At 40.3% G+C, this 144,179-nt stretch overlaps 7 protein-coding genes across 10 annotated transcripts; 4 read left to right on the top strand and 3 right to left on the bottom strand.

Moving 5' to 3' along the window:
* The first annotated feature begins 524 nt into the window (after positions 1-524).
* LOC119658130 (doublesex- and mab-3-related transcription factor A1) lies at positions 525-28,918 on the top strand. The gene is made up of 3 exons (XM_038065399.1): positions 525-672; positions 7,493-7,877; positions 28,434-28,918. The coding sequence occupies exons 2-3, from the start codon at positions 7,499-7,501 to the stop codon at positions 28,916-28,918; spliced, it is 864 nt and encodes a 287-aa protein (XP_037921327.1). The 5' UTR covers positions 525-672; positions 7,493-7,498.
* A 13,406-nt stretch (positions 28,919-42,324) lies between these two features.
* Positions 42,325-49,021, top strand: LOC119658009 (probable dolichyl pyrophosphate Glc1Man9GlcNAc2 alpha-1,3-glucosyltransferase). The gene is made up of 6 exons (XM_038065233.1): positions 42,325-42,476; positions 42,530-42,802; positions 42,947-43,316; positions 43,365-43,627; positions 43,683-43,790; positions 48,579-49,021. The coding sequence occupies exons 1-6, from the start codon at positions 42,418-42,420 to the stop codon at positions 48,991-48,993; spliced, it is 1,488 nt and encodes a 495-aa protein (XP_037921161.1). The 5' UTR covers positions 42,325-42,417; the 3' UTR covers positions 48,994-49,021.
* On the bottom strand, positions 48,888-61,806 carry LOC119658008 (72 kDa type IV collagenase-like). The gene is made up of 10 exons (XM_038065232.1): positions 61,619-61,806; positions 50,968-51,120; positions 50,795-50,904; positions 50,573-50,734; positions 50,225-50,511; positions 49,999-50,174; positions 49,593-49,902; positions 49,428-49,541; positions 49,219-49,368; positions 48,888-49,161 (listed from the first exon to the last, which is right to left on the bottom strand). The coding sequence occupies exons 1-10, from the start codon at positions 61,775-61,777 to the stop codon at positions 49,004-49,006; spliced, it is 1,779 nt and encodes a 592-aa protein (XP_037921160.1). The 5' UTR covers positions 61,778-61,806; the 3' UTR covers positions 48,888-49,003.
* Positions 61,807-74,009: 12,203 nt separating this feature from the next.
* On the top strand, positions 74,010-82,060 carry LOC119657804 (probable insulin-like peptide 7). 2 transcript variants are annotated; one of them, XM_038064900.1, is made up of 4 exons: positions 74,010-74,128; positions 81,239-81,369; positions 81,439-81,602; positions 81,821-82,060. In XM_038064900.1, the coding sequence occupies exons 2-4, from the start codon at positions 81,263-81,265 to the stop codon at positions 82,003-82,005; spliced, it is 456 nt and encodes a 151-aa protein (XP_037920828.1). In that variant the 5' UTR covers positions 74,010-74,128; positions 81,239-81,262; the 3' UTR covers positions 82,006-82,060. The 2 variants fall into 2 exon arrangements, with proteins under 2 accessions (XP_037920828.1, XP_037920827.1); XM_038064899.1 differs by having other exon boundaries at positions 74,011-74,145.
* Positions 82,061-89,223: 7,163 nt separating this feature from the next.
* Positions 89,224-97,461, top strand: LOC119658264 (cyclin-L1). Its single transcript, XM_038065556.1, has 4 exons — positions 89,224-89,684; positions 89,738-90,128; positions 96,709-97,097; positions 97,158-97,461. The coding sequence occupies exons 1-4, from the start codon at positions 89,278-89,280 to the stop codon at positions 97,354-97,356; spliced, it is 1,386 nt and encodes a 461-aa protein (XP_037921484.1). The 5' UTR covers positions 89,224-89,277; the 3' UTR covers positions 97,357-97,461.
* Positions 97,462-103,614: 6,153 nt separating this feature from the next.
* Positions 103,615-110,854, bottom strand: LOC119657964 (DNA damage-regulated autophagy modulator protein 1). Of its 3 annotated transcripts, none has more exons than XR_005250187.1 (6): positions 110,675-110,853; positions 104,703-104,824; positions 104,414-104,643; positions 104,189-104,346; positions 103,877-104,132; positions 103,615-103,819 (listed from the first exon to the last, which is right to left on the bottom strand). XR_005250187.1 is itself a non-coding variant. In XM_038065168.1 (5 exons), the coding sequence occupies exons 1-5, from the start codon at positions 110,737-110,739 to the stop codon at positions 103,967-103,969; spliced, it is 741 nt and encodes a 246-aa protein (XP_037921096.1). In that variant the 5' UTR covers positions 110,740-110,854; the 3' UTR covers positions 103,615-103,966. The 3 variants fall into 3 exon arrangements, 1 of the variants encoding a protein (XP_037921096.1); XR_005250186.1 differs by having other exon boundaries at positions 103,615-103,830; XM_038065168.1 differs by having other exon boundaries at positions 103,615-104,132; positions 110,675-110,854.
* Positions 110,855-121,382: 10,528 nt separating this feature from the next.
* Positions 121,383-142,660, bottom strand: LOC119657994. The gene is made up of 4 exons (XM_038065212.1): positions 142,502-142,660; positions 121,823-122,175; positions 121,671-121,757; positions 121,383-121,598 (listed from the first exon to the last, which is right to left on the bottom strand). The coding sequence occupies exons 1-4, from the start codon at positions 142,516-142,518 to the stop codon at positions 121,462-121,464; spliced, it is 594 nt and encodes a 197-aa protein (XP_037921140.1). The 5' UTR covers positions 142,519-142,660; the 3' UTR covers positions 121,383-121,461.
* Between the last annotated feature and the right edge of the window lie 1,519 nt (positions 142,661-144,179).

The raw sequence follows: 144,179 nt of genomic DNA on the forward strand, positions 1-144,179 counted from the left end.
TCAGACAGGCTATATTAGTTCATACCCCATTAAGGATAAAAATATAATATGACATCCACTTGCCACTGTGAATCTAAGTTAGATTCCCTTCGCAAATGCCACAAAAAGTCTCCTTTTGTACTCAGAAAATAAAAACAAAGTTATAACCCACCACGTTTCCACTATCGGTTTCTCAGATGAGTATCCTTTAACACCTTTTTCCTTCTACTAGCATAGATATCACTAACCGCATCTTCCATTTTTTCCAGCACATAGGACACCTCCCTCTCATTAATTGGACTCCTTTAACATTCACCATCTGCCAGTAAGATGAAAGCAAAATAAATTGTTTAAGAACTTACTTCAAATGCACCACCCACTAGTTCAAAATTATCCCCTAAAATTACTGATCTGATATCTATTTTTAGATGCTTCATGTCTGAGAAGTATCTTCTTCATTTTGAGCAAAGAAAGAGTACTAAGATTATGATGCAGACAGTAGACATTGATCTCCCAGCGAACGAGGATAAACTGTATATCGAAATTGTTTGATCGGAAGAAAAAGTGGGAACGTTCCTTTGATGTATCTTTTATAATCGAATATTTTGTTGGTGAAACTTTTTTTTGTGTTCAGTGGAAATTGTGTGTCATTAATTTAAAGATCAGTGTAAATTAGTAACAATATAAGAAATTGTAAGTGTTATGCAGATAAGAAAAAAGTGATACGGTTGTACGAAATTCTTTTATAGCTAAAGGATTTTTTATTGTTTTTCTATGAAAATATTCCACTATTTGAAAGTGGTTAATAATTATAAAAATTGCAAGAATCGACATTTGACAAGCTATAGAGGAATGGGAAAAATATGAAAAGAAATAGAAATTAGGTTCGCTAAATTAGAAAATCCTGATTCCACTCATTCAAAGAACCTTGTATTTGTGATAAACCCACAAGGTCTAACGGAAATATTCTTAACGAAACCGATCAGACAGGGACTTGAAATTGTTAATATCGCCCACAATAATAAAAGTCTTTGAGAGGAGATTTACATATTATTGCTGCCTTTGACTTACAATTAGGATCATGGAGGCCTTATCTGAATAGCGCTACATTCATCAAAGGGGAAATAAGTTCGGGGTAATGTTACATAATCAGTTGGAAGTGTAGTTAAATACACACAGTATCGGAAACTTGGATAGAGAATGAAACTATATTGATCACCATCGCATCCTATGTACGACATACTACTATATCCTGTTAAAGTTTTGTGGAAAAAACCATCACGTGCATTTTCAATCACTGGATTGTTCTTATGAACTGTCCTGCAGAGAATCTTGGAAAGAAAAAACAAATTCTCTCTATTCCGATATTCGTTTAAATAGAGTCTAAAATATATATTCCTATGGTTTGTAAATTTACGGGAAACCCCTTTAGGTTAATCCTAGAATCACAAAATAAAACATACCATAGCATGCAGGATAACACTGGAAAGTTTGGTAGAAATTTTGCTATTATTAGGAAAGTTATAATAGATTGAAATTATCTTTTACGCGTAAATTTGCATCCTCGTACATCAGCAGCAAAATGTTAATCAAATCGAAGTAAACGTTTCATTCTTGGAGCACTAAGCTTCCGGTGTTCAACTCATTTATATTTATTCACCTTTCATCTAACTTACTTATTATTAGTAGCCTAATTTTTTAACTTATAGTAGATGTCTTCTTGCTTACGGGCAGCAATCAGAAACCCTCTCCCACCGAATTAACATTAAAATACACAATAAAAAATCATACCTGCAATTAAAAATTTGTTTTTCTTTTTTTTTTCTCCGCGGAAACAAAAAGTGCCTTTCTTCCTGTCCAGTGAAAGTCTTCCTGTCATTCAAAAGGATTACTCGAATTTTTGTTTTCTCTAATCTTAAAAATTCTGAATGACGCTAGAGTCCAATGTCAGCCCTTGGTCTCCCGATCTTTAATTGATGAAGCCAAGCTGGGTTTGGCTCACGTTGTCTACTGAGTCCACTTATCTGTTCCAGAATATTTTAAGCAGCTATCTACCTTCTACCTCGTATTTTAATGAGCTCCTAGCCCACTGGGTTTGATATGTGTGGCAAACCTTCGTTCGTTGTATAAAATATACAGCTCGCTGTTGCATTTCACTTGTTTTAGGTTTTTTTGACAGATCACGCGTAACTCAGTACTGTTTGAGAAATTCTCATGAAAAGATTGACGTTGTACGTTTCCAAACTCTTCAGCTGTTCTATGAAAATCAGCGTTCAATTGATGCACATAATCCATGCACATAATCGATGCACTTCTGTCTCAATAGTTAGTAAACAAATTTCCATATATGAGCTAATGAACGGCCCTAAGAGATTCAAGAGCTACCACTACTCCTACTGCTTATGGACTGGTGGAAACATGGGTCCTTATTTCATCAAAAGACAGACCAGACAGAACGTAACTGTCAATGGTGACCGCTATTGAATCACGGCAGGAGATTACTTGCTATCTGAAATTAAAGCCCGTGATCTTAATAAGTTTCTGGTTCAACAAGATGGCGACACTTGCCATACAACGTGAGAAACGATGAACTTATTGGGGGATCATTTTGGTGAGTGCTTGATTTCATGTTTTGACTCGGTAAATTGGCACCAAGATCGTGTAATATCGCTCTAAGCTTTAGTGATGACTTCAGTTGATGCTTCGAAAGCCAGCATTACTCACGTTATTTATGATATACCAAACACATAGTCTACAAGTGGATCATCAGGATGGATCATTTAATACCTAGCGGAAAGCAGCATTTAACGAGATATATTTCAAAATGAAATGCCACATATTCTCCTTTCAATCATAACAACTCTCTTATCATAAAGATCGTTTTTATATCTTTTACAGTTTAAATGAATATTTTTTCTTTCTTCATCATCAACGGCCCAACAACCGGTATCCGGTCTAGTCCTGGCTTAATAAGGAACTCCAGACATCCCGGTTTTGCGCCGAGGTCCACCAATTCGATATCCCTAAAAGCTGTCTGGCGTCCTGACCTACGCCATCGCTCCATCTTAGGCAAGGTCTGCCTCGTCTTCTTTTTCTTCCACAAATATTGCCCTTATAGACTTTCCGGGTGGGATCATCCTCATCCATACGGATTAAGTGACCCGCCCACCGTAACCTATTGAGCCGGATTTTATTCACACTCTTAGATTTCGTCATTGTGTAGGCCACGGAATCATCCATCCTCATGTAAGGGGCCAAAAATTCTTCGGAGGATTCTTCTCTCGAACGCAATTTTTCGTGCTAAGAACCCAAGTTTCCGAGGAATACATGAGGACTGGCAAGATCATTGTCTTGTACAGTAAGAGATTTGACCCTATGGTGAGACGTTTCCAGCCGAACAGTTTTTGTAAGCTGAAATAAGCTCTGTTGGCTGACAACAACCGTGCGGGGATTTCATCATCTTAGCTGTTATCGGTTGTGATTTTCGACCCTAGATAGGAGAAATTGTCAACTTGAGACCGTTTGTAGTTGTATTCTCCTATCCTTATTCTTCCTGTTTGACCAGTGCGGTTTGATATTGTTGGTTGGTTCGTCTTCGGTGCTGACGTTGCCACCATATATTTTGTTTTGCCTTCATTGATGTGCAGCCCAAGATCTCGCGCCACTCGGCGCCTGCTCGATCTGGATGAAGGCAGTTTGTACGTCTCAGGTAGTTTTTCCCATGATGTGGATATTGTCAACATAGGCCAGTAGTTGGGTGGACTTAAAGAGGATTGTACCTCTTGCATTTACATCAGCATCACGGATCACTTTCTCGAGGGCCAGGTTAAAGAGGACGCATGATAGGGCATCCCCTTGTCGTAGACCGTTGTTGATGTCGAATGGTCTTAAGAGTGATCCTGCTGCTTTTCTTTGCGGAGATGTTAACAGCAGAGAATTTGATTAATCGTGACATGCCGATAAAAATGACCTCTGTTCACTCCTCACTAGAGTACAATTTCTTCCTGCTTATTACTGCATTTTACTTAACCACAGGGCTAGAAGGTACTTTCTATATGTTTGCCTTTCTCTTTACAGATTTAATCCACATCCTGTTTTCGTATTTAATGAATGATATTTGTTTTCTAGGTCTCTTTAGATACATTTTTCGACACCTTCCATAGGGTGTGTGTCTTTTTCGGTAATTGGACTTGCAGCATACTGAGAGACCCATTCTTACATTTGCTAATTAAGGCTTTCGTTTCTGATAGAAACTTTGAATTTTTGTCCTTTCTGGCGAATGGGTTGACTTATGCAAGGCAGACCTTGATAATAAAATCTCTAATAATAGCATCACAATCGCAATAATGTATCTTAGATATTGCTCTGAACTAGCTCTGCATGTCTGATAAAAGTCCATCGCGTGTTCGGTTCTTCAACTGCTAGAGCCTTCATTCGATTCCAAGTCGAAATCAGCTAGTTTTTTGAATGAAAGCTCCTTATGCGCCACATGGTTTTATGAGGGGGGAGAGCGGAAAGGCTTAGCTTCTGAGCACTCAGTGCGTAATGATTTATTTTTATTATGCACCACATTTAAGCCGGGCGTGGTTTCTGAAAATGTAATTTACTTTTAGGAAAGTCGAAGTGTAAAGCATGTCCAAGATAATATTGCAGAGATTATATATTCTCTCTATCTCGGAATAGAATAGGCAGATTATGAACATATTCCAGCCAGCGATGACGCTTTTCTGTTTTAGGAGAAGAAAGCCCATGATAAACTGGCCGCCACCAATAATTAGCGCACTGAGCAGAAACACAATATTAAGATGCCACGTGCTGATTTAGTGTGAACTAAACGAAGTGATCCTAATGAGAATGAAAGGACACGAATTCATAATTGATAATATAAACGCTGACCAATTAGCTCACCAAGGGCCTGGGTTTATAATGGTGGAAACAAAGCCTGCTTTTGGAGTCATGGCATCCATTCTCGTCTGGAAGCTTAGATCGTAAAAATTTACCCAACCAAGCATTTGATTTGATCTGCTACGGCGACAAAATTTATTTTGAAAAAAGCTAAGGCCGCTGGAGTGCCTTTCTTACTATGGATCCCACAGAAAGAGGGAAATTTATTACTAAATTAAAAATTTGAAAAATCAGTTTGATGGATTCAACAATATGAATCTTAGGCAAGTCTCCGACGTCTTCAAACTTAACACGAAGATATCTTGATAAGCCCTCTCTGACAAAAGCCCTACAGGGCCTCTTTCTTTATGAGACGGCCTTAGTTTTTGTTTAGTTAGTGTCCCTACTCCATTTTAACGAAGCAATGGAAACATAAATGGAAACCAAAGGAAATAAAGACTTTATTTACGACTCTTCTATTTGTATATAATTCAAAATTCTGCCTTGCCCTGTTCAACTAAAAAAGAAACAAGTCGAAAACCGGAAAATCAGCGCTTCAAGTATGAAAGATTTTGTTGATTTTTTCCGTAAGAATAATTAGCGACACAATGGTTCCATTTATATATAGCACGTAGTGAATCTTCTTCTTTTTCTTTAGCCGTTGTCCTGTTCACAAGCGGGGTCGACTAGTCGTGATCGGTTACGCCATTTCATTCAAAGGCCTGATCTGGCTCTCATATTCCCATCTAGTGTATCAAGTTACCGTTGTTTCGGCCGCCTGTCAGTCGCTTATCATCGACTTCGATGTTCGATGGGCAGAGGTGAGGCAACGTCCGACGATTTGCCTCTTCCCTGGTAAAAAAACCGTAAAGCCGTCATCGCCTAATATTTTTTTAAAGTAAATTCTCATTAGCGCGAATTCAGACCAATCTTGGCAAGTAAATTCCCATTAGAGCGAATTTTGTACATGACCACACCATTCATGACGTCTCTCTTGCAATTTCCCTACGATTGTTGCAACCCAATGCCGATCGCGGATATCCTCATTTCGGATATGATTAAGATGAGTCACGCCACTAGTTCAACGCAACATCTTCGCCTCCATTACCACAAGATACCGTTCATTGTTTTTTATAATCGAGCAACACTGAGAACCATAGAGAGCAACATTTTCGTTGAATTTACTCGATATTCAATTCGACGTAGTACTGACATTTTGTCTCCTAGGGAGTAGTAATTTGACCTTTGACCAACTTTGCCCTACTATAACTTTCTTTAATAATACCAGAATTTCCACCAAACTTTCCATTATACTGCAGTTTTACAGATCTAGGATGAACTCAACTTTAACTTTATTTGAAGCAATGTCGTAACGGGGAATATTTTGAGGCCTAAATATAATGTGCATAGATCACCATGATTTTTTTCAGATTTTTAGGCTGAGTTGTTTATGAGAACGGGTCCTTGTAATAAATGATCCTCTTCGGACCGCCCACTCCCCCACTTTACAATCAATGTCAAAACAATCTATCAATCTGCTTGGAAAAGTACTGATTGAGACCTGAGACGTTTAATACCACACTATTCGATGAAAAAAAAACTTACACTCCCCTTTTGCAACATAGAATGATGTTACCCACTCACTGCATGCAAGGCGATTCACCGTTCCCACTTTCATCCAAATTTAATCAAAACAACCAACTATTTCTGAGGAAATGGATGTGACAGACACACAGACAGACAGACCGTAGACCGGTTTGAATAAGATTTGGTTGAAAACAAAACCTTTAAAAAGAAAAGCGAAACATAACTTTCAGCCGACTCCCCTTTTGCAAGTTAAATTCGGAATTTTCCAAACCAATTCAGAATTTTCCAAACTAATTTCAGACTTTCCTAAGTTAAATTCAGACTTTTCCAAATAGATTGCAGAATTTTCCATTTCAAGTTCAGATTTTTTCAGTATTCTGCTTTATAGTTTATACCAACTTTTTACCACTGGAAAAGGATGGACTTGGGATTCTTTGAAAAAAACTCTAAACCGTCGATCAAATTTGCTATTATTAATTGTTTTAAAATGTAATCCCCGCAATGACCTCTAGACATAAAATTGTAGACTTGTTACCTCATCAGAGAGACTTCAAAAGTATTAAGAAGTTTAAATTTTGGCATTGCGTGGGTAGCCACCTTAATTGCTTTCATTACTTTATTATTATTAAATTATTTTAAAAATTAAAACCGACGCAGTGTCAATGAACCTGAAAAGAGCATATTGCATTTTCCAAAAGTATGAAACAGCTAATAGCGTCATAGAGGACGCTATTGGGCCATTATATTATATTACCAAACGGAATACAATGGTCCATTGAAGCAAGTAATGATAGAAAATTTATAAATTAAATCCTTTAGCATATCCTTTGTTAAATAAAAGAACACCAAACAAGCAATCGTCCCCACCTCCCCATAGGCCGATAAAATCCTCATCATTGATCATTATCAATTATCTTGCTCTCATCCTCCCCTTATGATCCCCCTACTGAAAATATAATTACGATTACAAGGACACTTATAACATAACCACAGTGAATTAGAAAATTTCTCATTATAATTTCATTTTTATTATCATCAACAGACCACCATGACCGCTCATTATTCAGACGAGGAAGTTTTCTCTGATCTGATTGAAACGAAAGACCATGACCAAAAAGGCCGTCGTGTCCTTCGTACACCGAAATGCGCACGATGTCGTAATCACGGGGTGATTTCATGTCTCAAAGGACATAAGAAATTATGCCGATGGCGAGAATGTTGTTGCCCAAATTGCCAACTTGTGGTCGAGAGGCAACGCGTGATGGCAGCCCAAGTGGCTCTTCGACGTCAACAATCATCCGAGGATCTAAATGGCAATTCCAGTACCGCCATTCAAACAATACAAGCACTCATCGCACAAAAAAGGATATACCAGAAGCATCTTAAACATCTACAACAGTCAGCAGCGGCACGTGATTTGTTTGAAGGTAAGATGAATGTTTGAATTGTTTTATTTGCTTTTCATGCTCAAGTGCAGAAATAGCACGAACTTTATTCTCCATAACGGCAAAGTTACCTTCCAATTGTAGACAAAGTTCTTTGGCAGAAGCACTTATGCAAACTGAACCTCAATACGGTATTAAATGCTAGTGGCCTGCATGGATTATAGAGTAACTCCTTCTAAAATTATTTTAATGCTCGTCACCTTATTCCTGTCTCGCTTTTCAACTCTCAAGAGCTTCGACAGGCTCCACTATAATAAAACCGAATGAATAATGCATCATCCTCCCCAGGACGTGTCAGAAGTCAACTTAATATAGAGCAGAAGAGTCTGCGAGATTTCAGAGCCCGAGCAGGCAAGTGGCCAACATATTGTTTGCATTATGCAGCAAAATGGAAAGTTTATCGACTTTTTGTGCAAGAAGTGTCTGCTTTGCTGTTCATTTTACAATTTTTGATACTCTAGTAGTTGAAAAGACTAAATGTCTATTATTATAACATCTTATTCGAAATACATTACCGGATTTTCTCGAGAAAACTAGGTGAAAACTGTAGAGCAAATACAACTTTTACTCCCTGAGGACTTTGATATAATATTTCCGCCTCTTTTTCAACCACTTGTCGCTTGTAGACAAATAAAAGTAGATCCAAGAATATAAATAGAGAGTGTTTGTAAATGGTATTTTTATCCATGAGGAAACATCAGATAATGAATTATTGTAGTTTCCTAACCACTTTATCGGAATTGCTTTTGGTGCCACCCCACAAGTATGAAATCAATAAGTGCGTTAATACTCTTATTCTGAGTCTGCGTTAAGCTACCCTAGCAGCAAAACTGTACTTGTCGTATGCCCTTTAATTAATCAGTAAAGAAGTGAATACGGATATTGAACAACCTTACAAATGTTGGCCCAAATGATAGTGTTAACGGATCATGCATCAAATTTTTGCCATCTTTTAAGGTTTTGTGTAAAATAAAACCTTATTAAAATCGATTCACTGTCCGTTTGTCTGGCTGTCTGTTACACACACTTATCTCCAAAACGGCTAAACCGATCCGAACGAAATTTGGTGGCCAGATGGGAACTATGCAATCCCATAAATTTAGGTGGAGTTTAGAGAGGAGCTCCCCATACGTGCAAAGGGGGGATTCAAAAATTTTTTTCATCGGATATAGTCGTGTAGGGTATCAAGTAAAAGGTTTCGATTAGTACTTTCCGCAACTTTGTCGTGAATTGCAAAGTGCGCGAGTGAGGAATCAAAATGTACGCAGTCAAAATGAGACAGGACTCATTTTCGGGAACTACCTAACCTAAAAATCCGAAAAAATCAGGGTGGTGCGCTTAGATAAAGTCTAGGTCTCAAAATATGTCCCATTCCGATATCTGCTCAAATAAGCTTACTAATAGTATATTACCAACTTTCAGAAATTTACTGAAAAACTTCCGTTAAGTTCATCCTAGGTGTACTGAATTTTGCACATAGAAGACAGCCTCGTGCATACACATGCCAAGTTTTATGAAAATTAGTGTCAAAGTTATAACAGTTTAAACTTATCAATTTTGTGCGAATTTACTGCATCCTAAGCCATACAAATAAGATGTTCACGTGATAATTAACGAAAATAATTGACATTCGAATGAAATATTAAAATTCCATTCATGAAGAATCTACTTCTCCCTAGCCCTTTTTAAGGTTTTGTGTAACACAAAATCTTATTAAAATTGGTTTACTGTCAGTCTGTCCGTCACACGCATTTTTTTCGGATACGGTTGTAGCGATTGACGCCACATTTGGTAGAAAGGTGGGAACTGTGAACGCTCTCGCATACAGTGAGTTACATCCTTTTACGTTGAATTTAAGGGGGGTCCTCATACATCCAAATTGGGGGTGTAAATTTTTTTTTCATCAAATGTAGTCATGTGGAATATCAAATTAAAGGTCTCGTTTAGTACTTTTCGAAGCCGGTCTTAGTTTTGACATTTGTTAGAAGGGTTGAAAGTGATTATTTCTTTAAGGGGGCCATTCTCAGAAACTACCCAATCAAAAAATCTGAAAAAAATCAGGAGGCTGCCACTATATGGTGCCTGGGCTCCGAAATACCTTCCATATATCACTATAATTTTTAGTGATTGGCTGCAAAACCCCCCTTAAAATCATTCTAGTAGTGATATAGGCCATGGTATAGAGCATAGTCTTAGCAAGTTTGGTGAAAATCGCACTATTACTAACAAAATTATAATACGTCAAAGTTGTTGCTTCTTTGCAAATTCAAGACTATGAATGTCAATATCACCCGCAAGTCGATACTCTCACATAATATATGCACATATTACGCGCTACGTACTTAGAAATACACAAAACCTTTCGTACCTGAAGCGTCCAGCTTCCGGTTTCTCGACTTGCTTATATGTGTTGTAGGTTAAATTCTTCGCATTTGCTAATAATATTAAACTCAGAGTGTGGAGTGTATGAAGTTGACTATTATCAATACAGGGCTTTCCATCAAATGATTTATTTAAATCGCTTTCTAAAAACTAGAGGGCAATGGAGTTTTTAACTATGTGACACGGAGTTGTTATGCACTCGTCGCTCCTCACATCTTCTTCTTTTTCTTCAACCTTTGTCCCATTCACAAGCGGGGTCGGCTCGTCGTGATCGGTTTCGCCATTTTATTTTATCAAATGCCTGATCTGGATGCAATTTCGAGGCTTTTAAATGCCCATCCAGCGTATCAAGCCACCGTTGTTTCGGCCGTCGTTTTGGTCGCTTACCATTGACTTCGATGTTCAGATCAATATTGTTAACGCGTTAACGCGAATTACGTGGCCATATCATCGAAAAAGCCTGACTCGCAGTTTTTCCACGATTGGTGCAACCCCCATTTTGGATGTAATCAAAACGTGTCACGCCACCAGTCCAATGCAACATTTTCGTCTCCATTACCGCAGGACGCCTTTCATTGTCTTTTATAGGCGACCAGCAGTCAGAACTATAGACAGCGGCAGACGGACGCTATTGTGGGCAATTTTAGATTTGAGACGTTCGCTGATAAGTCGATCACAAAGAACACCAGTTGTCGAATGCCACTTCATCCAGGTCGCATCAATGCCTGAAGCAATTTCAAAACGCACTTCTCCATTGGTTGATAACATTGACCCGAGATGTTTAATTCGCTCAGTTCTAGGCAGGTTATTGAAGCTGACAGCACTGAGTAATCTAAATATCTCAAGCCAATGCTGTCAACCAATGAAGAACTACGTTATGCTTCTCACTTAGGGAAACACAAAACCTTTTATACCTGAAGCGTCAAACTTCCAGTTTCCCGACTTGTTTCATTTTTGAACGGGAGCCAGATTGCTAGTCGACCTAATGATATAATTTGCTAACTGTCTTTTTGAGGAAGATAAGGTTCAGCTACTGTTTCACCTTTCTTCAGAAAAGAAAAGGAAATGTGAATGCCCTGGTGGAGCTGGCAACTCTGAATTTGTTAAGTGTGTTACTTTCACAACTGGTGATTGGCGAATAATGTGAATATGCTGTTAACTTCATTTGGAGCCGGTGAATTTTTCGAAAAAAAGACAAAACTCCCTGCAAAGCAATAATAACCGAGTACCTAAAAAGATACTTAACTTGAAGGATCGATCTTTCAATCCTCTGAGTGGGGTGAAGTCGGACCAAGAGCGGATCGATGAATGGAAGTCGAAGGCAATGCACGGTAAACACGTGAATTGTCTTTGGCAGCCATTTGTCGATTTGCATTTGTCGAACAGATGGCTGTGTGCTGAGACGGAGGGGTTCATGTGTGCCATTCAGGATGGCGTGGTCGCCACCCGAGCTTATAAAAAGCTCATCATGAAAGAACGGGTGGAGAACGACCAGTGCAGAATGTGTGGTTCGGCGTTAGAGACGTTGGACCATCTCATTTCTAGCTGTACTGTTATGGCACCGGTGCAATACATCACCAGGCATAATGCTGTACGTAAGGTCATCCATCAAAACCTTGCATACAAGCATGGGCTGATCACGGGGACATGTCCGGTTTACCGATATGAGCCGCAAGCAGTACTTGATAGTTCTGCTTACAGCATGTATTGGGACCGGCATGTTCTGACTGATCGCCACACTCTACACAACAAGCCTGACGTACTGTTAGTTGACAAGACGGGTCGCTCCGCTTATATTATTGATGTTGCTATCCCCCATAATAGCAAAATTGAACGGAAATACGTGGAGAAGAAGGTGAACTATGAGCGATTGGCTTGGGAAATCTCGAGCGGGTGGTTGTAGTTCCCATAATATTGTCAGCTACAGGTATTGTACCTAAATCCCCTTGATGTCCTGGGACTTCCGCACAGTCTGGTTCAAACCATGCAGAAGTACACCATTCTGCATACGTGCATTTCAATGTCCAAATGGTAGAGCATTTCAGCCGTCCAACCAGATATTCCGGTTTTCAATGAATAAAGCACTTATCTTCGATAAGATTCTTCCACCGATTTTCCAGGTCTGACCGACCCACCATAGCATACCACCACCTACATAATGACGAAATCTATGAGCGATACTACGACCTATGAGGCAATCCGACTCAACAGGTTGCGATGGGCGGATCACCTAATCCTTATGGATGAGGATGATCCGACTCGGAAAGTCTATACGGGCAATATCTATGGTAAAAAAAGAAGATGAAGCAGACCCTGCCTGAGATGGAGCGATGACGTAGGTCAGGGTGCTAGACAGTTTTTAGGGATATCGAACTGGTGGACCTCGGCGCAAAACCGGGTGTCTGGAGTTCCTTACTAAGGCAGCCCTAGACCGGTTACCGGTTGTTGCCATTGAGAGATTTGCTGTAAACATGCGATGCAATGGTAAACTTAAAGGACAGAATCCGTCTGAAAATTGGAATCCTAGAGTCGATAATGATTATACGACAGTACAGCATTTAAAACCTTCATACGACTTTATACTGTTAGTTAACTTGTAACTCTTTTGAAACAGTAGACCTTTCGTTGTTGTACAAGCATACATATACTTGTAATTATCAAAGGATAACAAACTATCATTAAGTATGCTCTTTACTTAGCCAAGCCCGCTTCTTTAGCGACTTTATCCTATCACTTCGCAGTCTCGCAAAGAACGATAACCCTCCAGCAGGAGAGCGCCTAGAAGCATTTTCTGATATGATATCGCATGTTGCGAAAGCGGCGTGTCGGACCAATTTAATTCGAATTAGAACCGCCCTTGTTGAAGAGTCAGAAGGCTTTGAATTTTTTCCAGGAATTCCGTCTGGATCTCCCTACTCCACTTCCGCATCCTCCACCAATATTATTCCTATTTTGGCTATATTAGGGCAATAAGTGAGCAAGTGGTTCCCACTTCTGTTGCGCAACGCATTATTTTAATGTTTTTGACACAAAATTTTAACACATTTACAATTCGGAGCTTAGAGATACGAAATAGTGGAAAATCAGAGGCAGGATCGACGTCCTAGAACTTCAATTATAGACGACAACATCCATGTAGTTACGGAGATTAACCTTCAACTGTCAATCAGGAATCTTCCATAACATTTGAGAATTGTGTTTCAGTACAAACAAACTACGTAGAAAAATTAAAAAAAATATTTTTAAATAATTTCGTACTCAAAAAAACACATTAAATAAATTCCTGTTTTTATTTGACCGACCCTCGTATTTTAAATCAGTTTTTGGCACCTCAGAAGCTGGTAAAGCTCCAAAAGAAGCTGCTGATTGATCTCTTCACTTTCAGGTGAACAGATAATCCCTTATGGCGCAATGGGCACTGCTTTCGTTTTACCCTTTATAAGTGCCAGTCTAACATTATCCATCCACTCCATTGTAGTAGTGATTGTTTGACAACGTATAATTCAACATTCGTAATGACTTTGCAAAAATACAATTTTCGATATGATACATACTCTCAACAACAAAGAGCATTATGTTTCCGGTTGTCACCCGTCCTTCAGTAATTTCTAACAGTTGTTACTTCTTTACTATATGTATAATGCCTGCATCAAAAGTCACTGCAGTCTGTTGCCATAGCTGCCTTCCTGAAGGAACAACCGCTAAATAACTTTCAGCCTGAGATTAGGGATGCGATTCACCGAAACTCGTGACCTTTAAGTTTCGCCATTGCCACTCCTTAAACACTACTCACGGAGTTATCTACTTCTTAGCACCCCTAACCAGTGATTATCTGAGGGTAAAAACGATTATGTCTATGATCGAAACAGACCTTCCCTTTCAATGGATATTCACTCCACCTTCGTTGACTAATATAATGCTTTACGCAAAAGCTTCCACTCGTAAAAGATAACTCCTTTTGCATTCGTATGTGCACCTCATGATCCTGTTACCTTTTTACCAAAGTCATTAGCGATTTTTTAACTTCGTGATCTTACATCCGAGACTCTCTATAATCTAATCTTCCTGACTTCCGGCAATGTGGGGCTTGTAAGAGCGTCGCACCTGTAGGCATCTATGCCGTTTATATTTGTTCAGGCAAAACCAGCTGCGACCCCTTATCGATTTCGATATATAGTATGTCACCATCCATACATTATTATCAATGTTTCTATTGAGTTAGCTTATTATGGATTATTAGGATTACCTATGAATTGGAAATATAATTTTGCGGAAATATGACGAGTTCACAGAGGTTGGAATTAGATGTTGATTTAAATCTATCTCGTTTTCTCCCTACAGTAAACGCCTTAATAAATTCAAGACACGCATCACTTCCGCCCGTGCAGCATGCCATCCGGGCTAGTATAGTCGCAATTATAATTTGAGACGCCTTCTGCCGGCTTCACGGTTTAAACAATAGGCTAAGGCAAAACAGATTTCCAATTCAAAGAGTGCGCACACTGGGAACGACATGACACCCACTGGGAACGACACGACGCGACAGATTGACTAACACCCACTAGGAAAGGCACGACAGAATATTGCCTAGTGTATTTATAAGGTTTTGAATTATTGAATATTAAAAACACTATTGGAACATACACTGAATTACTCGCCTGAAAATACAGATGATCATTGGACCGCCATCAAAAAAGCCCTTTCCTCGGGTGCTATGCAGGTGGTCGACCGCGTCCCCAAAGAACGTCATAAGATCTGGGTGAGTGAACGGAAGGGATTAAAGATACTGTTTCAGCTGCAAGTGATGGCGAGCGTGACACGCTCAAACTCCGATACTGTGCAAAATCTCATGACGATCAACGTTATGTACGCCATGAGAAAAGGGAATTTTTTATTGCACTGTAGTAGCCGAGGCTGCCGCAAATCACAATATTTCAGAACTATTTATCGCATCCCAATAGAAATTGCATACAGTCGCAAATATTTCGATGGGCCGGTGAAAGACGCTAACGGTTGACTCCTCATCCACAATTACGAACAGCTGAGAAGGTGAGTGTGAAACTTCACCACAGTACTCAACCCCCTGTGGATGAAATAGCGAGCGGCCGTAAGGTGCGGATACTGATTGCTCCAAAAAGAAGAGAAATCATCTCCGCGATCAATGCACTCAAACGGAGTAAAGAAGCCGAACTTAGCAGTCTTCCCACAGAACTATTCATCGCTGTACCTGGAGTTTCTGCAGATCTGGTATTTCCACCATACCAATACAATCCTGGGAACCCAAGACCTTTCCCAGACTTTTCACAGGGGGTGAAGGGCATCCGCCTTCAGTGCAACAATTGGACAGGTATCTGCATGCTCTCTGCTGTCGCATAGGTAATAGCTAAAATAATCCTGGAACATATCAAGCAACACCTCGAAGGATTGATCGACAGAGTCGGCTCGTTTCCAATCTGGATTTCATTGCATTGACCACATCAACAGGTCATTTTGGAACTTTGTAAGGAGTTTAGATCTTCATTTCACCTGTTCTTCACAAGACATTCGACAACGTGAACAGGAAGTATATGGGGCGTGCCCTACGCAGGATGCAAAATGTGATGTGCTGCATCGAGGTAAATCTCAGAGGAATTTAAGGCGCAAAACGGAATCTGTCAGGATTGTATCTTGTCACCGATATTATTTCTCCAAATAGCCCTGCCCAGAGGACATGGAGGACTTCAATGAACCATGAGATCTTCTTCAAACACCTCGACTACACTTTTGGTATACGTTTTCTCTCTCATCGAGTCATGACCCTTGGTTAAATGACTCTAGATTTGGAAAATGAGGAAGTAAGTAAAGTCGGACTGAAGATAAACCAAACTAAAACCGAGGTTCTCAGTGTGATTGGTCATTGTAGCTTTTCTATATGCATTAAAGGGCAGAGCATCGAAGGTGTTGATCAATGTGTATATCCAGGAAGCGTGGTTTCTACCCATGGTGGCATTTAATGCTGCCCGGCGCATTAACAGTGTTAGATCCGCCTGCGCTGCCTTTTCTAAAATCTGGAAATACAACGCTAAGATCAGTTCTGTGCTAATGTTCTTTCCGTGTTACGATATGGAAGTAGCACATGAAAAGTGACCACCACTGCGACTCAAAAGCTCCAAACCTTCGCAAACACTACTCTGTGACATGTTATCGGAGTGCGATGACCTGGTAGAATTTCGAACGAAAAATCTCGTCGGTGCAAAGGCTTGTTTTCCTGGTCAACTTAATCAAAAGGCGAAACTAGTAGTGGATACATTGCTGGCTAGGCCATGAAATGAAATCTACTGTCCCAAGGTGGCCTATGAGTGAAGAACTCCAAAAGCACATGACGGAATAGTTCTTCTTTTTCTTCTTTTTCTTCAGCCTTTGTCTCGTTTACAAGCGGGGTCAGCTCGTCGTGATCGGTTTCACCATTTGGCTCTATCGAATGCCTGATCTGGGTGCAATTTCCAGGCTTTTAAATCTTCAACCAGCGCATCAAGCCACCGTTGTTTAGGCTTGCCTTTTGGTCGTTTACCATCGACTTCGATGTTCAGACCAATCTTGTTAAGTGAATTCTCGTTAGCACGAATTGCGTGACCATGCCATCGAAGACACCTCTCTTGCAACTTTTCCACGATCGGTGATACCCCATAACGGTCGCAGATATCAAAACGTGTCACGCCACTAGTCCAACGTAACATCTTCGTTTCCATTACCACAAGACGCCATTCATTGTCTTTTATAGTTGGCCAACACTCAGAACCATAGAGAGTGACAGGACGGACAACATTGCGGTAAATTTTAGATTTGAGACGTTTGTTGATACGTCGATCACAAAGAACACCAGTTGTGGAACACCACTTCATCCAGGTTACGTTAATGCGTGAAGCAATTTCATAACCCAGTTCTCCATTGGCTGATACCGTTGACCCGAGGTATTTAAATCGCTCAGTTCTGGGCAGATCATTGCCGCTGACAATGATTGTGCCCGTTTCATGGGGATCGGTCGTCAAAAATTCAGTTTTGTTTAAATTCAATCTGAGACCGTGTTGCATGAGGTGATCATTCCATTTTTGGACAAGTTGTTCGAGATCATTTTTGCTACCAGATGCCAGGAAAACATCATCTGCATAAAGCAGTGTGTAGGACGCTGGACGTTGGATATCCCGTATGACAGTGTCCATAACAAGAACAAAGAGGAGTGGTGAGAGGACGCTTCCTTGATGAACACCAATGGAGACACGAAGCGGTTGAGGAAAGCAAACAACTGGGGAAGTCCTGGAAGGAGCTGAAGTTCATTTTAAGAAACCGCGAACGATGGTGTTGCCGTGGGTATCATGCTATGGCCATATATATATTAAAACTACGAATTAAAGCCATGAATCCCAATGCAGGCAACAGAGCGAATTAAGAGGATATGTCAAAATTTGCTTAATCAAATATAGCCATAAAGGGTGTCAAATAAAGATTTCGATTAGTCCGTTATGTGAACTTGACTTGAAGTTGAAGTAAGATATATTTTCCAAAACTACTCAAGCGAAAATTTGGGCGAATCTTCAGTTAGCTGTAAATCAACGGGAGTTTAAGCTCTATTCTTGTAATAAAATTGATGAACGTAATCAACAGACTACCCAGCCACTACTCAGAGTGGAGGATTAAGAGAAACTACCAATGGATAACAAGACGAAAAACCGGAAGCGAAACGCTTAAGGTATGAAAGGTTTTGCATTATTTTCGGACCCACGCACTACTCCTCTTTCCAACCAATGTCAAAACTAATACTAGTTTTACCAGTTTCAGTTTACTAATTGAGACTTTTCATTTCCCACATGACTATGTATGGTCGGTGAAACAAAAATTTACACTCCTCTTTTGCATATACGGGGGCCACCCTTAAACTCAATGTAGAACTATATTACTCCCTGCATGCAATGGAATTCACAGGTCCCAATTTTCTACCAAATTTCGTGTCAATAAGAGTAACCGTTTCTGAGGTAAAAGATGTGACTGACAGACAGGCAAACGGAACTATGGGCGCAGCCGCAGGGGAGGAAACCGTCATGCTATCAGATGTCAGGTTGATCTGCAAAAGCTTTGAATGAGCGGGCCTTTATAGCGATGTGGTTGGACAAACATAATAAGCGCTTCCAGAGAACGAGCACTCCATCTGACACAATGCATCGCCAAAGCGAGCGACTCGTCCATACCTAGAAGATGCACATTCCCCGGTGGAAGACCCAACTATTGGTGGAATGGTAAATTTGCCAGCTTTTGATCAGCTTGTTACCGAGCCAGAATCAGAGGGCAGTAGGCAAGATCGACCAGAGGCGAAAAGAGCAGAGAGAAGCCCGTAGAACCCTCACGCTGGCCATACAGCGGAGCACAAGGGAATGCCTTAAAGAGCTCTGCTCAGAGGCGGACGTAAACCCGTGGGGTGGTGCCTATAGAATCGTGATGGAGGTCGTTCATCTCCGCAGATTACATGATCTACTCTCTTGTTGAAAATTACCCAGGGGTTATTTCCCCAGCAAAAACATCATGGACAACCACGTGATTAATCTTCCAGTCCCGGAGTAAGCCACGATGGCGGGTTATGCCCATGACATAACACTAGTTGTGGTTGCAAAGCGTCTCGCGTCTCTGACACTTGCTGAAGAAAAAACGGAAGCGGTTCTTATTACCGAGCGCCGAAAAAGGAATTCAAATTGGGGTTTATATCAAGACTTCCAAGAGGACCATCAAATACTTGGGAGCGATGGTAGACGGGAGGCTCACTTATAAACAACACGTGCAGTATGTTTGCGACAAAGCATTCATGGCAAGTATGGCCTTTAAAAGGATGATGCCGAACGTGGGAGGGTGAAAGCATATTTCTAGGTTGCTTATAGACAAGGTGAACTCGATATTGCTCTGTGCAGCGCCTGTTTGGGGACAGGCATTGCAGATCGCAGCTAATGCTCACGAACTGAGTGCAGTCTACAGGAGGACAGCCCTAAGGGTGTGCTTTGCCTTTAGGACTGTCTCAGATAATGCTGCGTTCGTCATGTCGGAAATAATTTCAATTGACATCTTGGCAGATGAGATGACGAAAATATACAATACGAAACCTATCTCTCCTTTGTCGCAGACAAAGAACGCCGAAAGGGAGAGATCTGTAAAAAGACGAGAAAAACATTGGGAACGCTCAGAAAAGGGTCGATGGACAATTAGGCTCACCACTGCCATCAAGGAGTAGTTGGGGAAACGGTACGGCACGGTGGGATTAATTATAATCCTACCCAGTTTCGCACGGGGCATGGAGGATATAACCAGTAGAACATGGAGGAGACTCTAGGAGAAGTGCTGGTACCAGAAAATCTGGTGCCAAGAATGTTAGCACATGACAAGGATTGGGATGCGGTCAACTCCATGATCGTATATATCCACAGCAAACTGCGAAAGGTAAGGGAGAAAAAAACGATGGTTTCGCGGGGCATGAGGAGAGTCGGGAATAGTTTCAGTGACAAAAAATCCCACACGCTGGTGTGTTCAAGTCACTGTCTTTAAAAGATTTCCACCTCCTCAAAAAAAGAAAAAGATAGACTCACAACAGACAGATACATAGCAAACCGATTTTGAAAGGTTTTATTTTACTCAAAACCTTTAAAATGGTTGGAATACTCGTAGATCACTCTAATGGCGCTGAGACTATTACGTTATAGAGGAATAGGAAACAAAAAAAATTTTTCTCAGGTTTTCCTTCCCCTTCTTAATTTTCTTATTATGCTGCCAACCTGTGCCCATTTTTCTCTTAACTTCAAGCTCGTTTGATATATGATATTAACGACTTCATTACCATAAGTATAGAAACTAATCAACATCCCTCGTACTCACTTTGAACAAACAATAATTAACTCATCTTCGGTGCTTTGCCTTCCAACAAGATTTCATCTCAAATCAATAAACTCTTCATCATCCTTGAAGCTCCCAAACAAACCAATTAAGGTTTGTGTTTACCTACAAACTTCCAAATGGAATAATCCATAATTTTCATCTAGACGGCATGTCATACAGTTTATTATTAAAAGTAACGCGTTTCATATTATTAATGGAAAGATATGATGTTTTCAAGATAAATAAACACATCGCCATATGTTGTCGACTGTTTTCCCGCTGTGAGCGCAATCCTCCAGTACTGCATCTTGTTTTCATTTTAACTCAAAGAACTCGAAATTCGGACTCCATCTTCTTAGATCAATACATACATCATGTGCACCCATACGCCTGTAGCAATTAGGCCATATACTGTACAAACCATCTCGCAAGGAGTATAGTAGTTTTCTTTACATGAAATTTACACCCGGAACCAATTTCCTTAAGTGTTTCCTTTCTTTTAAGTAGTCATTTACAGCCTACTTTTCTCTTGTTCTGAATACATTATTGAAAAGTGATTGATGTTATTCAAATGAAATCAATACGAACACGATACCCAAAACTTTTGTATACATTTTTGTGCTCAAAAAAGGATTTAATGGCGTTTTTAGTAGAAGAGAAACTGACGCAGATTTCACGATGACGTGAAAAAAGATCTTAGTTTGTGTTGAGTAAATCGGAAATTTTTCTTAGAACACAATTTATTGTTTTCAGTGAAGAAAATTATATTTCATATGTATAAACACCTGTTGCATATGTTTTAGAGTGTTAAAGTGATTCAGGCAATCAACATCCAGAAATGTTATTCAAATTGTTGTCATGAGGGTGAGAAAAATTAGAAATCATACAAGGACTTTCGCATGTTGAGGTTGCAATCGTTGTCAAGTTTCTTTTAATATGAAACCAATTACACATTTTTCATCACTTGTAAGGCATGCCAACCCATGGAATGGACCCATCAAAACTGATACATATTTCATGCTACTTCCAAACTATAACTTCAGATCCGGTGCCACTTAGTCTACAACTGAATGAAAATTCAGATCTTGAACCCAAATAAAAACACAGCAAATATGTGAAAACTGAAAATGAAATGCGATATCCTGACTTGAAAATTGTATCTATGCCTCTCAAAATCGCCTGGCGGTGATGTTGACTTTTATTGGTTTCCAATATTTTTACAACGGTCCTATGTCAAGGGTTTTTCCTTTTTGAAATATGATATTCGGTTAGTATGAATCGCCTCAGCACTAGTCGCATGCTCAATCATCGACGCAAGGATTCCACACAAGGCCTGAAAACCTACTTCGGTGCCAAACTGTCTGAGAGGTTTTCTAAATTTTAGGTTTCCTTAAATATGATAGCTATGTGGATGCTCCTCTTTGGCTTGAACAAAAAACCTACAAACTGTATATGTCATTCATTAATTTTCTATTTTCAGGTTCTCAGGTTGCAAGACATTTGGATAATTGAAAATTAGATGGATTCTAACGTACTTTCACGCTTACGAGGCGGCAGATATGTAAATTGAGTCGATGATATGTTAATTTTACGGTAGCGGAAAGTATTAGGAGCGAGTTTCATGCTTCACCTAAGATAACGTGTGATACGACCACAGAATCAATTTAAAGAACTTTTACGCTCGAATTATGCATATTATACTCTTGATCTTCTCCATTCACGCTGTCAGATTCAATTTACTTGCAGATTGTATCTTTCTATGCCCCTCATATTCTGAATAGCACTTTTAAATATTAAAATTTGAATAAGTTGCTCTTGAGATATGAGTATAGTAAAGGCAACACGGAAGAAACTACTATGCCGGAACTACATAATCTACGTAAAAATAGCCATTCCTAATCAGAGTGCAAAACACCTTTCGCAGCATTGAGCATATACTGATCTAAGTATCGCAACTTACAATTAACTATAAAACGGGGGTGTGTCAATGCGAATCAGCTTCAAGGACGACGATGAACTCCCCAAAATTAACTGGTAAAGCAACAGTTTCCAAATAGCGTTAATGCCAGAATATTCCAATTAGCATATCTATCTATTGGTGATGTAGGAGACTTGCTTTGATCCCGCCCCCCCCCCTTCCCTAACCACATTATTAGCCTAAACAGGACAATTTCATTCTGGTAGGACTTGTCTCATGTCAGCAGTCGCTCCCTCCAAACCTGATAAATGCTGGGTTTTATAAGGTCAACCATTAGAGTAAACTTGACATATTGAGAAGTGGGATCTTCGAGTACGTCAATACCATTGAAAAAGACTTTCGTTGCCAAGGTTACCACCGATGAAAGTGATCACTTTCGCCAGTGAGGACTAATCGCAGAAATCGTAAAAGAATATATAACTCAAAAAATAAAAGCAATCCATAGCTGGTAGACTTTAAAATACAGATGTATAACTAGCCAGGTCAGCCTGACCCAGGTAAAGAAGCTGATCCTGGAATAAATAACTTTGATAATAAAATCTTTCTACGGCAAAGTTGACAAGGCAAGGCATGGAATACAGCAGATGACCATCCCATGCAAACACTTAAATAAGGTCATCCCGTGGAAAGAAATACCCGTACTGAACTTGAACCGCAATTCAGACTTAATCGTTTAAAATGAAACAAACAAATAAAGTACATAAGGAGAGCATATGAAAGCACACAGACCTCTATTTTTAAAGTTTTATGGGAAATAAAACCTTATTAAAATCGATTTACTGTCAGTCTATGTGTTCCTCCATCTGCCCGTCTTGTTTCCTTCTTTTTTAGGAGGTGGGGGTCTTCAAAAGAAACTGGCTAGGATTTTTACCCAATAAAACCATTACTGTTGCCATCTAGTTAGAGTTTTTTTCACTTCCGATAAAGGAACCATGGACATATAGGACGTGTTTGTTATCTCGTCTGCGAAGATGTCAATTGGCATAATTTCCGAGATGACGAAAGTCACATCATCTGAGATTCTCAAGGCTGTTCTTTTGTAGACCACCCTCAGTTTTTGTATTGCATTAAATATGCAACGCTTTTCCCCAAAGTAGGGCTGCATAAAACAAGATATAACTCACCACCCTGGCTACAAGCAGCCTGCACATATGCATCAGTCTTGTCAAATCCGTACTGGCGGCGGATAACTTTTCGGTAGTATACGCAACGTGCTACTTAAAATTTACCTTTGCATCTATCATCAATCCCGAGTATTTGATGGCCGACTTGGCAGTGTTAATATGACTCCCATTGCTAATACGAGCGAAATTTCTATTCCGGCACTTGGTGATTCAGTCTTTACCTTCACAAGTGCCAGCCCAGCTTTAGCCAGCCTTAGCAGCACTGAATGCTTCGCATGAGTACGGCTTAGTATCTTCGAGATGCTTTGCGACCAAAACTAGCGCAATATCGTCGCCTAACCCACCACCGTGCCCTCCTCCCAAACCGGAAGATGAATTTTATCGTTGTACATGATGTTTCACAATAGTGGGGCCAGTACGGAGCCCTGTGTACTCGTAAGGTCCATCATCGATGTCATACCAAAGCGTCCCATCACAACTGACATCCGCCTTGGAGCAAAGCTTTTTAAAGCTTTATTTTTCGCTTCGCTGAATGGCCCACTTGAAATTTTTGTGATCCTTGTTGTATGCATGCTCCTTTTGCACCTGGCCGATCGTACCTACCGCCCTCTGAATCGTTCATCTGACTCGGTGCCAGACTGATCGAAGTTTGGCCAGTTCACTATTTCTCCAGTAGTTGGGTTTTCTACTGGGGAATGTGCATCTCCTAGCCATGGACGCATTACATGCTTAACATGTCGATATTTTTCCGTAGGGTAACCAGCCTCAGTAGGTTGTTCTAGCCACACTTCTATGGAGGTTTGCTCATTGAGTGCTTTTATAGACCAACCTGATGTCTTTCTCGATTTTGGGAATGAGGTTTCCCTACCATGTAGCTGCCTCCATATTTCGAAAATAATTTTTTAGTGATCGTTGTTGGTGTAGTTCTCGCTAACGTACCAGTACATACAACGCGTCCATGCAGGGCAAACAAACGTCAAGTCTACGATTGAAACAAACCCTCCTTTCCGAAAAGCGCTTACATTACCTTCGTTGGCCATAACTATATTTAACTGGGCAAAAGCCTCTAAAAGATTTCGGCTCTCTGCGTTATTTTCCATGCTTCCTCATTCCAGGACCCACGCATTAAAATCACCGCCAATCGCCTTCGGATTTTGTCTCCTTGCGTCATGAACAAGTCAAGAATCATGAACAAGAATCGGCGACCCATACGTCCTCGTTAAGGTTCCTATATGGTTTGCATACAATGGCATATCAGACCCGTGGGTGGACCGCTCAAGTAAATCCTAAGCGACCCTGCAATTATTGCGGTTGATTTGAATAAACCTCATTTTTTCATTGCAATCAACGCCGGACATTTACTACTTCCGATAATATTCCAGTTATCACGTCCCTTCTTTTCTTCGCGCAATAAGCATTTGGGGTCCCTATTGCATTCCTTGGCAATATGGCCTTTCTCCCCATACCTTCTGCATCGATCGGAGCGATCAGCCGTTAGTTTTTCCCGTGCTGGACCTTTTCAGCTGAAACATGGGATTCCCTTCTAGGTCCTCCGCATTTTAATTGGGAGCTTGACAGGAAGATTGGAATGCGATCAACTTGATGATCGCAGCGTTCCAGGATAAACTACGAAAAGCAGAAGAGGTGAGGAATATGCAGTTGCGAACCCTACGGGTAGATGAAAGGAGACCTAACTAAAGTAAGCTGACTCCGCGCCGTGATGTAATACCTGAAGGTGGTTCCATGGGGTTGGGGAGAATCGGGGTGGTTTTGATGTGTAAAAATCCCCCAAGAAATTGGGTGAGATTATAAATAATCTCCCCATGCTCTCTCTGATCCTTTCCTGACTGGTGAATCGCAGTTGCTGAATTATGGATCTCCTCCTTTCGACTTTTTTCACTTGCGATAAAGAAGAGGACCTGATGATATATAGGTTCATCATCTCGTCTGCAAGGATATAAATCGGCATCATTCCCGAGATGCCGAACGCTGCATCATTTTTGTCAGAGCCATACTCGTGGTGGATGTTTTTTCGTATCTATGCTCTATGTGCTGCTTAAAATTGAGTTTTCCGTCTATCATCACTCCCAAGTATTTGATGGCCGGTTTGAAAGTGATGATTTGATTCCCAATTCTAATAAAAGCGTAATTTCTCTTGCGGCGCTTAGTTATGAGGATTATTCCTGTCTTTTCCTTCGCGAGTACCAGTCCAGCACTCTCTACCCAAGCCTTAACTGTACTGATTACTTCGCTTGGATACAACTCAGCATTTCCGAGATACTTTGCGACCACAACCAGTACTGTCGTTGTCGTAACCTACTACCGTGGCCTCCGGAACCGGAAGATTAATTACATCATTGTACATAATGTTCCACAGTAATGCACCCAGTACGGAGCCCTGTAGGACACCCGCGGAGACAACGTACTCCTTGGGTTCATCATTGATATTGTACCTGAGCATCTGTTTGTCTGTCTGTCTATTTGTTACACCCGATTTACTCGGAAACGACTGAAGCCACTGTCATGAAATTTGGTGAGAAGGTGCGGTCTGTGAATCCCATGACATACAACAAGCAGCGCCATATTGTGTTGAATTTGAGGAAAAAGGGGGGTTTAAAATGTTTCTTCCCAGAACTCACAATGGTGCATCCATACGAAGTCTTGACCTCAAAATACATACGATATCTGCCCAAATAAAGTTAATTATGACATACTACTATATTTGAGGAATTTACCCGAAAACCCCCATTAATTTCATCCTAGAAGTACAAGATATAATATAATATAGTATAAGGGATAATATAAGGCATAATTTTGGGAAGTTCGAATGCAATCGAACTACTATTAACAAAGTTATAGAAGGTCAAAGTGTTCCATTCCATCATCTTATAAAGTGAACTTATACGAACGGCGGAGCCCATGGGAACATTTTAGTTTTTCTTTTCTAGCTTCTTGTTATTTGTATACCAGTATGTATTATTCGAGACAGACATATATATGCCCTAGTTAAGTTTGTCCAATAGAATAGACATGTGTGTACGTTAATCCCCCTGGTATTTACTTTAAGTACATATATGTATACTTTTGTGTATGGGGTAAAGTGGAAATGCGTGAAGATTTACGATTAACACAATATAAATATCTTGGATATGTATGCACATGTGTATATCTTAGAGTTTAGTAATTTATGAAGGAATATTTTGCATTTTTAACTATGTACGAATGGAAAACCGTGCATAGAGAATTCTTCCTATAAGATGTACACAAAACCTGCATACCCGAAGCGCCCAGCTTGCGATATACAGACTTGTTCTTTCTGTGAAGTTGTTTCTTCACTCGACAATTCGAGTGGACTTGAAGTGCTATTGTTATTCGAGCTTGCAGCACCATGCCAACAAGATAGTGGTTCGCATCTATATTGCTCCCCCCACTTATGTGTCCTTCGATTCGCGTGGTCCATCCAATTAAAAGTGGTCCCGTCTGGAGAGATCCAGGTATGTTTGTGTCCCGCCTTCCGCGCAAACCAGATACTTCCAACAAACATTTCATGCGACACTGCTAGTTGGATGGTCCGCAGTCCTTTGTCATCACTAGTTTTGTGTAAACTATGAGAGCGACCGTATCCCCTGTATACGGGCTCAATCCCAATTCGACTGTTAAAATCTCCAAGTATAATTTTGATATCATACCTGAAAAAGACTTCGAGGATTAATTCTACTGCCTCCTAGAAGGTATCCTTCTCCGACTTTGCCGTCTCCTCTATAGGGGCTTGAACGTTAATGAGGCTTATATTTCGAAATTTGCCTCGAAAACGCAGAGTGCATAGCCCTACACTTATGTTTTCAAAGCAGATGCGGATGCGGATGGCCACTATATTATATGGTGTAGTGGCTCTTCTCCAGAAAAGCGGTCCCTATCCAACGCAACGCTATTACATCAGTGGGAAAGGGTATCGGCTAACTGATTGGCAGCTCTTTATCTGTACAGGGAGCGCACATTCTATGAGAAAATGCGCAAATCGTTAGTTCTTTTTCGTCGCCAGGTTCGTGGTTGTGTTGTCAATCCAGAACGAGGCTGCTTCCGTGGCTTCGTAGATTTGGTTTTCCATGTTGGGTTGTCAGTCTTACCCAATCCCCAACCTGGAGGACCCGTTGGTACAATTTGTCCCGTTTACAGTTTTCCATTAGGAAAGAACTCCCAGCGATCACCATGTGAAGGTGGAAATAGGGTTTGGTAGTAGAGCTGTTGGTGTTGGTTCAGCAGACGTTTCTCAGGTTTTATGGTCCATCCTGTGTACCAATCCTCGTTTTGCCCTGGGCCTATACTACCCTTTGACCGCTAGTAGTAGATAATTAATAATAATAATCGTTGGCGCAACAATCCATGTTGGATCAGGGCCTTGAAGTGTGTTAGAGCACTTCATTCAAGACCGTAACGGTACACTAGGAGGCAATGTGGTCAGCATTGCGCTCGCCCGAGATTATTACCCTGATTTAACTCAGGTACTCATTCACAGCTGAGCCGACTGTTATCCGACGTCAAATCACGATACAAATTCCACTGCCACCAGTGAGATTTGAACCGCGACCTTCCGTACGACAACCTTGCGCTCTAACTACTCAGCTATCCGGACACATTAGTTGAAATAATGATACACCTGCACATATATAGCACTGAGGAAGGGAACAAGTGGTTCCCGAAATATCGATATATGCAAATTCAAAATAAAAATACTAGACGAAAAGAAAAAACCGTCAAGTTATTTAAACTAATTTATTCGCTAGAAACACCGTAAGAACACACTTATAGGTAGATAATCTTAGACGAAATACTGTGATTCTCTCAGCTTTCAGATAAAAAAACCCAATTTAAAAAATATGTGTATACCCCTACAAAAGCTTAAAAATATTACTCCTGCTTTTACATAATGTAAGACCCTCTAGACGACTTTCCTCTAATCATACTTTTCTTCGGACTCCTTCGAAAACCCATGTGCATCCTTACTAACCTTTCGTAGCCATTTCAAACTACATTCTGAGGATATCCAATCTTTTCCGTATTTTAACATAAGTACAAGAACTTGAACCCAACATACATATCTACCATTTTCTCGTTATTGCATGATTAACTATTTACTATTCTAACTTCGCACTATTTCCCTTTCAGCCTACAAACGAATTCCATCCATATACAATTCACCGCTCTACGAAAGGATAAGAAAGCGAAAAGCATTTGCCGACCGAGAATTAGATTCTATTCCCAACACTGCCCTTATATCGGCCGCAGCATTTCCAATTCCCTATTTCGCTCTGTACCGGCCGTCATTCGGAACAACCACTCAACAGCCCACACAACAGATCTGCAGCCCTACAGACAGCTTCGAAAATGAATTCACCAGATTAAATATGGAAAACAATCCCGCAATTAGTACGCGAAACCACTCCAGGCATTCAAATCTCAATGGACGTCTAAGCGACATCTCAATTGAAGCTAATCATACAACAACAGCTGGTTCCTCCCAAATCAAAGTACCATCGCAGATATCCTGTACCGTGTCAGATGCAGCACTCTCGAGTACATCGGATGTGAAAGGCCATTGGAAGCGACCCAAACTGTCCTTCTCCATCGAATCAATAATTGGGGTCAAGTGATATTATAATTCAATGCAGGTGGATGATGTTGCTGATGGAGTGCTCATCAGCTCTAATTCATTTATATGATGCCAATTAATATATTAGAGCACGTGACCAGAATAAAGTATGTATGTTGTGTATATTCAATAATATTAGGGTTAACATGAAAAGAGAAATAAATTTAAGATTTTGAAAAGGAAAGATTTTTACTATTATAGTAAAGCGAAAGCCGAACCAACTTCCTGCTTGCCTCCTACATATTTCATGCATCCTGACCCGTTGGCTGCTTTCGGGTACCCATAGGGCACGCTGCGCGGCTTAGCCTGGGTAACCATCACTTAACCCGGAGCTTCTTGAAATCAATTATGTAATTCCCATTTATATGCACATTCATTCAGTTATCAATGGGGGTTGCATTCATCTTCTTCATCACCCAGTTAAGAGCCCAGTTCTCAGAATTTATCCATGTGCAACACTTCCCCTTTGTCAACCATGACAATGTCGTAGGTGTTTTGTGCCCCACCTGCATTGTCTTAGAGAACTGGAGGAGTCGCATCCTCAACATGTCCTTCTTTTGCAAATAATGCCTAAACGAACAGAAGACTATTAAAAATCTTACAAGCAGTCTACTTCCTGGTTGTTCGATGGGAGAATTGTCTTCACATAAAAAGGTAAGCGGGAAACCTGAGACAATACTTTATTATCCAAGAGACACTTCTTTCCACTATACAGTTTGTCTATTGCTTGAATTAGGATTTTTACAGCTTCATTTTTTTTTCTAAATTTTTTGGGGAGAATGCAAGAATAATCAAATCTTTAAGTCTGGTTATTGTTTAATGATAAAACAGTTGGGCTGAAAAGTTCGTAGGCAATTGCATGAATTGGATTCGAATGGCTTCCGCATCCACCGTATTCTCCTTCTGGAAAGAAATTTAGCGCCGAAGAAAAGGTAATTTGGAGGCTAAAGACAAATCGTACTATCATCGCACTGTTCCAAAGTCATCCGTATGGTGTTGATATAGTCAATGCCGGAGCGGAAACCAACCTATTCTCTACCGTTCAAGCTTTAGAAATATTGTTTGATGCGTTCCAGGATTCCACTTCATCCACAAGATAAAGAATCGCACCAGGTGTAATATGGCTAAGAACTATTGTGAAGTTTTCTGTCCACAACTTCAACTAGTGGCCATCGTGCATGAGCAGTCGACCGTTAACGTCCTTCACAAAACTATCGAAAATTTGTGATTACATGCAAGTTCTTTCGTGATGCGGTATATGGTTTTTGAAATCATTGCGTTCTGCAGCATTTTGTTTGGCACACACTACGCTGAATTTTCCGGGATTTCAATCGGTATAGGAATTCGAGCATGTCACGCCGCATTGTAGCGGGGGGTTACTCAATGATAGTTCTCCCACTGTAGAAGAACAGCTGGATCATATAAGCTGTCGATGTTAAACTCTCCAACGTCCGCCACTTCTCCCCGGGGGTTGGAGAGCGGCGACCCAGGGAGTTCAGCATTGACCGCTTACATGATCCATCTGTGGCTCGGCAGTGAGGATGAGCATTGGGGCGCCATCAGAAATGCTCTTTTCTCAAGTGCTACACATGTAGTCGTTCCGAAGGGACGTCAAAAAATCTGGCTGACTGCGAAATTGTGGAACCGAATCGATGAACGGGAGGCATATACCGCATCACGAAAGAATTTCCATGAGGTCATAAATTTTTTCAATGGTCCTGTGGAACGACTACTCAACAGATGATAAGTTGAAAAGGACACTTCATCACGATTCTCCTCTTGTCAATACGGACTGTTCCTCAAAGCAGAATTATTCATCGCTGCAATTACAGTTACTGCAGATCTGCTATTTCCACTCGTACGGAAATTTTGGAATTCCGTGACATTGCCAAGAGAGTCGAAGAAAGAGATTATCGTTAAGAAGAACATCGGTTTGAGTGTGACAATTGGAAGGGTATCTACGTACTCCCTGGCATCACAAAGGTAATAGCTAAAATATCCTGGAACATCCCGAAAGTTGGACAGAGAAAAGACAAGGTCCTCCTGTATTCACCACATCAACACCCGGAGTTTAAATCTTCACATCACCTGCTCTTCATCGATTCCGAGAAAGCTTTCGATAACGTTTATAGGGAGGATATATGGCGTTGTCTACCAAGAACGAGCATTCCAGACAAACTAATAGCTACTATCAGGACGAGATATGATGGTGCAAAACGTGACAAAAGAATTTGGATTCGAAAACGGAGTCCGCTAGGGTTGAATCTTGTCACCGATATTATTTCTTTTTGTTATGGATGAGGTTCTTTACGCTGCCCTATCCGGAGGACGTGGAGGTATTCAATGGACGATGACATCTTTCTCCAAACATCTCGACTCCGCTGATGGCACCCGTTTGCTCTCTCAACGAGTCAAGGACCCTGGCCAGGTAACTATGGATTTGGAAAGAGATGCAAGTAGAGTTCGACTGAAGATAGACACCAACCAAACCATAGCTCTCAGTCTGACGGGTCATCATGCATGCATCATGCTGTCGATCAATTTGTATATCTAGGAAGTGCAGTTTTTACCGAAGGTGGTATTAGAACTAGATGATGCACGACACATTAACAGTGCTAGATCTGATTTCACTGCCTTGTCTAGAATCTAGAAAGGTAATTATGTCAACACCAAGATCAAGACTGTCCCATGCTAATGTTCTTTCTGTGTTGCTATATGGTAGTAGCATATGAAAAATAACCCCCAATGTCACTCGACGGCTCCAAACCTTCGTCAAGACCTATCTGCGTTGTATCGTCGGAGTACGCATACCTGATACAATAACAAATACAGGCCTACGTGATGTGAACGGAAAGCAGAAGTAGCAGTAGATAAGTTACACATAAAGTAGGGGCGGCAATTGCATTTTTGGCTAGCCCATGCAGTGAAATCCACTCTCTGGCCGACGAGTGGATCGCCCCAAGGGCACTTGACGGTTAACAATAGGAAAGAAGCGCGGGCGTCTCAGGAAGTTCTGTGGGGCAGCTGAAGTGTATTTCCGGTCACCGCGAGCGATGGCACGTAGGTGTGGATGACGCGCTATACTCCACTAAGGGGTAAATGGCAACTATATATATAGCTATAAAGTAAGATCACCCAGATGTGGCCAATAGTAAAATATGTATCACACATTTGTTAACTTTAGAAAACATAAATCGATGATCAGTCGCGGTCCCAGTAAGATGATCAAACAGTTCCTTGAAAAACAAGAACTTCTTCTTTTTCTTCAGCCTTTGTCCCGTTCACAAGCGGGGTCCTCGTGGTCGGTTGCGCCATTTTGTTTTTCAAAAGAGTGATCTGGATGCAATCGCGAGGCTTTCAAATCCCCATCTAGTGTATGAAGCCACCGTTGCCGGGCTGAAAAAAAATATGTTGTGACAGCAGATGTTCCGGAAGGCTCTATATTAGGATCCGTGCTGCGGAACATAATGTAAATGTAGAGGAGGCAATGTTGATAAATTTTCAGACAAACCCCAAGAACGTGGAACCTTATGCAAACCATTCACCATTCACACCATTAAGCATGAATACGACCTGGCGGACGGAAGGAGGGAAGCGGTCCTCGTTATCCTGTTTTACATGCCTCTTGTCTGCGCAGGAGCCCTGTAGGTTCGGTATACAGAACAATGGAGCAGTATCAGGTGGCAGATTATGTGGCATCATATGAATGATTCCCACGGAACTTCGGGCAAACGAAACGCATTGTCTCTAACAGAGAAGGAGGGCGGATCCGCCTGAGGTAACTGAAAACAACTGTACAAAAACGCTGCTGGACACAAAGACTGATCCAGTGTATTGAGAGATGGGTCGAGTGAAAACACGAAAAATTGAATTACTACCTAACACAGTTCCTTTGCGGACACGGTGGTTACAGGAACTATTTCCATTGCGTCCGATTAGAAGAGTCGTCTGATTGCCCCGAATCTGCCGCTACTCCCGAAAACTCAAAGCATGTTACGCTCCATTGAAAGGTCAAGCGCTACACTGCAGATAGACTAATGTGAAATATAGCTCCCTGGGGTCAACCTGCCTCCCTCTGAGTATGATATGTGGCTCTCGAGGAGCCAAGCCTCTTGTCTACCGAGATCCCTGATGACGGTGATAACCAGACCCTGCACGAGGTGACCCTACTATTAAGAAAGCGCTACCGGTGGAAAACCTCCCAAAGCCCCCAAGGAATCTCCATAGAGCGGAAAAGGACTGGATCAAGCAAGAAGAGCCATGTCGGAGGGGGAGGATACTTCGACCGTAGAGAAGACCTCCAAGCAATAGCGGAACCAATGGCTAGCACTAAGATAGCCCAGGTAAAGGCTGATTTACGGTTCGCAAGGAGGAAACATGCGGGCAATCTGGAACTCCGCTTAGGAGAAACCAAGAGCTTGCATCATAATTAAACGTAATTTAATATATATATATATATTTTTGAGAATTCCTTGAGCACTCGAGATGCAATCGTAGCATCGCTCTATTTCCCAGGAGACGACATACGGCTCCCACCTGAACTAGTCGCTATACTAGTGAAGTGCTGTGAGAAAAGGACGCTACCACTCCTCCTCGGTTGCAATACCAAAGCCCATCATGAAGTTTAGGAAAGTAGCGACACCAATCGAAGATATGGGTACTCAAGTGGTTAGAGCGCTGGGCGAAAGGTCGTGGTTCAAATCTCACTACTGGCAGAGGGATTTGTTATCGTGACTCGATCTGTAAATGAATACCTGACTTAAATCAGGGTAATAATCTTGGGCGAGCGCAATGCTGACCATGCCTCCTACAGTGTACTGTAGTGTACCGTTACGGTCTTGAATGAAGTGCTCTAACACACTTTAAGACCCTAATCCAATATGGATTGTTGTGCCAACGATTATTATTATGATTATTATTAAAAAGTTAGAGATATATAACATAGGGAACATTCCAACATTCGTGACCAGCACTAGACAAAAGGTACTGGACATAGCTCTAGGGAATAGTCTGATAAACGGTTTCACGAAATAATCAAATTCGACATTGACGGCAACTGCGAAATAAAAATAATAATTAGGAATCCCAGCAGAATGGATTGGGATTCCTGTGCAACGCACCTGAGCAACAAAACCGCACACCTACAAAGGGGCGACCATATTAGGAGCGAACTGCAACTAGAAACAGTGGTGACACATATGAGGCCATCATCACATGGAACAAAAACCTAATAAGAATGAGAACAGAGGTACGAAAACTCTTCAACTGGGTAAAATAAACCGGAGACTGGCCAGATACGAAAATGCACTGACTGCGTATTGCAACGCGATCAAAGAAGCAAAACGGAACAGCTTCAGGGAATTCTGAGAAGGGGTCCAACAAACCATAGAAGCAACCAGGCTATACAAAGCCAGCCAAAGGAAGATGGAACATTCACCGAAAACGAGGAGGACAGGGTACATCTGCTACTCAAAATTCATTTTCCGGAGTCCTACCATATGGCGGATGGACATAACAATCTGCTTGATACTCCAACAACGAACAAAAGGGAAAAAGAGGAGAACTGGAAACTATCAAAAGAGGTATGCTTGGAAGCTTATATAAGATGGGCAGTGGGAACCTTTAAATCACTTAAATCACCCGAAGTAGATGGCATCTTCCCAGCACTACTCCAGAGAGGCCTAGAAATTTTCTTAGAGTTTCTTCTGTAGGAGCAAATATGAGGATACCCTACGTAATACAATCCAAACTGGACTAAAGGTAACTAGTGCCTGATGCAGGAAGGTGGGGCTGCATATCTATCCAGCCAAAACCACCATAATCCCATTCACTAGGAATCGTAAGCTTGATCCACTGAGAGCCATAAGGTTACATGAAATGGAGGTGAAATGGGAAACAGGGGTCAAATATTTAGGAATTACATTAGACCAAAAATTACTCAGCAAGACGCATGTCGGAAACACTTATCGGACATTGCAGGAAAAAAATAGGGTTGCACTCCACAGGTCCACACCTTTTTTTTTTTTTTTTGTTTTTAAAAAATCATTTTTATTTTTAAGAAATAGGTAACCGAAAAATGAACAATAAAAAACAATCTTTTAAAATAACAAAAATAACTTAAATCGAATGGCCACTGTGGGCTCTCAAAATTTTTGAATAACGATTTACAGACAGAGAAGAGAAACAGTAAGAAATGAAAATCTAATTTTACAAAAAGTTGTCAGGAAATGGTCAAAAACCCGACAGAATTCACTTGGCCTTAGTGGCAAATAAAGAAATATAAAAGTAATAATAAATATTTGATCGCTTCAAAAGATACTTTTAACTTAAATTATTGTTCTTAAAACTATCATAATTATATATTTTATATTACACATTTTTTCTTTTTTTTTACAATAACATCCATACAAAAAAAACAAAGAATAATAACGTATGTATTTATAAGTTACAACTGGAGACAAAATCAGCACCCGTTCAATGTGTACATATTTACAAAGCCCCACCAAGAAACAAATGGCAGAACTGAGCACGGCCACCGCTAACCGGCATCCCGCAGCCACCAGTACCAAGATTTCTCTTTTTCATCCCGCTTAATGCCAATTGCTCTCGCTCTGGAGTATCGCCAGTCGAATCCCGGAGCCCCCACTGTCAAATTCGGGGGGTATTCTATCCTTTTGTCCGTGGCCCGTCTATGTATATGATACATAACCGGATCACCGGCAGAATCAAGAATTAGACCATTCCTGTCAAGATACACGAACGCTTCGGGAGGAATGAAGCCTGTCGTGAGAGTTTTCTCGAAATACCCATCATTTGGGTAGAACGGCTGCGAAACCCAAGGGTTCTCACCATGCGAAGCAGATCGCACTATATGATTCCGAATCAATCTGACGATAACTGTATCGATTCTTGGCACAGCAGCAGCTGCATACATCACTTCATTAGTTACATAGTGCTCATAGTTTGACGAAGCAGTCCTATTAAGCCCCGTGCAAGCACGCAGACATTTCCTTTCAAAGATCCTTATTTTCTCCATTTGGCTAGCACTCAAATTAAACCAGATAGTACACCCGTAGGTAAGCACCGGTCTAACCAAAATAAGATAGCAAATAATCTTAACCTTCTGGCTAAGATGTGGAGCATAAAAGAGTCTTCGAAGAGACATGAATGCCTTGCGAGCGCTTTCTAGCGCGACTTTAATGTGCTCGTTAAATTGGAGACGCTCGTCAAGACGCACACCCAGGTATCTAACGCACTTCTTATGAGGAATGAGCTCTGAACTATCCTCATTCGCGACAATGTGGAAATCTCTCCAATTCCTTCTCAAGTTCCTACTGGCATACGCCAAGGAATTTCGAAACAGAATCGTTTCACACTTTTGCGCATTGATTTTCATCCGCCAACTGATCGTGAAGAACTTAATATCATTAAACATCTTCTGAAGTTCAACTTGGACCTTAGTTACCTTCTTGTGCGCCGTGTAGGCTATCAGATCGTCAGCAAAGGCAACCAACGACCTTTTAGGAGATTTATTAAAATCGAAAGAATTGAGCAATTCGCCGGCAAATACCGCAAAAAGTGTAGGCGCAGTCACTGTCCCTTGCTGTAATCCATTCAGAACATGAAATTCTCTGTTAGTAGTGAGATTTCCGTCCGTAATGACAAAGCACTTGCCATACAGCATACTACACATCGTCGCTACGAGGTGACTGGGAAACTCATTCTTCAGGAGCCTGAAAATCAGTCCATCCAACCAGACGGTATCAAAAGCTTTCTCGATGTCTATAAGGCAAGCACCTACGCACTCACCATTGTTAATCCGCCAGCAAATATCAGACGTTACCTTCGTTATTGCATGTATTGTCGAATGTCCAGATCGAAATCCGAATTGGGCGTTCGGCAATAATTCCTTCTTCTTGATATGCCCGTTCAAGGCTTTCAATACCAAAACCTCAAACACCTCGCTGATGTTAGGCAGCAAACTGATTGGGCGGTAGCTTTGAGGGCTGGATGAATCCTTCTCTCTCTTTAAAATCGGGAATACTCGGGCTTTCTTCCATTGTCCTGGAAAGAAGGAATTGTTCAATAAATTATTGAACAAAATGCAATAATTACGAATGGCAATGTCTGGTAAATGCCTGAGGACCACGTTGGGAATGCCATCCATACCGGATGATCTCTTATTGTTTACTCTTCTGAATATGGAAGTTAACTCAACACATGAGACAAAGTAATCAAGCAGATTATCACTCGGTATGAGATCAGCCTGCTACGCAGAGCTAAATTGGAGAACTGTGGTGCCGTTCAGGCTATATTGGAAATTGTGGACATCTCGTTCTACAATTTCCGAAAGTCGCGTTGGCTCTAAGTCCGTTCTGGGCCGATGCACCGATTCAAAGTGCTCCCCTATAAGTTCAAGTTTCAGAGCATCATCCATCACGATGTAATTGCCTTGCGCATCAGCAGTTACACTATTCGTGTCTATACCTGAGTCAATAAGGTGTTGTATCTCGCTGCCACCGACTTTAATTCTCGGCACAGTTATTCGTGACTTCTTCCGGAATAACGTATTTATCTTAGTAAACATGGAATCTGGATCGCTTGGTGAAATACCCTTTAATTTCTCCCGCCACTGGGAGTTCACTTCATCTACGTAATGTTGACGGATAAGATCCCGCGCGATCTTTAGAAGTGATTTGAACTCAACCAATATGGGATGATGATAGTCCCCATATCTCCGATAGATTTTGTTGACGCGAGTGAGCAGAAGGTTCTTCACTTTTTTCAACCGTTTTATGGCTGCAGTTTCATATCCTTCCATATTATTGCGAGGTTTAATTTTAGGGACGACTTGTTCAATTGTTTCCAGCGTCAAGTTCTCCAGCTTGAGAAGATACTGATATCCCCGAATAAACCTCTCTTGGAATTTCTTCCAATTTGTTTGTTTAAAGTTCAGCCTGTGGACGCCACTGTCCATCGGCAGAAGGCGAACTCTTCGTCCATCAAACAGAACTTCAATAAGAATAGCGTTATGATCGCTATCGTAAGGAAGAGTCTGTAGTTTCCGTTGAGGATTCCTAAAATTAAAGTTCAAGCGCGCGTCAGCAATGCACAAATCCAGATAGGAATTTGCCCTGGGCCAGGTTGGACTCTCTGACCCATATAATTCGCATTTATACTCTATCTGGTATTGCTCTATCCAAGATTTGAGGAATACCCCTCTGGGATTGCTTGTGGCGTTTAGCCACGAGGTATGCTTAGCATTCAAGTCGCCAGCTATAATATAGTAATTATGCAGCCTATTCAGTTCGAGTATCGTAAACAGAGAATGGAATTCCTCCTTGAACTTGGCTCGGTTGTTTCCCACTGCATAGACTGACAGAATGTATAAATTCCCTCCTCTAGGCAGTAAAAAAAGAATACATGAGACTTCGATACACTCAAAGGTTTCAAATTCAGGCCTATTAATATGCCTGAAACGATAATGGCGACCCACAAGTATTCCGGTACCACCTCCCCCATCACAATTTCGTCTATCGTTCCTCACGAATTCAAAATCCTTGAATGTTATCGAATGCCTCGGATTGAGGTGGGCTTCTGAAATCAAGACTATGTCAGGCTGTTGTCTGGCAGCGAAATCAAGGAGCTCCGCTCTTCGATGGATTCCTACGATGGAATTCACATTAATCGCGATGATCCGAAGACCATCCAGTGGTACCGCTGTGACTGCAGACCTAGCAGCGGACATGCTGTTTGTGTAAATATTCTGTTATGCTATTTATTTTTGTATTGTGTACGTGTAGCGTATGCTGCATGTTTTCACACATGGTTAGTATTTTATTGAGGATAGTGTTCATCCCGCCACTTGCATCTTGTTGGGGCTTCTTAGCTCCCCCTTGTCGAACTACTTCTGCAAATGGGATCACCGAGACGATTGGTGCCGAAGGGACGGTACCGTCCAACGCCGCTGACACCTTCGTTCTTTGGGCCGATCTCGGTGCTTGCTGCCTTGTGACCTTAACATTGCGGTATGCAGGACATCCACGGTACGAAGCCGGATGCCCTCCGCTTCCGCAGTTAACACAGAAAGTTTTTTCCTTGCCATCTGCTTCAGTCAGCGAACATTCAGCTGCGGTATGGTCTTTCCCGCACTTTACACATCGTAAGGTCATTTGACAGTTCACTGCCGAGTGACCATAGCGCTGGCATCTTCGACACTGGACTATTTCGCCCCTTAGCAGGCGCTCAAAACGAATGGCCTGGTAATTAAGCGACCTGATGCCGATCAGATCGCTTCCCCGGCTCTCCGGGCTTATCTGCAAGAGGAAGTACGGCAGGATTTGTTTTTCCAAAACGGACCTCCTCGTACTAAACCGTGACACTGAGAGGAACTTAACCTCTGTTCCCGTCTCCCGGAGCATTTTGAGCACCTCATCGGGCTCTGCCTCCGCATCCAAGCCTTTCAGAAGGAAGGTTTGCACCTTCTCTTCCTTTGGAGTGTAGGTGAAGTGAGGAGCCTTCACTCGCTCGAGGACCTCCCGTGCTTTTTTGTAATGTGCAATTTTATTGCATTTGACTTGGGCTCTCTCGGCCCCCGTCTTTTTAATTACAAAATTTGAGAGCCCCGCGCTCCTATTAAGTAGAGTGGCTAAATCTCTACCACCTAATTTATAAACATTAATGGGGGGCACCCTTTCCCCCTTTTCTTTATTTCGGGTGCTAATTGTATCCCCAGTCGGACCATTTTTTAAATTTTCACTCGTACTTGCATTATTTTTTAAATTTTCACTCGTACTTGCATTCTTTTTTACATTATTTAACATTTTTCCTTGAGTTTTGTTTTTTTTCTTTAATTTTTTGGAAACATAGACCAAAAACTCACCCAATTTTCCATCTTCACTATTGCAACTTGCCTGGTTAGCATCCTCTTCTGGGACATTTCCATCGCCACCGTTGTCCCCGACTCTCGTATCGTCTGCTTTACTGCTCTCTATGTCCTCCATACGGACAGATTCGCTGTCGAGAACTTGTTCGCCCTCAAGGCAGCCCGGTTCCTCCATGATTGCAAAAGTAGTCGAAGATAGCTTAACCTTTTTTCTGGCTACCTTTGGAGACGACGGGCCCGCCTCCCCAGCCATTAGCTGCTCTGTAAGCTTTTCATTTTTTTTTATCAATGTTGTCATTTGCTTTTTGAAATCTTCGAGTGTCTTCGCCAGCTCGCCATTTCTTCTTTCAAGATTGGCTATCCTCACTTTGGCTATTTTCAAGTCTGGATCCTCCTCGTTGCGGACTCCACGACCGATCCGAGTGCCCCTAGGCCTTATGGTGGGGGGCCGGTCTGGTCCGCCACCCGCCGGCGGCTCGCCGCTCATTCCCGCCAAGCCAAAAAAAACGAATTTTTTCTCAAAACTTTTTAAGGAAAAGTAACTTAGATAATAACTCAAAAGTAAATTAGTTTCAATTAAGTTTTAAATTATATATTATTAATTAAGTAATATAAATATCTTTTTATATTCTTGATAAAAGTTAATTTAATTTCAATTTTAAATTATTTTTATTAATAATATCAATTTGTAGACACGTCCGTTCTCTATAAATGTCAGCCTCAGGTCCACACCTATGGCGGGCAGTTTTGTACTAATTAGTACACTTTTTTTTTAATAGTTTTACTTAAAACGAACTATAGAAAACAAAGGAACTACTTTTATATACTTATAAAGATTGATATTCTTTACAGGCGGTACCCCGAATTATTGATACCGAAGGATAACATGGCAACGAGGTTTCACTTCAATAAGAAGTTTGAAACACGTTGGAGTAACAGGGCAAAGGGAGAGCGTAGCGTGCCTGTGACATACCGCCTAAACCAGCAACTGATTACTTGATTTGCTGACGCTCGCACAATAAGGTCTGGATACTCTGGGTTCCAGGCCATGTTAAGTTGGAAGGCAATGAGGCAACCGACGAGCTGGCCAAGAAGGAATCAGGGACGCCTCTGCATGGGCCAGAACCCTTCTGTGAAAATGGAAACGGATTCACCACTATGACATTAAAAAATTAAAAGGAACGGCTGAGGGAAATATACTGGGCGAGCCTACCAGGAATACAGCAGTCCAGGGTGCTTATGGGCGATACGAATCCAAGCGCATAAAGGACTGTTTAAACCTCAGCAAGAGGAACATCTAGATTATAGTGGGAATACCGACTGATAACTGTCGACTAAACTATCACCTGGGGAAGCTAGGGATATCTACAGACACTCCCCGCAGGTTCTGTGCCGAGTGTGTCGAAACCTCCATACACGTTCTGGAACAATGTCCGGCACTTCTGCAAAGTAGGTCGAGGTACCTAGGAGAATACTTAATACCAACTGCTAAGTACTTGGAAGTAGGGAATATATTAAAATTCCTGACGGGTATAAGCTTGCTTGATATACTATAGCTAATAGGTACACTATAACCTTTAAAAGGGGAACAATAGCACTTTAAGGAGGCAATGCAAGTTCCCTTAACAGAATAATAAAAAAATGTTTCATTCTCCGAGATTCGGGGATGAAAGAGAAAGGTTGAATGCCATCCTCGACGTTGTTATCAGACCCCATAATCTCGTAGAGGAGATGCAGAGGTCGGAAACAAATTGGAACGCCACAAGCGGATCGAAACCTAAAGCGCACCGGATACATGATTTAATAGTTTAATGGTTATAGACCAGCCCTCCCCGCGAAGTAATCCTTCACTGTGTCCCGTATGGATATAGGCAGAGCTATGCGGATGGCGTTTCTGGCGTTTTCTTAAGATCTCCTATTATATTTTGAAGTAGTTTGCGAAATGTAATACAAGGTCAAATATCGAGCTGAATCGTTTTGACGATATCTGGAATGTATAGAAACCGTTCAGAATACTGAGTCACCATTAGTGTTTACGCTACTTCCACGGGCAAAGGAAAGAAGCTGTGCTAATGGACTAGAAATCCTTACTTGTATATAATACGTTTACAAAATCTCTATCTTTAGCTATAACTTACCCTCTAGAGAGTTATTATCCAGAATCGATGAGTATGATATACAAAATTCGACAATTTGGAATTTATGCCTTCATTACCTCAAACTGAAAAGAAAGGAATGATTCTCGCTTAGCATAAATTCCAAACGTAAGAATTCAAAGAGGAAGTTACTTCACAATACACACATTTCAATTTCCACTGCTCCCTACGAATGGCAAACACATAAATTCATCTCGAATGAAAACCACTTCAGACTATTCACGAGAGATTTTGCATTTCGCCAACTTACAGCGCTATTTACGTTTCTTTTGTTTTAATTATTTTCAGTCCTTGTACGTCACGTCCGCTCTTATCAAATTTGATGGATGAAAACCGAACACAGTCACACACCATTGTGAACATGCACAGCGCTGATTACAAATTGCAACGTCAAAGTGACAACTCACCTGCGCGATATTTTGTTGATCTACCGGCGGATGGCTCAGAAATCTTGTGAAAATGTTTTGGCCTATTTTCGTTTTGATGAGCGGTGTCAAGCTTCTGTTTGTACCCGCATAGTAAGTTGCTGAATTAAACTTTTATATCATTTTATTCAAATCGCCTTGTCTAGTCATTCCACCGACTTTGAAGTTCACCGAAATTGGCTGGCAATAACCCATTCGCTTCCGATTTGCAAGTGGTATTTTGAGGACACCAGTGAGTGGACGCTCGACTACCCGCCGTTTTTCGCCTACTTTGAATATGTTCTTTCGCAAATTGCAAAGTGGTTCGACCCTGAGATGTTAAAAGTGGAAAACTTGAACTACGCCTCTGAAGCAACCGTCCTCTTTCAGAGACTATCTGTGATAGTTACAGACCTAATCTACGCCCTGGGGGTTAAAATGTGAGTAGCTTAAGACTTTCCATTTGAAAAGAGTCGCTTCTGCATTTTAATGAAGCTAAGCTGAGGCAGATAGGCTTGAAATTTATCGTAATCGGCCGAATTCGAGCATTAAACTACCAAAGTTAACTTCATCCTGCTTTTCAGGTGCCTGAAGCCATTGAACCTGAACCATAAACACGAGAAAACCATCGTTGCAGCCCTTTTGCTTGCTAATGCTGGACTGATCTTCGTTGACCACATCCACTTCCAGTACAACGGATTTCTCTTTGGCGTTCTTTTGCTCAGTATTGGCTTCATGTTGAGGGAGCAATTCCTAATGTCGGCTCTGCTTTTCTGCATACTACTCAACTTGAAGCACATATTCATATACATTGCCCCGGCATACGGCGCGTACCTCCTGAAGTTCTATTGCTGGCAACGAAAACAGCTCTTCGTCAATCTATTGAAGCTTCTAGTAATAGCATTCGCGACTGTTGCTGTTTCATTTGGGCCTTTCCTGGATCAAATCCCTCAGGTAACAGTCCAGAGGATGTGTAATTTGTGCTAAAATAAGTTTTCGCAGGTCCTTTCCAGACTGTTTCCATTCAAACGTGGACTCACGCACGCCTACTGGGCCCCGAACTTCTGGGCTTTATACAATTTTGCAGACAAGACGGGATCCATTGTGTACAAAGTGAACAGGAATGAAAGTTCATTCACGGGAGGATTGGTGCAAGAATACGACCACAATGTTCTGCCTACAATTCGCCCTCTGGCAACGTTTATCATCACAGCAGTGTTCATGGTTCCGTGCGTCTTGAAATTGTTGTTCGGGAGTCTGAATAAGTAGGTGTGGCTTTTTAATATAATAAGAATTTTGAATATTTTTAACTTTTTCCAGCAAAGGAATGGACTTCATTCGGGCTGTGGTGCTGTGCTCTACCACCAGTTTCATGTTTGGCTGGCATGTTCATGAGAAAGCTATACTCATGACCCTGATTCCGCTGAGGTGAGTGATAAATAACTCAATAATTAGTCTAACTACGGCTTCATTGTAAAGTTTCACACTTCCTCAATGTGTTACACACACATAACACTGTTTATGAGTAAAGATTAGGGCGGATTTTAAATTTCTTATAACAATGTACAGTAGATTATGAAAGCGCGCTTTGCGGTAGCTGCCAACAACAATCCGAAACCAGAGTACAAAAGCAAATTGCTGCAAGAGAGATAGGTTTACTTTCCAGAGTCACACCATCTTGCTCGAAGGTTTTCAGAATATTCGCCTTCTCCAATTCGAGCGGAAATTCCAACGATATAAGTTGGACATTCTGAGCCTAAGCGAAGTTAGATGGTGTGACGCTGAGGAGTACTCCTCTCCCTCTTGCGACACTAATGGTAACGTGATTTTGAACTCTGAAAAACCGACACGAATTCGTTGTTGGGTTGTTTCTGACGACAACCGCAAGACGCGCTCTTGTAACCTGGGGGCCTGTTTCTGACTCTGTGCGAACGACGGCATTTGTTGCATTTAGCAAATAGTAGCGTGGTGCTACGGGCGGGTTTGATCGTTAAGATTTCAAAAGGAGGCCGTTTTACGTGTGACAATTGGAGGGGTGTCTGCGTGCTTCCTGCCGTTGCAAAGATAATAGCTAAAATATTCTGGAACGCATCAAAGAACATCTCCAAACTTGATCGACAAAGAGCCGGCTGGTTTCCACTCTGGATTCTCTTGCATTGACTACATCGAAACCCTACGGATTATTTTTGAAAAGTGCAAGGAGTTTAAATCTTCGCTCCACCTGCTCTTCATCGATTTCGAGAAAGTTTTCGACAGCGTGAGCCGGGAGGGTTTTGTTCTTTGAAGTTCAAATCGGAGTCCAACAGGATTACATTTTGTCACCGATATTATTTTTTCGTGGTATCGGTGACGTTGTTGATATTGCCTTGTCCGGAGGACATGGAGGAGTTCAATGGATCATGACATCTTTCCTCAAACACCTCGTCTACGCTGTTGATATATGTTCGTTCTCTCACCGGTTAATGGACCTTTGCCAATTGGCTGTGGATTTGGAAAGAGAGGCAAGTAGATTAGCACTGAAGGCGAACACCAATGAAACCAAGATACCCAATCGGAAGGATTATCGCAATCATCGTATTAAGGCGGTCTTCTACCATCAAGCGTAAATTTCTGGTCTATTTTTGGAGTTAATTGCAAAGCAACCACTGAAGATAATCTAATGTTGTTTTATTTAATTTGTACATAATTTGACTTTTCAAAAGTATTTTTGAAAAATGTCCACAGTTCTTCTCATGTCCTTGAAACGTCCTGACTATTTTCCTTGTCGAAATGTCATGGGCGACTTTGTGGCATTTGAACGGTAATTTTATCTATCTGAAATCAAAATAATTATATTTCTTATTAATAAGCACTACATTTTCCCATTCGGAATTTTTATTATGTTGAAATTAGGCAAAGATATGGATTATTTTATAAAAAAGTTGTCATTTGAACTTTTTTTTGACCCTTAAGTGGCTGTAAAAATGGAACAAATTAAAATTTTCAAATTGGCTCGGGAAGTTAGAACGAGATGTGTACTGAATCCGATAAATATTACTCATAGAAGATGTTCTAAAGTTTAAAAAAGTCAACTTTCGGGAAAACGCGTTTAAAAATCAAGTCTGTTATAAAACATAATTGCAAAAACTCCGTCTCGTCTCCCAAAGTAATCTCCAACACTTTCAAAATGAATAAAACCTTCGTTGAAGATCATTACTGGTAAATAGGTAGTAATTCTAACCACCCGAATGCAAATGTTTTAGAGCCAAAATCTAAATACAGCTTTTGAGGAATCTGTTTTGAGTGTGTGCGCCCAGTGGATAGGTTACATATTAAGAAGAGGCAACAATTGCATTGCTGCATGTAGTAGAATCCACCCTCCAAGATGGTCGACGAGACTCAAGATCATTTGGCGCAGAAAAATAACGGATAAGTGCAGGCATCTCGGGAAGTCTTGCGGGAGCTGAAGCGCATTTCAGCGAACCTGTGCTATAGTCCGAAGAGTCCTGTTCGGTAACAATCTGACCTAGTGGGTTCCAGTCTTGATCCGCACTGTCTTCGATTCAAGATCCATGTCTCTGTAGTGTAGAACCACCGCGTCATTGCTTAAGTGTTTGCGACAATCGGGATGTATTAATACATTTTCGCATGGTCGCACATACTTTGCATTAAAACGCATCATGGCTGTGATGCGGGCCTTTGGATGTTGCGTTCAACCCATCCTTAGGTTGATCGCCCCTCTGTCCGGTTGGGCGGGAAGAGGGTCCGTGGGATTTTTTTTAACTATATATATATATATGCGTGCGTGTAAGGTGTGAATTCACATAAACTGACTGCATCTTTGAGTCGCCTTTCCCGAAATATCGGTCCTGGGATATATAGCAAGGGCATGAAGACAGGCAAAAGTGGTCGTAACACCCTACATTAGTGTCAACACGATTACCGAGCAGGACGGTCAATTGAAACTGCTCTTTATCAACTGACGGACTACGGGATACCATAGAAACAAAGAAATAGCACTGTGTGCTTTTTTGAATATCGAAGGAGCATTCAACAGCACATTGCACACAGAGGTACAAAATACCCCGCAAGAGAGTGGGAAACAGTCTGACTGGATGGGCAAAATGCTACAGAGTAGGAAAATAGAAGTACCGACAGGTACAAATTCTATTGTCATAAATACTACTCAAGGTTGGACACAGGGTGGGGTACTATCTCCGCTTATGTGAAGTATGGTAGTGGACGAACTCCTAGACGTGCTAACAAATACTGGAATACAGGTCCAGGATTACGCGGACGACATTGCTTTATTCTGTTGGGGCAAATATGAGGATACCCTATGTGAAAGAATCCAAACTGGACTAAGCGGTACTAGTGCCTGGTGCAGGAAGGTGGGACTGCGGATCAATCCAGCCAAAACCCCCATAGTACCATTCACTAGGAGACGTAAGCTTGATCACCTAACAGCCATAAGGTTACATGACATGGAGGTGAAATGAGAAACAGAGGTCCAATATTTGGGAATCACACTAGATCAAAAACTACTCGGGAAGACACATGTCGGAAAGCCACGGGGGCTCTTTTGACTTGCAGGTCCATAGCAGGAAAAAATGCCGATGATTACCTGTGGGGCGGTAATCTGGGCGGAAAGAACTGAACTCAGCACACAAGCCAGGGAGTTACACAAACTCCAAAGACTGGCTTGTGTGTGTACCAGTGGGGCAATGAAGATATGCCCAACGGCATCCCTGGAGGTCCTTCTGGGATTAACCCCTCTTCATCTGCACATACATATGCAGGGAAGGAGGGCAATATTCAGGATGGCGGAGAGCTGCCTAAACCTAAAGAAGATTGATATTGTTTCTAGACGGTATCCCGAATTACTGACACCAAGGGATAACATGACAACGAGGTGTTACTTTGATAAGAAGTCTGAAACACGTTGGAGTAACAAGGCAAACTAAGAGAGCGTGGCTGGGACATACGGCTAAAACCAACAACTGATTTGAGCATATTTCAGGCGGAAATATACGCCATAGACAGATGTGCCAGTTAACACCGCACTGTTGTAGTTAAAACTTTTGTTCAATTTCCTTGAGTAAATGGCTTAGATCAAGCACAAATCTTTCAAGAAGTTCATGCGCGATAATAGAAACAATAGAACAAAAATGCGCATGTACTTCCATTAAGCTTCCTAGAGAGGAATTTTGATGCATCATTCGCTTATGGATTCCATTAACATCAATTCCCATTAATCCTAAATGAATGTTTAAGGAAGCTATACCCCTTGGTTTCCACTGGGTTGCGGCAAGCGACAAACGTGTTGAGCCAACTTAATACGTCGTTTGTTGCTTCGAGATTGCACGTGTATGGATAAGTTGTCCGATCAGGTTGTGGCAACTGCAACTTGCCCACGCACGTGCGATCTCGCGCCAAACAATAACTTGCTTGAAAACTTGGTTCCACACGATGACGACGTTGATACGCAAAGTCAAGGTAAATATTTCTTGAAGGTTTTGAGTTGGCAGCAAGTAGCAAGTATCTGGACTTGAGTCAACTGAATTTAAAGTCCACCATGCACGTTCAGTTCCTCCTGTCAATTGCGCCTAAAGAGTCCGCATTTGGCCGGCGGTCGTAACGTTGATGGAATGCTTTTGGTCTGCCCGTGTTGGTTCTTCAGCAGTCGGTGACCGAACGAAAAATGATTCGGGCAACCGACCAAATATGTTTGTTTAGGCCTTGAGCGAGGATATCATGTTTGTTTAGGTTGTGAGCGAGTATTTTATGCATTTTGTGCCTAACTCATTGGTATTAATGTAACAAATAAATAAATAAAAAATTTCTTATAATGCTCAAGGCTAATTTCGTTATGCAGTGTGTTATGTTTTCTTCCAATATCATCGCCTCATGAACATCAGCATCAATTCTGATTGCTACATCTATTTTATCCAACCACTTGCTTACCAGATAAGCTGATCCCTGAGCAAACATGAGTTCTAAACAACGCTTAACAGAGATCGCACTATTCGCATATTTCATTTTAAGATGATTGCCTTCGAAATAATAAGAGAAATGTTTATGAATTCGAAAATATCCCCTCGCGTTTTTCCTAAATTAAAAAAGAGGAACCACGGCTTAATTTCAGAACTTGAATTTTGTTTTAAACCGTTAGTTCGCCTTAGTTTTTTATGTTTTTCAATCAAGATAATTTAAATATCTAAATCCAATTTTTTTCAGTTTGCTAGCTACAAAAAACATTAACGATTGCAAGTCTACCATATTTTTGGGCGCCATTGGATACTATTCACTGTTCCCGCTACTTTTCCGTCCAGAGCTTCTACTAGTCAAGGTGTCATATTATTTGGCCTACATGTTACTCTCCTGGATTTGCCTGAAACATATTCACCGAACGTTACACTTGAACATAGTCGAAATATTGTATATTTTCGGTTTAAGCTCTTTATTAGTCTACGAACATTGCGTGCAATATTTAATTGGATTCGATAAGAAATTGCCGTTCCTTCCACTATTAATGACAAGCGTTTATTGTGCCTTAGGTGTACTTTATTTTTTCTGTCAATACTATGTAAGATTTTTATTGAATACTGAGATTGTACATAGAAGTAGTAAACATAAACATAAAACGAAGTGAAATAAACTAACTAATGTCTTGTGCGAAATCTGAATTGTCTTATTCGTTGCCTTTGTGTCAGCGGGCAACCAAGCCAATCGTGAGACATACGTCGTGGGAATCCTCTTTCAGGGCGTATCCATTTGTTATTGTAGAGCCAGTAAATGTTGCCTTTGAAAAAGTAAGTTGCTGCAGAAAAATAAGTGCTTCAACATAACTTGAAACTTCATGAAGTACTCAACAAACCATTCCCAATTGATGTAGCTGCATCTATTGTAGACGGCAAACCATTCCATCTTGTCATATTCTTCGGGTAATCTGGTTCCATCACACTCAAGTCCTCATTATATCTCCAGAAAACTTTATTGGCGAATAGATACGTTCGTTTGTTTTTTGCTACAATTTAATATATTTCAGCAAACTTTTATGAAAGTATTTCTAATGGCCCTCCTTACGCCAATACATTGCTGCATCAATTTCCTGGATAGCGCCGTCTATTCCAAGGCTTGTTAATAGTTTCGGTGTATTGCCCACCAAAGAATAACCGTCATAGATCCAGTATTGTTTTCCTGAAGAATATCTTATAAGTACGGGAAATAAGTTTCTAGACGCATAAATACCTGAAAAAATAACTAAAGTGTCATCAAAAGGCTTCTCATATGAGGCGCTGATCCGTTCAATATGCTTCGGCAAAAATGGGAACATATCCCACAACTTGATTGGATATCCTTCCATAATTCTATGTTTGTCCGTTAACCTCCAAATATATTTTCCCTTGAATATAAAAATATCTCCGCGGAATGCTGTTACCGAGTCCAAGTATCCTTCGCAAATATCTGGTATTATGGGAGTCGCCTTTGTAGGCTCAGTTGGCCGGTAAGATGGTTTAGTAGTTCTTGGACGAGCAGTTGTAATAGTACCATGTTTACGCTGTAAAAAAATTGGATTGACATCTCAAGAAAAGTCTGAATTAAGGATGGTTGGTCCAATCAAGTCCATTCGTTCTGAAACTAGTCGCATACTAACCTTATGAGAATCAACTGTTTCGAAATCTCCTTCAAAAGTGGTAGAGCGATTTTCACTTGAAGGCGTTGTTGCGTGTACAGTTGTTTGTTCTATATCAACCATTTCTGTTGTGTGTGAGTCACCACCATTTTGTTCATCGGATTCCTCGTCGTCTACCTCATCAAACGTAGCCTTAACTAAAACAATCCTTGTTACCACATTGCAACTGAAATTTTCACCTACTTACTATACAATTCATACATAGCTAGAATATCATCGAAATCCAAATTCGTTTGCCTAGGTCCTTTGTAATAAGGAAACATGATTGAGGAATAAATAGGCGAATGAGCCAGCCCCAAACTATGTCCCAATTCATGTACAGCCACTGCGAAAAAGTCAACGCCATCCGCTAAATCCGTCGAATTCTCCTTCCAATTTTCATCCTCATCGAAATGAATGTCCCCACCAAATGAATCCATTTCGTAAGGATAGAAAGCATGGGCTAGTATATTACCTGGTCCATCAAAGGGATAACTAGGCAGCGAAAATGAATTATTAAACATCGAATTAGTGTATTTCAGTGAGTTGGTTATACTTATCCCCGTGATATTGTGCACCAAATGCCACTATGATATCGGCTGCAGGGTCATAGACTCGCTTGAACTTCAAATTGCTGTACTGCGACCAAATGTTAAAGGCTTTAGCCATATCATCGGCTACTTTTTGTTCCCCTACTTTCGCAGACCAATTGGCTATACTGCAAATAGTTTAATTATTAATATAAATTGATATTTTCAAGCAACAGCTGGTGCCTTACAAATATTTAATTTTTTTCTTCTGCCAGCGTTTTGCTCCCACAATGTATCTCTTGTTACGACTTCTACGTGGGTCTATATCTGGGACCCCACAGCGGGGTGATATCATTAACTGTGAATGGAAAAGAGCAGTCCTTAGCAGAAGGAAAGCAGATAAAATTAAAGCAAGCTATACCTGCAAAGTAGCATTGTCTAATATGCCAGTTTGGTTCAAAGCACCAAACTTTTGAAGGTTTTTAACTGCATCTTTGATCGCTTCTTCGTGATATAATGCTTCTGAGTCAGATGAGCTTGAATCCAAATATCCAAATCTCTTCATGAACTTAATCTGAAATAAGATGTAGAACATGAAATAATCTAGTTACTGTTTTCAAAAATGTTGTTTCAGCGAAACGGAGAGCAATTATTGCAGAATTTGGGGAAAAAATACATTTACAGGTTTTATTTTAGCAACCACCGGTCGGTAAAAGTTTCCAATCAATTTGTCCACTTTTAACGCGTTATTAGTTTGAGTAAAGTGAACGCTCTGTATGTGGAAATGGCCTCAGAAGCGTTTCTATATACACAGGTCGTAGTAAAGCTACCATATTATGCTCAATACCGTCTAGATAACAGGGGGTTTCAAATTGATTTTTGGACCACAAAATACCAAGAAACGGGCATTACTGTGCCGAAAGTCCTATTGTTGATATGCCCATTTGCAGTATACTCACGGTGTCCACTCTACAATAAATACATATATATTATTTTGTTATATCCCTATTTTGAACTAAATCCTGAAAGTGCGTCTTCCACCTCAAAACAGGCAAGCGTACCTCTTTTACTTTATGATGCAGAACAGGATCAATTAAACATGATCGTTTCTGTCTCCCATACTAAAGAAGTAAAATAACCCCAACTGCATGATTTCATTAAGTACTGTGAAAATAGTTCAGAATAGCCATCAGTTCTATCGACGTTAATTCCGCTTTTAGTTCAAAGTCAAACACACAACAAACATTCCGTGACTTTACTTATTGCCACTTTGTATTTTTCTGCCTTTAAATCCTCTTTTTTGCATTCTCTATACATGCATACCCATTGCAGCTTGCCGATTTTAATTATGGTAGATGTTGGTGTGTTCGCTAATAATCGATCCAACTCATGTTTGTATATCTCTTTTTCATTCATTTGTGGATTATAGGAAATCCATACAATCTGCAACAAATTGTATTCACCCATGTCGGTTTAATGTTTTCTAATTGCATCAAAATATCTTCTGGGGCAACTAAACAATATCCGCAGGGTGCATACCTTAAAACCCTTCCTCACGGACTCAACCGTCGACTGCAGCAATTTCTGGCATCTTTACTATCTACACAAACCTCCATCAATAATTTTTTGAACATGGCACTTATAATTGCGTTTCAAGATTTATTTATGTTTCGTTAGCGTCAGGAACATTGTCTTTCTTCCAATATTCTCGGATTGATTGCATCCAATTATTGCAAGTCTAATGTAGCAACGTTTAGAAAGGAAACGATTCCCTGGTCCTTTGACTGCAAAGGGAACGTAGCATTAGGTAAGAGAAAACAGGATGGCTTGGTGCATTTTCCAAAACTGGGAAAACTTTGAAGGTTATTTTCCTTCATCGTATTATCTTCCGGATTTTCGGTAAAAAGTCGACAAGTTTTCATGACAGACTGGAACTTCCGAATGACAGCATGCTACTTTTATATAGCAATACAGAAAGAGCACTCTCAACTTGATCTTGGTGTCGAGATAACTGCATTTCCAGATCTTAAACAAGGTAGTGAAAGCGAATCTAGCGCTGTTAATGCATCGATCGGCATCCAGTTTGGTGCCACCGTTGGCAGAAACCACGCTTCATATATATACCCATAGATAGAGAGGGTGCGATGGCCCGTTAAATTGCAAACCTTGATTTTGTAGGTGTTTATCTCCAATCAAACTCTACTTGCTTCCCTTTCCAAATGCACAGCCATTTGACCAAGGTCTATGACCCGGTGGGAGAACAAATGGATGTCAACAGCGTAGTCAAGGTGTTTGAGAAAAGATTTAATGGTCCATTGAACTCCCCCACATCCTCCAGACAAGGCAACATAAAGATCGTCGTAACAAGAAGAAATAATATCGGTGACACCATGCAATCAAGGTGGACTCCAGAAACCAGCCTGCTCTCTATCGATTAATTTTTCGAGATGCTCTTTGACTCATTCCAGGATTATTTTAGCTACTATCTTTGCAACGGCAGGGAGTACGCAGATACCCCTACAATTATCACACTCAAAACGGGTGCCCTTCTTGGGAATCTTAATGATCATCCCCTTCTTCCACGCTCTAGGAAAGGTCTTGGATTTCTAGGAGTTTCTGATGTAAGTGGAAGAAGCCGCTGTGCAGAAATTGCGGCTGTATACTCTACGGGGTACCGTCGAACCCAGTGGCTTTACTCCGTTTGAGTACATTGATGACCGAGATAATTTCTCTGCTTGGAAGAACAGTCCATATTCGCATGTTACTGTAACTAACCATTTCATCCACAAGAGGCGGAACTCCATGGCATGTAATACGGTGAAGAACTGTGGTGAAGTGTTCTCTCAGCTGCTCGTCATTATAAACGAGTAGTTGACTATTAACCCCCTTTACACGGACATCGAAAGCTTTGCGGCCGCATGCAAGTTCTTTCGTGATGCGGTTTACACTTCTGAAATCATTACATTCTGCAGCATCTTCCGCTTCCTTTACCATCGCAATAACAAATTGTTTTTGTGTCTGGATTTCATACAGTATCAAAGTTCGGGCGGGTCACGCCCGCTTTCACTCACACCGGTCAATAGAGTCTTATCCCTTCGATTCATCGATCCAATTCCATGATGCCGCGGTCAGCGGGATCTGATGACGCCTCTTCGGAACGTGACCGTGTATCTGCCGTCCAATTATAGTTTAAACACTTTCTTTTACAATTTTTAAATATCAATCAATTTTATTTTTTTAAATTAATTAATTGAATTGAAAGGAGTGACCTCTTTCCTCCCGCTTGACTTCTCGAACTCCAACTGACACCGAAAACCAATTTTCACTGTCAAAAATTGTTTTTCGATGTCATGGCTAACGGGATTCGCACTTGCTTGCGGGCCTTGTATTAACCGTCAAAAACATCCCCACACCGGATTCGCGTTTACTACCACTTGGCTTTCCAGAGAATAAACGCACAGCAGCTTTCCAGGATCTCAGCATCTTACTTCACTTAGGCCAACAGGTTGGAATTTCCACTCAAGTTGGAGAAAGTGACCATTATATGGGACTGATACCATTGTCAAGGTGTGTGCTCATATTCCAGAAACCAATCATAGTCCGTTTTCGATAACCAAAGATCGTAGCCTTGAGGTCAGTCCCTATACGGTGCGTTGTTGGCGTTTCGGTAAAATTTCGAAATTTGCAGGTTGGGAGCCCATCAATTTTATCTCTTTCCATCATCATCAACGGCGCAACAACCGGTATCCGGTCTAGGCCTGCCTTAATAAGGAACTCCAGATATCCCACTTTTGCGCCGAGGTCCACCAATTTGATATCCCTAAAAGCTGACTGCGGGTCTGGCTGGTAAAGAGAATACTCAATGATGGTTTGTTATCCTTTGATAATTACAAATATATGTATGCTTGTACAACAACGAAAGGTCTACTGTTTCAAAAGAGTTAGTTTGTAGACAGTATAAAGTGGTATAAAGGTTTTAAATCTACTATCTTAGAATCATTATCGATTCTAGAATTTCAATTTTCAGGGGGATTCTGTCCTTTAAGTTTACCATTGCATCGGATGTTCACAGCAAATCTCTTAATGGATTCCAGAAATAGAAGCTTGGAAAGAAAATCTGTCCTATATTATCAATGTGGGATCATGAGTAGATCTAAGCCTGGCTTAGTAAGAGACTCCAGACATCCCGGTTTTGCGCCGAGGTCCACCAATTCGATATCCCTAAAAGTTGTCTAGCGCCCTGATCTACGCCGTCGCTCTATCTCAGGCAGGGTCTGCCTTGTCTTCTTTTTCTACCATAGATATTGTCCTTATAGACTTTCCGGGCTGGATCATCCTCATCCATACGGATTAAGTGGCCCACCCACCGTAACCTATTGAGCGGCATTTTACCCACAACCGGATGGTCATGGTATCGCTCATTGATTTCGTCATTGTGTAGGCTATGGAATCGTCCATTCTCATGTAGGGGGCCAAAAATTGTTCGAAGAGTTCTTCTCTCCAACGCGGCCAAGAGTTCGCAATTTTTCTTGCTAAGAACCCATCTTTTTTAATTGCCGGTTAACGGTACACTAGGGGACAACATCGCGGTCAAGCATGTTAATTACCCTGATTTTACTCAGGGACTCAAGAATTACAAAAAGTTGGTATAAGTTCATTTGAGAAGATATCAGAATGGGATTTATTTGGAAGCCTAGATTTTTTCAAATTTATCAGTGGATTAGTCTCGGAAATTGACACCTGTCCCACTTACGGTTTGCATATTTTGACTCCGTACTTGCCTATTTTGCAACTTACGTCGAAACGAAAAATATGCTTTTAGAAGTAGTAATTAAGATCTTCCATTTAATACCCCACACAGGTACATTAGGAGAAAAACGTTTTAGATTCCCTATTTGTACGTGTGAGGAGCCTCCTTTAAACATCACGCAAATTTATATTACTCTCTGTATTCATGTCACTTTTGAGAAAGTGCATGTAACAAACAGACATTGTACCGATTTTAGGAAGGTTTTCATTTACACAAAACCGGTTACGAAGTACGAAAGTTACCTAAAAAATGACAAATTTACATACATACATTTTGCAATAGGAATACATGATTTATTTTTTTATAACTTAATCCATTATTTATGTTTATTATTCACCATCAGCATATGAATCGCGGCCACTCGCCCGCTTCAATGGGACTGCTGAAGTGCCTTGGGTAATTATGATTTATGCTTTTTGCCTTCGAAAAACATATTCCAAATCTTTTATGCCAGAAATCGATCTATCTTTATATATTACTCTACGTTTGCTTGACATTGGTCAATCAGAAGTAAAGCCAATTTAATGATGACATGACCGTGGATGAGCAGCAAAGGTTTGAAGCTAGCAAGCAAGCAAGATAGACAAACTGATCAATACTCTCGATGTTCTGCCCGTTAATACAAATAGGAAGAATGTGATGACCAGTCAGACAGAGAACCTTTGTTTTGTTGGGGTTTGTCTACAATCCAAATCTACTTGCCTCTATTTTCAAATCCAAAGCCATTTAGCCAAAACCCACGACTCGGTGAGAAAACAAACAGATCTCATGAGCGTAGTCGAGGTGTTTAATTAAGGATATCACTGTCCATTGATAACCTCCCAATCCTCAGGACAAGACAACATAAAGAATGTCACCGATGGCAAAAATTAATGTCATCAACGATAGAATGCAACCTTCCCGAACTTCGCTTTGAACTTCAAATGCCTCAGAACTTTTCCGATACAGCACATGACGCTCTGAGAATAGCTACCTTTGAAAGGCTTCTCAAAATCGATAAGACGAAACGGAAATCTGGACTCCAGAAATTGTTCCGAAATAATCCGTAGGGTGTGAATGTGCTCGATGCAGGAGAATGAAGAGGGGAAACCAGCCTGCTATGGCGATTAAGCCCGCTAGATATTCTCCAATTTGGTTACTCAGGGAGAAACGCCCTGGAAAGCATCACCATTTCAGCATTTCTGGATCTGAAGAAAGCGTTAGACCGTGTGCCACACGAACCCATCTGGTACGCACTACGACACGCCTAGTACCAGAAGAACTGAGCGTTAAGTTAAATTGTTTTACCACGATCCGAAAAGTAAAGTTGGAAGCGTGGCGGGTGTATCAAAACCGCGTTGTGTCTCTGTCGATGTTCATCAAGGAAGCGCCTTCTCACTATTTTCTTTGTTCTTGCTATGGATATTGTCACACATGACATTCAACCTCCAGCGCTCTATACAGGGTATCCCGTTTCTGATGGTACAAACTTTAATGGTAGTTAGTACAACTTATTTGAGGAAAATTGGTCCATGGAATGGGTTGTAGTGTTTTTCGTTAATAGTGTCAAAAAGCTTGACCTTCCCAAAAAATAACAATTTCCCACTCCTTTCCGAAACTTCACCAGATGTTATGCGGTTGAAAGGCGTGCTGAAATGTTCCCTCTACCTAATCGTCGTTGTGATTGAAGAGTCTACTTTTAACCCTCGTCAGAGGATCGTTGAGAGTTCTTTTGTGATGCGGCAGCAACTTCTATTTCCCTGACTAGCGCAATAATGAATTCCCCGTTGTCACGGCGCGCACTACGCTTCACTCCCCCCCCCTTTCCGTGAAAACGCATCACGTCCATTCTGCACATCGCTCCACCCCTGCAAGAAAATGTAAACGCGATACGAAAACAAAGGTGTGTACTATCAATTTTAGCAATCAATTTATAAAGTATGAAAAGAACTTGAGTACATGCGGGGACGGTGGAACCGTAATAGATGACATTAAATTAAATCCTGGGTAAGGGAAAAGCTCCAATCTGTAACCCTGGCGCAGAAGAGTGATGCTGGATTGACTAGACAAAAAAAAAACAAATTTTAATTCATTTTGCCCGAAACTGCAGTGAGCAAAAGTGAAACCCGAACACCGTCGTACGAAGTACATAAGGGCTCAGAAAAGGAGTAAAAGGAGTTGTACGTGTTTTGTTTTTTTTTACAAGAACGTTACGTACAGTTTGTTAGATACAGGGTGCGGCAGCATAACTTCCTTTTTTAAAATGCGCGCCACTCAGTTAGTTGATGTCATAGCGGAGCGCTAGTGGTCTCGTTCAAGAGGGGATACTGTAAAGTTTTGTCCCGATACGGTTCAGTCGCCATCATGCGTTGGAATAGTGAGGAGCATGCCTTTGTCGTTGAGGTTTACTTTTCAAGCGGATGTTTGGTTATTGCAACACACGCTTTAATTTAGCCCCGTTGGCTCCCGTCCCAGAGCGCAAATCAATTGTTACATGGGTCACTACATTCAGACAAACTGCAAGTGCGACAAAAGGAAGAACTGGAGTCCCTCGGCCAGTTAGATCACCTGAGAACATTGAAGCAGTGAGAGCGTCAATGTTGCGTTCGCCACGGCGTTCTGCGCGCAAACACGCATCTGCCCTTGGACTATCCGATCGTTCTGTAAGAAGAATTCTTCGTGATGCCTATAAGATGGCGATAGGCCAGGAACTTTCAGAACGTGACTTCAATTCTCGGATGAACGCGTGTGAGCTTCTTCTTGATGTCGTTCCCGAGGGTGCTATTGTTTTTTTTAGCGATGAAGCCCATTTTCATTTGTGTGGGTCGGTTAATAAACAAAACATGCGCTACTGGGCTGACACCAACCCTCGAGAATTGCATCAAAAGCCTTTGCATTCACCCCAAGTCACAGTGTGGTGTGCAATTTCCTCAGCTGGAATTATTGGTCCCTGGTTTTTTGAGGAAAATGAGGTTACAGTGACAGTGAATTCGGACCGGTATGTAAACATGCTACAGAATTTTTTTCCCACGGCTAGAAAATTTGGATTTGGGGGATACTTGGTTCCAACAAGACGGTGCAACTGCACACACTTCAAGAGCATCGATGGCTGTTTTGAGAGAACACTTTCCAGAGCGCCTTATTAGAGGCGATTTGGAATGGCCGGTACGCTCTCCCGATCTGTCCCCTTGTGATTTTTTTCTATGGGGTTTTTTGAAATCCCGTGTTTATATGAACCATCCAAGAACCTACAAGATTTGAAGACCAACATCCAAGAAGAAATTGCCAACATAACACCTGCTATGCTAACAAGAGTCATGACAAACGCCAGAAATCGGTTTACGCAATGTATGGAGAATGGGGGACGTCACCTAACAGATTTGATCTTCAAAACAATGTAAATAAAAACTTTAGACATGTACCTACATTATAAAAAATAAATAAATATTTTCCGATGCATCCAATAGTTTTTATTGAGTTTTGAAAAAAGGAAGTTATGCTCCCGCACCCTGTACAATGCAAAAACAATCAACGGAAAAGGATAGAATAAAACCCTTGCTGAGGGCGAAAAACAAAAGAAACTCTTGTTTAGGATATGCAGGATCCTAAGTCCACATCCATATAATGCTGGACCGGACCAAATTGGGAGCAACTTACTCCCACGTTTTTTGGTCCACGGATCCCTAATTTGGGGCATATCATCCAAGCATTTAAAAATCAAAAAAACCAAAAATGACTAACGGTTTCGTCCAGGGCGGAGGCAACTTTTCAGACGCTGCCTCACTTCTGCCCTGGGAGCAGCGTGACCGAAAGTGGCAACAGGTGGAAAAACGCTCCTTTTTATCATCGTAAAAACACGACCAGAAAGGGGGAGTAAGTTGCTCCCCATTTAGTCCGGTCTACCATCATGTGGATGTGGACTTAGGATCCCGCATATCCTAAACAGCTACCCAGCTTTAGTCTAGCGTAGACTAAAACAACTGGCGGTTTAGTTCAATATAATTCGCAACCTTGTCGTGCTTTTGCGATGATATAAAGGAGCGTTTTTCCACCTGTTGCCACTTTCGGTCACGCTGCTCCCAGGGCAGAGGTGACGCAGCGTATGAAGAGTTGCTTCTACCCTGAACGAAACCGTTAGAGTCATTTTTGGTTTTTAGATATTTATAAAAGAAACTCTATTTTCAGCTGCAAAATTGAAATCAGAGCAATGCCAAAAAATCGTAATAATGACACTAAAAATTCAAAAAATCATTAGTTAATACTTGGTACGGAGACTTTTAGCATCATATACATTCTTCACTGGGCAGTGGCATGGATTTGACCAAACGTTTCATATATTCGGCTGGAATATTCCCCATCATTCGAGAAGACGTTCCACCAAGTATTTTTTCTTGGAAATCGCACCTTCACGAAGCCCACCGTCGATATATTTCTGCAGGTTCTCAATAATATTGCACTCCGAGGATTGTGGAGAGGTTTTAAGTAGCTTCGGAAAATTGAACACTACCACTTGAGTGTTTTTCACGCTTTATATTCCAGATCACTGTTCCGGCATATTTTGGATATTTGACAGTTCACAGACGTGCAATATTGCTGCAACGAAACTTAGCCACACGCGTGCAATTTCACTACAACCAACAACTTGCTTCCAAGTCTGCGGCTAATTTTTAGTCTTTACATGTCTGGCGCTTCCCGCAAATTCGAAGCCTCCATAATCCTGCGAAGTAAACTGCAACAATAATGTAGAATGAACATTCCACCTCGGCGAAGTTCGTTCCACACATTCCAGGAAGTTTAGTACAGCGTCACTAGACAAGTCACACATTTCACTAAAAAGTATCCACCTACGATGGCCTCCAGTCCGCAAATGATACAGAATGCTGACAAACATGTGGATGCATGTCAAGCGGTAGCTTTGATTGATGCCAATGTAAACCGACACTGCATCGGATCGGTGGCAATACCTAGCGAACCCACATATTCGTTTGCGACGGTTTGCTGAGGTTTGGCAAGTTTGTGGATGCGCCAATGACGGTGTTCGAGTATGGAGCTGTGAATCTAATAATTTAAAAACATCTGCAAAGGATGGAGGCGAGAGTTGTGTGGGGCTGTTGCGCGGCAAACGGAGTGGGTAACTTAATTTGTATTAAGGACAAAGTGAATGCGGACATGTACATCAACATCCTGAGAGACAATCTATGTAGATGCCAGTGCGGAAAAGCTAGATATTCGGCGAACTTTTAAGGGGGAGCCTACTTGAGGAGGTCTTAAATAAACGTTTCTTTTCGATTTTTTTTTTATAAGGAAAAAATGAGTTGAGCTTTTTGTGTGTTTTAATGCGTATTTAGGGGGTTCAAAAAATGTATTTTCAGTTAAAATATTTCTGGACATTGGCATGGAAATCGCTGGAGTTTCCCAATGCCGTGAAAGATGCAGCTCATAAGTTTTTGCATTATTTAACAGAATTTTCTTTGTTGTCCGGATTTCAATTTTGCCTAGGTTGTTTTCTTTTTGTTTTTGCACATATGCACCAATGCATTACCTCACACGTTAAAAAAGAATTAAACAATCTTTGTCCTTTTTCTCTCTGGGTATTTCTTTATTTTACTAGTGTCCGGATTTCACTTTTGCTCACTGTATCCATATATTTTTGATAAGGTTGTTGGTGGAACAAGCATAAGCCATCCATAACGTACACTGGGATTTGAACCTGGATTTGATAGTTTATACATTCCAGGAGGCCGTCTCTCTATCATTGCGACATAGCACTGGGTGAATTGTTAAAAGTGCGCTAATAGCAGAAAACATAAACAAAAGACAAAGCGACGACGAATCTAACCCGTAAGACCTGATGCAGGAAATGTATGGTTATTTAGGTGGTTTAAATGTGTAACATATCCAAGCTAAGATTCACCTAAAACATCCAGTAAAGGAACAAGATCAAAAACTAGAAAAATTTCTTTTCTTTGGAAGACGAATTATTTCTAGTCATAAACTGATAAAACATCAGCATTTATTGTGTGTTTTGTCATATTGAAAATCCATCTTTCCATTTCTGGTGGTCAGTTCTCTAGAATACACTATGGTCCATACAGAAACCACAGGAAATCCAAATTTAAAACGAAATTTTGGTTATTCATGATAATGACGCAACATTGGTAGGTAGGTTCATGGAACTATGTAATGAGCGGTTTGCTTTACATATATTAAAATGTTAAAAAATTCACTGAGTCACTATATTATTTTCACTGTATAAGCCCATCAGGTTATATTCAGAACATACTATTTCTGGTGCAGGCACGGCGAGTCCTGGCGACGACGACGACGAAACAGGATAACTCAAACATTTTGAACAATAAACAGTAATGATCACAGCAACGAGCAACCAAAGCCTTCGATGTTTAACGTCTTTCACTTTGAAATCAAAACTAGGCCAAACCATTTCGAGGCACTTCCAAGCGCGTCGGTTTCGCAGAACTGACTAAGACTTCATAGCAAATCTATATCAGCAAAAGTGCAGAATGTCCATCTTATCAGCATGCGGTGTCTGTGGAGGCCAAAGTGATAGCCAATCTCTGAGGAGTCTTCATTCATTACAAACATATCTTCACAGATTATTATTCTGTTTGTAGAACAGCGAACAATTCAAATTCTCTCATTCATAGCTGAGAGATGAAAAAAGAAAATCATAATCACCAGATTTATACGCGTATAATATTGTACAATAGTCGCCTTGCAATTTCTGATAGGTTTATCAAAAAAGGAATTCAACTGCTCATTTCAAGGTTTTCCAATGCATGAATATTATGAAACGATGCACTGTTTTTACTCCGTTTGTCTCGACTTTTTACTTCCTGTAGACTCGAAAATAAGAAGTCGATTTAAACTGTGTAGGTTTGGGGTGAACAATCTGGCTCAGGCAAATTTGGGACCAACATTGGAAGTCGAACGGAACGAACTTTGGTACGAATAATTTTTTTTTAGGAAATGGATAAGAGAAGCTGGGGACAATCAGTAGATATAATAATAAACATCTTGAAATTCTTTTGTGGTTTATGGGGGTGAATGACCTAAAAATAAGGACTACCAATTATTTGGAAAGAAAAATCAAAATGTGGTAGAATCATAATATCGTCAAGGAGTTATGTATAAAATCAGCCCGGATGGTTGGCCTTGTTCTTACCAACTACCCTTAATAGAATATAGCTTCTGATATTCTGAAATAAAGCAATGAATTGCAATGAATGAACTCATACATTTAGTTGCAATGAGATTCAAATCAAGGCGGCCTCAGAGGAACGTTTAATCTACTAAAATGTGTGAAATTCATCAATATATGGCACAATTTTTCTTTAAATAAAATTCCAACAGAGAACTGCTACACCTGAGTGAATTTACACGAACTGGCAATCGTCAAAAATCCGGGATTTCCTTTATACTAAGCAGTCAGATTTAACTTCCACTCTCTCAGCGTAATTAACCTAGTTACAGGGCCCGAAGTCTTCCATAGCAAATCGACTTCTTATATACTTCTAATATAATGCATATTACATACCACCCCTAAGTGCAATTACTATCGGTTCTTGGCAACATATTTCAGCCGTCCCCTCCGTGACTTTTCAAAAAGCTTACACTCTTTCTTCCTTCAGTTTGGTTTCCGATGTGCCCACTCTACGGTCGACGCAATTAACATGGTGGTAAACCTGGCAAAAAGTGCACTGATTTATGGCGGCTGCTGTGCCGTTTTGGCGCTGGATGTCAAGACGCATTCAACTCGGCCAATTGCAACAGAATTAAAGGGGCGTTGACTGGCATAGGTGTCCCCGGATATTTAGCCAATTTGGTCGAAAACTACCTCTCAGAGAGGACTCTCTGGTACGGGATGGATGAGGACCCCAAAGAGTACATTGTCACAGCCGGTGTACCACAGAGATTGGTACTTGGTCCCCTTTTGTGGAATATCGTGTATAATGGAGTGCTCGGTCTCCCCGTCCCAGAGGGGACTACGATTGTCGGCTTTGCTGATGACCTAGCTGTGGTTGTTGCAGCAAAACACCCAAAAGATGTGGAGGTCTACGCGACGGAAACAGTGAGAGCGGTAAAGTCATGGCTAGGAACAGCCGGGCTGACCTTGGCGGACGCGAAAACGGAAGCGGTCTTAATAACGAACGGCAGGAAAAATAACACTGTGGAAGTGGAAGTCGGTGGATATACGGTCGTATCAAAGCCGTCTATCAAATACGTGGGGGTGATAATTGACACCAAGTTGAGCTTTAAGAAGCACCTAGAATATGCATGCCAGCAGGGAGCCAGTGCCACCACAGCATTTGCCGGAGTGGTGTGTTCCATCCTGTTTTACTCGTCACCTATGTGGACGGAGGCGCTTGCAAGCTCTCAGCGGCGGAAGGAGGTGAATTCGGTTTACCGGCTGATGGCTTTGAGCGTTTGCAGTGCTTTTAGAACAACATCAGCAGAGACAGTATTGGTGTTGGCAGGCATAATCCCTGTGGAAATTCTGGCTAAGGAAATGAGTGTCCTGTACCATGCAAGACGTATGGAGGGGCATACAGATCGCAAAAAAGCGGTAAGGTCAGAGTCGCATGATCTCTGGCAATACATATGGGACGAGTCTACGAAGGGTCGATGGACGCACAGACTCATTTCCAACATTAAGGTGTGGCTTGAGCGGAAACATGGGTTGACCAACTATCGCATTGCGCAGTTCCTCACGGGGCACGGTGGTTGCTACAGGCAGTATCTGCACCGCTTTAGGTTAAATGATTGTCCGAATTATCCCAGATGCGATGCGATTTCACTGCCCAAGATCTGCGATGGAGAGGAAGAGCTTAACCCAGGTGTTGGGCAGGAACATGACCCCAGAGAACTTGGTTAAGGGGATGCTGAAGTCCGAGGAAAAGTGGCTTATGGTTTGCTCCGCAATCATCCAAATGCGGAGGAGTTGCTGAAGGAACAAAGAAGAAGGAAAGCCGCAAATAAGAGAAGGACAAAAGCCTAAGGGCAAACGTACCCTGCGAAGTAATACCTTAATGGTGGTCCCGCGGGGCTGGGGCTGGAGAGACCGAGGGTGGTTTTTAGTGGGTGCGAATCCCACACGCGTCCGCTGTAGCTCCAGTGTTTGGGCGGCGGAGCTGGGGCGGACGTGTTTTTCTGAAATTTTCCACCTCCGTATACGAACAAAAAATATATATATACCACTCCTATTGCTATCGGTTCCTGATAATATACTTCGGCCCTCCCCTCGATGACTTTTTAAAAAGCTTACACTCTTCCTTCACTATTCTGTACCACGAAGCTCTAGGACGACCCACTCATCGGCCTTCTTAGGAGAGTGAATAGCATCACCCCCATTGGGGTTTTCGCCTTTTTCTTAATGTATGGCCTATCTGCTGCGACTTCTGCCTTCTCATCAATACATCGGGATTTGGTCCATATGCCGAAGAAGTTCTGGCCCTCAATGACCCAACGCAGACATAAGTTTATGTAAGCTTGGAGCTCTCAAGGAACACTGACGGTGACTTTCGAAATGCTATTTTCATAGAGCAGCACATAGAGAAGATTACCATGGAATAGTTTCAACTTAATGTTAGTCTTGAGATAACTACGTTTCTACATTTTCAATCAAAAAGCGAAAGCGTTATTAGAACATACTATACATGGACACTTACATACTACTATCGAATTAGTGGACCTCGACACGAAACCGGGATGTTCTGCCCGTTTTTGGAAATAGGAAGGTTTTGATGACCCATCCGACTAAGAACCTTGGTATTGCTTTTCCAAATTCTGTGCCATCTAACTAACGTCCGGTACTGGACAATAAAGCAAGCAGATGTCATCAGCATAGTTAAGGTTTTTAAGGAAGAATGACATTGCCCATTGAGATTCTGTACATCCTACAGCTAAGACAACATGAAAAACATCACCGAGAATGAGAAAGTATTGGCGACAAAATACGATTGTTGTTAATGTAATCGGTGCATCTAGAACAGAAACCACCAAACAATGATCCTTAGGATGTTGTTGTGCGGAAGGATCCGGAACGGGAACCACCTGTCCATCAAGCTTTCGAGGTGTTCTTTGAAGCGTTCTAGGATTATTTTAGTTATTATCCCTGCGGAGCACACAACCACCCAAGATTTGTGGATAAGTAGAAATTGCAACTATGCAGGGACTACAGGAGCAACAATGAATAGTTTTGCGGAGAGACGGTCAGTCAGCTTCCCTCCATTTCGCTTTTTTAGGAACGGGGAGAATGTCCCAAAAGCCTAAAAAGTTGACAAAATTAACTGTGAAAGTCCGCCCAGAAATACTGAAACTCTTCTGAATGCACTCCTATTTACGCCAGGTTCGGTGGGGCACTTCAGTCCCACAGGTGCCATTTACCCGAACTTCATATATTCTTAAACCGATGCTATAATTTTTTGCTTACACATTTTGAGGAACCTAGAATGGTTTTGATTATTTTTGTCTGAATTGGAATACACCGAGGTTCGATTTTTTATTTGTCTCCATAATTAGATTGTTTATGACCATATTGACTTCATGAGTGATTTGTAAACTAATATTTTCTAATCTCGTTTCATAATTATGTATATTTCCATGTCAGTCATCAGTCGTCTGATGAACCCCGCAAATATTTGCGGCTTTTGTTCTAATAGTGAACGTAATTTTCTGTTTAGTCGTGTTTTTGTATTAACAAAACCTTATTAAAATCGGTTTACTCTGTGTCTGTCTATCTGTCTGTCACACGTATTTTTTTCGAAAACACAGCGATTAACACCAAATTCGATGGAAAGGTGAGAATTGTGAACATTCACGAATTCAGTGAATTACATCATTCTATTTCGAATTTAAGAAGACGTCCCCACACATGGAAAAGGGGGTATAATTTTTTCTCCAAATATAGTCATGTGAGGTATGAAATAAAAGTCTCGATTAATACTTTTCAACGCCGGTCTTAATTTTGGCATTTGTTGGAAAGGTGGGGAGTGCGGAAGGTCGAAAATTACCATTTCTTTCACGGACCTATTCTCAGAAACGATCCGACCGAAAAATCTGAAAAAACTGAAGAGGTTGTCACTATATGTATACGTTCCGAAATACCCTCCATATCGATATCTGTTCAAATAAAGTTAAAAATAGTATATTCCTACAATTTTTAGCAATTGACTGCAAAACCTCCCTTAAGTTCATCCTAGAATCATGAGTGCAGCAGTGTAGGCTATAACATAGAGCATGATCCTACTATGTTTGGTGGAAATCGCACTATTACTAATAATGTTATAATAGGTCAAAGATGTCGCTTCTATGCAAATTCAAGACTTTGAATGTCATTATCATGCGAGAGTAGATATTCTCACATAATATATGCATATATATTACGTGCTAGGTACTAATGGGAAAATTATCCACTCAAATGGTTTCATAAAAGAAATACTTGCTATTTATCTGCCATTTGTCGGCCTACTACGGAACTTTATCTGCCTGCAATTGGAACTCCGTGGGGGAGGCTAATGGAATGATGTGAGAGAATTATGTCGCTGTATCGTCAGCGAAGGATATGGGTACTAGTTGCCTAAAGCCAAATTGTTGTTCAGAAATAAAATTGTAGGCATTTAGAATGGGAGATATCTTACCTAGCAAGAGTCTTTCAAAAAAACTAGATAGTGTTGGGAGGAGGCTGATTGGCCCACATAACTGTACCTTTGATTCGTCCTTATTCAGTTCCAGCAGAACTATAATGCGCGCATGTTTGCAATGAATTGGATAATAGCTGATACGGAGTTGGATGTATAAATGATTCCTTTTTTGTTTTTGTTTTTTTATTTTCCTGCATTTCCTTAATCATTTGAATAATAATAATAATCGTTGGCACAACAATCCATATTGGATCAGGGCCTTGAAGTGTGTTAGAGCACTTCATTGAAGACCGTAACGGTACACTACAGTACACTATAGGAGGCAATGTGGTCAGCATTACGCTCGCCCGAGATTATTACCCTGATTTGACTCAGGTACTCATTCACAGCTGAGTCGACTAGTATCCGACGTCAAATCACAATACAAATCCCACTGCCGACAGCGAGATTTGAACCGCGACCTTCCGTACGACAGCCTTGTGCTCTAACCACTCAGCTATCCGGACACTTAATCATTTTACCGTTGCTAATTCATGGCCTGGGGTGATATTAGCGTCTATATTATTAACTTTTTTTGAGGAATTCCACTTACGAGAATTTGATGGGTTTGCTGGATTCAATAACTACAGTTGCTACAGGCAATCCTTGATCCAATTACCAGCGGAGTACTTAATGAATATTATCGGTTGGACAGGTTTCTGAGTTGGATTGGTCCTTATTATTTTCAACGCAGAGTAATTAGTGCCTTCTCCATCTGATAGATTGCTTGCAAAGGTCGCTATTTGACTATCTTTGTCAACAGCTAATGTTCTTTTTAATTCCTTGGTGAATCAGTTTTGCTTTTGGGTCAAGGGGTCTTTTGCTTTGGCTTTGTGCTTAATTTTCGTCACCAGAACCACACCTCCCTATCACATGTCCGATGTCCGAGCGAGGTGTTATCAGAGCCCAACTTGGCTCATAACACCGTTCACGATCACAATGTCACCTTTAGGAAGCCTCCTCTGAACCGCATCCAACTGCGAGTAGAAAGTCCCCTTTTCCTATCTATCGGAAAACTGCATTGATGCTGAGCAGTGCGCTCAACATGGACCGAAACATAACAGTCAAGATTTTGTCTCCGACTTTTAAGATATGAGAGCGCGCCTTGTAGCAGCCATCAACATCAATCCATTATCGAATCCGCGTTTACCATCGGACCGACACCGACCCTCGATACCGTTGTCAAGGAGGGTGCGCACATTTCAATAGACGGATCCGTACGGTCGTAACCCATCTAAGGCGCTGTTTCAGCCCGGAAAAAGTGTAGCAAAAACAATAACTTTGCAAAAAAAAAAACTTTTTTCATTAAAGACATAAATTTAATAACAATTTCAGCGTCTTAATTTGCAGACAGGCCCAAGGGTTCAAATCCATCCATCTTTCTTGTGACTTGTTACCTTAACATCCATCTCCAAAAGAACCCCAATTCAAAAAACATTCGACGATTACCCATCAATAGTCCCTAAAATATCCCTGGAACAGTTTTAATAAGCTGATTCATGCAAAGTAAACAGACAGGCGAGCAATGGAATAATTTTTTTTGTCACTTACCCTCTCATCCTGTCTATTGCGACTTCTCACAGAACATACCAGACATACGTAGCAACTCGAAATAAACGAAAAAACACAAACCTCAAATGAAGAAAAAAGCACTAAAATTTCATTTAACTAACATCCCACTCACATAACAAAACACATAAACAATTCCCTAAATGGAAAACTCCTCCTATATATAGCGGTATGTATGATGAAGGTACTGTCCTTGTTCTAATATGTGATGATGACTTATTCGGCCAACCTACCGTTTCATCTTAGGCCTGGTATGTACCATAGTATATTGATCCAGAGGTGACTAAATCGTAATAAAAAGGACGTTATTATCGACAAACACGTACATATAATATAGCTGCAAGTTCCAGGACAATATATTATGTTTGGATTTCTCATTATTCGTCATGAACAATGTTTTGGAAAAGTCAAACAAATGCTGTTGTAAATAAAATCCTATTTGATTGGCTCCATTCTGGAGCACAGTCGACTATAACATTATTAAAACAAGAAAGCATCGCACTGACGTTTTACCTGTTGATATATTCCATTTCGTAGGAGGTCATTCTAGATCCTGAATGGAACTATACGGTATGGCTTGAGGGTAAAGCGAGGTAGCTCGGTCATTGGATAAATATTTTAGATTCTGAAACTGGAATCCAACCATAAAGTCGCTACCAAAAGAATGTTAACTATGGAATATTGGCTATATTGGTTTATGCACCACGTATTATTTTAAATAAATTTATCTTAATTTTGATACGCAAGTTAAGCTAAGGCAAGATATTACAAAGACGAGTAACGATTTCGTCCAGGGTAGAGGCAACTGATCAGACGCTGCCTCTCCTCTGCTCTGGTAGCAGCGTGACCGAAAGGGGCAACAGATAGAAATCCCCCCTTTCTATATAATCACAAACCCGTAGTAGTTGCGAATTATATACAATATAAAACCGTCAATAGTTTGCGCCTAAGCTGGACCAAAGCTAAATGTTTGGTTCGGATATGAAAGATGGATAAGCGCTTTATGTCACACCGGACCAAACAGGGAGAACCGACTCACTTTTTTTGGTTCCTGGACCCCTCTTTTGGGCTTAGCACCCAAGTACTCAAAAATTACGAAGATAACGATTGTAAAGCGAGCAAAAGGGGGGGGGGGCACTTATTTCACGAGCTTCTCAGACGCCACCTAACCAAAAAATCTGGAAAAAGCCACGAAGCTGCCCTTATGCGATTTCTACACCACTAAATGCCCTCCATAACAATATGGTATCTGCTCAAAATAGATTAACTATACAAATCTAAATTTTAACGATAGATACGTTTCATAGCTATGAAACACTTTCACGTCTAACTCTTTTGCACGTGTTCAACTAGTTGGAAGTAAATATACTACCGTTCATTTGAAAATCCAGTTGCTGACGCCCGGTCATTTCCCATCGATTTTGATGTTCATTCCAAATTTGGCAACTGAATTCCCATTAGCCGAATTGCATAACTATACCATCAAAGATGCCGCTCTCGCAATTTTTCAACGATCAGTGCATCCCCATATCAATCGCGGATATCCTCATTTCGCATATTTTATGCCACTAATCCATAGCAAATCCGAACTTACGGATTCAATCAGAAAGCGACCCATCCTAAGCTTTCAACAACACCTTTCTATCTCCGTTTATTACCCTTTTTCATTTACCAACTGTTCACCTCCTAACACCAACACACGCTCTCAATATTTTCAGCGACGAATATTAAATCGAATCACCCATATTGCGGTCAGCAATGGATTTGGAGGTGTTCTCTAAATGCACTTCTTCATCGGTAGCACAGTGCTCGAGCACAGTGCCATGGAGACAGTTGAATTTCGACTGACAGGCGACGAATATTGAATTGAACCGACTATATCGTCATCAGCAATGGATTTGCAGGTAGTCTCTCTAGTTCGCCAGCCAAGGACGGGGGGGGAGCTATTCTCGTGGAAATGATACGAATAATACAATAAAACAAATCAAACAACAAACAAACGGGACCCCGTACTGCACACAAAGTGGCCCATCAGGCGGAGGCACATTTCCGTAACACTGTGAGTTAGGTGAATATATATATATAAGAGGGGAAAAGTTGGGAAGTCAACCAGTGGAGCCAAGGTCAACGCTAGCCTACTGCGAGGACCACGGCCAACAAAAGTCCTCACTCAAAAAGCAGGAACCAGCAAAGGCAAGTCTGGTCTCAGTGGCGCAGTTGCTAAACGGTGTCTGCACTATCTGAAGGACGGCCTGTAACCAGAGGAGAAGGCTCTGGGCAAACACTTCAGTATTAGAGCCACGAAAGCGGGGAGCAGCAGAAACCAGCCCGCAAGAGGGAAATGCTCCCCATCTGCAGTAATTGCAGGGGCAAGTTCCAAAAATAACATTGCAATAATCCTGGCTCAAGAACCCTGGGTGTATCGGGGACAGTCTGCATGGAGAAATTTAATTTGGGATGGCATTGAAAAATCAAGAGCTTCCATCATTCTCAACTTTATTTCTGAGTTTGGAGTAGTTGGAAACCTCGTGGCTGTCGAGAGGCAGTCGTGGCATCAGGATACTTGCCAGGAGACTACATTCGGATCCCACCGGAATTAGTCGTTAGACTAATGAAGTTTTGCAAGAGGAAGGCGCTCCCAATTCCTCTCGGCTGCGAAGTCAACGCCCACCATGAAGTCTGGGGAAGCAGCGACATTAATCGAGTGGGTACCTTCTGGAATTCATCCTCAGTAATAAGTTAGAAATACATAATGTGGGATACACACCAATATTCGTGACCAACACCTGGGTGGTACAAGAGGAAGTAAATAGAATAATAAGGAATCTCAGGAGAACAGACTGGCACTCCTACACAAGGCACCTGAGTGAAAATATGGAGGATCCACCCGGAGCTTACCATAAATCAAGCCATGCCCAATATATGTAGTACCATTCACTAGAAAGCGGAAACTTGATTAGATTACATTGAATGGAAGTGGAACGAGTAACAGAGGTGAAATATTTGGGGGTCACACGGAATGACTAGAAGACACATGTTTAAAACATGTCGGAAAGCCACGAGAACTCTGATGACTCGAAGGTTCATAGCAGGGAAAAAATGGGAAAGCACCCCGAGAATAAAACACTAGATATATACTGCAATAATAAAGCTTATGATTACCTAAGGGGCGGTAATCTGGGCAGACGGAACCGAACTCAGAACAACATCCAGGGAGTTATACAAACTTCAAAAACTGGCTAGCATGTGTATCAATGGAGCAATGAGAACTTGCCCGACGGCATTGCTAGAGATCGTTCTGGGATTGACTACTCTCCATCTACACATCTGCAAAGATGGCGATCTTCACAATCTTCGGGAGTATCATTGAGACCGGGAGCTGACTAAATCCAAAGAAAATTAATATTCTTTCTAGGCGGCATCCCAAATTTCTTATACCAACGGATAGCACAATAACGAGGTTTCACTTCGATAAGAAGTTTGAACCACTTTGGAGCAATAGGGCAAACTGGGAGAGCGTGGCATTAACATATGGCTCAAACCAGAAACTGATTACCGGGTTCACTGACGGATCTCTTACGACAAAAAGAGCAGGCGCTAATATCATTGGTCCAATGAAAACGCAGTTTGAACCAATGGGTAAGCATACCAGCATATTGCAGACGGAAATATACGCCATAGGCAAATGTGCCTCCTGCAATCTCAAAAAGAACTATAGGTGGCAGAACATGTCTATTCTAACGGACAGCCAAGCGGCTATTAAGGCACTTAGGTCCTACCAGGTAAATTTTGAGCTGGTATGGAAAATCCTTAACAGACTGAACACGCTCTGTTCACTCAATAAGGTCTGGATACTCTGGGTTCCAGGTCACATAGGGTTAGAAGGCAATGAGGCAGTGAAAGAGCTGGCCCAGAAAGAAGCAAGACGCCACTAAACGGGCTAGAACCATTTGGTTGTAAGCTGGTGCTGAGATGTTAACGGTAGGCTTCTCATCCAGAATGATGAGCGGCTGAAGGGGCGGAAGGAACACTTCGCCACGGTTATCAATCGTGTAACATTTGGTGAAATTCCACCGTTTGTGAATAATATGCTAACCCAGCCTAACATGCGAAAACGGGATGCTCCCCAAAACAGAAACGAAATTATTTTGTCTAAGGATTCAGGGCATCCTAAGTCCGCATTTCAGTTGATGGAATTGAAAAGAAACTTTATTCCACTTTTATGGACCATGGACTCTTTTTCTGAGCTAAATACCTAAATTTTCGAAAGGATGACGGAGTGGAGGTGAGACATCATGCGATAAGTTCCCTCTGCCCTGAACGAAACGGTCAGTCATCCTTTTGGGAAGTGATATATATTACCTTCGCCATTAACGCATTCAAATTGAGGGAAGGCCTCGGGTGATGGTCTCCTCGCAAAACTATTACTTACATAATATAATAAATACGAACGAAACCAAGGATTTCATCGCACATTTTCTGTTTGCATTAATCGCCAGAATATCGAACGCATTGAACGTTTCGCATATCTAGGAAGTGGCAATGGATAGGTAACATATTTAGACCATGCAAGGGAATCCACTATCCCAGAATGAATGACGAGGGCTAGTCCTAGATCGTTGATCCTTAGTGGAGGAAGATTGCAAATCTCTCGGATAACCGGAGGCGCTGAAGCACGTTGTCAGAAACCAACAACGATGGCGCGGAAGTATTATCCTCTACATAGGTCATGATAGCAGTCATACGTATACTCGTATATCACAGGAAAAAAATCCTTAAAATATTTATTGTGAAAAAAATCTGAGTACACATGCAATTAACATCCAATTATTCCCTTCAGAGAGCCATTTTCAAAGCACACCAATTTTCATCCGTCAGAAGACAATTTTACACGACACCTCCCTATCTAACTCAACACCTCGACTTGTTGATTCAATTTATTGTATCCATATCCACTCGGACAGGACGAGATTGTTTACCTGCAAAGGTGGCAATGTCGTGTATCACCTCAAAAGAACAGGAAACCAGAAACAAATATATTTTTTATTGATAAAGTCAATCAGGCACCTGACCATCATTTCGTGTCTGCAAGTGTGTATACATACCTACATCAATACATGCACATTCTCTGTGTACGTCACCAGGGAGGAAGGCGAAGGCTGCTGCATTTTCTAAAGAATAGATATGAATTTAAAAAATACCACCCAACTGAAAAATATCAAAACCACTCATTGATTTTAAGCAATATTTAAAATATGGAAACCACCAAGTTATCGACATGGCAAAAAAAAGGTCACTTCAACCTAATAAAATTCAATATTCTGCGCGCAAACGCAACGATTTTTGTTTACTTAGTCGAATCTTCATTTAACCGCTTGCAGGAGCCGCATTCTGGATAGTTATCTTCTGGTATTCTCAGCGGTAATACATGGATTGACGGACTTACAAAAGGATTACCCAAACATAAGTGATAGTGAATAAAATCTGTCATAAAACATATTTGTAAATTTTGGGGATGAATTTTGGTTAGTGGATTTTCAAGGTGATTTTTTTCGATGTGCTTCTAAAGTTAGGGAGTTTACAGTTTATATCAATTTAATTCTAATTATAATAAGACTGTATTCAAGAACGATCATTCTACGTACTGTGAATACCCTGAATTTTTGGGTAGCAGAAGGTTCTGCATGAGTGCGTTCTTCGCAAATTTGCCAATAAGCGATACGAGTGAAAAGGATTTGGATCATGGCAAACGAATCATACGAAAAGTGTATCATAAAAAAATCAACCAAAGCTTCCTGAGCTGTCTACCAATAGGACATGTAATACATAAAAATAACTAGTCAAGTCTATAATCCTTCCACTATCCAAATTTAAAAGTGCTAAAAATGACTTTGTTATTTTGAAGGCTCAAAGTAGCGTCAAAATTTGGTGTGGAGTTGACCCGTGGTATTACTTTTCAATTACAATACTCAATTTACCAGTTGTTTCGAGAAATACCATGGTTCAAAGAAAGAGGGGCTGGAAAATTTATCAACACTCTCTAAGTGTTTCTAGTCGTCTTTTATTGATCAAACTATACTTCGAATTCACTCTCTTTTGCAATATAAAAGTATGCAAATGTTGAGTCAAAACAGCAGGGCAAACGCAACGAAAGGCCTGTAACAGCTATAAAAGACTGTCTCGAAACTTGTCCGGGTTTTATGACGTCAATTGACTGCCTACACCCCCTTCATTTGTAGCTTCTGTATTTTTCATCAGGATTTTTAAAGAATTGCAGGTTTCAGATTTCATATTTTAGAATGCTTTTTCAAGATGTCATGTAACGTCAAATTTCGAGTTTCTAGATAGTTGCATAATTGTATTTGATAACGCAAGTCAGAATCCATGAAAAAATACAACAGCCTTTAGATAAAAACGAAAAGGATGTTGTTGAAGATGAGTTTAATGAATTCCCAATAGTGATATTGACAACCGATTGAAGTATCTCAAATATAATTAAAATGGAATTACTGCCGTCCTGCGAATCAAAGTGTCTGACAGTATATTTAATTATAGCTGAAGATTTACGTCCCATCGCTGTTGTTTCTTATCTATTTGCTTCCGCACCCACCAGAGCTTCCCGAGAAGTTTACCCCCATCCTTATCTATATTACACAATTCTTGATACGCACTTCTCTTCTGCCCTTTGTAACTTCTCGCCGACTCGTCTACTAATACCATAATGAACCCATATTGCAGTGTGTAGAGCCAAAATACGTCATGCCTCATGATTGAAATAATTTGGTTGCAGACTTGGAACATGTAGGCAATGGTAGCAAACACTTCTCAAATACGGCTCAAAAAATAAAAATATCAACAAAATATTAAAGCCTAATATCTTCCACTGAATTTTGGTGCTCTATTATCTATATTTTTAGATTTCACTGATTGTAGCTAGGAAGAGACCTACCTTCAACGTCTCTCAACTCAACTCAAAGCGAGTTCAAGTAGATCACCACCTTTAATCAACTAAAAAGTACTAACAGAAGAATTCTGTCTTCATAGACTTCCTTTATTAATTGGTACAGCATATAACATTTTGTACTGCCCACTCCAGTGATAGCTTTCAACCTTTTCTGCTCAAAATGCTCCAAAGGCGCTATCTTATAGCGTTTTGGATGCCTCCTGGGAATCGTTAAAAAGTCAATCATATTCAGGTTTAGCACAAATCCAAACTTGGCAAAGTCTACAACTGTAGATAGTAAGGCTCTAATGCTGTCAGTATAGTGAAAGCAACATGATTTCCATCAATCAGATATATATATCGAGGATTATTTTACCAGTTATTTTACGGGTACCTTATCCTATTTAAAGCACCTTTTTGGAAAGGTCCTGTTCCTTTGAAGATAAAAGGAATGGAAAAAATTTACAAAATATGTTGTATATTGCATCCCGCTCATATCTTGTCGAAATATTCCGCAAACAAAAATTCAAGTTTATTTTTCATCCTCATCAACTTTTCTTCGATTGAATAATTAAGTTCACCCGGTCTACATATCCACCCTAAATTTGGGTTTAATAGATTTGAAAATCAATAACTTACATCCTCGATTTAGTATCAACCAACATTCCCGCAACCATTTCCATTTACCTCCTGACACCTCGACTTACCTTAAAAACGATCGATAAAGGTGGAATTTGCAAGTTTGTGAAGAGGAAAGAGCGAAGTGTCAAACCCGTTGAAAACTCGTGGTGGTCACTCTTCGTTAAAAGGTTATGGTCCTTCACAGTGGGTTTTCTCTTATCATTATCGTAAAGTTCGTACCGCTGTGGTCTTGAATGAAGTGCTCTAACACACTTTAAGGCCCTGATCCAATATGTCCAAGTTTGAATGTCCATCCATATCGGGAGAATATGTAGAAGAAAAACAAAACTCCCTTCTTTCTATTCATACCGAAGTGGAGCTAGGACTTTTTTCTAAACTTAGCCCTGCAACGGTAAAGAAGGGTATGAAGGAAGAAGCAGGAGTCCTTTCTCAAAGCTCCTTGAAAAATTGTTCTTCGCGATCCCGTTAAAAAAAGGGCCGCAAATGGGGAATATTTTGGTATGATCATGGTAAAATTGGATTTGCCAACCCTAGAGTGTATGCAGGAAGTAGAAAAAAGTCCTGGTTTTCTCTCCTGCGAAAAAGCTATAGCTTATAACTTACGGCGCCCCGAAAATGGGGCTATTTTTATATTGCTGATAAGCTTATTTGTAAGACAACCATGACTGCGGTAAGGGGTAGAGGTGCAAGAGGCGGTCCCCTCCGCAAACCTCTTGCATATCGCGACGATGATCGGCCTGCTAATAAGCTTATCAATGATATGAAAATAGTCTTTTAATCGTAAGTTTTCAACAGTAGATGACTGCCACGAATCTTGAACATATCTCTTTATCGCTTCCCTCTCCGGGGATGGAACTTTGAAACTTTACCATAATGATCTCAAAATACCCCACATTTGAAACAATATAACCTTTTGAAGAGGGAATGACGACCGCGATTCTTCAACGGGGTTTGAGAAAGAGGATCTCCCGCTTCTTCCTTCATACTTTCTTTGCTGCTTGCAGGGGCGAAATTTTGAGCTAAATTCTACCATTTTAACATGGAAATAGCCCCACTTTGAGGTGTCATAACCATTTAAGGAATGGCGCCGGAATTTTTTAACGGGATTAGAGAGGGTGGACCTTCTCCTTCCCCTTGCATACCCTCCCCATTTTCCCTTTTTAAGGGTGGGGAGGGAGGTAACCTCCTCTAGTTTTCATTGGAGTTGAAGCGGAGCCCTCGCCCCATCCGGAAATGGGATTTAAAATTGAATGTCCGAACAAACAAACTGATTCTGCAGAATTCCACTGAAGAAGGCTGCAAGTGGCTGCCGAAATACTTATTCGGGTAATAGACTAAATTAAATTCATTGACAAAAAGGAAAGTAGTATCAGTTTGTTTGTTCGGACATGAATTCGATTAATGTAAATACGCAAGGCGCAACACGCAATACCATTAAAATTGAATGTTTTCCAAACGATCCACACCACTTCCTTAGAGTTGATTTTCATATTCATATAACCAACTTCCCCGATAGTGACTTCCTCGACCCCAATCAGACTGCAAGATCTTCTTCTCTGCTTTGCTCTCCTCTCTCTTCTTAATTATAATAATAATAAATTCTGTTAAGGGAAGTTACACTGCATCCTGGAAGAACTATTGTGTCCATTTTACAGGGTATAGTGTACCTATTAACTATAGTATGTGAAGCAAGCTTAGAACCGCCAGGAATTTTAATATATTCCCTACTTCAAAGTATTTCAACATGTGGTAGTAAGTTTTTCGTAGGTGACTCAACATACGTTGCACAAGTGCCAGACCCTGCCCCAGAACATGTAAGGGGGTTTGCTCACTCTTTGCACAGAATTTACAGGCAGAGTCCGTTGATATCCATAGCTCCCCCAGTCCGAAGGCTCTTCTTGGTGAGGTTTAAATAATCCTTTGAGCACTCGGCTTCGAATTCCCCCAGGTTCAACTTGGACCGCTCTTTTCCTGCTAGGTTCGCACAGTATAGTTCCTCTTCATTTTTCAATGTGGTAGCTATGAACCCGTTTCCGATTGCACAAAAGGCTCCTGGTCCGTGCAAATTCATCTCTGCTCCTTTCCGTAGTAATCACTATTACCCAGACAGCCCACTATAAAGGTGATGAACTGGACACTCGTGATAGCGAGCGAGATCTGTATTGACTAGTAAAAATGTTGTCAATAATAGTGGCACTATTTCTACAAGACAAAAGAATTGGTCAACTCAATTTAAACCACTGGACACCGTTATCAAACGATATAGAGTGTAAATGAGTAGAAGACCACTACCAAGTTGCAAATGAAATTAGACCAAAATCGAAGCAATCTACACCTTTGTTAGATGCAAAACATTAAATGCATGCCACCATTGAAGACTTTCCGAAAAAAATCCTCGGATAGTGGATACCATTACATCCACTCAATCGAATTGTCACCTTTTCTCAATGTATGATCTATCACCTGCCACTTTCACCTTGTGATTAACTTATCCACAGAAAACTGGTCAATAAGCTGATTTAATTCTTGATTTTCTCTCTCGCTCTCTCTCTTTCAGGAAGGAGTTGAAGTCCAATTCGGCGAACAGGTGCGTAGGCGTGGTTGAATATGTGTGAACATTACGTGTTAACCCTAGAGAGCCAGATCTATGTCTTGGCTCAAGCAGTGTTCAACTAATTTCAAGGCTGTAAAAATTACTAATATCTACACACTTTTCACGTTTATTTTTGCCGTCTCCAAGACTTTGTCATTGCCAATAAGGCCTTTCCTATTCTAAATTGGGACTGTTAGGAGAAGCTTCCTCTAAAAGGTAAATTTCTATTATTGTCAGAAACCGGTTATAAGATCATATACACATATTATCAGCATCAATCCAATGCTAGATTCACTATTTTCATCGTAAGATTCAAAGATTTTAACCACTGTTAAATGTGTGACAAGAAAGCCAATCCTACATTAATCGCTTTACGCCGATTATTGGGAGAACTGGCCTGCGCACTTAAATGCAGAAACTTCTCGCTCTTATCCTAATCATTGATTCGTCGTTGAAAGTACCTGTAAAAAAATAAATATTTATAGGTTCACTTATATTTGAAAAATTGAATTTTCATTGATAAATACGACATCGGCTTTCTCTAGCTCATGCTAATAATAATCGTGGGTCCGACAATCCAATTAGGTCAGGGCCTTGAAGTGTGCTAGAGCACTCCATCCAAGGCCGTAATGATCAGATGCAGCAAAAAAATTACAGAGATTTTTTTTAACAATGAAGACTAATAGTTTCGTCTAGAGCAAAGAAAACTCAGCGAACGCTGTCTCACCTTTACTCTGAGGGCCGCATGACCGAAAATGATTCCAAGCGGAAAGAGAGTGAATAGCATGTAAAACCACTACTGCTCCCATAGCGGGGGTATGGCAGAGTTTGACAATATTACCCGTGCAAACAAAAACCGCAAAGCTAGGTTAAGTGTTGGAAACTTCAGCCAGTTGTGACCAAACTGCACTCAAACGACCTCCCATTACTTTCGAAAGAATAGGTTGTCTCACTTAGCCCAAACTTGAAACCAGCTTTAGAAGAACCATCTAAAATTGTTAAGTATATTATGTCTTTCCAAGCTGTGATACATAGTACATGGCATCAATGACATTTAGTTTCGCCATTTCGGTTCAACTTTAATTTCATTGATACATAAGATCATGGACGCGGTCATTTTTCCGCATCAGTATCACTCATCGCAGGAATTCAGACAGCAGTACATCCATCAAAACACCAACTCGTCTTTGTTGAATTCCTAAGCACTTAAGTCTGCCTCGACATACGGCTGGTGTTAAACTTTGCAGATGACTTGGATTCGGCGTTTGTCTCAACCAAATTCCATCCATTTTACATCCAATATCATATCTACTATTCGGAGCAAACTCCTAAGGTAGCCATCAGTATCAGAATACGACTTGATGTCGTCTAAGTACATTAAACGTGTCAGGTCTCACTTAACATGTAGGCCATATTTAATTGAAAAACCATGCCCTCTAACATCATTCAGTAGCAATGAAAGGGCGTTCAATGCCATACAAAAGGCTCAATCAGTGCCCTTGGAAATACTCTACACAGATGGGCTCCATATACTTTGCTAGTTTCGGAATTAATGCGTAGATCAAATGGTCAGGTGTGCTGGACGCTGTCGTAAGCTCATGAACTTTTTGTACCAGAAATTCTGCACCCGATCCATACCAGGGTCCCTTCTGTTGTTCAAGATGTTTATGCCTCGTCAACACTCCCCTTCGGTAACGTTCACAAATATCATGCCCACCATAGTGGCGTAATGGGTACCTTCTGCGGTTGGGCGGTTAACCCCCAAAATCCACTTCAATTTTCTTTTGTTTCCGTTACCGAAAACTATACTGGGAATACCTGGTCTATACAAAGAATCCATTTCAGGAAATTCTATACACACACTTTAGAATTCGTCCCGAACCTCAGCGGAGGCTTCAGCCGGATAGTGAAGAAGAGTGCTTGGGTGAGTACTGAAAGTGTTGCCCCTGACCCAACGACCATTTTCCGCGATGCCCTCAAGTCGAACATGCTCCCTGACAACAGCCAGTGTTGTATCCCAGCGAGTAGTAAAGCGATACCGGTCTGCAACCCGCTACACAGTCTTTGGCGCATATTGGAAACGCTCGAGGAATCTCTGTTGCAAGAAGGGGCGGTAAAATGTTGTATCTGTCCTGCCGTTGCTATTTTGTAGAAGGAACGAATGATTCATTTTCTTAGTTCCAAGGAAACTTGTTGCATAACCAAATGCTTTCCAGTATCTCAGCCTTCTCAAATATATTATAATTATTTGATCGATGTTACCAATTCGATCACATTCGCCCCTCTCTATTTGGAATCTTTATTGAAATTTTGGTCGCAGTCTTCATTCTACCATTTTCAAGAAGATAGGGGATTGTTTCATTAATATAGTTTTCATAATATTATAGTTTCACTTATGCCAACGAATGCAAACTATATATAAGGTAATTCTTCAAATAAGGGAAATATTTCTTTCAGGTCCAACTCTCGAAAAAAATCACAATGCAGCTTAGATTCTCCCAAGTAACTGCTTTGTGCATTATATTAGAAGTAGTCGGAACCTCATTTAGCCATAATGACGAAGGTTTAGAATTACTGTTCAGTCAAAGGTAAGAACATATGTTCAGCCACAATATAAATTTTAATTAATTCCTAAATTCAAACTAATTTCTTTACAGAACGCCATCCGATTGGGAGACGGTTTGGCATCAGGAAAGTCACTCCCGATGTCGCGAAAAATTGACAAGACATCTCGAATGGGCGTGTAAGAAGGACATATACAAGCTAACCCGAAGGAATGGTTTGGATCCAGATGACATCAAAAAAAGATCCCAGTTTAGCAGTAAGCATATAATATTAGCTACTATGGCCACTTAGATTTACGTTTTGTGTATATATCATTTCGAAGGATAATCGCCTTAGGCTAATTGGTTTTAAATGAATCAAGCTAAAATTTCTAGTCAAGACATTCATTGCTAATTATAAAATAAGGCTCTGACCTTATTTAATTAATATATAATGATATAATATATTTTGTTACATTTTACTTCACTTTTACAGAAATAGTACCTTATCCGTGGTTAGAAAAGTTTACAGCCAAAAAACTATTACGCACCCGCAGAAGCCGTGCAAGGTCTTCTAGAGTTTCTATAACGAATGAATGTTGCACTCGTGTTGGATGCACATGGGAGGAATATGCTGAATATTGTCCATCGAATAAACGACGAAATCATTATGATATCTAAAGTGGATTGTGCTCATCTCGCAGAATGTAAAATACAATGGAATTATCATAGCTAATTTATTGTCTTTAACTATTCGAAATAATAATAAAAGTGATAATATATGAAAAATATACAATGATAATTGGTAATATATTATATGTTGTTGTCTCTCAATTAATTAAATTTCCGAAAATAATTTCATTCCAAACATCCTCTCAAACCATCCCTTACCCGCCACCCCCATTCGTTACCAAATATGTCAGTACTTTTAGGTGAATAACTTGAAGAAGAATCAACTTTTTGGAAAATCGAATTGAATATTTTCTTTTTATCTATTGCACAAAACTCAAAGAACTATTGTGCCCCTTTTACTGGTTATAGTGTACCTATTAATCATAGTATCACAAGCAAGCCTAGAACCATTTGGAATTTTAGTATACTCCGTACTTCCAAATCTTTCAACTTTGCATTTGCTATTAAGGGTTCTCCCAGGTGCCTCGGCCTACTTTACACAAGCGCTCGACGCTGTCCCAGAACGTGTATAGAGGTTTCATCACACTCCGCACAGAACCTGCAGGCAGTGTCCGTAGATATCCCTAACTTCCGTAGGTGACAGTTTAGCCGACAGTGACCAGTGACAACTCCCGCTATGATTCGGAGGTTCTTTTTGGTCAGGTTTATGCAATCCTTTGTGCGCTTGGATTCGTAACCTCCAATAAGTACCCTGGACTACTCCATTCCTGGTATAGTTCCCTCAACGGTTCCTCTTCATTTTTAATGTCATACCCATGAACCCGTTTCCAATTTCACAGAAGGGTTCTAGCCCGTGTAAAAGCGTCCCTGTTCCCTTCTTGGCTAGTTCGTCCGCTGCCTCATTGCCTTCCAACCCAACATGGCCTGGAACCCAGAATATTCAGACCTTATTGAACGAGCCGAGCGTATTCAGTCTGTGAAGGCACTCCCACACCAGTTTAAAGATCACCTGGTTGGACCTAAGTACCTTGATCGCTGCTTGGCTGTCAGTCGGAGTAGACAGCCAGAATATTCTTCCCACTGTAGTTCTTTGGAGATTAAAGGAGGCACATCTATCTATGACCTGGTATGAACCTCCATCAGGGCCATTGTAGCTTTTCGACAAGTGTTTCCGCCATGCGTCTTCCAGAGTAATTTTTTGTCTAGCGTAATTCCTAAATATTTTACCTCTGTTTCTCATTTCACCTCCATGTCATGTAACCTTATGGCTCTTAGGTGATCAAGCTTGCGTTTGTTAGTGAACGGTACTATGGTGGTTTTGGTTGAATTGACACGCAGTCCTACCTTCCTGCCCCAGGCACTAGTAACCCTTAATTCAGTTTCGATTCTAGCACATATTGTATCCTCATATTTGTCCCTACAGATTCAAACAATGTCGTCCGCGTAACGTTTGACCTGTATTTCAGTATTTGTTAGCACATCCAGAAGTTCGTCCACTACCACACACGTAACTAGACTATCTGGATGAAAAAGAGTCTTAAAAACCTTCACCCCTAGCGTTGCAAAAAATGTATATTTTATACATATGATTGCCATAAACCCTTATGTCTGGCATAAATTGAAAATTGAGGATATTCTGTCAATGAAAAAGGAAAAGTGTTTCAAGTTCCGAAAATTCAAAAGTTAGTCGATCCACCATTAGGGACTATAAAGAGCATTGACTCTCCGTTGTCGAAACACACAAGAAATTTGCGATCAGTTCTGAATAAATCTCAAATTCTCCTGAGCACAACGGCCAAAATTGCATATGCGGTCTAGAGTTCAAAAATTGGAAATCATATCCGGATCCAACATCGAAAGTCCTCCAATAACCAAAACATATACTATTCAAAAGATTGGAGTTTTTCGGCTGCCAGAGTAGTCAAAACTTCAAGCTGTTTAATTCCAAGCTTAAACAATGAACATCATATTTCTTCGATCATTAGTCGGAAACCCAAGGACAAAGTTCCAAAAATATTACATATTCTCCTGAATCAGAGGTCGTGTTCACTTTCATCTAAACGAAATAGTCTATGAGCTGCTCTTTTGAGTGTTGCTCTAACTATATAATTCGAAAAAGTGAATATTTTCGTATTTACACAAGGGAATTCGGGGAATTCAGCTGAATACAAATTCATTCGTATTTACGAGTACGAATACGAATCCTGTTGGAATAAAATTTGGTATTAATAGTGCGAATACGATTTTTTTTGTAGGAATGTCGGTAGCAAATACTAGCGTCTTAATGATCTGATCATGTTGTACGTATGTATGTATGGTGGAGTTAGATTTATTATTCAATAAGAGAATTAAAATCCATAGAAGCGGCGATAGCTGCTTTGTCAGCGATCAGCACCCGGAGAGCCAGTCCATTCAGTCCATCATTCACTTTTTCCTGGTGTCTGACGAAGCCAAGCAAAGTTTTCAGGTAACTTCCAGTAGAACTTTGCCTGGCATGTCCGACCATTTTGCAGTTGAACTCAAACTGGCCTCAATTTCGCAACTACAGAAGCGAATCAAGGTAACCACCAGAACATTCGCCCACAATGGCTGGGACAAATTCAAGTCAGATTTAGCACTAATGCTGAACTTGAACAAACTCGCTACAGATCGTCATCTGTCGGGCAAAGAAATCGAAGAAGCTACCATTTTGGCTACAGACGCCATCAATACTGCTACAGGCAGGAATACCAGGTTGATCAAAGTCAATGAGATTGTATACAACAAACTCCCTCATGACATCATGCTGCACATGAAAGTCAGACAGATTTTGCGCAGGAACCTCAAGCGCAGCTTCCATAAATATGGAAATAAAGTCAATACTAAATACAAAGCATTGCTTTCCCGGATTAATTGACTGAGTAAAATTATCCGGCAAATGGTGGCGTAATTCCGCAATAAAGAATTAACCCGTAAACTAGCAGATATTACGGGCGAATCAGATATGTTTCAACGTATAAATAGGCTAACGGGGAAAAATAAGTCCCGCAATTTCGTTCTTAGCAGGAACAAGGAACCAATCTATGGAGACGCCAGAAAGGCACCAGTCCTTGCGGAATCATTCGAGTCTCAGCTCAATACCCCTCCGCCTGACAATAATCCGACCATAGCGTCGATGGTTGAGACAACTATCGCCGACTTCTTATCTAGGCATTCAAACAAACTAGTGAAATTCACTCAAACGAACTTTTCGGTAAACCCGCCTTAATCTCAAACCTAAACGGTAAAAAGTCAGCCGGACCTGACGAAATTCCAAATTACGTCATTAAACAACTTCTCCGAGTCTCCATGAAATTTTTATTGGCAGTATTTAATAACTGCATAAATAACGGCTACTTTCCCACCACCTGGAAATTAGTTAAAATTATTGCAATCCGGAAAAAAAGGTGGCTCTAGTAACCCTAACAACTTTAGACCTGTCTTATTATTGTCCAATCTAAGCAAACTCTTTGAGAAGAGCATGGACAATCAGTCCAATTCGAGTTCCGCAGCAAACACGGAACAAAACATGCACTTAGCTACCTTCACGACACTGTTGTAGCAACAATTAACGTCAATCATAAACCGACCGTAGCATGTGCATTAGACTTAGAAAAGGCCTTTGACTTGGTATGAGGAAACGAGTAAATCTATAGGCTAATTCTCCGATCTCTTGTCAGTAATATCGGGACTATCACAAGGATCCATTTTTAGACCCACCTTTTATAAAATTATCACGGCTAACGTCCCAACTCCCGAGAGTGGCATCGACCTTATTCAATATGCCGACGATACTCTCATCTTCTCCTCAAGCCTCCATCCCAACAGGGCAGCTAAAGCGGTCGAGAAATATGTTAAAAACTTCTGCAGATATTACCTGCAATGGGGCATTAAAATTAATGAGGCCAATACGCAATTTTGCACCTTTCAGAGGAAATCTAGATACCTAAGTTCTAGATGAATCCATAGGAAAGCGAAACGCTTAAAAATGACGATCGGAAACACTATAGGAAGCAGATCCCAGTCCATAAAGTACTTAGGAATTAAGCTTCACGAACTCCTTAAGTTCAAACCACACCTTGAGCTCGCTATCGGTTAGGCACGCGGTGCACTCAGTAGGATCTACTTTCTTATTCGAAAGAAGGTAGGACTCAGCACCAAGGCCAAACTGACTCTTTACAAGACCCTGATCAGACTCATTATCTCCTGTGGAGCGCCCACGTGGATCACTTGTTCCACCCAAACCACGTCCAAATGTGAGACATTCGAACATCCGACGTTAAGGCACTGCACTGGTCTTTCCTACAATTGGAAAACCAAGAAGGTTTGGAGAAACCTCTTGGAGAATTCCTTCTCAATTTGATGGAACGGTTCTTCGAAAGAACGGAGGATTCCTCAAATCCACTAATCCGACAATTCTACCAACAGGGTAGCACTTGTGCTATTGTAAATAGTACTCTTAAGTATTTATTGTTAAGTTAAGTTTAGATTTAGTTTAGTTTTTAAGTTAACTATAATTAGTAAGTAAGCAAATAAATAATACCTTCTGGCGCTTTTAATGCAAGCGCAGCTTGCAAACAACTCAGATATGTAATAAATAATTGTCAAGATCGATGTATTGCAATAATACAATTAAAGTAAATTTACACAGAAGGTCGGGTAAGCCAAATAATTGTAATGACGACCCATTGCAATTAATTTAAGTTAGTTAAGTTAAATATTTTAAGCTAGAGCTTAAGTAATAATGTATCAGAGTAAGTCACTATTGGAAATAAAAACTGATCAGCACTCAGCAATCTCTACGTACTCAAATAAAGGTTCATCGACACCACGCTCTCTGGCAGCATCACAAAATTTTGGAAAGGCACAGAGTCAGCTCCTTCAATGTTCACGAAAAACTGTGTCATTGCTTCCACATTCTTTTTCTTTTGAATAAAACTACTTCTAACTAACACAAAAGTAGCCAATAGTTCCATGAGGAAATTAACGTTGTTGAAATATTTTTCTAAAAGAAACACTATTTTACGGAAATTAATCAGTCTTTATTGAAACGAATTTCATCTAAGTCTTAAAACGGACTAAGAAACATTTCCATTTCATAATTGAAATCTAATCATTTAGAAAAATGTGCAACACATCTGCGTTAATATCCAGACACTTTCCTGTAGGTAAAAAGGATAAGCAAGAGCGAATCATTTTCGCACAATGGACATAATTACGAACGTAATATAGCGAAGTTCTACTATTATTTGTTTGAGGCGAAGTTTTGCATATTCCTTGTTGTTATGATTTTTAAGGTTTTGTGTAAAACAAAACCATATTAAAATCGATTCAATATCTGTCTGTCACACGCACTTTTCTCCAAAACGGCTAAACCGATCCGAACGAAATTTGGTGGATAGATGGGAACTATGAAATCCCCCGCATACAGCGAGTGACATAAATTTAGGTGGAGTTTGACATACACGGAAAGGGTGGATTTAAAAAAAAATCACCAGATATAGTCGTGTAGGGTATCAAATGAAAGGTCTCGATTAGTACTTTCCGAAACTAACATTAGTTTTAGCGTGAATTGCAAAGTACGCGAGTAACGAGTCATAATGTACGCACTTATAGTGAGACAGGACTCATTTTCGGAAGCTACCCAACCCAAAAATCTGAAAAATCAGGATAATGCGCTTAGATGAAATCTAGGCCTCAAAATATGTCCTATTCCGATATATGCTCAAATAAACTTACTAATAGTACCCGCATAGAAGACAATATTTCGTATATACGTGCTAAATTTCATGGAAATCTGGCCATTAACGCCAAAGTTAGAGCATGTAGTCATGTAAATAAGATGCTGACGTCATAATTAACCGGAATAATTGACATTCGAGTGAAAACGCAATGCTGACCACATTGCCTCCTAGTGTACCGTTACGGTCTTGAATGAAGTGCTCTAACACACTTCAAGGCCCTGATCCAACATGGATTGTTGCGCCAACGATTATTATTATTATTAATTGACATTCGCGTGAAATATTAAGGACGCATTTATGAAGAATCTACTTATCTGCAATCCTTTTTAAGGTTTTGTGTAAAACACTTATGTGAAATCTAATCTTCGAGAGATGTCCCATTCCGGTATCTGCTCAAATAAATTTACTAATAGTATATTATCAACTTTTAGAAATTGACTAAAAAACTCCCCTTAAGTTCATCCTAGGTTCAATTGCACCGACATAGAGGACAGTCTCGTGCATACACATGCCAAGTTTCATGAAAATCCAACTATTAGTGTCAAAATTATAACAGTTCAAACTTATCAATTTCGTGCGAATTAATAGCATCCTAAGTCATACAAATAAGATTCTGACGTCATAATTAACGAGAATAATTGACATTCGAGTGAAATATTAAAATTCCATTCAAAAAGAATCTTATTCTCCGTAGCCCTTTTTTATTTTATCGATGTAACCCCATATAGATGGCGGATATCCTCATTTCAGATGTGATCAAAAGGTGCACGCGAGCGACACTGCGGTAAATTTTAGATTTGAGACGTTCGTTGATACGTCAATCACAAAGAACGCCAGTTGTGGAATGCCACTTCATCGAGGTTGTGTTAATACGTGAAGCAATTCAATTAAGCAGCTCTCCATTAGCTGATAGCCTTGACTAGGGTTATTTAAATCGCTCCGCTCTGGGAAGGTTACTGCTATTTACAGAACTGAGCGATTTAAATATCTCGAGCCAATGCTATCAGCCAATGGAGAAATGCGTTATGATCCTCACATAGAGAAACACAAAACCTTCTATACCCGAAGCGTCAAGCTTTCGGTTTCCCGACTATTTTATAATGATGTTGAATGAAAATGTATTTTGTCATATACATCTTTTGAAAGATATGTTTATTACCCAAAAGCTTCATATAAATTTTGATAAAAAAAAACTTATAATTTACTAGAAATAAACATATTCGAAAAATGCAGCACTCTTTGTCCGATTATGCCTTTTACCTACTGTATATTATATTATTACAGCATTATTAACAAGAAAAATTAATATTTTTTATGCACATTCGATATCAATCCATAACGAATAACGCCTAAAGTTAGTTATTACTGCACAATTAGTGGTGCCACTTATCATGTTCATTCACTCAACACTAGCAGTACTGCCAACATGACCCTGCCAAGCTTCTTGGCATTTCTCATGTCAATCTGACTAAATTTTCCTGTCGTGGTTTGATTGCAAGTTTGTCTGGTGGTTAGTGTTTCGCGGATTGTAAACTAGTTTGAAGCTTAAACCAGCGACATGGTTGTCCAGCCAAGCGAAGAGGCGGCATCCAACAAGCCACAATACCCGCGGCTGTTCAACAAAATCGTGTTGACACTAGAAAACTGTCTTTTGCCGGAGTCGAAATTAGAAGAAACTCCATCGCACATCGACGGTTTGGATAAAGAAACTGAGAAGGATCTACGAATTCTAGGATGCGAACTCATACAAACTGCAGGGATCTTGTTGCGGTTGCCCCAAGTGGCGATGGCGACAGGTCAAGTGCTTTTCCAGAGGTTCTTCTACTCGAAAAGTTTTGTGCGCCACAACATGGAACAGGTTGCGATGTCGTGCGTCTGTCTCGCATCCAAAATTGAAGAGGCTCCCCGTCGTATTCGAGATGTTATTAACGTTTTTCATCACATCAAGCAAGTTCGGATGCAGAAGTAATTAATTGTTCTCGAAAAATTCTGGTTACGGAAATTTTTTCCTGTTGCAGAGAAATCACACCCATGATCCTGGATCAGAGCTACACGAACCTAAAAACTCAGGTGATCAAAGCTGAACGGCGCGTACTGAAAGAATTGGGATTCTGTGTCCACGTCAAACATCCCCACAAACTCATTGTCATGTATCTGCAAGTTTTGGGGTACGAGGAAAACAAGGAACTAATGCAGATGGCCTGGAATTTCATGAACGACTCGCTGCGGACTGATGTCTTCATGCGATACCAACCAGAAACCATAGCCTGTGCGTGTATTTACTTAACGGCAAGGAAGCTCCAAAAACCCTTGCCATCGAACCCTCCTTGGTATGGCGTATTCAAAGTGACCGAGGATCATATTGTAGACATTTGCTATCGAATTATGCACTTGTACAAGCGGCAGAAGGTAGGTTTCCTTTTTGAATTGGTTTTAGTGATTGATTTGATGTTTAAAAGAAGGGCAGCCCTCCAGTTTTGAAGGTAGTAGGCACTCCTAGATTTATGAGGCTTTTATTTCGATTTTATATCGGACCAAGAAATGTTCCCACGATTGACACAGGTTTTTGCATATTTCTAGAATATTGTGTCGAGAGTTTGTTATAAAAACCCTCTTGAATTGGAAGTTTATTATAAATCATGGATTAATGAAAGAGGAGTACTTACATCTATGCGTTTGTACATATAATTCATATAATGTGCATAGAATCAAAAATAGTGATAATTTGAGATTATCAAATACAAAAACCTCCTACCAAGAGGTCTGATCAATATCATGACAAATTAGTAGTAAAAGAAGTAAGGAATCCGAAAAATTGGCACCCATGTTCCAGATTGTGGAATTTGTACCCACTAAAACCACCCCTTAACTTTTTTCCCACAAAACCGCCGCACAATATTGCCTTGTGGCGTAGACATGGCTCTAGCCTCTCCCTTCATCCATCGATTGCATTCACAACCGTGCTTTCCTAGCCTCTTCCGCCTACTCAGCTTGCACTGAATCTGCCTCACCACTTGCTTAACTACATTCCAGTTCTCCTGGCTCTTAAAAAATTTTCCCAGCGGAAGAGGACATGCTCCGGGTCCTGCGAAATACTGTCGCAGTTGGGACAGTTAGTCGTGATGTCCAGTATAAACCCATAGAGTATTCACGGTATCTACTTGAGATTATGGTTTATCTCACCATGCGTTCTCTTTGTCCACCACTCGATGCTGGGAATCAATCTGGGGGTCCGTCAAATGAAGAATCAGATTCCTCATAGAAGCTTGTCATCCCTTAGGCCGCTTCGTGATAAGCGCCGCCTCTGTTTTGTCATCCGCGAGTGCAAAATCTGTATCTTTTAGCCACTTCTTTGCAATTCCACATCGGCGATATGCTTTGCACCAACAATCATCGCTATATCATCGGGGTAACCCACTATTATGTCCCTGGTTAGGAACTGGGATGTTAAGGGCATCACTATACATAATGTTTCACAACAGCGGTCCCAACACAGAGCCCAGTTGAACACCGGCAGAGATAATGTGTGTATGGATCCACGGTTTGTGTCACACCAGTGCTAAATAGCTGTCTGTAAGCGCAGTTAAGTAACTAGATACACCAATCGCCGCCAAAAACCTTATAAAGATCCAACTGGCCGAGTTGAATGCACTTTGCACTGCGCAATACTTGCTACTAACACCCTTTTCGTGCATCGAATTTTCAGCTAAGCCAGTGACCAGTGTGATGGCAGATCTGGCCGCCTAGTTGTCGGTTTGATAAACATTCCAAACTCCTACCACCGGGAACGAATTGTAGTATATTTTCCGCCCCAGCATTCTCCCTATTGTGTCCAATAGACGTATAGGTCCGTAGGAACAACATTTACCTTTGTCGTTTCCATGCCTCAGGAAAGATCCCATTCACCAAGCATGCTTCAAACAGCTCTACCAATTTGTCTGGTCTCGACTTAACGGCCAGTCCAAGGACTTTGATCGTATAGCGTCAAGACCCGGTCTTTGTTGGCTCCTAGCTGTTTGGAGACTGTAACCGCTCTTGTTCTATTGAGTAAACAAACTCTGAAACATTTTCAGGAGAAGATCGGAACATATAAATTTGCGGACCCGCCTGGCCTTTGAATTTCCCCATTACAACACTGTAGACGCTTTCCCACAGGTCTATATCTGCCCCCGCACCGAGTAGTTTCTTTCTTGTTTTGTTGTGTAGCTAGCTTGGTATGGCCCCTTGTAAACACACTGCTTGATCTCCTGGTTAAACCTAGCCATTGCTCTCTAGACCGCTCGCCTGGTCGGATTACACACCGACCGAAGATCACTGAGAAATAAGTCTCGCCACTCGATGGGTCTCATGGCATCGCTATGCACTCCGTGATATAGAAGGCTCTCTCCGAGGGTGTGCCCAGTATAGTGTCATGGTCCAACCAAACAGCTGTGAGCAGACCTCCAAACTCTTGGTTTGTTCTTTAGGTCGAAGAAGATTGCCTGGTGATCATGATCACTGCGAGTGTTGTGTGCACTGAAATGTGTAGAAATGAAGGACTAACAAAAGTCAAATCCACAACTGAACCGGACGCCCTTCTTCGGTAAGTATTAACCTGGCCATCGTTTGTCGATACGATGTTTAAGGGGGTCATCCCGTGTGAAGGCCGTTTTTTTTTGCCTTTTTTTGAAAAATTATTTTGAAGGACTGGATAAAGATAGAAACGTGATTTTTTCACCATATTTTTATTGATATCTCTAGTATGTGTGATAAATTTTCCAGCTTGATATCGAAGCTAGTTTTTGGAATACGTGTCAATTTATGCACCCATCTCCAAAAAAAGGTGTTTTTCTGCTGCCACGCTTGAGGGCGCTGTGTTCATCTGAGGAAAAAAACTAAACGGCATTTTAATGTGGACAATTTTCCACGGTCCGCAAACTAGGATAATTAGAAAATATTAAAAGATAAATTTTTGGTGGGCTTTTAAAGTTAATTTTTTGAATTTTGGTGTTTTTTTACGGCTTTTTTTTATGAATAAAAAAAAACTGCGGACCGTAGAAATATGTATTAAAGAAGTCGTGAAAATTTCAAAGAATTTGGTTGGATAGATTTTGAGCTATGGTGGCAGCCGATTTTCAAGATGCAGTTTCGAGAAAAACGCATTTGAAAATTTAAATGTGATTATCAACAGTAAAATTTTAGCTCACCATTAATCTGCTATACCTGGTCCATAGATAGCGCCCTCCGTTTCTTCAAAAAAGTCTTATAAGGCCGATTGTTGCTCTCTGATTTCAATCCTGGCTCTTTTAGCGAGGTCAGTCGATCGTCGTTCGGACCGCCAAATTCGCGCTTCATTACAGCAGTCGACATAAACCTGACATATGTGACCAACTTGACATCCCATTGTCATTAGGATTTTGAGAATGCCATTGAATCCTTCATTGAAAATAATTACAGCCAGAAAAGTGGCTATTTCTACGACCTTGACCCCAGAATGAAGGTGTTTTTAAGAGCGAAAGTCCAGATCAATGCATTTAACGACTCATTGTTATTCCGGGTCTCTGCTCCTAAACATATGTTCAAGAGATCATCTCGTGACAAATCTTCGTAGATTGGTTTGATGACTGTTTGAACTTCTTCAGTCAAAGGTGCCTTCTCGTGGTGAAAACTATCCAGTTCCCCTTTAGCTTCCGCTTTGCGCCATTTGCACCAACTGTCCTCGCCTGCTGGACAATTTTGATGCTAAGGATTTTCATCTGTAGAACATTTATGGAAGAAAGTTGCCCAAATTTCTTGCTTTATTTCTTCTATCGAATTCGCGTGTCGACGAATAGCTAGCCCAGAAAATGTAGTGAGGTCCTTATCAGTAAGTTTTGTAGCCCCTTTTTCACCAATGCCTTTGTGATTCTTCTTTGCATTTCTAAGCCGCGTTCCCATTCTTTTCTCGACATGTCCTACGCGTTCCTTTTTTACTACTACGTATATTTTATTATTTGTAGAAATTTGCAGAAATACCGAAGAAAACTCCAGCAAAATCCAATATACAAAACTTGTCGCAATTGGAACATCCATGTTCATGCTTGCTAAAACTTTCTTTGCTGATGTTGATGCGAAGTCCTTTTTCTTCTCTGATAAGTATCGATTCCCATGAAATACTCGTTTTTTAAGGCGAGCATGACGTTGAACGTTAAAGCGATCTCCCTTCTTACGATCCATTTCAAAAAATCACTGAACAAACAAACAGCACAATACTTACAACAAAATATAACCGAGTATAGCTTGAAAACCTTTCAGTGCTCACTCTAGACTGGATTATCCTTTTTATTCCAAACAGCAAATAAGTTTAGACAATTGATGGTTTTCCATCTTTTTATATTTATACCTGTGTTCGAATTTATAAGACTCAGGTAAAAAACTAACAGGTAAAAGAAGATTCGATGCTCTTTCTCATCGAGTACTCTAGCCGCGGCTGCAAACTCCTTACCTGTTTAACCCTGTAATTTCTGAAGGACTCGGAATATCGGAAAATCCCTTTGCCCACATATTCTCCACTATATATAGATACAATTCATGCAAAAAAAAATCGATTTCTTCAACCCGACACACGGGATGACCCCCTTAACTGCACGCAAGCCTCCCAGAGACAACGTCCTCTTACATTCGTCAGTAAACTTCGCCATTTTGCGTCTTATGTATTGAAGCCATCGGCGATGACCTCCGTCCTTTTGCCTCCAGGACCTATCTGTGCAGCAATTTCTCGAATTGAGCCAGAATAAGGCTTGGAAGAACATAGCAGCGTAAATGCGTCTATTTTTGCCTATACGAAGCCATCTGTGGGCTGCCTCATATATTCCTGTATAGCTTGGTTCCAGCATACTCACAAACCCCACCCAGGATCAGCTACCTATACATTTTTATTAGTTTCTATAGGGTTGGCTATAATCAGCCAATTTGCCTTTCTGTGGCTTTCAATGGATGCCTCCTACAAATTGTGCAATTCAAACTGCTTTGCTAAGGCAGTGCAGATCTCTACTTTAGAATTGATCTCGTCTAGGTTCTTGCACTGTATTACGATCTCATCTTTTGAGCAAACACGGCAGCACTTTCTATAAGTAAGTTTCCGACTTGGCTGGGAGACTCTTCGACTTTGTTCTCTTCGCTCCTTTTCAGCTCTAGCTCGAAATGTAAGTCTCTTTAATGTTCACGCTCCTACAGAGTCGAAGAAGAGTACCTTCTACGAGGCAGTAGAACGGACCCTCGAAATCTGCCCCAGATATGATATCGAAACATACTTGGAGATTTTAACAGATAAGTACGGACGGAACTCGGATTCAGGCGATAAGTTGGCTCCCATAGCTTCCAGTAAAAACAGTAATGATAACGAACTGTGGATCATTCAATTAGTAGTGTCGCGCGAAATGTTTGTTGGAAGTACCACCCGCGGAATGTGGTACACAAACAAACATGACGGGACCACGTTCAACCAAATTGACAACGTGTTCATTGAACGCCCCACCTCTTTCTTGATGAATGTGCGGATATATAGGGAACTAATAAGGGCTCGGACCACTATCTCGTTGGCATGATGTTCCTCAGTGACAATCAGGTGGGAGTGAACACTGAAAGCCTCCACAAGAGAACCCTCTGTAACACTTATAAAATGGAAATGGATGCCATCATGATGACAGTTGGAGAAGAAGCATTAACAAACAATCTTCACAACCCTCTGAAGAATGTTATCATAGGTACGGCCGCAAAGATATTTGGCCCCAGGACATGAATTAATTCGGTATCCCGATTAAATTTTTAACCTCGCCCTGGCAAAAGTGTTCCGCGATGCTGATTCGTGGGTCCGCATCGGATCCTGAAAAATACAAACAAACAAGGGGCTTCATATGTCCCTAATGAATAAACAACACGCGAGCTAAATCGGAATTGAAAAAAAATGCAGCTCTAACGCACGCGTGGAACATTTTTCAGGATCCGGTGTGGAACCACGCATCGGTCAAAATTAAAATTTTTAAAGTTTTGGTGATAAAAAAACTTTATTAAAATCGAAGGGGGGGGATCCCATACACTTAAAAGAGAGGTGCAAAATTGTTCTCACCGAATATAGTCATGCGGGGTATCAAATGAAATGTCTCGATTACTCTTCCCTAATTAGATATTACTTTTGACAGTGGTTGCAAAAGGTAGGAGTGCGAGGTTCCGAAAAGGGGCAATAAATCCAAGGGCTAACGGAAAAATCTGAAAATCAAGTATATATCTAGGCCTCAAAATACTGTCTGTTACGATATCTGTTCAAATAAAGTTAATAATAGTAGATTTTATATTTTAAAAATTGTCTGCGGACCCCCCTTAAGTTCATCCTAGATCCGTAAAATTTTGCAGTAGAATAGGTTGCAAGATAGCTGAGTGGTTAGAGTACAAGACTGTCGTACGGAAGGTCGCGGTTCTTCTTATTGTTGGCAGTGGAATTTGTATCGGGATTTAACGTTGAATACCAGTCGACTCAGCTGTGAATGAGTACCTGAGTCAAATCAGGGTAATAATCTCGGGCAAGCACAATGCTGCCCACATTATCTCTCACAGGGACTGTAATCCTGTAGTGTACCGTGTATCCACACTGTCAAACCGTTTTTTTTTTGTTTTTCTTTATCTTTCAATTTTAGCTCGCATGTTAATCTTTCGATAGGTTCGCACAAATCCCCCCTTTCTTTCATTTTTAAGACCCCGTGTGAATTTTTGTACAATAGCACGTGAGGAATGGAAGTGTTCAAAGGACCCCCACACTCCCGAGAATAGCTAGCACAGAGGCATGCAAGCACATGTAGACGGAAATTTTCAATGGAGTAGGGAATCACTTCGAATAGCCTTACTTATTAAGAATTACATAAAATCAACATTCGGTTTCGAATGATACAGTTTTACATTTATTAAAGCATGTTCTATTAATTTATTGAAATATCCAAATAACTACAAAATTAAACACGTTTCCCGTTCCTTACAGCCGAACGTTGAAAAGTTGGAAGAAGAAGTGGAAAAGTTGAAAAAACAGTACATCGAATCACGTCAGAAGACTCGTCAAGAGCAAAATACTCCACCAGTTGTTACCACTGTTGATCGAAATAATGGATCTCACAATGCCTGGGGAGGTTTTATATCACGAGCAATACCTGTTACTAATACAGACACCAAAAGTAATCAAAAACGATCCCACTCTCGCTCAAAAAGTCGCTCGCGATCTCATTCTCGTTCGCATACACCAGTCGATGATTTCAAAAGTCGGCAATCCAAGAAATCTAGACATCGCTCCAAATCACCATCGAAACAAAAGAAAAAATCACGAAACTATTCACGCTCGCCATCGTCATCACCACATTCAAAGCACAGGAAAAGGTTTGTCATCATTCGTCTTTGTTTGCTTCAGTGTTTAAATGATTTGCCTTACTTTGTCAGGAACGACAGAAAACCCTCGCGGGATCGAAATGACCACTATTCCAATGGAGATCGAAAGGATCGAGATAGGAACCGTGAAAGAGATCGAGGACGTGACAAGGAACGCTCCAAACATGACAGATACTCTTCGAATGTCGGTCGGAGTAGCCATAGATCTAGTAATAAGCATCGCGATCGTTCACGCGATAGGAAACGCTAAGCAAACATCATTTGAATTAATTGTACATTATATTGCTGGAAACTGGAAAATCGAGATATTCTTGGTTATATCAATAAAATAGTTTTACGTTCATCATCTATCTCATTCTCATATAATATTCTTTACTGTTAAGGAATATGGTAAATGGTAAAAGCGATATTCAGATATTTTTGGAGACTTTCTTTTTTTTTACAGAAATCGTAGTAGTCGTCATTATCTGACGTGACACAGAGCGATAATAATAATAATAATAATCGTTGGCGCAACAATCCATATTGGATCAGGGCCTTGAAGTGTGTTAGAGCACTTCATTCAAGACCGTAACGGTACACTACAGAACACTGTAGGAGGCAATGTGGTCAGCATTGCGCTCGCCCGAGATTATTACCCTGATTTGACTCAGGTACTCATTCACAGCTGAGTCGACTGGCATCCGACGTCAAGTCACGATACAAATCCCACTGCCACCAGCGAGATTTGAACCGCGGCCTTCCGTATGACAACCCAGTGCTCTAACCACTGAGCTATCCGGACACACACAGAGCGATAAAGAATGGAAAAGGAAAAATGGCATTATAACGCAGAATCTACAACAGACCGATAATATTAATATTGGCGTAGAAACAGTGCGTATAGGAAGGAAAGGGTGGATGATGTGGGGTTACATGAGGTCAGAGGGGGTTTTTATGTGTGAGAGGATTTGGGGAAGGATAACTGCACAGGGCTACATCGCTATTTGAAATACTACTTTGAACGGAAGTCTGCAGAAATGGGGAAAGAGTGATTCAGACATTATATTCCAACGTGATAATCACCCAAAGCATAGGATGACAAAACATGACTACAAAGCCAATCCTTTGAATTGTTTGATTGGCCACCGCAATCGCCGAATTTAAGTCAGATCAAGCACTTTTGGCAGCAGGTGAAAGGCAAATAGCTCTATCTATTCTTCTTTCAATTGTTTTCATTTATTTCATAATTGGAAGCTTTCTACCGGACTTGTGAGTCATTGTAAGTATTTAGTGCTAATGTTTGCTGTTTGTTTACAGTGACATTAGCTAGTAATGTTCAACGGACCTAAGCAGTCTACCTAAGCATAGTTATCTGCGTATATTGCTCTATACATAATAACACTACCGAAAGATTTATGAACATTCTTCGATAAGAGACTATATTCAAACAAAGCCTCAGTGACACCTGGTCGGCGCACCGGCTTAGTGAGAAAGCCTGTCCTTACAGTGCTACCGGGACCTTTTAAATCCCATACCCGTGGGATTCATATGAATATTAAAATGGATAAAGAATAAGAAGAACACCAAACAAACAGGTGTGTTCGGATGCTGAGTGGTTAGAGCACAAAAGTACGGAAGGTCGCGGTTCAAATCTCACTGGTGGCAGCGAGATTTGTATCGGGATTTGACATCGTATACCAGTCGACTCAGCTGTGAATGAGTAACTGAGTACTCATTACTCAGGGTAATGATCTTGGGCGAGCGCAATGCTAACCACATTGTCTCCTATTGGGTAATATAATCCCACACGATATTGTTACGGTCTTGAATGAAGCGCTCTAACACATTTCAAGGCCCTGATCCAATTGGATTGTTGCGCCAACGATTATTATTTTTAAACAAGCAGGTCCTCATATCGCAGCAAAAGTATACCTGAGGTTAGTTTATCAAGCGCCAGAAAGAAAACACGCCTCAGTAGCGCTAAATAGTTTCCGCATTATTTGAGGGAATGTTTGGAAGCCGAAGAGGCTCCCAAGAAAGCTCAGGGTACACCTAAGCCGCCGATGGCGAAACCGAAGAAAAGGAGAACAGCGGAGATCACCCCAAATGAGGGGACTGCTACTAAGAGGCCCAAACACGAAAGAAAAACCTTTGGGTGGGCCAGGGATTAAGGTAGAAGCCAAGGGACCCAGCGTTAACTATGCCAGCGCTTTGGGGTTCGTTCGATTAACCATTCTATGGTATTTAAATCTCTCTGGGAACAATTTCTCAGTCCTGAGGAGCAGGAAATCATCGAGAGTTGTATCGTAGGGTAACTGTGGGTATATCTAATCTTAGTATGGAAGGCGCCTTCTGGTTCGTTGTATGATAAATGCAACTCATTCCTGTACTTCATCCGCCGTCTGCCCACATTGAGCTTAAGAACCTCCTGAGGACTTGACGAAACCAATCATTTTTCTGCTCTCCGGCCTTATTCATCGTCCGTATCTGGCTATCGCAACAAAAAAATTGTCGAATTAAAGTTTTATATATTCTGAACTTTGTTTTCCCGTGTACATTTTTATTGTTTAGAATTGGGAGTACGAAGTGGTTTTGTCTGTTTCGTAGTTACTCTTTGTCAGAATTGTGCCTAAGTATACAAAACTGTTGACTTGTTCGAAATAGTAATCGTTCACAGCGATGCAACTATATGAAATCTAGGCCTCAAAATACATCCCATTCCGATAACTGTACAAATAAAATTGATAAAAGCATATTACCATGTTTTGGAAATTTACCGGAAAGCTCCCCTCAAGTTCATCCCAGGAGTACAATATTTGAACTCATCATAAACGATAATATAGGACATAATCTTGAAAAGTTTGGAGGCAATCCGACTAGTATTAACAAAGTTATAGGAGGTCAAATTTTTGTATTTCAGGTAAATTTATGGCACCCAAGCCATGTATGACATCATTATCATCTAAAGTGAACTTATATAGCTTCGGGGTCGTGGGAGCGTTTTAGTTTTCCTTTTTTGACTTTTTTTGGTTATTTGCATTTTACCAATTACTCCAAGTAGATATGTGTATGAATATGTATATGTTAATAAAACTTGCCGATATTAACAAATATAATAAACATGTGTGTTCCGATTACCAGCGGTCTTTAATTTATGTACTTAAGATATATGTATATGTATGCTTTTGTATACGGATTAAAGTGGAAATGCGTGAAGATGCGTGACATCAATTTAGATGCCCACATATATATGCATTCGTCGTCATGCGGTAATAGACATTGTTTGTTCATTTAGCGTGAGTACAGTATTTATGTCATTGATTTGTATGTACATATGAATTTTGGGTCTGGCAAAGTATGACGGAATATTTTGTATTCTTAAGCTATGTACGAATGGTAAATCGTTCATAGCGAGTTTCTCACATAAGATGAACATCATCATCAACGGCGAAACAACCGGTATCCGGTCTAGGCCTGCCTTAATAAGGAACTGCAGACTCTCACGGTTTTGCGCTGAGGTCCACCAATTCGATATCCCTAAAAGCTGATAAGATGAACACAAAATCCTTTATACCCAAAGCGTCCGGTTTCCGGTGTCCCGACTTGTTTGTAAATAAGGCGAATGACACTTTTAGGCCAATAATTTCGCTCATGAAACTTAATCACCATCCTCATACTTCTTGTCTTTATTAGCTCCGCATTTATTCCATCCCCACTCGGCGTTTTGTTGTTTCTGGGCGCTTTTAGTGCATCCTTGACTTTTTTGCTTCTTCGTTGTGTGAGATTGGGTTTTGGCTTTGGCTGCTTGAAATATTGGGCCCATCAATTTTTCATTTGTCCCGTGCCTTCAATAATATTTCTCGTCGCCCCTCTGGAAAGAACGGTTCGGGACTGGAATGCTAGAATGAAAGACGACCGGAGGCAATCTAACACAACAAATGTTGCATCAATTAAAGATTCGGTAATATCCCGTGCCCAAATCCACCACGATCCAAAGAAATCAAGCAGATCATGCAGGCAGAAGTGAGTAAGAAAATGGGCCTACTGCCTATTGAGGAGAATAGGCTCCATGATCCAAACCAGCCTATGTAGAGGAGGGTTTGAGGCAACGTACTATCCTCAGTAAAACAAAAATAAAATGCTGAGATCAGGGAAAGCGGTAAATAAAGTATAGTCGCAGATATTCCAATATGCCAAATCCTATCTAATCGTTCTTGGTGACGCGTTGAGTCCTAAGTCTCGAAGAAATGCTAGGCCGCTCACCCCAGCCGACGCGGCAGGATGGGTTCCGGTCTTGTCGAGAAATTGGCAAAGATTCCTAACACATGGGCGTCGTCAAGATGTTAGTCCTGCACGATAAATATTGGCACCCTCACTGGAAAGACCGACGAACTCGCAAGAGCCTCCGGAAAAAGCACATTAATATCTGCGCTCTAAAAGAAACCCGATGGTTTGATGCCAAAAGCTACGACATAGAACGCGAACGCAATAAAAATGGATATAAATCCCTCTATTTGTTGGCGTTGCCATCTCAGAGGGTTTTCGTGTGGCCATTAATTGACTTCTGGCAACTTTTTAATGCAAAGACCTGTAATGTGCCTGCTGATGACTATATCATCATTGTAGGCGACCTTAATGATCATGTGGACGAAAAAACAAACAGCAACAGGTGCCATGGGGGAAAAGGGTTTCGAGCACGCAAGTAGCGAGTGTATAGTCGTTTTTACAGGCACCCATGACCTTGTACTTGTGAATAGATGGTTCATCAAACAATTGTCTCATCTTCCTACATTTTATATATGCCAAAATTTTACCAACTCAATGCCATGCATTAAATGGTTGCGTAACCATAACGAATGTAGAAGATTCGATTCGACTTGTCAAAAGCCGACACCAACGCACACAGGCAATTAATATCAAACTGTGGCGTTAACGACAGAAACGGTACTTTGCTTACCGCGAGAATATTTCGAAATTTCAGGAGCATTGCCGACATTTGGAGCAATTCCATCAATCAACACAATGGTGCAGTCGAAGAAGCAGTCAAACGAATAAAATCAGGGAAAGTAACAGGACCTGACGACATTGTATCTAAGCTCTGGAAAGCAAAGAGCTGGCGCCCAACACTGTGGCTCAGTGAATTCTTCAATGGAGTTGTGGAGGAAAGTAGAAAATCATCAGACTGGCAAGAAAGTACCACAATTTCAATATGGAAAAAGAAAGCCCAGCAGAATGTTCAAGTTAACGTCCGATCCGCCATGCCATGTAAATTTTTGAACGCATTCTTGACAACCGTATTCGCGTAATCGTTCAAATAACCGCGAATTAAGCCTGGTTTGTCAAGAACTGCGGAACTGCTGACGCAATACACTTTGCGCGATTACTCGTGAGAAACATCACCATCTCTACATTGCATTTATGGATCTGGAGGCCGACTAGGGGGAAGAAGTTGCGTTGGACTAGAGGCGTAGCACACCTTGATGACATCCGAGATGAGGATATCCACGATCGATATGGGGTTTCACCGATCGTGGAAAAATTGCGAGAGGCGTCTTTGATGGTATTGTCACATAATTCGCGCTAAGCAGGATGCACTTGCCAAGATTTGTCTGAATATCGAAGTGTATGGTAAGCGACCAAAGAGCTGGTCAAAACAATGGATGGATGGGGATTTAAAACCCTCGTGATCGCTTGTGAACGGGACAAAGGCTAAAGAAAAAGAAGATATAGTAGCCATTCAAGTACTATATGACATGTATGCTTTGGTTCTAGTGTTTTGCAGACATTTCATCTTTTCTCCCATTTAATGTGCAATATTCCTAAATTTTCCATAAATTTTACATGTCATTTGAAAGCTAACATAATGAGGCAACTTTTTTCAACATTGCAGGTTTGCAAGTTTACAATAATTTATATTGAAATTTAGACGAAAAATCGATTTTGTTTTTTTTTTTTTAAAAAAACAACAGTTATATCTTCAAATTAACGACGAGTTTGGCAATGGAAAAAATATCCATTTGTAAGAAATTTTATTTGGTGTCCGAAAATGGTAATGGGTATTGGTATGGGATTAAATTATTAAGGGAGTGGGAAAGTGTTATTTTTTGAGAAGGTCAAACTTTTTGACACTATTCACGAAAAACGCTATGCCTCTGTAACGGTAAAAGATAGAGTGACTATTCTATGGACCAATTTTCCTCAAACAACTGGTACTATCATAAAAGGGACACCCTGTATACTTGATGACATCGTTCGACGAGTTATCTCGTTAAGTATAAGACTTCTTGGCAAAAACATACGAAACTGTGAGTGCAGTCAAGTATTTTCTTCTTTTTCTAGATTCGCAAAAATCTACAGATCACTGACCAACAAATAACTCCTTTTCTTGCGAAAATCGCTGTCTTTCTAATTCCGCTAACTATCAAATCAAAGCTCCTTCTACAACTGAAGATCCAACCAATAATTATAAAGGGAAAATAAGCGCAATTGCAACTTTCGTTACATCCTTAATGAAACGCTAAATATAAATAATAATAAACTGTACACTTTATTTCAAAGTTCTCAATAAACTATAAATAAAATATCTTTCAGATTTCAAAATATTAAGTGTGAAGGATAACTTTCCGAAAGCTAAATTAAACACATTTCGTTGCATAAACTGTCTTTAGAGAAAACTTTTATATTTTCTTATGTACGCGTCAACTTAAATGGACCACTGAATTCATTTTCCCCTGAAATAAACCTTTGAAAGATGATTATAATACAGCCACACATAGAGGCCTACTTACTATCTCAGAGAGCGAGGATGCTTTCTTTAAAAGCTTCTAAGAGAATATCACAGTAAATATAAAAATTCCACGAATGATGACAAATCAGATTTAAATCGTAATACTATAAGGTAAAAGGGTCATTTGCGGATGACCCAAATGAACATCACGAAATTCATCAGTGAAGGACAAAATGTAGAAACTGAAAATTGTTGCGACAATCCATTCTGATATTGAGCTCGCAACGTGGTAGTGCCAACCACCATCCGATGGGTACCTAAATACGTAAAAAAACGAGTAAACAAATTATAGTTTTAGATAAGGAAATCCTACCATTTGCGAGGATCTGTTCCTTTGAAGAGAATATGAGATATTACTCCAGTAACAGCTAAGAGAACAAACAAAACCGTACATGCAACAGACATGGCTATCCTTAAATGCGCCTTCAACTTCGTTCCGGCTATTGGTTGTAATATGTACGATATTAGGGACTGAAATCAAAGTAATCATCATAAATTTGCAAAACCACTTAGAAAGCGCACCATTGACCATGTTTACCTGCATCCAAAAATATAAGGTGCCAAAACCAAAGCAACAAAATGCCCCGAAAAAGTGCACAATCCGAACATTTGTTTCCTGGAAGTTTGCCACAAAACTAATGCCAACACACGAAGCTATGCCGAACCAAACGGATATTTTATTCAATTTGAGTAGTTGTTCCCCCAAATCTGGATGGTAGCCGAACAGTTCTAGGACTTGACGATATCGGACATAGATTGTGAGACCCACTAAAATTATTAAAAAACTATGAAACCCGCACCTACAACAAAAAAATTAAAATGCACACATAAAACGCTTCCCAAATTGATGAGTTGTCCAAATACACAACTTTCTGGAGAATATGTGGCAGCATCGCTAATGTAGGGTACAGCTGGAACGACGTGTCCTTCTAAAATAGCCGCAATATATCTATAAGTGAACAAAGTGCAAAATATGGAATATGTGACATTAGTGCTTATGAGAAAATACAATTTTGATATTGTGTAATCAGTGGAAGTGATTTGTTAGTACTTATGTATATATACCTCGCTATTTATACTTAGCATAAATAAAACTGGCGAAAAACTGGTTTCATATCCCATTAAAGTGGTTCATATCAATATATAAACCCCTGTGCAATCTCACACAAATAAATAAACTAGGAAAAGAAAAAGTGCAAAATTCAGACATTTTCACGAAAACAATTCCCAAAAAATATATCAAATGTAAATTGTGAAAAAAGCAATAGATTTTGTATAACGGAAATGAAGAAAAGAAATGAAATTTACACGAGGAAACGCCAATATTTCAATTGTCACCTCCTAGAATTGTTTATCGAATCTTCGTGAAGTGGAAAAATGAGAAACTATTGAGGCGATAGCCAGGCTGAAGAGTTGCTCAAACATAATAACAAGAGGTGGACATCTATGACTGGAAAAAAAATCGATCTCTTTGAACTAGGAAAAATGCCCGTAGAAATAACAAGTTGAAAGTTTTGCATCGTCTCATTTCAAATGATTTCATTTTCTAATTAAAATAACAATTATAACGTAAAGGATGTGCTATAAAAGATAATTCTCAACAATGTCATGGAACCAGATATGTTATTGGTATTCAAAGTAGGGTTTTCGTATCCCACTTCTTAAGGGATAAAAAAAATGCCGCCAGATAGACGCATGACCGTGTGATTGGCCGCCTTTCCACGCCCCAATGGTATCGAGCCTATATACGTAATTGGATGCTTTTCGTTTCACCACCAAGTGAATGCGGGGGTGAATTTAGTATAGCTTCAAGTGCCGCAGTCGGATTTTATTATGGATGTATACATCCAGTATATCCGATTTGGTGAAAGTCGCCAGGTCTTACCTATCGCATTCCTACAGCATCAGAGCAATCTGCAACTGTGGACTTCATGCAGAGTTGCATTCAAGTGGTCACATACTGTGTCCGCAAAGTTGCCGGTAATTATTACGGCTGGGTCATCCGCAAATGCTTGCCTGAAGACTTTTTTGTCCTCCAGGATTAGGGACATCCTCCACAGCAGAGCATCCATTATCCAGAGCCATAACAGTGGAGAGAGAACCCCTCCCTATAGGCAACCACTAAGACATCCTGCTTCAACAGTCTTCTGGTCGACCGATATGTGAATTTTTCTCCACTCTAGCATGTGCAGCATCCAAATGATTAGCAGCGGTTCGATTCCATGCTGTCTTGCCGCATCACAAATTGCCACGAATGAGGCATAATTGAAGGCTCCTTTTCTGTATACCTCCCGTTCTGTAAACATAAATAACCCAGTTTATGGTTTCGTTCTTTAACCAGAATCCGCTTCAGCTTTGAAGTTGCCTCAATAGAGTTAGTCTCTCCGCAAAAGCGTCTCCATGATGATTGTTTAGCCGATCTTATACTCTCTTTAGAGCCTTCTGTGCCTCTTTATAGTGATTCCAGCTAGCGTCTGAATCACGCTTCAGAGCACGATTGAGAAGCATCCTTGTCGTTCTCCTCTGTTTTGCCAAATCCGAGTTCCTGATATGACCATAATATCACTAGCTAAGATTGTACTTACTATTTGTTGAATTAAGTTTTATCTCTTACAATTGATTAATCTGCTATCCCCGGCCATCGAAGAAATCCGCATTTCAGAAAGAAGGGGACACAATCGCCAGGCTCTGAGAGTAATTTCGAAAAGCCAAAACCACACTCACGTTTAAAACGTTTGAAATTTTTTGGGACCTTAATTACCATTCCCTGGAAAACATCTCAAGTTCTTAGAATTTTCGGATAAATGAAAGTAGTAATTCAGCAGAAGCTACAAAAACCGCTAGAAGCGATAGTCGAAAGACTGTCAAACCCATCGGCTTTACTCCGCTAGGAGGCCTATACAACCAAAATGAATAATGGTCATCTTTGCTCAAGCGTATATCGTCGATATTCATGACTAGCTAGCACAACGATAAATTTCCTTTTTCCATGATGCACGCCACGGTGCAATTCACAGTATCGAAGCTGAAGCGCATTAAGATTACCAAACCTCGCAGCGACCACTAGTTATACACAACCAGAAGACAGCTCCTAAATCTACTATTGATCACGGTATTGTCGATCTGAAGTTTCATTACTAGTCAATTGCTGACATGAGCTGTCAGTCCTACACGGAAAACTTGTTACGGAACCACAAAAGGAGCCCCGAACTGGATTTACTACACAAGGACGAACCCGGCAACGAAAACGGAATAACGATTTGCTCATTTTCTCATGGAACGTGCGCTCCCTTTACAGATCGAATGCCGTCATGCTATTATCGCCTTTGAAAACTTAAGCGAACTCTGCGCTTGGGAGGCAAATTAAGAAATATAAGCTGGATTAACGTTCACGCCCCTAAAAAGGAAACTGCAGAGTCGCAGGATACCTTCCACGAGGCAGTAGAACGAACCCTCGAAGCCTGTTCCAAGTATGATATCAAAATCGAACTTGAGGATTTTAAAAGTCAAGTAGGGAGGGAGCCTGTATTTAGGCGATACGCTGGCTCTCATAGCTTCATAAGGACACTAATGATAATGAACTGCGGATTATTCAATTAGTAGTGTCACACGAAATGGTTGTCGGAAGTACCTGGTTTGCGCGGAAAGCGGTCGACAAACAAACGTGGGTCTTTTCAGACGGGACCACAACCAACCAAATTGACCATGTGTTGATTCAGCGCCGCCACTTTTCAGTCTTGATGATGATGTCAAAACATATAGGGGCATAGTGCTCCGGGGCCGAACACACTTAGAATTCCCTCCGTAACACGCACCAGGCGTGCAAGTTTAGCCAACCAGTCAGCAGCCTGAAGCCTTATACACCTCGATGCTTACTGAAAAACTGTTAAAATATGGCCATCAGTTGCACCATTTTTTCATCGACTTTATGGCCGCCTATGATAGCATAGCCAGGGTAAAACTGTTTACGGCCACGAGAAAATTCGGTATCCAGACGAAATTGATAAGACTGGCTAGGCTGACTCTGACCAAGGTGCGAGCCCAGAAAAAAGCATCACTCTCGAGACCATTCGACATCAACAACGGTCTAAAACAAGTGGATGCCTCTTTTACCCGGCCCTGGAAAAAGTGGTCCGTGATGCTGAAGTAAATCCTCTTTAAGTCCACCTAACTTCATTCAAATCGAGCAGGCGGCGCGAGATATCGGGCCGCACATCAATTAAAGGAAGACAAAATGTGTGGTGGCAACGTCAGCACCGAAGACGAATCAACCAACATCAAACCGCACTGGTCAAACAAGGATAATAAAGATATGAAACTACAACTTTGCGACCGTTGATAACTTCTCCTATCTAGGATCGAAAATCATAACCGATAACAGCTCCGCACACGGCTGTTGGCAGCCAACAGAGCCTATTTCAGCTTACAAAAACTATTCCGCTCGAAACGTCTCATCATGGGATCATAGCTCTTACTGTAGAAGACAATAATCTTGTCAGTCTTCATGTATTCCTCAGAGATTTGGATTCTTAGAGAATTGCAAACTCTTGGCCGCGTTCGAGAGAAGAATCCTCCGAAGAATTTTCGGCCACACACGTGAGGATGGATGATTCCGTAGACTACATAACGACGAAATATATGAGCGATATCATGACTGTCTGTCTGGTTGTGGGTGAAATTCAGCTCAATAGGTTGCGGTGGGCGAGTTACTTAGTCCGTATGGATGAGGATGATCCAACGCGGAAAGTCTATAAGGGTAATATCTATGGTAGAAACACAGGCGAGGCAGACCCTGCCCAAGCGATGGCGTAGGCCAGGACGCCAGACAGCTTTTAGGAATATTAAATTCGTGGACCTCGGCGCAAAACCGGGATGTCTGGAGTCCCTTATTAAGGCGGGCCTAGACTGGATTCCGGTTGTTGCGCCGTTGATGATGATGAAATCATCTTAGTGTTAATATTTGATGTTGATGAAAAATCATCATATGTACGGTTAGGATAATGAAAGGTGATGTTTGTGATATTAGTTTTTAATAGCAGATCAGCTGAGCGGAATTTTGCAAATGTCTTACGTCCATTATAGTTAAGGCTATTAGGTTTCTACCATCCTGATCTGATAGCTCCAGTTTGAGCGAAAATCAGAGCCCTGAGCAAAAGTCGAATCAAGTTCAGTATGGTTCACAGGGTATATTTCCATTCCATTGTGCTTGAACGGAGTGTCGCTGATAGCTTGATTTTCAGAACCAAACATTGCCATCCACACGAATGCAAGTACGTTAGTGTGTTCTGAGAAGGTAAGCATGACAGACATGCTTTGCTGAGGTAACTCAATGCATCGAGCTTCTTTTTATCCCTATGGTCAAACATACAGATGGGTCGCAAGCACTTGCGGCAGACTTCCTTTGATTTGTGCCGAAACAACGACCGCGGACTTGAGATTGGAATGGAGAAGCTTACCTAACCACATAAGAGGCCCTAACATCAGTGTTGACCTGTAGTTTATTGCCGATGATGTGTATGGATAAGCTTCTCCAATACAGTCACAAGTTGAGGACCATTGAGTGTTGATACTGCCTATTAGATATACTGTGGGATAGTGTTTGGTTTGGTTTGTATGAATTTGCAAGCTCTTGCAACCGATCCAATTGAGTGTCGGCTTTTGGCACAAGTAAAAGGGAATTTGCTTGCCCGTTCAGAGAAAACCTAACCCACTTGCAAACATGTGGATGGCAATGATGTTTGGCTTTCAAAATCAAGCCAAACGTTTATGGACGTTTGGAGATTGCGGCAAGCGCCAAGCGTGTGGAATAATGATTGTAGAACGCAGTAACTGACGAATAGACTGTAGAGCAGGATAAAATCGTTCTCAACAACCGCCACGCGGATTTATTCCAAGCGGTCTAACATTTCTATCGGAGAAAAAGCTACAAAAGAAATAAAATGTGTCATTTCGCGAATTAGTCTGAAGGAGGCCTAAATTTCAACTAATCACAAACATTTACTGGCAAGACATGAGAAACAAATATTTTATGATAATTCTAGAAGTAAAATGGAGGCTCACTGATGGCCAAAAACTGTTGCACTCTGATCATACTCAAATCTCTACGGGTCAAGTCATGTTTGGTGTACGGTAGAATCAGCCAAAAATGTAATTTCGGGCTGAAATCAGTAAAAACAAGTACTGGGAACTTAAAATCTGAATAATCACGTCGCCCAAAAGTAAGATTACCGTAAAAACTCCATCCAAACACTGAAAATTGCTGTCTTCGAAAAATGCATTGGAAAGTTTCGGAACTCCATGGAAGGAAAAACAGTTTAGACGCAATTGGGAACGATGCGCAACTTAGAATCGTTGCTTGCATTACCACTTTTGTTAAAATTAGGCAACATCAGAGAATAGGCTTGACCCGGCATGAACTGTAGATAACGAATTTTTGGTAGCGCAAAGTTGCATAACTTAACACATCGAAATGCGTTCTGCAGCCCAAACTTCAATGTGGATTCGGCCTTCGGCGACCAAAATTAACCTACAATTCCGCTGTTGCACATTTATTTCAATGCAAACATGCCCTCACAAGATTCCGTGCGAAAACACTCGGGGAATACCCCCTGTGAAAAGGCAACTCCCGACAAGAGCAATGATTCATCCAGAGAGATTCGCAAGAAACTTGCTTAAGAAGCAAAATTCTTTGAAGATTTTATCTCAAAAATTTCCGGAACGTTACTAATAAGTGTTTTCTTTTTTGCACAGAATTGCGCGGCTTTAGGTTAACAAGTGTATTTAATTAAAATTGACTTACGTGCAAATGAATGTTATTTGGAACAGCAAGAACACAGTTACTGGCAATAAATACACTCTCGACATATTGCAATTTGCGATATTTGCACAGGCGGCGGCAAAACCCACTCGCGTACACCAAGTTGCAAGGGAAGCGAAATGCAGCTTTGACGTTTTTTACAATCAGAGTGTGTTGACATTAGGGACGCGACGTAGTAGAGTCCAATTTCTCATTGGACAAATTTGGTATTGGTTTGGACATTCGATGGAGCAATCAAACGACTGAAGGAAATTTTAAACTGGGAAGTTTTTCAAGAGGCGCCAAGATGCTTAACCGTATTTGACCGTTAACTTTTAACAAAGTCATTACTTGTAAAAAGCAAGTTAACTTGTATGGAAAGTGATAAGACAATCTAATTTTGCTGGCGAACGGTTTTTTGTTATATTTAATGTTTAGTATTAAGAACCATGTAATATTCCTTTTTATATTGGGTTGGGGAAAAGGTAATGTCGTATTTGTGATCGAATTTTAACGCTTTTTTTTAATACATTTAGAATTATTCGATTTAAGTCAAATATGCGCTGTTTTGTTCGCAAACTTGTTGCCATTTAGAAAGCAACTCCATTATCCCCGTCTTATAACCCCCCCCCCCCCCTCCCCCCTTTTTTGCAAAAAAACTCAGCCAGTTTTCGCAAGCCTCTTTTGAGGCCAACTTAGAGTAGCACCAAGAGCGTTTTTGCATGGACCGGAAGAGATGGTAATCACTTGGTGCCAGGTCCGGACTATACGGTGGATGCGATAGCATATCCCATTCGAGCTCCCGTAGCTTCTGGCGGGTCATCAAAGATGTGTGAGGTCGAGCGTTGTCCTGGTGGAACAAACACCATTCCTATTGACCAATCCTGGCCGTTTCTGGTCAATCGCCTGTTCAAACGGTCGAGTTGCTCACAGTAGAGAACCGAATTGCGGGTCTGGCCATAGTTGAGCAGCTCATAGTGGATGACTCCCTTCCAATCCCACCAAACACACAGCAAAACCTTCCTCGCCGTCAATCCGGGCTTGACGATGGTTTGGGCTCGCCGCGCTTCGACCACGATCTTTTTCACTTAAGATTTTCATACGTGATCCACTTTTCATCACCAGTCACCATCGGCTTCAAAAATGAGTCGAATTCGTTCCGTTTGAGCAGTGCATCACAGGCGTTGATTCGGTCCAAGAGATTTTTTGCGTCAACTCGTGTGGCACCCAAACATCCAGCTTTTTTTGGAATTCAATCTTCTGAAAATGGTTCCAAACGGTTTTATGGTCCTTACCCAGTTCCTGGCCAATCGAGCGAATGCTCGCATGCCGGTCCACTTGGATGATTTCGACGATTTTATCGGTTTCTACGGTGATTGGCCTACCAGTACAGGGTGTATTTTCGACATCCACTACACTAGAACGAAATCGATCGAACCAACGCTGTGCTGTGGGAATCGTTATAGTATTGGACCCATAAACTTCACAAATTGTTTTGGCCGCCTTCGTTGCATTTTTACTTCTCAGGTAGTAAAACTGTAAAATATGCCGAATTTCTTCCTTGGTGGACCCCATTTTTGACGCGCTATAACTTGAGATTGAAACGTACGATCATAAAACTGTCAAAGAGACACCTGTAGCCCAGATTGTCGTCTTCAAATCGCAGTATATTGACAAAATACGACATTACTTTTTCCTCAATCTAATATTAAGCGCTTCTACCTTATACTAGTAGTGTAGTTTAGGTGAATCACGCGCCCACCTGGCAGCTGGGTCCGAGGTCGAAATTATGCGAAAAACGGTGATCGCAGTGAAAATTATCCGGGTCAGAGGTGAAAATTATGCGAGCCCTGCCATTATCAATAGTTTTCATTGAAATTTCTGCTTCGAGCCCGGAGTTTTCTTGGGGAAATCCCCTGTTGTCAGGCATGCCGGCAGCAATCACTAAATTCATTGTTCGTGTTCTCTTTGGGAACTGTGCCAAAGACCATTGCAAGCCTATTTGGAAAAGGAAGTAGGTAAAGCTAATATCCTTAAAAAGTCTTAGAATTACCGAGGGCTTTCGAGAACTAGGTGAATTTCATGCGTTCTTAAAAATATTCACTACAACTGACATTGACCCAAGGGAGATCACCAATTAATGGTCGCTTGCCTTCGCTTGTTTGTTGCGTTCAAGTCTCAATGACAGGACCCTTTTCCAATGTCTGATAAGATATAAATAAATATAGGTATGAGAAGGATAAGAAAGTAGATAGCTTATTCTATGCTTAAAACTAGGATGCTCATCCTGCCGAGACAAAGAGGGAAATCTGATTTCCGACAGAATGAGCATATTAGAGCGATGGGTTGAGTACTTTGATGAGCTACTGAACAACCAGAACATCGGCGAGTTGGAGGTCCCGCCAACTGAAGACGACGGACAAATACTGCCACCACCATGTTTAGGAGAAACAGTCCGTGCAATTCATCGGCTAAAAAAACATAAGTCGCCAGGAGCCGATGGAATTACAGCCGAATTGGTTAAATATGGAGGCGACCAGTTACACCAAGTGGTTCATCAACTTGTGCTCAAGGTATGGGACAGCGAATCAATGCCTGACGATTGGCAACGAGGCATTATCTGTCTCATACATAAAAAGGGAGATATCACAGTGCAGCAATTATAGAGGTATCACGTTGCTGAGTACCATCTATAAGATATTCTCCACTATCTTGCTAGGCCGGATAGCCCCATACGCCCAGAACATCATTGGCCCATACCAAAGAGGCTTCACTACAGGCAAATCAGCAATAGCTCAGATTTTCTCTGTGCGGCAAGCGATGGAAAAACTGTTGGAATATGGACAACAGTTGCACCATCTGTTCATCGACTTTAAAGCCGCCTATGATAGCATAGCCAGGGTAAAACTGTACACGGCCATGGGAGAATTCGGTATCCCGACGAAATTAATAAGACTGACTAGGCTGACCCTGACCAATGTGCGAGGCCAGATAAAAGCAGCAGGATCACTCTCAAGACCATTCGACATCAACAACGGTCTACGACAAGGGGATGCGCTATCATGCGTCCTCTTTAACCTGGCCCTCGAGAAAGTGATCCGTGATGCTGAGGTAAATGCAAGAGGTACGATCCTCTTCAAGTCCACCCAACTACTGGCCTATGCTGACGATATCGACATCATGGGAAGAACCACCCGAGACGTACAAACTGCCTTCATCCAGATCGAGCAGGCAGCGCGAGATCTTGGGCTGCACATCAATGAAGGCAAGACAAAATATATGGTGGCAACGTCAGCACCGAAGACGAATCAACCAACAACATCAAACCGCACTGGTCAAACACAAACACGAAGAAGAATAAGGATAGGAGAATACAACTGTGAGACCGTTGACAATTTCTCCTATCTAGGGTCGAAAATCACAACCGATAACAACTACGATGATGAAATCCGCGCACGGTTGTTGTCAGCCAACAGAGCCTATTTCAGCTTACAAAGACGGTTCCGCTCGAAACGTCTCACCATAGGGTCAAAGCTCTTACTGTATAAGACTATGATCTTGCCAGTCCTCATGTATTCCTCGGAAACTTGGGTTCTTAGCAAGAAAAATTGCGAACTCTTGGCCGCGTTCGAGAGAAGAATCCTCCGAAGAATTTTTGGCCCCCTACATGAGGATGGACGATTCCGTAGCCTACACAATAACGAAATCTATGAGCGATACCATTACCGTCCGGTTGTGGATAAAATCCGGCTCAATAGGTTACGGTGGGCGGGTCACTTAATCCGTATGGATGAGGATGATTCCACCCGGAAAGTCTATAAGGACAATATCTATGGTAGAAAAAGAAGACAAGGCAAACCCTGCCTAAGATGGTGCGATGGCGTAGGTCAGGACGCCAGACAGGGATATCGAATTGGTGGACCTCGGCGCAAAACCGGGATATCTGGAGTTCCTTATTAAGGCAGGCCTAGACCGGATACGGGTTGTTACGCCGTTGATGATGATGAAAACTAGGAAGACAAAAAGAGTGGCAGATTCAACCCTTAAGGCATCTACATATGTACCTAGAAATAGGGGAGAGAAAGCAAATATTGAACTCCGCATAAAAATCTTTGGAAATGCTTGCACTAGGTGTGTTTCATGACGCGTTACGGAAGACAATATCGGAAAAGCTGGTGCAGTCCCCCAGATTACTACATAGTTCAATCATGCAGCCTGAACGATAGGTAAAGGTGAACAGCAAAAAGAAGACAAGAGGAAAAAGGAAAATTCGCTCGGAAATGATGATTATTCCCAATTATGACCTATGCCGGTATCAGAAAGTAAAAGCAGACGTGAATTTAACGAATTTGGGTGATAATGTAAGCCGGATCAGATGGACACAGAAAGGTGATCGGATGGCGGAATTAAACAAACGTAGTAATGGGTGGTTTTTGCGGCAAGATGGAAGAGAAAACTGAACTTAGAGGTAAAAAGCAGAAGCAGAAAAGCAGATCAGATGTAAGGACCTAGATGAGGTTACTTCGCGACAAAACACGTGTATGACATTGAGGGTTCAGTTCAATATTAGCGGTATAGGACAGATTACCATAAAAAGGATGGGACAGTCATAAGAGGTAAACAGGCGGCTTTTATTAGTTTACCCCTGGAAACAGATATCAAATTGATTACCGGGTGTAAAGATAAGGATAGGAAGGGTCATGCGCAAACTCAGGGGACAATACTGGGTAAGATATTTGTCTGATAACGCCACGATGTACGGATGTGAAAGATAAGCCATACAAGATATAGTGACGTTCCAGGGAGTCGGTTTTTTTTGGGCAAAAATCAACTACGATCCTCCTATTATTCATCATAATAATAATCGTTGGCGCAACAATCCGTTTGGATAAGGACCTAGAAATGTGTTAAAGCACTTCATTCAAGACCGTAACGGTACCCTATAGGAGGCAATGTAGTCAGCACTGCGTTCACCCGAGGGTTTTACCCTGATTTGACTGAGGTACTCATTCACAGCTGAGTCGATTGGTATCCGACGTCAATTCACGGTACAAATCCCATTGTCACGAGTGAGATTTGAACCGCGACGCTTCCGTACGATAGCCTAGTGCTCTAACGACTGAGCTATCCGGACGACCCTCCTATTGTTACAATCGTTCAATATGAGATTAAAAAACTAAGTTAGCCTTAGTTTGTATGAACGAAAATTACTTCACGCTCCGCGACGAATACTATACAAACCAAAAAGGAGTTGCAATAGATAAGTATTGTTAAGGAGAATGAGGAAATGCCGATGATATGGCTTAGGTATGTAGATGATATATTTGCGGTTTTGGAATAAGAAATAGTTGATGAAATTTTAGCCATTATCAATAAAGTGTGCCCCAACATAACATTCACTCCCGAAAGAGAACGTTGCGGTAGCATTCCGTTTGTAGATCTCAAAATATCGAAGGCGGACGGGTAACAATAATTCGAAATATATAGAAAACCAACCACTACGCAAAGAACGATTTCAGTAACATCGAACTACACATATGCACAAAAAATAGCAGTCTATAATTGTATGATTCATAGATTGATCAAGTAGAGATTAACAACTAAGGGATTCCAGAACGAAAAATTATATATCATCGAGATGTCCGTCAAAAACAAAAATCAACCTAAAAGAATTAAACGATTGATCAAATGAAAACATGAGACGGATAAGCTTACCAATATCCGATAGGTTCTACCGGCTTAAAACCTAGCTAAGGTGGTTCAATATTCAAGTAGAGCAAGGAAGCAACCCTAAAACAAAGATTAGGGAGCAAAAAAAAACACTCTAACAACAGCCCAGTCAATCGGTATCTACCGGATTACATACAATGCCTGGGAGAAAGTGTATATTGGACAAACGAAGCGACTTGTGTCCACACGGTTTAATGAAAACATGAGAAAGGCATCAACGGCGAGCTGCGGTAGCAGTCCATATAGTCAACAAAAAACAGCGTGGATATCAGCAATCTGGAGCAGCTACGACACAGAAGAAAAAACACACTCGACGTCTAATAATATGAGATGTTAGACAGACTACCAGGTCATACGAGTATTTCTCGAAATTGGAAACGGGAGAAGCGAGAACCAACGGTGCACTGGTAATAAGAAGGCTAAGATGGTTGGCTTGTCTACCATACCTCTTCCAAAGAGGAGACAATCCTGGCGGCGTTAGAAGAAGGCCACGGCCCAAAGGGAACAGCAATGGAAATGGCAAATCAAACAGGTGGCGGAACCAGAGCCTTGAAATAATCTCGTTTGAGAGGGAGGAATCTTTGCCCAAGGGCAAGGAGAAGCCAGAGCGCCAAGACCTGGAGGGAGAATGCTGGCATCTTCGATGTTTGCTTCGGAAAAGCAAACGGAATTGGTACTAGCTGCTGTGCCTTGATCGCTGCTTACAAGATTGTAGTGAATATGACCATCATTAGCGGCGTAATAACTAGTATCCGGTTTAGGCCTGTCTTAGTAAAGAGTTCTAGATATCCGGGTTTTGCGTCAAGGTCTAGCAAGTCGATATCCTTAAAAGCCATCTGGCTTACAACATCGCTCCATCGGAGGTAGGGACCCGTCTACCGCAACCCATTGAAACGGATTTTATCTACAACCAGACGATTGTGTTATCGCTTATAAATTTATCGCAGATTCAATCGTCAGGCATTGATTCGTCCTGTCCTGTCCTGTCCCTGGCCTTGCGCATAAGTTGGTGAACTGCTTGGTGTAGTTGGTCGCCTTCATATTTAACCAGTTCATCGCCTATTAATTCATCGGCAATTGCACGGACTGCTTCGTCCTTTGATGGTGGTGTCTGAATTTGCGTCTTCAGTTGGCAGAATTCAAACTTACCTATTTTTTGATTGCTAAGCAGTTCATCAAAGTACTCAACCCATCGCTGCAATATGCCCATAGGGAAATCCGATTTCCCCCTTTATCTCGACACGATTAACATCAAGGTGTATGAAGCTTCATTCTACTGACTTGTTGGTAAAACTTGTGGCGCGCAAGCAGGCGCTGCTGTGGTAACTCCTTATACTTCTCGAGTTCACATACCTGTTGGTTCCCCAAGCCTTCTTTTTCTGCTCTTCCGCTCAACGGGGTTTATGATAGGCCTCTCGGCGTGAGATTGCAACATTGCCCAGTATGCAACATTCGTTCGTTCCGTTGTCGACGCTCCATCTCCAGGACCTCTCTTACCAAGGACTCTGTTCTGGATGGCTTCAGTGTTCACTCTCATCGATTGTCAGAAGAGATTCGAGGTGTTGTTATTCAAGCTTATATTTATATTTTATCATCATCATCAATGGCGTTACAATTGATGTCCAATCTAGGCCTGACTTAATAAAGAACTCCAAACATCCCGGCTATACACCATCGCTACATTTAAGGCACAATACTAGTACTATCTTTGTACTTCATACCTTGAAGCAATATTCAAGAATGTGGTACGAACAAGTTGAAAAGTGTTAAGGAGGGTTGCTCGAAGTCAAAGCCAGAGGAGGTAAGTAAACCAGATATTCTAGAAGCGTGATTTTATACATTCAGACAGTGTTTGCCAAAAAGGAGCTTATCATCGAAAGTTACACTGACGTCTTGGACTATGGGTGGCAGCCAAAAGAGTTGAAAAATAGAGTAGGGGAGGGTTTGAGAGAGTAGAACATCGAATAGCATTTGCTGAGTTTAGTGCCAACTCATTAATAGAGCAGTAGCGAACCAATGTATAGAGAAGACATTGTGGTACACCAGAGGAAGTTGAAAAGGAACGGTATAAGCAACCATCAAAAGAAACACGGTAGAAAGGGTTAGGTAAGAGAGAGGGGCAAGCCATGTAATGAGTTACAGGGGAATATTGAATGAAGCGCGTTTGGACAAAAGTACTGTATGAGTAGAACTTTCGGCGGAAGGTGAGGACGGCTAGTAATCCCGGCGAAAACCCCAACAGATTCTACAAACATAAAGGTTGATCAAATGAATCTGAATCATGCCAAAGACTTTTCCTGTCTACTATTACAGCTAGAAAAGTAGCAGGAACGCTTTATATATCAAAAAATCAAAAAATGACTGACGGTTTCGTCCAGGGCAGAGGCAACTCATCAGACGCTGCCTCACCTCTGCCCTGGGAACAGCGTGACCGAAAGTGCCAACAGGTGGAAAAACGCTGTTCCTGTGAGGAACTGGAAAGCGAGAGAGAGAGACTTCTAGGTCCTGCTGAGTCGCTAATTGATACCTTTACTTTTAGGAACCCTTGAGTTGAGTCTGTACAAACTCTTTTCGGAATACACCATCCAGGAGAGCAGGTGGCCGAAGTGGGAGGGAGGTTTGGCGGTTTCTATAAAACCTTTCAACAAGAAGGTGTTGCAAGGAGAATGGGGACACTGTGAATGTGGTTGTTAACCATGAAAAAGCGAGAGCTGCAATATTTTCCTTAGAGAAAGATGACTATTAACATCCAAAGAACTTGAGGCAGATCAGTTTGACATTATTCTTCCTGCAATGTTTGGAGAGACTGATTGAGGGTCCCATTTGTTGGAAAGATGAGTACACGATGAGGGTATCCATGGAGATTGAAGGGATGATTGAATGTGCGCCCTTCCGAAAATTTGTTGACGCTTCCGAAGTGCGTGGTGTCAATGAAAATTGAATTAAGTGAATTATGCTGTGCTCTAAAGTGGAAGCAACGAAAGGCTGCCCCAAGGATATGTGCTATAGCCACTTCTGTGGAGTATATTGACCGACACATTTGTATGCGAACTGGCAAATTGCGAATATGCGCCCAAGTTTATGTTGATATCGTGGCTTTGCTACCTGTTGGTCGAGATCCCGGAACAGTGTGTAGAAATATGCAACGCGCCGTTCATTTGATTGACAGTTAGTGTCTCAGGCATGGACTTTCAGTAAATGTAAGTAACACTACAATGGTATTATTTACAAAAAGAAGGAAACTAAATGGGCTTTCCTTCCATAGATGAGGGGTGCAACCATTCAACTCTACGAAGAAGTGAAATATCTAGGAGAGAGCTAAATACGAAACGAGCTCTCACAGCCAGTTAACGGAACAGGAGTCTACGTCTCGAGTAGAAACGAGAATTGCGCTTTTCCCTTGGGACAATATGCAATGATATTTCAGACTGAAATATATGCGATCCTAAAGGCGGCAGCCTAGGTGATTGACCTCAAAAATTGTTCAGGAATGTAGAAACCGATGAAACTCTAATAAACTAGACTCAATACGATGAAAGTTCTCTGCGAACTTGGGCACTGTGGTGTGCAGGGGAAATGAAATCTTGGATGTTTTAGCAAAAGAGGATCCAATTTCCCCCATGTCGAGACCGAGACCAGCAATTGGAGTGTCAGTAACATTGGCTATAGTTGTTTTAAAAATATGGGAACAATGCTGCTAGACACATCAAACTGTTCCTGTCAGACCCTAACAAACATACAGCAAAGTTTATCCTGTCAAGAAGCAGGAAAATTTGCAGAAGTATTGTGAGCATTCTCACTGGCCATTATTCACTAGCTATGTCTAGCTAGTTCAGAATAGGAACTGTACAAAATGATATGTGTCTATCCTGCAATGAGGAAATGGAGCATTTGCTATGCCTATGGACGCATCAGACATCAGATTTTTGGTACTGATGTGCTCAGTTTCATCGGGTAGCATGTTATCTATTAAAGGAAATCCCCCCAAATATCCCAGATATGTATCTGGGATATTTCGTTAGGCTATGTCTTTCTCCCACCTCAAACACATACCCATATGTGAACACCAAGTCTGAGCATGACTATTTGAGAAACTCCAGGTCAGGCAGTAGTGGTCCAAACAATAACATATTCATTGCACTTGACCCTGGATTGTTGAGCAGAAAGGCATCATGATAACAGTCCATGATGCTTATTTTATATATTTGAGTCATTGATGTCAACCTTTATCTTGCGCTCAAGGAGCATCGTCACAGTTAAATTATTCAAGTGGGAAAAGGTGGTAGGAAGCTTATTGGCAGATAGGAGGACCCAGGTTTGGGAATCATTGTAGTAATGGATATTTTCCAAAAATTACTTTATATCCAATATAGCAACTCCAGGAAATTCTTTAATCATTATCGTAGTGGTTTTTTTTCTCCAGGTATATTCTTGGGGTTAGCATATCCTCTGATAACATTGACGACCTGCTAGGCTTTAAATTTAAAAATTTTATCTGCTACTTCTTGTGCAATTTTAGCGGATGGAAGGCGGTTTTTGCAGAGTTGTACTGGAAGATACCTTGCAGGTATTGGGAAAAGATAGAGGCTTTGTCTTCGATACTTCTTGCCCAATCTTCATTTTACAATTGAACAGGGAATTGCGTCACTTTCGAACCTTTCAATTCGTAGTAGCCTTCCATAGTGAGTATTGAGATACTAATTTCATTGGATCCAGGTTTGCAAGGTTGTTATTTAGCACATTGATCATTTCGTGTTGTTGAGCTGTTCTGAACACTTTTGTCATTATAAATAATTCAAATTTCGTCAAATTTGCTATTTTCCAAGTGATGAAATCGAAGATGATTCCCCTTAAATTTCGAAAATTCTATGTAAATGCAACACCTGAAGTTCTAACAAAATAAAACCTCTCACATATTTAAAAATTATTTTAGTATCATTTGTATCTCTTAAATTGTAACAAGATGTTTTACACATTTCGCTTATTTTTGTGATTTTCTTCTTTTTTATTTACAAAATTTACTAGCATAGCAAACAACGGAACGGGTAAACTCTTAATATCTAACTTCTTGCTGATCTTAAATTAAAGCGTGATGGTGTTTTTGGAGCAGCAGCAGCATCACCTTCGGCGGCAATAATTTCTTCCTCACCAGCCGCAGCTGATTTTGGGCTACCCCTACCAAATCGTCGTCGTGAGCCTATAGTAAATTTTGAGTTGTTCAATTGTTGAAAACCCTAGTTTTTATGACGGCGGTGTGAAATCGTTTTACCTGAGTCTTTCGCAGAGGACGATTTTGCGGCTGGAGCTGGTGCAGGTTCTTTGTTTTCTTCATCATCTCCTGATGTTGGGCGGAGTGCTAGAAAGTAGAAGATATGTTTGTTGTAAAGTAAGTCGGGTTTCAAATCTTTCATATAAACTCACGTTTATAAACTCCTGGCTTAGCATTCATTTGACGACGTCTCAAGGCATTGAGCAAATCATCGTTGCTACGGAATGGACGGATGATTGGTCCAATTTTCTTTGGTGGTTCTGTCGATGATGTGGTGGAAACAGGTTCTTCAGCTTCTTGTTCTCCTTCTTCTTGTCCTTCGGCCTGGTCGTAATCCTCTTCACCGGCTTCTGCCTCTTCAGCTGGAGCTGCTGTTGTTGTGCTGGTTTTTGGACCAGCTCGAGCACCGGCACGACGCAACAATGGATTGCTTCTAGCTTTGGCTGCATCATCTTGGCAGGAAACTAGGACTAATGCCGAAAATAAGACAATTGCTAGAAGGAAACTGAAAAGGAAATATGATTACTATATTGTAAAAGTACATAATCATATTAAATATTTGAAAAATATCAACTCATGCAGCATTAATTTTAAAATTTTATAGTTTGGCGAAACTATAAAGCTTAATAGAGTTTTCGTTTATTTATTCCCGAAATACCCATATTTGCTGAATATATATCACATTACGAAAGAAAAGGTCTTTCATTATTTTATTTTTTTATCTCTATCGCTAAAAACACAATTGCCGTTGCCGAAATTCAGCCCGATTTATCCGTTCAAAAAGACCAGTAGCTATAGTAAAATTCGGAAGAGGCCTTATTTCGAAGCGTAGTATCGACAAACTACCGGCGTCGAATGGAAAGGGGCCGTGAAGCCCCCATCGCCTGTCAACGTTCTTTTCGAACCCGCGAGGGTAAAGATGCACACAGCCAAATAAAGTAATTTTTTCTACTGCCGAAAACCAAACAATTTTGTGAAGCCAATGGAGGTACTTCCACTGAAAAGGTGCATTGTCTTTTTGCGAAAATCGGGCGGTGGGCTCGACTGTGTTTAATCAATTTATAACTGACATTGTAGGAAACTAATGAAATAAATCACCACAAACGACCATTTTTAAGAAGACACTGATCGAATATTTAGCAGATTTTAAAATAGCACCCTATATTGAAATGCCCAAAGCAAGTGGAATGTAACCACATATAAATTCGAGGAATCCACCAACCTTATTAAAATCAGTTTATTGTCTGTCTGCCGTCGCCTTCTATGGTTCTGAGTGTTGGCCGACTATAGAAGACAATGAACGGCGTCTTGCGGTAATGGAGACGAAGATGTTGCATTGGACTAGTGACATGGCACGTTTTGATCACATCCGAAATGAGGATATCCACGATCGTTATGGGGTTGCACCGATCGTGGAAAAAGTGCGAGAGAGGCGTCTTCAATGGTATAGTCACGCAATACGTGCTAACGATTATTCACTTGCCAAGATTGGTCTGAACATCGAAGTCGATGGTAAACGACCAAAAGGCAGGTCGAAACAACGGTAGCTTGATACGCTGGATGGGGATTTAAAAGCCTCAAGATTGCACCCAAATCAGGCATGCGATAGAGCCAAATGGCGAAACCGATCACGATGAGCCAACCCCGCTTGTGAACCGGGCAAAGGCTGAAGAAAAAGAAGGAGATTGTCTGCCTGCCACGTGTACTTGCTTCCAAGACGTCTCATCGATTCAAATGAAATTTGGTGGTATTCACCGTATAATACAATTGTAGGTGAAGTTGTGTAGTCGTCAGTTTCTTTCGCATTACATTCAAAAAAATAATTTATACAGTTTGGAATATGTTCAATTAAAGATCAGAAATTTAATTTATTTCATTGTCCCACTGCAAAAAAAAACTAAAATAGGCTTATTCATGAGGCCGCCAGAGTAGTCTGTCCCCCTAAAGATTTTATGCTATGAACAGTAAAATTGGTGATGGAAAACGAGACTGTTTTATAAGGAAAGCGTCAAAGCAATTTCACATCAAATATTCTACTGTCTCTGAATTTGTTAAAAAACTGAAGAGTTTGGGTGAAAGAATCAAACTGGTCCGATCTGTCGCATCAACTGAAAGTGGCGAACTAATTATAACTAGTCCTTGTCCTTCAAGCTTATCTCTCAAAGAAAGAATTTCATTCGAGATGGTCCAGTGGAGAATATTGGAATGGGAAACAAATCGGGGGTTCAAACAGAAGCCATAATTTTTACAAACCATTAACCCTTCAAAGGAAAATCTCAGTTTTTATTTTTGAACAACCACATGTTGTCCAAAACATCTGATTTATGCAAGAAGCATAGAGTTACTATGGTGCTCTTTCCGTCTCACTGCTTTCATTGCATTGTGAAGGCGGAATATCAGTTAAAGAGAATTTTAACTTCTAAGTACTCAGCTAACATTACCGCTGTGTTTAAAAAATGTAGGTTTTGCTCTTTACTAAGTAAACTTTTCCAGAAAACCACTTTTCCCCCCAAGTGAATACCGAAAAACTTGTGAAGAGAGCGCTAAATGAACGAAACTTGTCAACGCCAACGAAATCTAGATAAATAATCTGGTGGCAATGACAAAACTTCCAGAATCAAGCTTAGGTCACCTTATTAGAAAACTGCTCCATAAGTGACTTTGAAGGTAAGAAAACCACTCCAGAGAAGACAGCAATACTAGCAAAGAAGTCGATAGAAAATAAACATGGAAAGAAGGCAAAAAAGTTAAAAATAAAGTTGACTTTCACTTTAAGTAGGAAAACTCTGAGGCGGGATTATGAAGATGCTAGTCATTCAAAAAGGGAAGATGGCCACACAGTCCGTTCAATGTTCTTGGAGAAGTACAAACCAAATGTTTCAGGTGTACAGGGTATTATGTATTTCTTACATAAAAATAATTGAGTGGAAATTTGCCCCATTTGTACTTAACTCGTAATGTATAAACATATATTACGTCCAGTCCAGTCTGTTTTCACCTCGGGCCCGGATTTTTTCTCTACGACCCTGATTATATCCATCTGTTTAATTAAGCGTGTTACTAACTTAACACAGTCTTAGATTGCAGTAAATTTGCACAGAAGCGACAAGTTTGATCTATTATAACTTTGTTAATAATAGTGAGATTTCTACCAAACTTGTTAGGGTCATGTTTTATATTGTAGCCTATGTTATAGCATTGTAGGAGGAACTTAAAAGGGAAGTTTGCAGTGAATTACTAAAAATTGTAGTAATATACTATATTTATTATAGCAATATAGTACATATATCGATATAGCAGATATCGATATGGAGGGTATTTCCGAGCCTAGGAACCGTGTAGTGGTAGCTTCGTGATTTTCTTTGTATGTGCCAGACAGTAACCCTATTTTAATAAGATTTTGTTTTACAAAAAACTTCAAAAATCGATAGGAGAGAGACAATTTGATGATGGCAAAGTAACTAAAGATTAAACCAGGTTTTCTAAAAAACAGACATTTTCGAATATCCCAGATGAAGCTGAGGCAACAAAATTATTACTTAATTACAATGTTCCAAAACTTAGTTTGAAGGCTCAATTTAACTAAAGGCTGATTATATATGTTATTTACAATAGATAAAATTATGAGCATTTTTCGCATGCACAGAGTTGCTATGCAAACACGACACACAAAAGGTAGAGATGTGCAGAACATATTGTGACCTTGACAAGATCTCAAATCGGATGGTTCATTATTTGTCTAGCTTTTATCTTCGAGTTTCATCTCCTATGTATAGTCTTCTTAATTAGCACAAATCCTAATTTTAAAAAGCTTTGTTATTATTGTGATTTGGCCCAATATTTGTTGCTGCTCACTTTGCAAATCGCAACAATTGGAAAAGTCTAAGGGCATTACTAAGATGTGGCAAAGTGCATAAAACTAACAAAGTGACCCCTGCTCCTTTCGCTGCCCCCTCCCCTACCCCCAGGGGTGAAAAAAAACCTCGCTTGGGGATAACATAATTAAAAGGGGTTAGATAGGGAGCCTTTCTCTTGCATATCCCTCCCATTCCTTCCCAGTCCGGGGTGGGGTTGAAAAGTCTTCCCCAATTTGAGACGTCGTAATTAGTCATTAACTAAGTTAAATCAAAATGCAATCCACTTCTAGTTATATGGTCCTTATAAAACTATTTTTTCCCTAAAGCGGTTAATCCTCCCCTTAAAGCCGATAACCAAGAGGATACAATGACAAGTCTTTATGTACGCAGCAAATATGCCCCACGTGGGGCCCGAAAGTTGGCTTCCCTCGCTTGCAAATAGTCTAATGCTTAAACGAACTTAGGAGAATTTTGTTCACCATCCTTTTATAAGTTCGGGCTTGATGCAGGGCTCTTCAGCGGATTTCTCTGCATAGTCAGCTGAAATTATTGCCAAGGTGATGCAATGCCGTACTCTCATCGTAACAAAGTTGAAGGATATAAAAATCGAGCAGAAATATCCAGCATGATAAGACTACGATAACTTTAATGGCATATCACTCATTAGGAACGAACCACTGGAGGATATCTGAAAATCCTTTCAGGAAAAAATCGATGGTGTACAATCAGAGAAATTCCAAGGAATGACGGAGGACCATAATACATATATGTAGGCAATACATTGCCAAAGTCTTTTGAAGCACAACATTACGTGAATATTGGATGGATAGCGTCCAATTACATTGTTTTCCCTTCATTAAGAATAAACAGAATACTTAATGATAGTCATTAGGCAACAGTGATTAAATACCACAAGCACCTGACATCACTTCAAAGTCATTCTAAGAAATTTATTTAAATTTTGAGTATAAAGCAAAAAGTTTGGTAATAAATTAGATAAAACTACGCAGTGAATTGATAGTTTCTTCCAAGAAATATTTGTTTATTATTAGGATTGACTTTGGGGAAAAACGTGTCCCACAAATTTATTTTATGCAAAGAAGTCGTACTGCAACTGCCACTACCTCAGGAATTCATTAAAAACTTATGAAAATGAATGATCAGTTCTTTTTTGCGGTCTGAGGTTTCTTCCACACTCCCTCTGCATCCATTCTTCATTTAGACTGCTTTATTGTTTCTTGCTCCCCATTAGCAATAAGTCATGCGCTTTTTGCTTCTGAACAAGTCTCCATTTCTTCGAACGATTTCCAGATATAGTATTGTGTGAATTGAGCACATTCTAGTCAAACACGTATTATGCGCTGTTTACCGCAGAAGAAACGCTGGAAAGGTCATGGTGCATATTACCCGGCGGCTCCAACGAAAAATTAAGAAACTTGTAGAAATCCCAACCAATAAATGTGCCGGCATCATAGTTGCTTTGTATATCGTTTTAATGTGACTTTTGAAGAAGCCGTAAAGTGGCAAAAAACCAGAAAGATTTTTGTCTTGGAGTCTTGTTATGCAACCTGTGCGCGAACTTCGACATTATATATTACTTATAAAATCCTACATTACGTACACGCTCTGAGCGTATAGGGAAAGATAATTGTGTGTAACTATTGTCGTTGAGGTGTCGTCGAATTAACATTTTTACGAGTTGTATCTTTCATCTGCGAAACGGAACCATGCATTTTTCGGTTGCATAAGTGAATGTACCAATACCCAACGATTTACATATATCGTTTTTGGTAACATTTCTTCTAAATTTTATGGAGATGAGTGCGGGTGAGGATGTGAGAATCCTCCTTGGGTAGAGCGTGACTCAAATGCCATAAATATTCATCGTGACACTCACGTCGTATCATAGCGTAATGAGCAAACAACAAATTGCAAGATTCGAGGAATTTTCTCCACCCTCGTGTTCCAATGACCCCAATCCGTGATATTTATGCATTCATACACCACAGGCATTAAGAGTTGATTCCATCTGAAAGATAGCGCTGGGCTGCACGAAAACGAGCTTTCAATCATTATCGCATGCTGAGCATCTCAAATGTGAATCCAATATACTACCGGGACCGGCTCGGATTCAAGTGAAAGTTAACTATGAAGGACAGAAAAATAAAACCTGTTTGGAAACAGATAGCTTTTTGCCATTTCAAATTATGCACATATTTAACATTAGTTTCAAAGCAGCCGGGAATGGAGAGGCTATGACAACAAAGAGCCTTTTCTTGGAGACAATTCCGCCTCTAGTTTCGCTAGAAACCGAGAGTGCTTCACTGACTCAAACTTATTAACTTGAAACCTTCTTGGATAAATTCAATCCACATTGATTTTGGGCTGAAAATTAGGTGATGAGTTTTTTCTTTGAATTAATGATTCTTTTTTATGTTCACACTCAGCTAGCACACATTCCACTCCGGCCGAAAACTGGTCTAACGACTTTTCTATGATCTCTGTTGAAAGCGAAAACCCAATACACGACTAATTTACGGTTCAGTTTTTTATTTGCATTTAATTACCTTATATAAGCCAAGGTCACATATTCTATAATTCAAAGAAATGTCAGTCATAAAGACGTTCGGCATGACGCCAATAGTTTTTGGGCTTGGATTACGTGAAATCTTATCTAGATCGCATTTTATTATCATTGTCATTATCTATGCATAAGACATCTGACCACGAAAAAATATGCATGAACTACATACAAATATTCAGCCATAACCGTCAGACTTGGCAGATATATTGTATAATACTCGCCTCAAAAGAAAACATGGACAGATATTCTCCCATGGAGAAAACTCGAGGTAGTCTGCATATTTTCCATGAGATATTTTTCTTGTGTCTGACGCGGAAAAGTCGACTATACATTTCCATAATCAGGGTAAATTGAGATGATAGCCGTGGTAGTTCAATATCACTTAGTAGTTGAGTTCAGTGTGAACAAAAAAATGGAAACTATCAACAAAAGAGAAGAGAAAACTTCAAAGGACAAATGCATTGAACTTCCTTAAGTTTTACAGACAATGCGAAAGTTAGATGGAATGATGAATAGCATGTCCATGAGATAGTCTGCAGTCGTCTGAGCAAACTTGTTTATTATACAAGAAATACTTCGTCGTATGAATTATGTGAGGTAGGTATTCGCAGCATCCACCTTCAAGTTGACAGGCCGGATTTGTCTAGTGGTATTCGCTTGCAAAAGATTTTTCTGGAAACTGGAAACGTGGCACTAAACGCAATTTAACCTGCAATTACAATAGTATCCTTTTCAATCATTAACTCTGAGTAGTAGACCCTCCCTAGTTTTTTGGTTCTCCCGTGTTGGCCTGGATAAAGAATCTAGTTTTCTGTTCTTCAGTGGATGTTCTTCCATTCACAAAATTCTGTGCTAAGAATATGATGCTGAGCATAAATTGTTTATCTAGGGCAAACATTTTTTTGTAGCTTTACTGTAAAGTATTGCAATTTTGTCTATATTTAAAATTGTGTAAATGCCACCAAATGACCTTCCACATACTGGCTTTATCTACCTCAACTACCTCTTGCCGAATAGCAGAAACAACATTTGTAATAATCACATTATCTTAATTATAGATATGTAGTTGTGCCCGAACTTTTGCAGATGAATTCAAGGATAGATGTTTCCACAATCAACATCACTTACAGCTTCTGCAAAATAGAATGCGGAGGAATAGGAATTCTGAATAGGAAAAATGCACACAGGGATTAGATATAAAGGGCAGTATAAATGAGGAAGGCATTGGAAAAGGTGATGGAAATGCTTCATGTGATATCATCAGGTGCCCTATGAAAATATACTATCACTTTTCCATACCTTAAGGAGGCTCAATTTCCTTCCTAATCATAATCTAAACCGATTATAATTGTGTTAAAATAAGTGCTATTCACAATAAATTTAGCAGTTATGTTACTTATAATACATAGTGCTCGCCATTGGGCTATCAAAAAGAACTTAAAGAAAGTTTCCAAAATAACTATAGAAAATATCTGATTACTACATTGATCATTGATCCTATGCAACTTGGGTAAATTTGTGAATTATTTTGAGTAATGCTTTGCGAGAAGGAGTAGTGAATAGAAATGTTACAAACGACCAACAAAACCCCATGCTGTTGGGAAAACTCTAATGTTTGAATGACTTTTTATATTCCATTTAAAAAAATATGAAATGTCAATTAATAACAAATCTTGCTCTTAACGTCCTTCGGCGACCCGAATCGATAAAAATATCGAAAAAATCAAGAAAGCATCCGCAAAGATTGAAAAATCATCAGAGGAGACGTCCATGAAAAGATACGTGAAAGGAAAGCATTTTCAAGTGTTATTGAAGTTAAGGAGAAAACGATAGTTACGCCATCAGGCATCATAGAAGATGGATTTAAAAAAAAATTCTGAAAAGTGAAATAAATCATCGGATAAGTGTTTCAGCTCTATTGGTCATCATTTTCAAAAAAAAAATATTTCGCTCTCTTTTCGGATCATCAACAATTTTTTAGAAACTGATCACGAGGAGCAGGTGTAAAGGAATGCAATAAGAGAAAGCTATAAGGCTTTATTGAAAATAGTAAGAAAAAGACCGAGTAGGAAGGGAAAATGGATTTACTTCCATGAAAAACTGCAATAAGAAGTATTATGTTGGTCAATATATTCCTGGCGTTTTAGGATTTCTTTTATTTTAAAACAAGTTGTTCTTTTTTGGCAAAATATACTTAGTCATTCGAAATAACTCTACAAAATTGCAGTAATTGTTATTTTTTTTGTAAGTTCATCATTTTTCAAACTAGGAAATAGAGTATTTAGGGGGGGGGGGGCGAAAATCAGTATTTTCGACATTTGCTGTTTTCCGTCTTTCATTAAGGTCAAAAAGCTGCTGCAGCTGCCCCGGACATTTCCGATGTTTATGGAAGGCGAATCAACAGTAAGAAATTAATTCGGAAAAGTAAAAAATGGCGACTTTGACCTTGATGACACGCCTGGTGCCGGACGACCTTCAAAATTCGGCGATGATCAACCCGAAGTACCTTTGGAGGAGGATTATCGCCAAATAAATTGTGAAAGGGCTGCGGTCATATAAGAGAATTGGGAACATGGTTGCTTCAAGAAATCAACGTAGAAAATAATGAAAGACATCTTCAAATTGACTCTTAAAATCTTGTCCGCCACCAACTGCCACGTAGACATATTTTTTGTACGGAATCGTTCCGATGAATGAGAAATGATACCTACACGCCAATGGGAGACATGGAGTAGAATGCTATCCAGTCGAAGGATCGAATAGAATATTATCGAAAATGGTATCGAAGCCTTGCGAAGACTTGCGTTTGGAGACACTGAAAGGGTATAGTGTAGTGCGGGGTGATCGAAAGAAACAGTACTGTCAACAAGAAGTTCTACCGTATAAATTCATTAGTTCATTTGAAGAGATCAAACTGACAAGGTCAAAACACACTGCTTCACGACAACACTAGGGACCATGTTCCCACAAGTCGTCAATATAAGGTTCATCGCCATCCACCATATTCTCTACTTCTTGCGCCAAGGAATTTCCGTCTTGTCCACTTCTTATTGAATTAAATGAAATGCAATACTTTTGACAACGAAGAGGACTTCAAACACTGGCTCAACAACTTCAAATATTTCGAATCCTGATGATACGCCATATGAAGGATTTTTGTGAAACACACTTTTCTTCGTAGGTATATGAAACGTAGCCACTTCGGGTCTTTTTAAGCTCCTGAGCGGCACCTGAACTTCAGGTATAAATTCTTTACCAAAAGCATTTAACATTCAATAGTTGAACCGGTGAGAAAGAAGATTTTTTTTATTAGAGATTAAATTGTAAGTTTCTCCAATCACCATCAATAGACATGTCGCTAAATTTCTCCGAAGGCGATTTCAAATTTTTTTGTTGTATTTTAACTGCCCTTAATAGGCCAAAAACACTAACTAAAACCAGTATAAATTTTTTGATTTGTTATAATTCAGATGACCAAAGTCTTGCCACAAAGTCGCGTATGGCATTTCTCCAGTGATGAGGTCAAGGACGTCCCAAGGTCGCGAGCGTGATTATTATCAATTTTTAAAGATGCTTACATGTATCAAAAGAAAAATCTCAAATATCTTTGGTAGTTCCTTCACAATTAATCTCCAAAAATAGACTTGAATTTTCGTGTAGTAGTAGTTAAAAAATTATTTAATTTATTTTGGAATCAACGTTGATTACAGATAAAATGAGAAAGGTAAAACATCACATACATATGTTAAAGAAATGCTCAACCGTCATTTTTATTAACCAGGCAAAAAAACGCAGGAAGAAATGGGGGGGGGGCTGCAGGGCTGGAACAGTAACCTTTTTAATTTTTAAACATACCTAGTAACCATATTCTATTATTTATGACCATAACACTCACTGCCACATCGCCATTGATAATTGAGCACGTTTACATAAGTGTCATCGGAATCCTATTTTACGGGAAAGGTAAACAAAAATGAACAACGTCGCTTCACCAGATTTTAATTAAAGTTTAGAGATTCACGAGCGGAAACAATCCGTGAAGCTGAACAAATGTTTGTGAATAAAGTAAAGAAACGGGTTATGTTCAAGTAAGGAGTCGTTAAATAATAGTGAGAGGACTTAAAAATGGAGTGAACATTAGTGTCAGACCCGTATATTTTATTTAAGCTAAAAATTTCCCAATTAGGAATATCTCGTAATAAAGTTCCTAGCAATAGAGCAGATACAACTTCGTTAACAGATCGCACAGGACGTGCTGTATGGAAGGAAGGATGAAAGGACCAAGGACGTATTTTTTAGTACCCTAGAGCACTATTCTCGATAAACATAAAATTGCTATTTGAGAATTTTATGCGAAAGCTGGAAGCGAGAAGAAGCACAGAGAAGAGTATCCACGAGACAAATAGTATCAATAGCCGGTAGGAAGCATCGCGGCGCGATAGTTGAGGGGGCAGAGCGTCAGTCTCTCAATCTCGTTGCTCTGGGTTCGAATCTCAGTCGTCATGGGTATCTGTGTTTGTCTTGTATTAGTCCCGCTGCTGTGAGCTTATCACTTGCATAGCGTTAAGTGTGATAATAGTGAAACTGACTGTATGGATGTCCTTACTCCACCAAGGAGTGAACAGGAAACACTATGTCAAGGCATTCACAAACGGAAATGAGCCTCATCGGATGCTAATTGACGAAAAGGTCTCCACCAGCATGTTGGACATCAGACATCGTGCAGCAAACCGTTAGAAAACCCCTGGCCAAGGCAGATATATTAGGGGAACAATTGTGGGCACAAATGAAGAATGGGGCAAAGACAATAGCGGACAAAACCTTGGAGTTTGCCAGTAGACGTCGAAATAACCGGTTTGATAAGAAACGTACCGAACCTATAAATAAGAAGAATGAGGCATATAAATAATACATAAAACAAACTGCAACGATTTGCAAATAAATTGTGAAAAAGAGAACGAAGCAGATATTGGTATAATAATCGCGACACTTTCTTTAGTGTTGTATTGACAACTGTACGAAAAATAATCACATACATATGTACGGCACACACAATAGTAGTACAGTAGGACAAGCATACAAGCAAACAAACAAAGAAACACAGGTAATCCGGACGATACCAAGAAGAGATGGGTTCAATTCTGCAAAGCGTTGCTGGGTTCCACTTCAGCGAGCATCTTTGAGAAGAGCTAAGTTCATTCACAGTGGCCATCATTAAGATATCAATAAGGTTTAATTTGACACCAAATTTTAGAAAGGCCAAATGGGGGCTATTTATGACTTATACTAAACATCCGAATGAACAGGATACCTTCCACTAAAAATATACAATTAGGATACTGAGTGGATAGGTCCCACTTCTAGGAGGGGTGACAATTGCATTGCGAGCTACGGAATTCACTCTCCCAAGATGACCGACGAGTGGGTCGCCCCAAGGGCACTTGGCGCAGAACAGTGAAGGAGGAGTACGAGTGTCTGGGGAAGTCGTGGAGGGAGCTGAAGCGCATTTCAAGTAACCGGGGACGATGGTGCGTAGATGTGGTTGAAGCGCTATACCCCACCAAGAGATGAGTGGCATCCATATAAGAATACTGAAGTCGACTTTATTCTTTGACGGTGGCGAAATAGAGATCTAGGGAAAAAGACAAATATGAGTGAAAGAAGGAAGACAAACTCAATCGAAACGAAGTTACCAAGTTGGGCCTTTAATATAAAACTCAAAGTACACGAGCAGTGCTTACTACCTTAGAAGCAGTTTTTTATGAGGATTCGCAAAGTATGGTTTCATTTCATTCATTCAACATTTTGTCTGTCCATTGAGACTGGAAATAAGATATCTAACCGGTTCTGAAAGTCAGAATGAAGGAAGTATCACCACATCATATTACACACGTCTATGGCCTTAGAATGCCGCTACTGGGATAATTGAGCCCCAGGCAGCCTCCATGAGAACAATCTTTCTTAAACAGGTACGAAGCATGAGTCCATTTGATGCGAACATTTTTTAGAAAATTTCTTCTTCCCAAAAAATTTTGAAGAAAGGTCAAAATATCGGGCGTCACATAGTCTAACTCGTTAATTTCAGAGCTAGCAGTTCAGGAGTGCAACAAACTCATGCTAATAACTTTCGCATTAGTACGAGTAGTTTTGTCGAGTTCTCATTTTATCCCCATGAACCCCTACTGAGCTTCCGGGAGATACGTTGGAAAAGTGTTAGAATCTAGCTGTGGTAATATTCAAGCACTAGATTCTTTAATCAATTTTACCGGTAAGGCCTGAAAAAGAATTCTGAAAAGATCGAAAATAAAAACATTGTCGTTTGTTTGTCGTTTCTAACCAATTCCAGATGTATCTAGGGTAACTGTATAAGGTTTTTGCTCGAAATTTCAAAGAAGTTTATGAAATGTGTCTGCCGGATGCCAAGGATTGCCACCGTCTCCTTTGCAGTAAATAACTAAAGTCTAACTAGTATCTAGCTGAAATTTAAACCTTTACTATGTACATAATGTTATACCGCCGCATCAAAATTATTAAAAAGATGAGTGTATCAATAATGTATTGTACATATGTACGTCTATAATGTTTCTATGTTTCTTTATTGAATCAAATTGTTTATATAATAAAATTTATCTTTGGTTATTATCAATCATTTAATCATGCTGTTGGTAGACTCATTGCACATAGTGGGCCTCAAACGATCTTATAGTACATATTGTCGATATCTTTACAATTGTATAAGAATAGTTACAATCGGCGAAAGATCTGCGAAAGTCGATAGTGTCGCTATCGACATTAAACATTCTCCTTGGTAGCCATTAGTGATACTTGACTGCATAAATACCGTACTTGTTGCGATGGTCAAATTTGCACTGAAAATGCCAAACAGTCACTATCGACGACTTGTAAGATTCCCCAACTGCATTTGTATAGTAATTTTATATTGTACATATACCAGAGGCAATAAATACACAAAAGCAAAAGACATGAAGTATAATAATAGAAGGGTAAAGGAATTCGACAAACATTCAAATTGACGAATTAAATATTCATTCTTTGTATTAACATAATTTGCACAATACTCGTATATTTTATTACAAGTAGGAAGATCGATTACTCAATCTGGCATTGGAATATATCATCAGGGAAGTACCCTAAACTTTAAGTGTAGTCAAATAGTGACGAACGTTAACTTTATGATCATAATAACAAGATCAATGACATATGTAAAGAAGATGTTGTTGGATCTGGATTGCTCAGTAAAGGAAGGTGATTGAAAGTTAATTTATTGATAATAAAGATCCCAACCCGAACCAAGACCATTTAAAGGCAATTTCACTCTGGCATATTCTAACCTGAAATTGTTTACGATTAGGGGATGTACCCTGATATGCATAGCGAAAATTTAAACGTACGAGCACAGAATTTCCAGCAGTACATTAAAAGTAAACAGCAGAACAGCTTAGAGAAACTCCACGTAAACAATGGGACTCAACTGGAGCGGCCAACCGATAGCTTTTGAGACTATTTATCTTTAGGATGCGGTCGTTGAAGCGAAAAAAACTGAAGGCAAGCTGACCTAAACCGATTTGATCTGCCAAGTAGCTGAAAACTAGGAAGGAAGGAAGTCCAGAAAGTAGGTGAAAGTTTAAAGGAGTTGATTTCAGGCATAAGACTTCAATGCTTCACTAGAATATGCTGTTTATTTTTAAATTTTTTGAGATATTTGAACTGGAAAATTCGTAAGATTTTTAAAATCTGAAAGTTTCTTACGATTGAATTGCAACATGGCCCAATTTTTGCTTCCAATTTTTGTTAAAGAAAACAGTTTTTCTAGTCATCAGTTAGCGGTAATTTTCACGCCCCTCTCCCTCCCATTTTGTGAAAACACATCACCACTTACCTTTTAATCAATGGAAATTAACAATTGCTGAAAATGAAGACAAAAGGAAAGGAAGTTTTCAGAAGAAACGCACCGAAAAGCAATCAATGAAAGATACATGGCTGACAGACTGCTTTAATTTTCAGGAGTAACTAATTCTCACATTTCGATGCACTTGTTTTCGGCACGTACCCACTTTTTTGAAAATCAAAGACAGCTGACGGTTTCGCCGCAGGGCAGAGACAACTTTTCAGACGCAACATCAGGACCAACTTACACCATCAAACAAAATCTTTGTCTAGGCTTAGTCCTGCTAAGGCCAGAATCTAATTGTGTTGTGGCTCAGTATGATTTGTACTCATGTTGCGTTTATGAATCAATACAATCGGAACAAACACCACCTGTAACCGTTTTGGGCATAGGTGAGAAGAGTTGCCTCCGCCCGATATTGGAAAGTCGCCCCACAGCAGTTTGAAAAAGGTAGAGAATGGCCTTGCAATCAGATTGTGTTGGCATTTTCACTTGCATTGTTAGATTTCAATAAATAGCTTAAAAGACAAGAAGATAGGAAAAAAATTCTTTCCAATTTATTCATTACAATACATCCTTGAGCAAGGAGTTTCGTGAAATATTTGGCCAAAGAATTATATCTAAGGGAGATGGACATTTGCAAGTCATATTGCAGCCCGGACTTGTTCCAATGGATTTTTGTTTGGAGCTACCTTAAAAGTACAGTAGCAGCTTTTTGAGGATTTAAACGAAACTACAATCCACAATTTTGACCTGTTTCATAACCGAGAACAATTAATTTGAAGCAAATATTTGAATTTTAACCAAATATTTTCTCAAGATGGTAACGAAATTGTCAACTTAGAAAACCATCGATACTTTGAGAGGTTAGATACTGTCTTCTATTTGTAGTTAAGTCTCAAATTGATAGCTTACTCCAAACTACAATTTTATTTTATAGTATATATGTATATATTTCGGGAGCAACTTACCCCCTTCATCAGTTTGTAGTTCACCGAAGGTCTAACACTGACTTAAATGTGGCACTTATATCCTGTGCTTTTACATAAACATATGTCCTAAGGACTGATTCACTTCGAATAGATTTAATAGTCGCTTAAAATTTATTATTTTATGATTTTTAGAAGTAGGCAATATGCATTTCTCCCGGACTTGATAATATCCTCACTGAATTAATCGACATTTCTTGTAAGTTTTAGGATTTTGTTGGTGAGATAAAAAAGCTTGAGGGCAATAATTGCAAGACTAGTTTTGCGCTCTCAACCGGTGTAATAATAATAGCTAAAATAATACCGGAAACCCTGAAGCAAGATATCAGGAACTTGAATAAAATGGACCAGCCTGGTGCCCTTTTTGGATATACACTACCTAACTCCTATCAGAGCATAACGATGCACCTAATTTAGACTTTTTCCTGATTTGTTTTTACTGAAACAATGGATGCGTATCACCAACTAAAGCACGCTGGTCGGAACCGAAGACATAGTTAGCACAATATGTCGCAATAGGGAGCGTACAGCAATCATTATGTAAAAATAGAAAGCAGGCATTAAACTAAGAATTTGAAATAATAAAAGACTTGTTGTTTCGTTTTCGTTGGTGTAAATATTTATTCTTGCAAATAACGATATTTTCGGAACCACTTATTCCCTTCATCAGTGCTAACAAGTCTGCACTCAGATAAAATAAGAAGCTTACAAGTTCCAATTTTGAATGAATAAAAAACAGCCAAAAATTATGTCAAAAGGATGATAGACTAAAAGAATAAGAGAAGAGGCTGATAATTGATAGGGCGCGAAACACAAGTTTGGACTCACATTGTCTGCTTGAGGAGAATCGGAGAAAATTGCAAACAAATTGCAGGAAATACAAGCTCGTCATCCTATGTATGTAAGCCATACGGTATCAACCACACTTAGGCGACTTTCCTGCCGATCCCTGTGCTTTAGCTCCCACTTCAATATCCATGAAAACTTTACTAAAACAATCTAGGAAAGTTTTATATAAAGGCTGGGTGGGTTACCCCATTGCTCTGTGAAAAGATAAATGTGTGACCGCTTCTCAAATAGTTAAAAACGGAAATATTTTAGTATAATTCACAAATCGGATAGGGATGACCAATGCTAAGTAGCACGGGATTGAATTGATACTCGACGGTTTGACGAGAACTGAGGCAGTCCTGTAGAAGTCGACTTATTAAACTCCCTTCCAGACGGTTATTTGGGGTGAATTCCCTTGTATAAGTGTATTGCAAATCTTAAGGAATAGCTATTGACCTCGGTGTGGAGCTACATTTTTTTTCCAATCTAATGCCGGTACGCAAATACGTCACAGGTTTTTTTTATAGGCTCCGCATCGACAAGTGCTTCTTTCTCAAAGTAGCATGGCGCCAATGGCCATTTCTTCCATTTTCGATGGAATTAGCTCCCTTGAATTCACGAAAACCCTTCTGTCATTTTATTTAGAAAATTTAACAACGAAACCAAGTCATTGACTGAAAATTTATTGGATAGTACGAAATGTTGTTTTGAACCATTAGAGTGAATATTCGGTCTGCTGCTGTTGGTTTCGCTAGTTAAAAACGAGCAACCAGCTTGATCAACGAGTATGGTGGTTCAAGAATGATATTGACTAGCGTTAAATAGTTATTGTTTTTATTGGTTGACGGTTTCAGTTGCAGGACAGAGACATAAAATTAAGTAGATGACAGGCTCAAAATCACACTATTCTCAAACAAGTATGACAGTGTTTTGTATATTCGATTCACGCATTTTCTTGTGCCCAGAAAATTCCAAAGAACCATTTTTTCTTGTGAGTCTCCAAACGTAAATAAATCTTCACGTAGTAATAACAAAAAACATCATTACTGGATAATAGACAATCAGATTGGAGCCACCTTAGAGTTTCAAAGGAAGTTTTCGATACTATACTCTACTATATTCAAATCCAAAGCACTCTATCGAGGAAGCAAAGGCAATATTTATATGTAAACTCTGAGCTAATTCATTAAATAACAGCTCACGCTGTGAATATAAAAGGAGGCTCTCACTAGCACTACAGATTCAACTTGTTTTCCTGACAATATTTAACACCTCTTTGGAATAAAGTCTTATAGTTAACCGTGATTTTATCCTTCAAGTTAATTCAGACAAACGATGGATCGATAGATACATAGCCAAGCTCAAGTCGATTAAGGCGCTAGAAGGTCTGATGTTGTACTGGTATTCTATAAACCTATCTCTTTACAAAGAAACCACGGAGAATTTTTCCAAGATTTATAATTGTAGATGAAACTAGAAAACAACCGTATCTGACGAAAAAAAAACTGTGGCTTTTCCATGACAACGAGCTGAAATTCAAACTGATCCCCAGCAACTATTATTTGTTTCCTTGTCCCAAAAAATGGCTCGGAGTAAATAATTTGAAGACAACAAGGAAATGTAAATGCGTTTTTTAAGGATGTTTCGCACTATAAAAATGGTATTACTGAATATCCCATCATGAAAAATGTAAAGTCTTCATGGAGATCAAGTTGCAAAATAAAAAGAAAGTAACCCAAAAAAATGTTTTTCATTATCAGACCAGAAATTCTTCACCCTGCCCTCATATTCCCATGATGAATATTTATTTCTATGATTTCAGGAATGATTCAACAGATATATACTCTTAACCGTGGAAAAGGATGACGGTTTATCGGGCGAGGAATATGGATTTCGATAGTTGACAATAGACGCAGTCAATATGATGGGGAATTTACCTAAAGCTGCAATTAACAAGATAATGTAAATCGCACGACGCTTCTTATTTTAGCTGATGATTCAAAACCAGTACAAAGCGAGCAATCGTCCGGGAATTCGGGACTAAGTTTTCTTGGAAGCAGGCTTCAAGAGGACACCGAATGTACATTTTATTTTTAAAATCCGGTTAAATAAAAAATTCACTGCGACTGTTCAATCCAACGCAATCTACGAAATCCTGTTCCTATTGTGTGATACCACAAAAATACCACTTAATTATACTTTCAAAAGTACACGTCAACTGTTCATGGTTTTCTCATCAATAATTTATTCACTTGACCTATAACCATTCTAGCAACAATCAAAAAACATTTTATGAACTTAACAAACAAAAGGAGGAAATTCTTTGCTCAGAATTTCAATAGAAAAACTAATAGGAAGTCGTCTACTGATGATTGCAGTAATCATAATAAATAGACCGGAGTATCTAAATTTACTTCTAGCCAAAGTAGCCAAGCAACTTTGCTCCATAAGTAAATAACCTGCCATTCCGTCGAGTATAAATCGGAGTGTGGAGTATGCAGTTTACTCAATGTCAGCTACTTTTCACTTTGAAGCCAAAGAGACAGTCAGCCAAGATATTTCTTTTTTTGTGGGCAATAATATGTATAATAAAATAAATTAAACCGCATACCTGCAGATACACAATGTGAATATGTTCACATATTAAACATATTGAAAATTTGATTTTTTAACGCAAAATGGGAGGTATAGAGATATTGTGTGGATACCAGTAGAATATGCAAACAGAAAATTGGGAAAAATTCCATTCACATAAACTTTCAATCAAATTGATTACATATAATTAAGTGCATAAAATTATTTAGTTTGAAAAATTTAAAATATTTTGTAACTATAAACATAATATTTCTTATGGGGAAATTGACTTAACATAAATTACGGAGATTTCGTTTGAAAGAAAAAACTACCAGAGTCGCAGGGACTATCAGTCTAAAGAGTACCCCGTTGCTGAGAAAACTACCACCTTTTAAATAATTCTTTAGATCGGTTCAGTCTGCCTACATGAAAAAACCTTGACCCCGGATTACGAGAACACAAAATATAAAAAGAAAGTACAGTCGAATGACTTATTGGATCTCCATTCTGATTTCATTGAATATTTAAAATTAAGCTTATTTGATCGATGGAGGATCGACGAAAACAAAGTTTGGCTGAACAAAAATTCAAGGAACTAATATTCAATTGAATAGAATATTCAATCTTTAATGGCTTATCATGCTCCACGCGTGATATTCTTGAACGACTGAGCTATTTTAATTAAAAATGTGAACAAACTTGTTTTTGGAAATTATACAAGCTACTCCTCTAATGTGTAGTTTTGAAGTCGACCAATTTCAACCAATGCAGATAGGGGCTTTCCAGAAAATTGACGGAAATACAAATCATAGTTGAGGATGGTTGATTTTTTTCTTTTTACAACCGCTTCAGGTTCAATTTTATTTGATTTCTTACGGCTTTAGATTAACCTAGCTGTATTCTTTCGTAGGTCTGGAAAATATATGATGCAATTGTAACCCTTCACGTAATATATTTTATCTTTCGCTTTCAATATTTGCCAAGTTTAGGGGTACGTATTTATAGAATTTAAATAAGCTCCTGCTAAACTATCGGAGACCATATTCATGCTATTAAACGTAATTGCTATGAACATCCGTTAACGTAAATCATTTGGTTATTTATATGTGCATAATGTTACTGGTCCATTATCAACCAACAGTTACCGACGCAGAAGCAAGTGAATTTCAATTAGACTTCAAGTACGAGACTTACGTCTCAAGGCACATTCATCTGGTATGCACTCTTCAACCAAGTCTTCGCCAGAAACCATTCATCTGCACTAAAAATTCGCAGCCCGTACGGCGAAAAAAAAACCATTTAAATGGATTTATTTAAATACCATTTCGAAGACTGAAAATGCCATCGGTGGAATACACAATTAATTGCCCCGATGCGATGTCATAATGAAATGCAGATGAACTTTGTCTATACATATATGCGATAGAGATACACACATCAAGCGACGGTTACGAAATATCCGACTTTCCCAAAGGTGCGCTTGCATATTATATTCGAAATTGAGCACGACTAGGCTGCGATTGACTCCTCAGCTGGGCCGTGGAGTGGTTGGGCGAAGATGTTGGTTGCCTTGCCGTGGCGCACCTAATATCACAACTCCATCAGCCACGGCACAGGTTTTAATCACGCGGAAGACTTAACCAATCCAACTCATCATTGCAAAACCTTTCACCTTTCTTGTATAGCAAAATACCATCGCTAAAGATAACTACAAAAAATCTAATCAAAATCTCCATCATGCAAGAGAAATTTTTCTCAATCCAAAAAAAAAGAAATAAATACGCGAAATGACGATAACTGCTCCCCAAAAAATTCACTTGTGCATTGAAATTCACTAGTAATAGCTATTGGATCCGTTCCAGTGCATTCGAAACCAATTATTATGCAAATTCTGTAATAGATACGAGTATAGTGTCTGCAAGCTACCATCGAAGTCGCCTTTCCATCACCAAACCACTTTTCTAGTTCTCTTACAAACTGCACCGAACTTTACTTGGAAAACCTTTTCTTGATAAATTTAGAATTCCCAATGTGTCCAATTTTTCTAGATTTTTAATAGATTAAGTAGAAGAAAAAATGAGACTCACATGCTATTGAATTTCATGATCACTGAATTTGTTTGCTAACTCCGCGGGAGACGAGAAATATGAAAAGGAGGCACACGTTCACTTTCAAACGATCGCTACTCGACTAACAAAAATTTTTACAATTCCCAAACTTGTATACTGATCTTAAAAAAGTGCTGACTACGGATCGGATCGGAATTTCAATTTATTGAGAGGGGGACCCAGTCGACACTATAAAACTATACGTTAAAATCGCTTCGACGCCACCTTACTATTACTACCACTACCTGGTGTGGGCAAACCTATGTGGATGCAAAAATCTGTAGGCAAACTACACTCGTATCATACATGCAGGTTATAATTGCTTCCATACGGTTATTGCATGTTTAACATACATAAACAGGTACTAGGGTCATGCAGCCCGGAGCCAAAGAGCTGTGGAGGCCCTAATAATGCATGCTGGCCCAATGCTAAGCACAAACTCTTCTGGAGGAAACAGATCCCAGCTTCGGTATCACCGCAGGAAATAGGCCCAATGACCCGGATTCTTTACTCGTATAAATCTGGCGCCATCTATTGCATATTAGCTCCACATCTGCCCATCTATAACATTCATTTGCAATTCTCATATTAGTTTTCCTCAGCGATTTGGCTACAAATTGCCCAAAAAATACGCCACTCATTTGATTTGCTGAACAGGATTATCATCCGTTGGAAATCGTCGGTGGCATTTTATGATAATGTGTTATTTTACTAGCGCAGGCACATTATTACAGATATCTTTGATTCGAACTAACTAGCTATGAAATTAGAAAAATTATGTTATAAGATAACCAGTTTTGGCTATTTTTTCAAAGCGGAAAACTTGATTATCCACCAAAGCTGACGTTGAAATGGTGGAACAAGTTATACGGTATTTTAGGTTAATATGCCTCGACATGTGTATAATCATACAGTTAGTATCATCTCCTAAAATATTTTTGCAAAATTTCTTTCAAATGAATTGAAAGTTAGCAAGACATTATGATATCATATAAAAATCCACTTGGAGGAAAAAAGAGTAGATATTCCCGGAATACTGGACACTCTTAAACCAAGTCAAGTTTTTACACCATCACAACATTGATAGCAGGATTAAAACTTATTCTTAAAGGAAAGCAGTAGAAGATTCATTCTAGATCTTTCCGCCAGACTCGATTTTCAAAGTCCGCCTCTAAAATAAATAGATTAGAGCTTCAATCTGAACGGTTGAATATTAAATATTGTCTCAGAGGGTAGACGAAAAAAGATAAGAACTTCGAGGCCTCCCCACTCTGATACTTGCTGTCAGCTGTGTATCTAATGCTCTTGCATACTTTGAAAAGAGAGGAAATTTAAGGTCCATTAGAATAATCGGCGAGAATTGCCTAACTGGGTCTGCTTCGTTGAGAACATTGCTTTGCCTTCCTTTATGATCCACTTCGAAATCATAATGCAATGCGCAGTAAGATAGCAATATCATATTTTTGGCTCATATCAACGTTGGTAATGTTACGAGACGAATGGAGCTTAGGACGGATAATTGGTGAATCAGGAGAATGTCCAGGTGATTTAATTTTCCGTACCAGAAGCAACTGTTGAGTGAATCTCCGTGGGAAATGTTTTCCATCCTATCCTAACACAGAATGTAGCGAAAGTGAATATAGATAAGATCAAAAAT

Source organism: Hermetia illucens, chromosome 5 (assembly GCF_905115235.1).
Source record: "Hermetia illucens chromosome 5, iHerIll2.2.curated.20191125, whole genome shotgun sequence".
Classification (NCBI taxonomy): Eukaryota; Metazoa; Arthropoda; class Insecta; order Diptera; family Stratiomyidae; genus Hermetia; species Hermetia illucens.

What these genes read in the sequence shown, in the direction of transcription:
- LOC119658130 (XM_038065399.1), top strand. Translation starts at nt 7,499, where the DNA reads ATGACCGCTCATTATTCAGACGAGGAAGTTTTCTCTGATCTGATTGAA. An exon ending in GGCACGTGATTTGTTTGAAG is followed by an intron (nt 7,878 to 28,433) that starts GTAAGATGAATG and finishes TTTCCCTTTCAG; the next exon opens with CCTACAAACGAATTCCATCC.
- LOC119658009 (XM_038065233.1), top strand. Translation starts at nt 42,418, where the DNA reads ATGTTTTGGCCTATTTTCGTTTTGATGAGCGGTGTCAAGCTTCTGTTT. An exon ending in TACGCCCTGGGGGTTAAAAT is followed by an intron (nt 42,803 to 42,946) that starts GTGAGTAGCTTA and finishes CCTGCTTTTCAG; the next exon opens with GTGCCTGAAGCCATTGAACC. An exon ending in TTGTTCGGGAGTCTGAATAA is followed by an intron (nt 43,628 to 43,682) that starts GTAGGTGTGGCT and finishes AACTTTTTCCAG; the next exon opens with CAAAGGAATGGACTTCATTC.
- LOC119658008 (XM_038065232.1), bottom strand. Translation starts at nt 61,777, where the DNA reads ATGGTTTGGCCTAGTTTTGATTTCAAAGTGAAAGACGTTAAACATCGA. An exon ending in AGCTATGTATGAATTGTATA is followed by an intron (nt 50,175 to 50,224) that starts GTAAGTAGGTGA and finishes GGATTGTTTTAG; the next exon opens with TTAAGGCTACGTTTGATGAG. An exon ending in AAACAGTTGATTCTCATAAG is followed by an intron (nt 49,903 to 49,998) that starts GTTAGTATGCGA and finishes ATTTTTTTACAG; the next exon opens with CGTAAACATGGTACTATTAC.
- LOC119657804 (XM_038064900.1), top strand. Translation starts at nt 81,263, where the DNA reads ATGCAGCTTAGATTCTCCCAAGTAACTGCTTTGTGCATTATATTAGAA. An exon ending in GAATTACTGTTCAGTCAAAG is followed by an intron (nt 81,370 to 81,438) that starts GTAAGAACATAT and finishes ATTTCTTTACAG; the next exon opens with AACGCCATCCGATTGGGAGA. An exon ending in AAAAAGATCCCAGTTTAGCA is followed by an intron (nt 81,603 to 81,820) that starts GTAAGCATATAA and finishes TCACTTTTACAG; the next exon opens with AAATAGTACCTTATCCGTGG.
- LOC119658264 (XM_038065556.1), top strand. Translation starts at nt 89,278, where the DNA reads ATGGTTGTCCAGCCAAGCGAAGAGGCGGCATCCAACAAGCCACAATAC. An exon ending in AAGCAAGTTCGGATGCAGAA is followed by an intron (nt 89,685 to 89,737) that starts GTAATTAATTGT and finishes TTCCTGTTGCAG; the next exon opens with AGAAATCACACCCATGATCC. An exon ending in CATTCAAAGCACAGGAAAAG is followed by an intron (nt 97,098 to 97,157) that starts GTTTGTCATCAT and finishes TTACTTTGTCAG; the next exon opens with GAACGACAGAAAACCCTCGC.
- LOC119657964 (XM_038065168.1), bottom strand. Translation starts at nt 110,739, where the DNA reads ATGTCGAGAGTGTATTTATTGCCAGTAACTGTGTTCTTGCTGTTCCAA. An exon ending in CAAATAACATTCATTTGCAC is followed by an intron (nt 104,825 to 110,674) that starts GTAAGTCAATTT and finishes GTTCACTTATAG; the next exon opens with ATATATTGCGGCTATTTTAG. An exon ending in CCTTATATTTTTGGATGCAG is followed by an intron (nt 104,347 to 104,413) that starts GTAAACATGGTC and finishes CTTTGATTTCAG; the next exon opens with TCCCTAATATCGTACATATT.
- LOC119657994 (XM_038065212.1), bottom strand. An exon ending in TAAGCCAGGAGTTTATAAAC is followed by an intron (nt 121,758 to 121,822) that starts GTGAGTTTATAT and finishes TCTACTTTCTAG; the next exon opens with CACTCCGCCCAACATCAGGA. An exon ending in GTCCTCTGCGAAAGACTCAG is followed by an intron (nt 121,599 to 121,670) that starts GTAAAACGATTT and finishes AATTTACTATAG; the next exon opens with GCTCACGACGACGATTTGGT.